This window comes from Gouania willdenowi, chromosome 14 (assembly GCF_900634775.1).
Source record: "Gouania willdenowi chromosome 14, fGouWil2.1, whole genome shotgun sequence".
NCBI classification, from domain to species: Eukaryota; Metazoa; Chordata; class Actinopteri; order Blenniiformes; family Gobiesocidae; genus Gouania; species Gouania willdenowi.
The window spans coordinates 3,368,297-3,483,504 of record NC_041057.1 but is presented as its reverse complement, the minus strand read 5'-3'; the positions used below and the strand labels follow the sequence as shown (position 1 = coordinate 3,483,504).

The 115,208-nt window shown below is 36.1% G+C and overlaps 1 protein-coding gene across 2 annotated transcripts; it reads left to right on the top strand.

Moving 5' to 3' along the window:
- Positions 1-17,777: 17,777 nt before the first annotated feature.
- On the top strand, positions 17,778-88,725 carry LOC114475379 (ephrin type-B receptor 4-like). Of its 2 annotated transcripts, XM_028466121.1 has the most exons (17): positions 17,778-18,518; positions 51,006-51,076; positions 58,738-59,019; positions 63,138-63,528; positions 69,481-69,633; positions 75,907-76,242; positions 76,331-76,455; positions 78,326-78,491; positions 78,701-78,800; positions 81,306-81,370; positions 81,516-81,629; positions 83,579-83,826; positions 83,912-84,127; positions 85,135-85,284; positions 86,355-86,548; positions 86,817-86,975; positions 88,120-88,725. In XM_028466121.1, exons 1-17 carry the CDS (start codon positions 18,434-18,436, stop codon positions 88,226-88,228), a joined length of 2,964 nt encoding a protein of 987 aa, XP_028321922.1. In that variant the 5' UTR covers positions 17,778-18,433; the 3' UTR covers positions 88,229-88,725. The 2 variants fall into 2 exon arrangements, with proteins under 2 accessions (XP_028321922.1, XP_028321923.1); XM_028466122.1 differs by lacking the exon at positions 86,817-86,975.
- The last annotated feature ends 26,483 nt before the right edge of the window (positions 88,726-115,208 follow it).

Genomic DNA, 115,208 nt, shown 5'->3' with positions numbered 1-115,208 from the left:
TTGGCTTTCAAAAATATTCCAACCAATCAGGAAGCTGCATTTGGTTCTAACCCCTCCTACTTCATTTACATTATGTCTACTAGTACTACTAGTGAGTACTTTGTCTTTTTTCCACTAGTAGTACTAGTAAAGACAGTCTACTGTACCTCACTAGTACTACTAGTAAACTAAATATTGTTTTACTAGTAAAGTAGACCTTAATTAATTAATTTTAAAAAACTAAATCTAAATTTGCTTGTTACCCGTGCGCTGATCTGATGTTGACATTAAAGCTGCTTTTTGGAGTTTCTGAGAGAACGTCTCGATGTCCCGCCCTCAACAGCTCTACTTCCTCCCCTGCCTCTGCCAATCAACCAGAAGCCACGCCTCTACGTCTGTGTACAAGCATTGCAAAACATAACTAAGTCGCATAGCTACAAAAACTACACATTTATTGTCAGAGTGCCATAACTTTTTGATTAAAACATGTTTATTACCTGTCCATGAGAAATGTCACCAAATCCTGGTCTGTTCAGAATCTTTTTTAGTAGAAGCTTTATACGTTTCTCAGAAACTCCAGATATCAGCTTTAACAGTTGTTTGTTCAGAAAATTGGTGTTTACCACTAAAACAAACATATAAAAATTTAATTTCTTTATGAAAAAAATGAGGTTTTCACTGTTGTGTTGGACTCGGATGATAAAATGCGTCCCAAACCTTATTTACTGTAAGACCTGTGCACATGCCTCTGTGGAACCAAACAGTAGTTTAGTCCACTGTGCTTGTCTTCTTTCAGTCTCCAAGCCGTCGAGAATGTGCAGCAGCGTCATTTATAGTCACGTCTGCAGAACTGTGAACAATACAATACAACAAAATGTATGACACAATCTGTTCAATGCAATAGAGGGTTGTCACGGCGCTTCATCTATTGCGTCATCAACCCGGAAGTCGCCATTTTGGAGATAAATCAGCAGGTCTACAAACGGCACGCAGACAAGAAAATCACGAATTTCGAGACGAAATAATGAACTATTGCCGTGTTTTTGGCTGCACCAATCGGTCAAACAGTGAGACACAGTTAGAGTTTTATAGATCGCTAAAAATCATAACAAATCAGGGAGAACAATCTCACAAGTTATCAGAGGAAAGGAGGCGCTTGTGGCTAGCAAAGCTAAACCAGGATCTACGAGGCTAACATCTGGACAACATCCAAACGTGTTGGGCCCATTTCTTGTCAGGTAAGTAAATTGTTGTTTGCAGCAGATCTTAACTCATTTTCTAGTGTAATGATAATAATATAATTCATATCAATGCAAAAACAACCCGTCAGGCTGTCACTAAACAGTCAAAGAGTGTCAGACCTGTTGATGTAAAATACGCTACATATACTTATATTATTTAATATAAATGTACATATACGCACACTTGTTAATGTAAGTACTGGAAAAGATAATCACACGTTTATTTCATCATCCTTTTGCAGTTCTCATCCCTGCAGGTTAGTTTTTAACCTACTGATCATGTGTCGTTGCAATGTTGGCATGTTTTCCAGATGTTAGCCTCGTAGATCCTGGTTTAGCTTTGCGAGCCACAAGCGCCTCCTTTCCTCTGATAAAAAAACCACAAGTGTGTCTCATTGTTTAATGGATTGGTACAGCCAAAAGGACGGCAATAGTTCACCATTTCGTCTCAAAATGTGGGATTTTCTTGTCTGCGTGCTGTTTGTAGACCTGCTGCTTTATCTCCAAAATGGCGACTTCCGGGTTGATGATGCGCTGTGCAAACCTTCTATAAGGAGAAATGTGTGTGAACTCATTCTCTTTGTTTTAGAATGCTTTATCAACCATTCATAACCATTAAAAGACTTAAAATGAATGTGTGTTTTTTCACTATAGTAGATTTCACTGGTGTTAATGCTTATTGTGGCCAGAGGAGGGCGCTCTCTCCCCACCTTCATTTTCAGGCTCTTACACATCCTCTCTAAGCAAAAATGTGCATATTTCAGTTAGAATTACTCTTTCAATTACCCATGTTCGATTACAATTAAATTACAATTACAGTGACCAGCATTTTTTTCAATTACAATTAAATTACAATTTTTTTTTATCCTCTAAATGTCAATTACAATTATTTTCTCAATTACTAAAGTTCAATTACAATTAATCATCACAATTACTGAGCTGAAAATAAATAACCTACAGTAATAAAAGTTAACCTTAGCTTTCTGTTAGCATCTCTAATGCTAACAGGGCCTAATCAGCTGTAAAATACACTAAAAACAATTTCATTTATTTCCTATATATTGATTACATTGTTAGGCTTCCTTTGCAATGATAATATAGGTTTTAATATTTTTGGTGTGGGCGTCTGAGTCAGTGTACCCCTAGATTTCAGTGTTTTTAAATGGTAAAATGTGATATAAAACATATTTTAATAATAATTAACTAGAACTGTACATAGAACTGTAACATGGTTCCCCAGTTTTAATTAAGTGAAATTATTAAATTATATTATTGTCTTTTTTATATTTTATATAATTTTTTTTAAAGCCATTTTAGTGTCAGTTTGTGTTTTTGGAGTCATTTTGTTCATTTTATTGTATCACTTGTTATTTTTGTTGGTCTTTTTATGTACTTTTACATTTGATGTATTTTTGGAGGCATTTTCTACATTTTTGTTGTCATTTTAGGTTTTTTTTTTAAAATTTATTTAGTATCTTGCAGTGTAGTGGTGTATTTTTTTGTCATTTTTGTTTTCATTGTGTGTGTTTTTTGTGTCATTTTGTGCATATTTAGTGTCTTTTTGGGTTTTTACACTTGTTTTTGTGGTCCTTTTATGTATTTCTCTTGTATGTTGTGTGTTTTAGTTGCTGTTTTTACAATGCTCTGTCATTTTGTGTGTTTTTAGAGCCATTTTGAGCATTTTAGTGTCAGTTTGGGTGTTCATTGCTGTGTATTTTTGTTGGCCTTTTATGTACTTTTCTTACATTTTATGTGTTTTTTGAGGCAATTCCTACATTTTTGTTGCTGTCAGGATTTTTCAGTAACTAATTACTTCGTATATGCAGTCCATTTATGTATTTTTCTGTCATTTTCTGCATATTTGGTGTTGCTGTGAGTACTTTTCTTACTTTTTCTGTATTTTTGAATTTCTGCTTTTTTTTGGCATTTCAAGTTTTTTGGTGGGGGGTTTGGAGTTATTTTTGTGGTCCTTTTATGTTTTTTTTTTGGTATTTTGTGTGTTCTTTAGTCATTTTTTGGTAATTTCTGCATTTATCTGTCATGTCGTGTGTGTTTGGAGTCAATTCATGCATTTTAGTGTCACTTTGTGTAATTATCAGTCATTTCAAAATGTTTTTGGATTCATTTTTGTTTTCATTTTGTGTTTTTGGACTTATTTTTTGGGGTCCTTTTATGTATTTTGTGTTTTTTGAGTCAGTTTTGTAGTCATTTTTGTATTTCTCTGTCATTTTGTGTTTTTGGCCTCATTCTTTGCATTGTTGGTGTTGTTAGGGGTTTTTGGAGTTATTTTTGAGTATTTTTTATTTTTTGTCTGCCTTTTAGGTACCTTTCTTTTTCTCTTTGTGTATTTTTATGTTATTAAGGCCATACTGGCCGTAGGAACCTATTGTTATTTTGTGTGTTTTGGAGTCATTTTTGGTTTCAATTTGTTTTTTGGAGTTTTTCTTTTGTCCTGTTAGTATTTATCTGTCATTTTGTACATTCTGAGTTCTTTTTATGGTTCTTTTGTGTATTTCTTTCCTATTTTGTGTGTTTTTGGAGTAAATTTTTGTTGTCATTTTTGTATTTCTCTCTCATTTTGAGTGTTTTCGGTGTCATTTTGTGCATTTACTTTGGGAGCCACACGTATTTATCCCAAGGGCCACATGTGGCCTGCATGCCGTTAGTTTCCCATGTTAAGGGTTTAAATGACTGCTCGTCAGTGTCAGTCGACTTATCGTCTGTTTCCACCGGCTCTTTGTCAGTCAATGACTGACTTCTATCACTTCTTGTGTGATATTATTCATTTCTTTGAACTCCCTGCTGTGTTACATCAACCTGCAGTGGCAGAATCAGCCATCCATCGAGGTCATAAACGGGATTCGAACCAACACACTGCTCAGACTGGTTCTTCTCTGGGCTCCTCCCATCCATACTTTGTTATCCTCCCTGCACCAGGGCTGGAGGAATGCACAGTTGGCCTGAGGAGTGAGACGGATGCCTCACACATGGTTCTTCTCTAGAAAATCTTTGATTTTGACACCTAAACTGCCGTGAAATTCATAAAACATTGACGACGAAGAATAAAATCCTTATCCTTATTGAAGGAATTCTTATTCAAATCTGAATTATCCAGATGTGCAAAAGCTTCACCTCTAGGGGGCGCCGGTTGTAAAAGTTTCACCTCCTAAAATAGATAGCAACTTTTAGCAACATTGAGCAACAAATCTTGTTTAAAAATCTTATCTGAATTGTTTTTTGTTTTATTTGACCAATTTTACGGCAATATTTGTGAAATGTAAATGTTAAACATTAAATCTAAAGGTTAAATTACCTTATTTTGGTACTTTTGGTGAATTTTCTTATTATTAAATATTTAGTTTCACCCGTGAAATTTAGTTTTAGATTTAAGATTTAAATTTAGATTTAACATTTCAATTTACATTTAGATTTAAATTAAACTTTTAGATTTAGATTTAAAATTTAAGATTTACGATTAACATTTAGGTTTAGCATTTATATTTAGAATTAACATTTAGATTTAACATTTAGCATTTATATTTAACATTTAAGAATCAAGAATTACATTTAATGTTTACATTTAGATTTACTATTTAGATTTAACATTTAGCATATAGATTTAGATTTAACATTTAGATTTAGATTTTCCAGTTAAATTTAACATTTAGATTTAGATTTTAGATTTAACATATAGACCCCTCAACCCTGAAAACAGGAACAAGCGGGTCTGAAAATGGATGGATGGATGGATTTAACATATAGGTTTAGATTTAACATTTCGATTTATGTTTAAATGTAAATTTAACTTTTGGATTTAGATTTAACGTTTAAGATTTACGATTAACATTTAGATTTAACATATACTGCGACCCTGAAAAACAGGAACAAGCGGGTCTGAAAATGGATGGATGGATGGATTTAACAAATAGGTTTAGATTTAACATTTAGATTTTGATTTGATATTTAACATACAGATTTAGATTCAACATTTAGATTTTGATTCAATATTTAGATTTAACATTGACATTACATTTTGATGAGAAAAGTAAATATTACTGTAAATCTGATTAAAAGTAGCATTAAAAAAAATTCCCATATGTTTTTTAAACGAGCTTTGTGTTTTTTTTTTATTTTAGCGTGCGTGACTTTAAATCGGCGCCTCATACACTTTTTTTTTACACTTAAAGCGTGTTGTAGTGCAGGCAGGGTGACGATGCTTTTAGCTGTTTCCAATCGTTCCAAAGAGAAAAACAATAAGTCATGCCATGTTGGTCTGTTAAGGTCCAGACCAAAGAACAGGCGATAAATGTGTTGTTTTCCCAAAGCTTTGGGAATTGATCGGTTTCTGTAAAAGGAAATCGAGAATTCTTCTCCTTAATGCAAGAAAAACACCATATTCAACGAGAAGTCTGGGATTATAAGCAGCAGTGGTTTGACTTTACCTTTGCTTACTTACTTCTAAAAAACAAAAAGTCAAGATATTATATGTACAATTCAATAAGGTCACCTTTGAACATTTTTTTTAAACTGTACCTGCATGTATTTCATCTTTAAGTTGTTCCCATCCACTACTGAGGCCAGTGTTCCTCCTTAAAGTTCTGCTAAATCATTAAAATACAAACGTAATTTAATTTATTACTGAGTGACATCATATCATAGTAAACACCATAACCACGTGTCCAATTCAAGGCCCGTGGGCCAAATCCGACCCATTACAGCATCCAATGTGGCCCTGCAAGAGAAAGAGAAAAATTACAGAGAAAACATGAATCATTGTGTAAAACATGGGTTCTCAACCTTGGGGTCAGGGCCCCATTTGGGGCCCCGAGACACAGTAAGGGGTCACCAGATGCCTTGCCATTATTTAATCTGTTTTCGTCACTTTTTCTTGCCATATTTTTGCTCTTTTTAATGCATTTTTGCTACATTTCACCCATTTCTGCCACTTCCTTCTGAAATTTTATTGCCTTCCTTAACATTTTTCCCCACTTTCAAGACACTTTCCACCGCTTTTCCACCCAATGTCACATACGTTGACGCATTATTATCACTTTTAACCTCTTTTCACTACATTTTATGTATATTTTTTTGCCAATTTAACCACATTCATGATTTTCTAATGCCCATTACCAGTTTCAACCCCTTTTTTCTACATTTTTAAATTCCATTACCCACATTTTACAACTTTTAACCAATTTCTGTGGTTTTTAAAATCTCATTTCACCATTTTTGGCCACTTTTAACCCATTTTATTTCTGATTAAAACATTGATTTCCATCTTTAAGATGACTATAATAATAATAATCGTTCCTGGATAACAGTGGATATTATTCAGATGAATAAATAAATGTGGTTATCACAGATTCATAGAACAAAGGACCATCATTTCAGTCTTTATGGATGGACCCCAATAATCTCTCCCCTTTATCCCCCCTTATAGATGGTCCTGTCTCCACATGACTGTTCTTCAGTGTTCAACCACCTTCAGCTCCAGTGGGGGTCCCGCTCTCTGGGACCTTTATTTTGGTGGGTCGCGGGGCTGAAAAGGTTGAGAACCACTGTTGTAAATGACCAAATAATCCAGTTGTACATACAGTATCTCAATCCCTCCAAATACACAAATTAACTGAAATTCCGCAATATTCTCACGACTCACAGTTCTTTCAAATTGTTGAAAGAAGTCTCAATTTTTCCGAATTCCTGCAATTGTTCTCAAATTACTCGACAAAAATTCCTCAAAAAGTGATTTATTTTTTAATACTACCCGTTTGAACTTTTACGTTCTGCGCCATCTTTGAATCCCACAATGCAATGCATGAAACTTATCTGATGTTCACGTCACATGAGCATTTGTGTTTTTCCAGTAAATTCTTCCATTTTGCAGAACAAATACCTTTGATTTATTGATCAGTGAGGCCTTCATTCTGTCTTTATCTGTGTTAAAAGGTGATGGGGTCGTCGCCCGCACCTTTAAATCACAGATACGTCTTTATTATGTCCCTCTGTAATGTTTTGAATCAATCTGCAGCGTCTGAGGTTCATCATGGGTTCAAAATGTCTCTGTTTCCGTATTGATGCAGCAGACAGGATAAAGATCAGATGATTTGTGCTCAGATCAAGGCTTTGGCAGGTTGCAGTGCAGGAGTTCCCATTAAGACGCCGCCTCCTGCTGCTGCGTAAACAGCCGCCATCTGAAATTTATAGATGGTGATAAAAGCTGCTCCTGTGGCTAAATGTGCCACAGCAGCTGCTTTGCTTTGTTCCCTGAAACATCACAACGTAGCCCCACAATCAACCACCCCGATATGTTGCATATAAAAACTAAAAACATCTTTGAATAGCATGAAGCCATCTTGGATTTAAGGTCAAATATACATATTTCTGTTTTGCCTGGAATAAAGGTTTTGGCAGCAGAAGAAAAATGACGTCGTCTGCATCTGCAAAAAGCAAAGCTTAACCCATAAGAGCTTAAAATGTCACCTGATCAAGTGCTCGCTGCTCAATAGGATCCCAGAATTAGGACGCCGGCGTTTGAGGTCGTCTGCTTTTCTAAAAATACATTTGAAATCACAAATGGGTTGTAGAAAATATGCTGATAGAAAAGGAGCGAATGGTGAGAGTCTGTGTGGTGTAAGAACAGCATGGATGCTGAGTCGTGGTAAATGTCTGTTAGGTGATTTTTGTAATGAGTAAAGATCACAGATTTAGTTTTTCTGTGCCAGAGACGCCTGGCAAAGGTAAACGCCAATGTGTTCCTTCTGTAGTGAAATAAATGTGCAAGCTGTGAGGATTATTATCGTCTAATATTAGATTCTTACTGTATTTCTAGTTTATGGATGGATGCGTGTGTCATTTTCTGTGTTTTTGTAGTCCGCTTGTGTGTTTTTGAGTCATTTTTTTACCTTTTGTGGTTAAATCATGGTATTTAGACTCATTTTGAATATTTTCTTTTATCATTTTGAATATTTTTTCTAGCATTTTGTGTGTGTTTATTGTTGGTTTCATACACTAAGTGTCATTTTGTTGTCATTTTATATACATTCATAGTCTTTTTGTGTGTTTTTCACGTAACTTTGTGCATATTTGTGTTTATATTGAGTTTTTGGAGTCATTTTGTGCATTTTTCTGTCATTTTGTGTGTTTTCAGAGTCATTTTTCTGCGTTTACTTTAGGGGCCACTATGGCTGTATTTATACTTTATGAATAGATGTTTTTATTTTGTGTATTAGTGTAGTCCTCTTGAGTTTTGAGTCATTAGGGCATATTTTTGGCTTTTGTTTTGCATGTTTTACTGCCTTTTTTGTAGTTTTGTTGTTGTAATATGTGTCATTTTGCCTATTTTTTCTCTCATTTTTTGTGTTTATTGTTGGTTTTTGTTAATTAGTGTCATTTTGTAGATATTCATAGTCTTTTTGTGTGTTTTGCGAGTAACTTTGTACATATTTGTGTTTATATTAAGTTTTTGGAGTCATTTTTTACTCAGTTTTTGGAGTAATTGATGCTGTTGTAATATGTGTTTTTGGAGTGATTTTGTGCATTTTTCTGTCATTATGTGTGTTTTATGAGTCTTTACTTTGGGGGGTACTATAGCTGTGTTTATAGCTTATTAATGGATGGATGAATGATTGATCATTTTGTGTCATTTTGTGTTTTTTTTTAGTAATTTTGTACTTTTTGTGGTCGTTTGAAGTCATTGTATATATTTTAGTTGTTATATATTTTCTGTCATTTTGTGTATTTTATATTTTTGATCATATTGTGTTTTTAGAATCATTTTGTTTGTTTTTATAGTTGGTTTCTGTTTTTTTGAGTCATTAAGTCTCATTTTCTTGTCATTTTGTTTATGTTTATAGTCCTTTTGTGTGTTTTGCGAGTAAGTTTGTGCATATTTGTGTTTACCACGTGTGCTTGTGTTATTTTAAGTCATTGTATTTATTTTAGTTATTACATATTTTACTGTAATTATTGTATTTTTGTTGTTGTAATAATGTGCTGTAGTAATGTTGCTGTAATGTGCATTTTTGGTGTGATTTTGCGTATTTTCCTGTCATTTTGTGTGTTTTCTGAGTCAGTTTTTTGTATTTATTTTGGGGGCCACTATTTGGGGGCTGTATTTATAGTTTATGGATGGATGGATGGATGGATGCATGTGTCATTTTGTGTATTTTTGCATAATTTTGATATTTGTTTTGTATATTTTTGTTATGATGTGTGTTTTTGGAATGATTTTGTGTATTTTTCTGTCATTTTGTGTGTTTTGGAGTCATTTTTCTGCGTTTACTTTGGGGGCCACTATTCCTATGTTTATAGTTTATGGATGGATGGATGGATGGATGGATGGATGGATGGATGTCGCTGCATATAAAAACTCATCTTTTTTATGCAGTCAAAGCTGAATAGAGCAGCTGCTGCTCAGCTCCTGCTGAAGCAGTGATTGCAGAGTGATTGGTCGTGCAGTCTCTGGCTGGTAATGAACAAAAGGCTAAAAGTGTCCATCAGAATAAAAGCCCTATAATAATCACACAATGTTTATTTTGGAGGAAAAGCCTTATTTTTTACTCTGGCCATGTGAGAGTCAATTAAAATACAACAAAAATACTGCTAATATCTGTCTTACCTGTGAAACTTCCACTAAACAAAACGCATGTTAAAGCAATAATGCTGCAGCAGGTATTTTATTAGTATTTAGTGTCACTGTATGAAAACGGACAGGAGTTCACAAAACCTTTAAAGAACTATTAATGAGACCATTTGGTTATTAAAGTGTTTATTACAGTTGTGTATGAGGAGAATTGTGCATTATTTGATGGTGATGGATGTCGATGTAATGCTCACATCACCAAAAACATTAAGGGAACAACACAAAAAGAGTCATAAGAAGCAAAACGACAACATAAACACACAAACTGGCTCCAAAAACACAGAGAATAACACCAAAAAAGACCCAAAACAAAAAAATATACATGACTAAAAACATACAAAAAGACAGAAAGGTACAAAAAACGACAACAAAAATGACAAAAAAAATTGTGCAAAATAATAAAAACATGCAAAATGACACCAAATATACACAAAGCGTCAAAAAAACAGGCGCTAAGATACAAATGGACAACAAAAAAGGCTAAAAAAAAAAACACACAAAATATCAAAAACATGCAAAATGACAACAAAAATATAGAAAACGACTCTAAAAAACACACAAAATGACAAAAAACTCCAAAAACCAACAAAAATAATTCTGAAAACATAGTGACAACCAATTTACACAAAGCATCCAAGAGACACCAAACAACAACATAAACACACAAAATGTGTATAAATATGTACAAAACAGATTATTAAATTGCACACAAATCAATATAAGCATTCAAAATTACAACACAAATACACAAAATCACTCCAAATATGAATGTATAAAACTCAATATGACAACAAAACAGTCAAAACAAAATATATATAACACCACTCCAAAATTACACAAAAAGACAGAAAGCTACACAAAACGACAACAAAAAATGACAAAAGAAAACATGCAAAACAATAAAACATGCAAAATGACAATATAAATGCACAATTCAACTCCAAAAAGACACAAAAATTACTCTATTTTTTTTTTTTTTTTTTTTTTTTTTTTTTTTTTACTCTAGAAACACAAAATGACACCAAACATACACAAAGCGACAAAAAACAGGTAATAACATACAAAAGAACAACAAAAAAGACTAAAAAACACACAAAATGACAAAAAAATTACACAGAAATTGTCCAATAACCAACAGAAATATTTATACAAATATGTTTATATATATGCACAAAACAACAAAATATTGTTTTTTTTTAACAACCAACACAAATCAACAAAAATATACAAAATGAAAACCAAAGTATACCAAATCACTCCAAAAATAACTGTAAAAACACAAAATGACAACAAATATACACAAACCAGCTCCCAAAATGACATCACTATACTTAAAACAAAAAAATATATATAACACGACTCCAAAATTACACAAAAGGACGAGAAAAAAACCCCAAAATATAAATATAGACAATTAGAAAACAGGATAAAGCTGTTTATCTAAACATTATAACAAATTATCTATCTGTACTATCATCCATGGATCAATATGTTCCGATAACAGAGAAAGACTCTTGTACAGTATGTGACATGGTTTCAGTGTTTGAAAAATGAACAAAGATTAAACAAAGTGTCACTTTAACGCTGGTTAGAATCCCTAAAGTTCATGTGTCTCACACTCCAAAGGTTATAATAAATCCTTAACTTTGGGCAATAAAGGACAAAAGTGATCATCTGATCGTCTTATGTAGATTTCATTTGTTTCATGAATATTTCCTGTAGAAGCTGCTCTCAGCTGTAAGTGATGAAAGACACTTCATCATCCACTGCATATATATATATATATATATATATATATATACTGTATATCTATAGAAATATATATGTATATACAGTAAGTGACAGCTTTGGTGAGAAAAACAGCCTTAGTCATTTACACTCCACAGTGTCGTAGTAAACATACGGTTCGCTGGTAAACTGGACATATAAGGTTGGAGAAAACACAATGTACAGTATGTAATAGAGCCGCAGCACAAGTTTCAAATACTCAAATAATGACACGTGTTCACAGCTTCATTTGTGCCAGATCTTTATTTCATTGGATCCAGCTCCTCATTTATTCATTTACTTATTTTTCAGCACCTAATTTGCTTCTAGGTGTTTTGATTTAAATGTGCTGTGTTTTTGTCTGACTTGAAATCACAGGAAATGTCATTGTAAACACAAAACTGAATGTAAAAACTGAGCAGGAGTGAAAAAGAGAGGGGAAAGTCATGCCACGCCCCCACGCTACATCTAAAATATGTTTCTCTGTCAGTTTGGGAGATGGTAGAAAATGGCAAAAAAAAAAGATTTAGAGTTTTTTTTAAAGCCATTAAGTGAAGCTAAGCCTGAGGTAAAGGTTGTCATGGAACAGCAGCAGTTAGCGTAACGACTAGCAACACCTGTAGCAACAATGCTAATGCAGGAGAACCTGCCTCTAACAGACAGGACACAGGAAGAGAAATACCCAGAAATACCCAGAACTACCCAGAACTACCCAGAACTATCCAGAACTATCCAGAACTATCCAGAACTATCCAGAACTATCCAGAACTATCCAGAACTACGCAGAAATACCCAGGGGACATGAGGAGGACTCAGGGACAGAGAGAAGAGAAGGAGACAACGGTTAAAGTTCTGATATTGATACAAAGGCTCAGTTCAAAGCTAAGATGAGCTGCTGCTCTAGGTTTATAAAAGACAAGGCAGGCCTCAGCTGTGAATTATGTAAAAAAGTTGTGAGTATACAAAGTTCTCCATGGTTGTTTTTTAGGCCTGGCTACCAGACTCAAAACGCCCTCACTTTGTTGTTGTTGTTGTTGTTGTTGTTGTTGTTGTGTACACTAGTTTAAATCACTCCTCTGTTATCCGTGAATGGATCAGGCTGACATGTGGTAGCTATAATCTATAGATGTGTGCGCATCAACGCTCAGAGTACGATTTTCGATTTCGGGCCCCAAAAGAAAGAAAAAAACAAAAGTTGATTTCTCATTTATTTGTGAGTCAAATATTACGACGGTTGGCGGTACAGAATCATTGGCATATACCAATATATAAATGGGGCCCATTACCCCGGACATGTCACGAGTGCGCCAGGGGGCCCCCAGGTGCCCCATTTTTTAAATAACTCCTCCTCTGTTTGTTCTCGTTAGATCAGAATGCAGTTTGATATGAATACTCTATGCATTAATATGATGATCGAGGCCCTTCATTTCTAAATTTATGGGAACATAGTCGTGTGACGTATCGTTTTATTCAATGTAGATTATGATTAAGCCTCGCACAATTCTAATAGGGGCCTTTTTTTGATAATTATCGTTAAAGTCGTTTTCTCATTTATTTGTGAGTCAAATATTGCAACAGTTGGTGGTACCAAATCATTGACACATACCAATATATAAATGGGGCTCATTACTCTGTATGTACCATGGGGGTGCCAGGGGACCCCTGGGGGCCTCATTTTTCAAATGACTAGTCCTCCTTTTTTGTTTAATCAGGTTGTAATTACACATGAATAATGCTAACGTTAGGCTAATGCTAGTGCTAGAGTAATGCTAACGCTAGGCTAATGCTGATGTTAATGCTTGGCTAATGCTAACGCTAGGTTTATAATACTAAGCAAATGCAGTGCAATGTGGGCCAGCACCTGCATCCTCACTTGCATTTTTTTCAGGAAATGCTAATATTCTAGTTAAGGATGTTATACGTGAACTACAAACATTGTTTACGCTGTGAAGAGCAGACTAGGACAAAGTATTGATATGATTACACTTTTTCCTTTAAAAATCTGTATTTTTTTTTGTTTGGCCCACTTGAGATCAATAACATGCCCCTGAAAGAACAACTTAGACATAAGAGGAGCTTATATTTACAAATCAAAACAGCTGCATGACTTATTCCCTAGTTTAATCCTTGATGCGATGTCTCTGAGTCATTAGAAATGATTCAGTCATGATTGAATCAGTCTGATGAAGTAAAAAACAACAAAAACAAAACCAAGCTCACGTGTATCCGACCCTGGCAGAGCAAGAAACACTGGTCTCGTCTCTGCCAGAACAAATATTAGCTTGGCCTTGTTAGAATGCTCAAAATTGCAAATAAATTATTTACATTTTTGTCATTTGGATCTAAATTTAACCTTATCTCTCATTTATTCTGCCTTCAACTTCAGAATTTATTAAAAGCGATGCCGTTCTGTTTCCCTTGAGGCAAACATCAATGAATTAAATAAGAGAATAAGCAGGCCTGCAACACTGCGTAATGAATTGGTAATGTGGAGGCCTTCATTAAAGTAGTTCAGAGAGACTTGTTAGGGATAAATATTCTTCCAAATGATCTAAGGCATGATAAGCAGTATCTAATCTAAGCAGGCAAGGCAAGGAAAAGCACTTCTTCTTCTGGGCCGAAGGGAAAACTACAGAAAGTTGAATCATAAAAAACAGGTAAACACCAAACTTGACTCAGCATGTTGTGTTCTATGGAGCAACAAATGGGAAAACCCCAGTCACTTTTTAAAAGCCAACATTCATTTGAGACAGAAATTCATGTAAAATTGTTCTATATCATTGTTTAAAATGTGTACACATGTAAAATAAATCTAAATGTTAAATCTAAATCTAAATGCTAAATCTAAATGTTAAATCTAAATTTAAATGTTAAATCTAAATTGAAATGTTAAATCTAAATGCTAAAACTAAATCTAAATGTTAAATCTAAATTAAATGAGAAAACTAAATCTAAATGAGAAAACTAAATCTAAATGTGAAAACTAAATCTAAATGCTAAAACTAAAAGTAAATGTTAAATCTAAATCTAAATGTGGAATCAGTCACCAAGTGTAAAGCTAAATGTTTAGAAATTACTCATCAGCCAAAGGAATGTGTTGACAACTGCCCTCACACAGTTTAACAGACGTAGATTCGCTGCGAGTACCAGTATGCTGTATGTCAACTCACTTTTGCTAGTGACGAAAACACAGAGGATGTAGAAGATTGTGGAGGGTGGGATGTGTGGAGTGTGGGTGGGGCCGCGTGATCGACAGGCGCTGACCAGCCCACTTTGTACAATTTCTAAACATTTAGCTTTGCACTTGGTGACCGATTTAACATTTAGATTGAGATCCAAAATTTACATTTAGATTCAACATTTACATTTAGATTTAACATATTAATTAAGTTTAGCATTTAGCTTTAACATTTAGATTTACATTTAACATTTAGATTTAGATTTAATATTTAGATTTAACATTTAGATTTACATTTAGATTTAAGACTTACATCTACATTTAACATTTAAATTTAGATTTGACATTTAGATTTAGATTTAACATTTAAATTTAGATTTAACATTTAAATTTAGATTTTACATTTAACATTTATATTTGGATTTAACATTTAGATTTACATTTAGATTTTAGATTTTGCACTTAGGTTTACATTTAACAATTACATTTAACATTGACATTTAGATTTATTTTCATGTGTGCATATTTTTAACAATGATATATATGCTGTTTTACATGAATTTCTGTCTCAAATGAAATAAAAATTATCTAAATGTGAGGAAAGTGAGCTAAATGTTCAAAACATGCTGACTATGAGAAAGTGACTGAGTTTTTATATTCGACACCACATAGTGTTCCTCGTGTTTCTCGTGTCTCGTTGATACTTTATGAAATACATGTCCAACAATAAAGGCTATAATAGAGACATTTTATTGAAAAAACAATCAAATGAAAGCATTGTCTTTATTACATTATCAGAGTTTCTCCAGCAGACAGAAAAGTGCCAGTTTTTGATTGTTTATGGGGCGAGACAGACAGTAAATCACTGAATAACACCAGCAGGGATTATGAGTGTCTGTTGCCAAAATAAAAGCCCAGGCTTTACTGCATTGCTCCACACAGCCGTTCTTTCCTGTTCGGAAGCTCCTTTGTCTCCACAGGCATCAACAGGAAGTTTCAACCACAAGAAGCAAATACAGATGATTCATGTTTCTTTTATGTTCCATAAAGCAAAAATAAGAAGGTTGGCTGCACAAGAAAATAAAACAAAAACATTTCACCACGTTTCCTATTTCAGTCTTATTGTGGTAGCAATACTAAAATGTCCTTTAGTTTTTGAGTTAGACTGTTTACAGACAAATAATTAAATTTAATAAAACATAAACTCCTTGGCTACTAGTGTCAGTCCCGTCTCTGGCTATTGAGGAACTACGGAAACAGATTAGGGCCAGTTTTGAAGGAGAATTGGCCTTAGTCAGCTTCCGTAGATTTAACTTCATTAGAAAACCTTCAAAATGTATAATGTTATTGTATTTTATTCATTTTTTTCTCAAAATTTTGACTTTAATCTCATCTTTCGAACTTTAATCTTGACATTATATCAAAATGTATTATGTTATTGTATTTTATTCATTTTTTTCTCAAAATTTTGACTTTAATCTCATCTTTCAAACTTTAATCTTGACATTATATTTCAACTTTATTCTCAAAATTTCAACTTTAATCTTGACATTTTGACTTTATTCTCGATTTGCCCAAAAATAATTTTCTCCATCAAATTTGACCCTAATCCTCTCCTGCATTGAGGAACATTAAAAACTATAATATAAATAGAGCAGTTAATGCTATTGCTAGGTGAATGCTAATGCTGGGCTAATTTTGATGTTAGGTTATTGTTATTGCTTGGTTAATGCTAGGCTAATGCAATTGCTAGGTTAATGCTAATGCTCGGTGAACATTAATGCTAGGTTAATGAAAGGTTATTGTTATTGCTAGGCTAATGCTAGGTTATTGCTTGGTCAATGTTAATGCTAGGCTAATTCTATTGCTTTGTTAATGCTAGGTTAATGCTATTGCTAGGTGAATGTTAGGCTAATGCAAGGCTAATTATATTGCTATGTTAATGTTAATGCTAGGTGAATGCTAAAGCATGGTGAATGTTGATGCTAGGCCAATGCTAGGTTATTGTTATTGCTAGGCTAATGCTAGGCTAATGCTAGGTCAATGTTAATGCTTGGCTAATTCTATTGCTATGTTAATGCGAGGTTAATGCTGTTGCTAGGTTATTGTTATTGCTAGGTTAATGGCAATGCTTTTGTTAGGTTAAAGCTATTGCTAGATAAATGATAATGCTATGTTAAAGCTAATACTAGGTCAATAATAATGCTAGCCTAATGTTAATGTTTGGTTAATGCTATGCTAATATTAATGTTGATGCTAGGTTAATGCTATTGCTTGGTTATTGCTACTGCTAGGCTAATGCTAATGCTAGATAATGCTAATGCAAAAGGTAAGATAATGCAGTGTGACGCGGGCTAACACCTGCATCCTCACTTGCATTTTCTCCAGGAAATGCAAATATTCTATTTATTATTATTATTATATAGAAAGTGTCTAATGACGTGGTTACCGAAGTACAAGTACGTAGCGTTTTAGGGTTAGGATTAGGGTTAGGTTGAAACCCAATATCGCAACAATTTTTAGGGTTAGGTTTAGTCTTAGTCACGCGACCTAATCTGGCCAAATAGGGGCACTGCGTACGGATAGAATGTCGGTATATTGATATACAGCAATAGTACGGATAGCCACTTAATATTATATATTATTCCTCAACAGGATAGGTAAAATTCACCGTAGGGCTACATTGTATATGACATTACATGATTATGTTTTTTTCAGTGTGCAGGAGTAAGGGGTATCTGGCTTCAGGTTAAATGTCTACAGGGGTACGGGACTCTGAAGAGTTTGGGAACCACTGGTTTATACTATTTTGATTTGGTGAGATTTTCCCCTTTATTGTGAAAGGACTCGTGACAGGTAGCGTATGTCACAGCGCGCGCTTGACGCTGGTGTTATGGAAACGGGAGTGGGCGGGGCCTGCGTTTGCCTGTGTGTGTGTGTTTGATGCAGTTCGTCAGTGTGCGTCCTGTGTTCCTCACTGCTGTGTGTGTGTGTGTGTGTGTCTCCAGTGAACAAGTTTAAACACCAGCAGCTCCTCGTGCTTTCCGCTCACAACTAAAACACGACATTTTTTTATTTTATGTTTTTTTTTTTATCCTCCAACGTGAGTGAGACACGAGGCCGACGGAAGGAAACCTGTCTCGTTAAAACCTTCGCTGGGGTTCGTTGGGTTTTTTCATCTTCTTCTCCCGCAGCCGGTGCCGCTCGAGCTGATAACCGGGAACGGAGTGGAGCCACGCGCACTTTGCTGACGATGAAGATGTAGAAGCAGCAGCAGCAGCACGAGCTGATAATAATGATGATGATGATGATGATGAGGAGGAGGATTATCCGTGAGGCCGGAGGACGTGCACAGAGGTGCCCGGAGAGGGGCAGCGGTTTTTTGGGGGAAGTGGTGTGGAGCACAAAGGGCTAATTAAAGCTGGACTTATTAAAACTGGGCTTATTAACGCTGAGCCTACATGTTGGAAGAATGCAGCCGCTGTGCTGACACACAAACTTGGACAAGTTTTTACCTCATTATAATTAGTTAAACTTTCCCAGCTGTGTTTATTTTTTTATTTTTTAAGTCTACATTTAAATATTTTTATCTTCTTTTAATGCTGATTACTGTGTAAACAAGCACCCATGGAGCTGATCTACTGCACTTTGGTCCTGCTGGGCTACATCTTCATCTTCATGGACTGGAGTCTTCAGGCCACCGCAGAGGAAGGTGAGTCCCCCATAGTCCACATCCTGCCTGGACTTGTTCTCTCCATGGCTGAGTGATTGAACCGTTTATGTGTTATTATTGCATCCTGTTACCCAGGCTAAAGAGTGCAAAAACCCCACACAGGATACCTTTAAAGCTTCCATTACAAAGTGTTTTAGTGAAGATAATAGACCAGAGAGAAGCAACTTTTACCATAAAAATCAGCGTTTAGATTAATGACCAGTCAGAGCATTAATAAAGGGAATCGCAAAGGTTTGCTTTTGTGTATTTCATTTGTTATTTCATACAATTTTAAGCTGTTTTATTCTCTCTTTTTTTTGTAGTCGTCTTAAATGTTTTGGGGGTAATTTTTTTTACTATTTTTCTATTTTTCTGTATATATTTTTTGTGGTTTTTTTGAGTAATGTTGTGTATTTTTGTCGTCATTTAGTATAATTTGCAGTTATAATTGTGTGTATTTGTTGTCGTTTTATATATTTAGTTACTTTGTGCATTTTAAATTCGTTTTTGGTGTTTGGAGTCATTTTGTGTATTTTTGTAGTCCCTTCGTATATTTTTCGGTTATTTTTGTGTGTATTTATTGTCGTTTTGTGCATTTTTGTAGTTTTCTTAGGTGTTTTTTGAATAATGTTTGCATTTTTGTAGTCATTTAGTATAATTTGCAGTTATAATTGTGTTTATTGTCGTTTTGTATATTTTTAGTTATTTTGTGCATTTTTGTTGTTTTCTTGGGTGTTTGAGGAGTTATTTTGTGTATTTTTATGGTCGCTTTGTGTATATGTATTTATTATTTTTGTGCATTATTGTAATCTTGGGTGTTTTTGGAGTCATTTTGTGTATTTTTGTCTATTGTTTTGTCGTTGTGCACATTTCTGTCGTCTTTATGCCTTTTAGGAGTAATTTTTGTGAGTTCTTGTAGTTATTTTTTTCTGTTATTTTTGTGCATTTTGCACATTTTTGTTGTCATCTTGGGTGTTTTTGGAGAAGTTTTTGTATATTTTTGTGGTCGCTTGGTATGTTTATTTTTGTGTATATTGTTTTATATTTCGTTATTTTGTGCTTTTTTTGTAGTTTTCCTGTGTGTTTTGGGAGTCATTTTGTGTTTTGTTATGGTCGGTCTGTATATTTTTTAAACATTTTTGTGCATTATTGCAAACTTGGGTGTTTTTGAAGTCATTTTTTTGTATTTTTGCCTATAGTTTTGTCGTTTTGTACATTTTTGTGGCCATTTTTCCTATTGGGAGTCATTTTTGTGTGTTCTTGTAGTCAGTTTTCTGTTATTTTTGTGCATTTTACTCATTTATGTAGTCTTGGGTGTTTTTGGACTAGTTTTGTATATTTTTGTGATCGCTTGGTATGTTTCTCTGTTATATTTGTGTATATTTGTTGTTGTTTTTAATTTTTTTTGTTATTTTGTGTCAAAGATAAAGATTACCTTCATTAGTCCCACAAAGGGGACATTTGCACAGTTTCAGCAGCAGATAAACAAGATAAAATAAAACAGCATAATAAAAAAAATAGAAGCTATACGTACATGTCTTGGGTGTTTTTGGAGTAATTTTGTGTATTGTTGTCATTTTGCCTTTTGGGAGTCATTTTTGTCGTCATTTTGTCTGTTATATCTGTGTAAATTTGCTACTGTTGTTAAATTTTTATGTTAATTTTTTACTTTAGGGGCCGCACTGACATAAACCGAGGGCAACATGTGGCCCCCTGGCTGCCAGTTGCCCATGTCTATATTACACCAAATCTCTGTGGGGTACATAATAGAAGTATGACCACAGCCCTGCCCATATCTGATGAAAGCACATTATCACTCTCTTTCAGAGTAATAATGTTTATTCTTCATCTCGGCATAAGTTATTTATGCCCTTCCTTCACTAATGCACAATCTTCCCAGTGTCCCCATTCTGCCTCTTAAGGGACCCACGTTATCTGAAAATCAATGGAGAAAATATTGAGGGCAAACAGGGATGATGTGATTTCCCAGGGTTATGGATGAGAGCTCTGATGGCGTGTCATTTTTGTGTGTCTATCTACCACAGTTTTGTATTTACATTAGACATTCAGGAGAACATTTAGATTAATTTCTGGCAGCAGAGTCAACATCAACAAGGCAATTAGCTGGTATCAGCTCTGTGGGAGAAAAAGAGAGGGACTGGAATCATCTGTGGTGGTGTTAAAGATAATGATGGCTTGTGAAGGTCTCGCCGTTACATGCGAATATGGCTCCAACTCATCTGCATAACAACAGGGGCTGTGTCTAAAAAATTTGCCTAATGCATGGATGGGAAATGATGAGTGCTGCTGTGTGCTTGTTTATTTCTGTATCTCGTGTGTGTGTGTGTGTGTGTGAGTGAGTGCTTTTAGAACATTAATAGGAAAGTTTCAGTGCTCCGAGGAAGCAGAAAACAATTTTTTTCAAGTTTATTTAAAAAAAAAAGCAGCTGGAAACACCTTTTGGTGAACCTTTGATAGAAAAAGTCAGATCATGTTTACTGAGGATCAAAGGATCATAACTGGGTTTTTTTGGAGATTTTCGTTGTTGTTGTTGTTGCTGCTGTTTTGATGTGAAGATTGCTTCTTCTTCTACCTTTTTCATAACATTATTATGTAATGCTGGATATTGGAGATGCAACTAACGATTGTTTTTCCTAATAGATTGATTGGTCAATAAATTAATCGATTAATCAGATTTTTTAAAATCTATAAAGCACATTTAAAACCTGCTTAAGCTGATTAAACTGGAAAAAAAAAGTGTCTCTCACACAAACAAATGCACACGCACGCAAGCCACACAATACCACTTGTGCGTGCGCACACAATACCACTTGTGTGTGCACACACAAACACTTGTGGTGCGCACACACACTCGTGATGCCCGCACACAAACACAATGGAAGATTTTCAAAACTAAAGGTCGACCCTGAACAGGGATCGTCAGAATTTGTTTATTTTTGAATATTCCCCAAATTCCTGAAAGGGGTGGGACGATACACTGAGTTCATGATACGATAGACGATAACGGGCTCGTTTGTTTTCAACTCAATAAGAATATAAAATCAAAACAAACCATAATATTGTGGTGTGGTAGATCTCAACCCTATTATAACATGTTTAAACCAAGTGGAAATGCGTCATTTGACAATTAAAGATAAATACCTGATCTCATTTTTGGTCAGTTGTAGAAACCTACTTTACGTCTATGTTTGTGATATACATAAGAGCATAAAAACACCAGTTTCACATCATGCACTGCTCAGGATGTACCCTAGTTGTTTTTACTAAAGAGGGAAAAAAAAGCATTTTCCTGTGGAAACAATGAAAGCTATAACAAAATAACCCCCAAAATGTACCGTATTCATCCCAGTCAAGCGTTTCTAACAGGAATACCAAAAACGTGCATGACTTCACATTCTCTGTGGCCGGAAAACCAATCTGTCAGCTACTTTTGATTGGACGCCTTAAACCTTTCCCTCTTCCAAGAACCTACAATTTGGTTTCTGCCACACAAACACTTGAAAGTACCTCGTGTGATACATCGCTTTGCCTGTTTCATGTATAAATATATTACGCAGCCATATACGAGGATGTCAACGCGGCGTTGCTACAAAGAGACACAACTCTTTGCGGTGAACACTTTGTTGACGTTGAGGTTTTGGGAATTTCCCAGACACTCTTTGCATTGACCGTAGTTTACATGGATCAAGCTTTTTTTTTCCTTCCACTATGTTTAAATGTTCTGCAGCTGGGACTCGAACCCTGACTCAACTTTAAACCTTCACTCTTCTGGCTTTTTTAAAAGTTCATTTAGTGTAATTTTAGATGTTTTTACGTCATTTTGTGTTATTTTGGTAGATGTTTTCCATTTTTTTCTTTTTTTCTGTATTTTTTTTCTCCATTTTGTTGTTTGCTGTTGTTTTTCTTTTTCATTCATTTTGTGTATTTTAGTAATTTTGGATATTTTTGTCATTTTATGATGTGTTGTCATTTTTGCAGTAGTTTTCCATACTTTTATTGTCATTTTATACATTTTTGTTATTTTCTATATTTTTGTTGTGTATCTTTTTCTCTCATTTTCTTGTCTGTATTTGTTTTGTGTGTTTTTTTTAATTCATTTTGTGTATTCCAGTTGTAATTTTGAATTTTTTTTACATCATTTTGTTATTTTTTTGTGTATTTTTGTTGTGGTTGTTCTTGATTTGTATATTTTGTGTAGTTTTGCAGTTCTCTTGTGTGTTTTGCGAGAAATTCTGTGCATTTTTGTTGTCATATTGTGTTGATGGAGTCATTTCTGTTGTTGTTTTGTGCATTTTTTTGTTATTCTGAGCATGTTTTTGGAATTTGGGGGGTTTTGGAGTTGCATCTATAATTCAGAATTTTCCTCAACTCTGTTTATATGTTGTGCAGCTGGGACTCGAACCCTGACTGAACTTTAAACCTCGACTCTTCTGGCTTTTTTCCCTTCTCCCCCCCCCCCCCCCCCCCCCTCCTCCTTAAATCCAAACCAGTGTGTGGGAGGCAATGTGTCATAGTGACAGATTTATGTACCAGCATCGTCAGAAAGTCATGAACAACCTTGGCTCCGTTTCACCTTTCCGTAATGTTTACACGTTGCCAGATTCAAACAGGTGCGGCGCAGAAACATGGTGGAATTCGGGCAATGTCCACAGACTCCTGGACATCTGTTTCTTGCCTGGTGTGAACATGATATCTGGTTTTTGTATCCTGGGTAATGGCTCTCGCTCCTCTGCCAGTACACCATAGATCAGGGGTGTCGAACTCAATTTAGTTCAGAGGCCAAATACAGATGATCTCAAGAGGGCCGCAGAGGTAGGGAATCGAACCATTTCAACGTTAGTGGCAGCGCTACTATGCATTTCCATTTAAAAATCATATAAAAGTATGTAGTATATGAGGCAACGACAATAGCCAAGCAATAGGTGACAGGTAGTAATAGGGCTGGGTGATATATTGAGATTCAAGATATATCGAGTTTTCTATTTTTTAGAAAATTACAATATCGACTTTATTGATAAATATATATATATATATATATTTATTTTTTATTGCTTATTTTGTTTTAAAATACTTGTTTTAGGAGTCGCTGCTTTCACTACTTCTCAGAACAGCATGAAAGGCACAGTTAGATGGATTTCTGAGTGCGTTCTAACCCAGACTTTCCTCTAAACAAGCCACACTACAGAACTCACTCACACGTGCTGTCCCTTAGAGGACAAAAAGGCAGAAGTGGCACATATTGTGCAGCTGTTTGTTAATAGATGGTGCATGTGTGGCAATTTTTATCAGCAAATGTAACCGTGAATTGTCCTTCTGGTCAGACTTAATTTCATTTAAAATGATCAAGATTTATATCGATATCGTCATTTTGAGAAAAAATATTGAAATATGAGTTTTGGTCCATATCGTGCAGCCCTAGGTAATAATATGTGGTTTGATTTATTCAGACAACTTTTTACTTTGATCCCCTGACATGCTTCGACCGGCAACTGTCAGTCTTCCACAGAGGCGTCTGCTGATCGCTTTAATGTGTCCTTATGAGTTCTTAATGGGCGTGGCCAACTTAACAGTTCTGTCAGGCCATGGTTCTCTGGAGAAGAGAGTCCCAGGTGTGGGAGAGTAAAAAAGTTCCCTCATAGAAGTCATAAGAACACATCAAAGTGATCAGCAGACGCCTCTGAGGAAGACTGACAGTTGGCAATCAAAACATGTCAGGAGAAAATTTCCTGAAAAAAGTTGTACGAAAACCATAACATATTTAAAAAAAAAAAAAAAAAGAAAACAAAATGAACTTGTTGAATTTGTGACACTTAGTGACGATATTTGTTTAATTTGGGTAAAATCTTGTCAAATAATTCTCGGATTGATCAGGATTGTGGGAAAAATTAGGTTTTCTTCAATTTGTGTTATACAAGCATGGGAAAACTGCCAACTTCTGCAAATATTGTAGAGTTTAATTTCAATTGTGACAAATTACATGAAACTCCACTTGAATAATTGTAAAGTTCTACTTGTTATGTTTTATGGATGTCAATATTTATGTTTGGATATGATACAGTGATTTAAAATGACTCCCAATTTCTGCTTAATTTAATTTAATTTGATTTAATAATTAAATAAAAGTTCTTGAGCTAGAAGTTCTTGTGGAAATGTGAGAGATATTTTACGCCCCTTGTGTCCTATTTTTTACTGATTTGGATGTTTTAAAGGGCCGGATTTGGCCCCCGGGCCTCGAGTTTGACACGTGTGCCACAGATCATTCCCTCTTTTTGTTCTCCACCTTGTAATGAACCTGTAGCAGGTTTGAAGATCAAACTCACAACCTCCAAATCTCTCCTTCTCGCGCTGACGATTAAATGATTCGCTTGCACGCTCCAGTAAATGAATCTCCTGTCATTCAGTCTCTAAAAAAAGATTAAAACACACACACACACACTAACGCACACACACACACACACACAGCTCTTGATTAGATAATTACGTTTGCTGGAAATTGATAACATGCTTTAGTTGGAAATCTGTAATGAGGATGCACGTGCAAACAGGAGAAAACAGTCTTTTTTTTTACCTTTGGGAGGCTTTCATAAAAAATGTAAAAGATTAGAACGAGGCTTTAAATGACAAAGGCAGAGGCTTTTTAGCCAATATTAATAATTCTCACTGATGCAGACCCACTTTACTGATAAAATCTGTTTAACTTAATAAATACACGCCGTAATGATTCCTCATCCTCCCCCTCAAAGACTCAACCTGTGAAATTCTGATTTTTGTTTTTCACCTGGTCACGCTCTATTCCTCGCACGTACAGTTTTTATCTTCAGCGCGGTTTGCACATTAGGATTTTCTAAATCTGAGATGAGATGTTTTATCTGTTACAGACTCCACACACAAAGATAAAAATCAGACATGGAACCGTTTTGATCAAATGAAATTTAACAACGCGATGCTGCGTTCAAAGAAACTCGGAACTCAGGATTTTGCGACCTTCTACTTAAAAAACAGACTTGGAACACCACCTGAAGTCGGAGCTCCTACTTGCTAAAGTAAAACTTTCTGCTGCTAAACTCGGTTCAACTCGTATATTGGAATTTTTAACTCAGAAAAGCCGAGTTCCGAGTTGTCTGGAACGCAGCATTACGTGTTTCTCAGGATTCTTTGGTGTGAATCCACTAGGGCTGGGCGATTTTTGCCTAAAAGAAAATCAGATTTTTTAAAGAAAAATTTGAGTTTCAATTAAATTTTAGATTTTTATGCACTTAAAATTGACTGCAGACATCAGATATATTGTCAAAAGTGCAACTTTATTGCTGTGATTAACCTCAAGAGTTAAAATGCATAGACCAATAAAACTAGAAAAATAAAATGTAAATGAGGCTCTATCATTCAACAATTTCAAGCTTTATCTCAGGTTTAAGCAAAAGTGCAACAGGAACTTCACAGTAGCTTAAATTATCTGATTAAGAAATCAGATAACTACATATTTTTTAACGCTATTTTTATAGCACTACGGCAACCCACAAGGACGGAACACGAAAATGTCTGAAAAAACTGGTGGGAAAATATATTATTATTATTATTGTTAATATTTTTAAAAACTCGAATTTGCAAAAGAAAAATAGTTTTTACCTACAAGTTTGATTAATCGATGAAATCGATTTTTTGCCCAGCCCTACTGCATTGTTTAGTCGGTATAAACAAGCAAATTAGAGGCATTAGGGGCATATTTGGGTTGTTGAAGATGATGGAATTTAAAGGTTGCAGAAGCTCACTTCATGTTCCATGTTAGTAAAGAGGGGTCCTGTGCTTCCTAATGATTGTTTAACATGGGCTTGAATGATGGTCATTTCACTCCATTATCTTTCTGTGGTAACGGAGTGGAATGTACATGAACATGTACATGAACGTTGGTCACAGCCATCACACACTGAGGTACAACTCAATGGAGGGCCTCCGAAATGTTTCATGAATCAAATGAGCCCATGTTGATATTCTACTTGGTCACTTTCTCACTTAAAATGCTTTCTGAACTTGCAAAGGTGCCAAAATAACAGAGATATTTAGCCTCAGTAACGATTCACTCAACTCCCGATAAGATTCGATTCACGATACTGGGTTCACGATTTATTTTACAAAATGGGACTGTAGACAAATAATGATATAATATAAAATGTACCTTTTTTTTGTCGGGAAAAACTTAGAAAATACTATACTATTTTCCTTTTATTTTTCATTGTCAAAAGAATCCCTTGATAAACTATTCAAAACAATGCAATTTAACTAAAAATAAATCTTGAATGAAATAAATAAAGGAATAATACAAATGAAGAAGAAGCCTAGTAATTTAAATTCTGGTTCTATAGTAAACAATGCAAAACTGCATAATAGTTCCTTTTCTTTTTAAAAGTTTAACTGAAAATGTATTTTGTGCCTTAAAAATTGGACTTAAAAAATTGCACTGTATTTACATCAGATATTTGTTTGGACCAGCAGAGGGCGTTGGTAACCCAGTGGTCGGTTGTCATGCAGATATTCTAGCAGTGAAGAAGAGATGCTATACGCTAGCAGACAGAGCTAATAGAAAAACGTGACTTTTACAGACATTCACGTAATATTACAGATATTCTTTCGGTGCTAAAGGGGTAATTAATCATTTATCAACATGTTTAAGAGTAGAAGGCGGCCAGAAAGAGCAGCCTCCGCTTCTGGACAAGAGAAGGATAAATATATAGCGTCCTCTGCTGTTTAAAAAAAGTACTGCGATTCAATTTTCAGAGTATCAATATGAACCGTGATACCTATGAATCAATTTTTAACTGCCTTATGATTAATCGTTACATCCCTAAGCCTCAGTGTCAAGGTTCTCGCCAGCGCTGTTTAGCGTAGTGTGATGTCGCCCCCTAGGGTGTGATGTCACCCCCCCACGGTGTGATTTCGCCCCCTATAGTGTCCTCAGCAGCGTAGGGAGCTTTACTGTTGTTTTTTACTTTTTTAATCAGTACTGTCATAATAATAATAATTGTTGCACACTTTGACTTCCAGGCGTTCCCCGTGTTCTTTAAATTCTTTTTTTAATCTAAATAACTGAGAAACATACATCAGCTGCACTTTCTATTTTATACAGGCGATTTGCTCGGATGCTCTTACTTGATATCAGTGGTTCTCAAACTTTTTGGTCCGTAGTACCCCCTTTCTCTTAATTCTGAATCCAAATACCCCTTTGTTACCACAACATTTTGTTCAGAATACTGTGGGGAAAAAACAATATAGAGCATAATGGTGGAATGAATGAGTGATAACACAGATTTTAAAGAATTTCATTGTAAACAAGTGGAATTAAACTTTATTTTGTGGTTCCTGAATGGATTTTTTTCAATAGTTTTTATCATTTTAATTTATTTCCTGCCTGGTGTGGTCTTCTACTTTCAGTTCATATTCGAATCAAGATCATTTCCGTCATCAGTATTATGATTATTTTTTTTAAATTTAAAATAAACATTGTAAAACCCCATATCTTTTAATGCTTTCGTATGTTATTTTCCAAATTTCCCTCTCTCAAGTAGCTCCTGTAGTGCCATTGCGTACCCCTGGGGGTACACGTACCCCCATTTGAGAAACACTGCTTTAGAGCATCCAATTCGGCCCACAGAAGAAAGTAAAAATGACAGCGAAAACATAATTTTTTTGAGTTAATTACCAAATAAACCAGTTGTAGAGATCTCAAATTCATCAATTGACTGAAACTTTACAATATTCTTTGTTTATGTCACATGAATGAGTCACATTCAATTGCAAATTGAGTAAAGAACTCTTAATTTTGCCACAAGTCTTGCAATTTCCCACAAACAATTCCACAAATTGTCTCTAAATTACACAAAAATTGGGAACAAAAATCAGGAGTTTTATAAGTGAATTGAATTGATATTGAAAACTAGGGCACAATGATGTTTAAATTATTATTTTTTTTTCCGTCAACTAAAATCTGTGGCCCACCTGAGATAAACTAAACTAAAATGAGTTTGACACCCCTTTCCCTACGCTGTGAAAAATACTTGCTGAGAACCCTGAGTTCCACGTCACAAATCATGGGGTCATGATGAGTCAGGGGCCGTCTTCTTTCCGCTATCATGTGCTGCTGATTTTCCCACCTCTTTAACGTCATCCATTTAATAAAACCACCCGTGTTGATAGAAGAGATTGGCTCTGAACTCTGTGGAGAGCTTATAAAAACCCCCGACGGGACGCCAAGAAAAGCATTTGATTTGTTGTCTTTAGATAAGCCGTGGTTTGGGTTTCCAAAGACCAGAGATATAGAGTCCTGATGTATCCTCCTCAAGGAGAAGTAAGTCATACATAAAACACTCAAGAACAAGTACCAATGAATTGATGCTCTAAGTATACTGCAGCTACATGAACTAGAACATTGAGAAAATAACCTGCATTTATTTAGGGATGTGAATCTTTGGGTGTCTCACGATTCGATTCCGATCCTTAGGGTTTAGGACCAGTTTTAACCGATTCTTGATTCAAAATTTGATACAATGTATAATTTAAGGCAAATTATGGCATCAAAACACTAAAGTTTGTATAAGATAATTTTAAATAATCTGATTCCAATGATGTAATCACACAAAGGATAAATTAAGACAAAAGTTTACATTTATTAACGCTAAACAAATAAACACACACACACACACTCCTTGTGCTGTTTATGTAATACATTGTAAGTTGGGGTCGTTGTTGTTTCCTGTTGAGGTCGTGTCATAGTCTATGGCCATAGACTGTAAATGTCTGAGTGAATTTGTGTGTTTTGACCTAACACTGTTGCCGTAGTAGTCGGAAGTTGCCATCTTGAAAGCCCATGGCCTGGTAGTCTTTACTAACTAAGTTCTTGTATCTTCGGCTTGAAAAAACCTATGCTTGTGAGTATGTTTAAGTGAACTGTTTGATAACACTCCTAAGACTGTGTTTGTGAAAGTTAAGCATAAACGGTGTGTTATATAAATCACCGCCGATCGTGGTAAATGTTAGCATGAGCATATACATGAGTTTTCCCATTGACGTTAGCATGAAGCTAGCTGACTTTTCGTGTAGTGGTATTTTCTGTTTATGAGAACACTAATTTGTATTTGTATGTTCAGTTTTCCCTGAGTAAAGACTCTAAGCAGATTTACTGAATTAGAGTTTTTCTCGAAAAAAAAAAAAAACATTAAAAAATAATAATAATAAAAAAAATAGATTTTTGAAGTTTATGTATCGATTCAGACTTTGATTGTTGTCTGGTTATTTAATTTTTTAGTAGTTTCACAATGTCCATTGATCATTTTAAAACAAAAAAATAATAAGTCACTCAGTAACGGTTGGGAGTAGAAATGTAATGATGAATTAATTTACTTCTTTTAAAAGTAAAATGACAAATATGCTCAAAAAAGTATTTTTCATGGGTTAAAGTACCCATAAAAGCAGCTTAATTACAGTTAACACGAGTACTTATAACCCATTACTTTTACCTCTGCCAAAGACACTATGGCCACAGTTACATTAAGTTTTTTTTAATTCAGAATTAGTTATTCCGAATGAAATCATTCTGAATTAAAGTGATCTGCTTTGTGTTTACATGGTAATAGTAATTTCGAATTGAGGTTTACATGGAAAACCGATTTATTTGGCTTTATTTAATTCCGCTTTAGGTCTGGGGGTTGGGAAGGGTTCTGATTGGACAGAATCACGTCTCTCGTGAAAAAACACAACAAACTTTTATTGTCGGCTGTAACACAGAACTGTTTTCACCTTCATTTTGATTGTGGTTTTGAAGCAGCAGCTCGACAATAACACAGGGTTTCACTTTCATCCGCTGAGCAGGAGAAGGAGATGGGAACTAATCACGGGTAAATAAATCCCAGTAAAACTCTAGCTTTGTAAAGATAGTAGCTCTAACAACTGGTACAATGATAAACGCATTTACTCCGTCTCTGGGTTTTAGTATCACCCGTCCAATGAATCCTGTTCCGTTTGCTGATGTCCATGTGAATGTCCGCATGTTCATGCCTCTGTCCATCCACTCTTTTCATTATAACCATGTCTTTTAAGGCTCTTATTAGAGTTAGAGTTGAGTTTATTTGTCATTGCACATGTTACAGAGCAACAAAATTACATTTCAGTTTCATCCCGTCCAAGAAAACATGAAAAGACAATCATAACATGGGAGCACAGGAGCGAGAGAACTGCGTTTCGCCACAAGGGCGGCGCCCCTTATTTAGATGGGATAACATTGATGGGGAGGAAGAAGAGATAAAAAAGGCACAAACCAAACTCGGCCCTTGTAGAGAGGGGCAGAGTTTGGGATCATGAAAAAACTCTTCAGCAACATTGCGACAGAAACCTACAAACACAACATTTAATTCAATACAACAGCACGTTAGCACATGGGATGGATCTTTAGGATGGGTAGTTGGCAGGTCAGCCACAGTGTGGCGCTGCCCTTATGGCACGCCTCCTACTGCCCAACCGCTGGGAGGGAGGAGGGTTGAGCCAGATAGATAGTCTCGGCGCCAATCTGGGCGGCCATCTTGAAATATGTCGTCACCAGCGCGTTATCGAGGTGCGCATGCGCAGAACAACCGGAATGAAATCGGAATCTAGATAGAGGAATTATTTAATTCAGAATAAACCAGCCACCTAGTTCAGATTTAAATTTAATCTGGAATTAAATTAGCATTAGTAATTATTTACGAGATAGAGGAATTATTTAATTTGGAATAAACCAGTCACCTAGTTCGGATTTAAGTTTAATTCAGAATTAAATTAGCATTAGGAATGAACTGTTTACATGGTTATTCTGCGTTAAAGAGGAATGAAAGCTCCCACGTAAACGTGGCCTATAGCAGTTTGCATGTGGAGAACCCGATGTGCAGTTTACATTTTAAACTCTTGTTTTTCTTTACACTGACCATTAGGGAGTTGTCATTTTTCACTCTGCAGCTGCTACTTCCCGCTATTTACACGTCATCTTTTTCACGTCTTCACCGGGGGAGTGCAGCTGCCTGTGTAATTTGTTTAGCTCTGAGTTGCTGGGTTGAAAACCCCTGACAGCACTTTTAGACTCCACTGATGGACACAAAAAGGGAGTGAGCTGTCATTCTCTCCCTCACACTCCACAGAGCCATAGCGCTCGCTTCCATATCGCTCTCTTTCAAAGCAAAACAAGCCAAAACAAAGGAAGTGACAGCTTTTTGTATCACACCTGAAAAGCGTGCGTGCGTGCGTGCGTGTGTGCGTGTCTCTAATGGAGCACAAAGAACTCACACAATCATGAACAGGTGGACCAGAGGCAGATTAGCACTGATGACAGATTAGCGTATTAATTACACACTTTAGCCCTGAACAGAGATGGACAACTTTTATCACAGCGGGGGCCACAAAAATGTGATTGAATCTGATCTGAGGGCCACATTATCAACATTTATGTCAGCATTTAGAATAACGACCATTCTGAGCATTAATACAGGAGAGAACAAAGATTTTTCTCTCATCTTGTGATTTTTTTTGTTTCTTTTCTTTCTATATTTTAATGTGTTTCTGCAGTTATTAGTATTTTTTCTCCCATATAATGTGTTTGGGGTTGTTTTTGAAATAATTTTGTGTATTTTTGTCGTGGTTGTTCTTGATTAGTGTATTTTTCTGTCATTTTGTGTAGTTTTGCGAGAAATCTTGTGTATTTTTTGTTGTCATACTATGTTTTTGAGGACATTTTTGATGCAGTTTAGTGTATTTTTGATACCATTAACTTTTTTTGGATAATTTTCTATCATTTTTTGTATTTTTGTGTGACATAATCTATGTTTTGGAATAATTTTGTCTGTTTGTGTAGTTATTTTGTAGATTTTTCTCTCATTTTGTGATTTCTTTTTGTTTTGTTTTTTTGTTTCTCTATTTTGTGTGTTTCTGCTGTCATTTAGTATATTTTTCTCTCATTTTGTGTGTTTGGGGTTGTTTGGTGTATTTTTGTCGTGGTTGTTGTTGATTAGTATATTTTTTTCTGTCATTTTGTGTAGTTTCGCTAGAGATTTTGTGTATTTTTGTTGTCATATTGTGTTTTTGGAGACATTTTTGTTGTCATATTGTGTTTTTGGAGACATTTTTGTTGTAGTTTTTGATACCATTAACTTATTTTGTATAATTTTCTATAATTTTTGGTATTTTTGTGTTACATAATCTATGTTTTTGAGTAATTTTGTCTATTTATGTTGTCATTTTGTCAATTTTTCTGTATTTTTGTTGTGTATTTTTTTCTCATAATTTTTTGTTTGTCGGTTTTGGTTTTGTGTGTTTTTGGAGGTTTTTTTGGTGTATGTTTATAGTTGTTGATTTGTATATTTTTCAGGCATTTTGTGTAGTTTTGCAGTCGTCTTGTGTGTTTTTGTGAAATATTTTGTCCATTTTTGTTGTCATATGTTTTTGGAGTAATTTCTGTTGTCATTTTGTTGTATTTTTTTTAGAATTTTCTATCATTTAGTGTGACATAATGTGTGTTTTAGAGTAATTCTGTTTACTTTTGCTGCAATTTTGTGCCTTTTTTTTGTCAGTTTTGTAGTCAGTTTTTCCACCAGTCGCCCATGTCTAATGTAAAGTGTAGATATATGTAGAAATATGAGCTAGTGATCGCTGGCTGTTTTTGTTGCTTCAGAAGTGACCCACTTTATTTAGCTAACACACTGGAACGTTACACAGCGTGGACTGGAACAGAGCCCACTGGGTTTGAGAAAAAACAATGTATGAAGGTGCTTCTTCTTCTTCTGTCCAAAAAACCAAGAGCAAAGCATCTATCAGACACTGAGCTACACCAAATACAAGATGTAGGTCATCCTGTGATGCAGGGAGGGAAAAAACATCCCCGGCTCCAGTCGAATTCTGCTGCGCTGGTGACAAATGTTTTACATCTAGACTATTTTTTAAAATCATTTCTAGCCCTAGACATCGCTCCAGCCTTATGTAACACATTCTCCTTCAAGAGTTTGTTCTACTTTTGAATAGAGAAACAAAAACATCACAAGGCATAGCACAACAAAGACATGTAAGACTGGTTCTCAATGAATTTTTTTTAACACAACACATTGCCTCAGAAATCTAAATAAAAAAAGAGGTGATTAGCATGCAAGATAAATGAGGAAGATGGACCTGAGAAGATATGAGTTGCTCTTTTTTCTTCCTAATTAGAGGCCTTCTTCATGCCTTTATTATAATTGCACATTAAGCCACAATTTGCAAATCGACAGAGAAACACACAAAATGACTCCAAGAACACACTAAACAACAATGAAACACCAAATGACTAACACAAATAAAAGGAAAATAACAAGAATACACAAAATAACGGATAAAACAACAATATAAATCTGCAAAACGACTCCAAAAACACACAAAATTAATCCAAAAACACAAAACAACCACAAATTGACTAAAAAATCAGCAAAAAGACAAAACATTTGCTAAATGACTCCAAAAACATACAAAATCAACCTAATAATGATAAAAACCAGCAAAATGACTAAAAAAATACAAGAAAAAGTCACTAAATCGATCCAAAAACACAAAATAACAATAAGCGCACACAGTTGGACAAAAATATACATAATGACAAACTAAAATACACTAAATTACACATGCCTCAGGTGTTGATGATTTATATTTATTTTTTGTTGTCAGTTGTTGTTTTGTGTGTCTGTGGAGTCATTATGTGTATTTTTGTCGGTTGTTGTTGTTTTGTATATTTTTCTGTCATCTTGTGTGTTTTGCAAGAAACATGCATTTTTCTTGTCATATTGTGTTTCAGGAGTCTTTTAATGTCGTTTTGTGTGTTTTTATTTAATTTAATCATTCATTTAATTTTTAAGTTCATTTAATCATTTTGTGTAATTCTTTTTCTATATTTTTGTAGATTTCTCTCATTTTTTGATTTTCTTGTCTTTTCTTTTCTTGTGTTTTTGGAGTCATTTTTTTGTGTGTTTGTGGTTATTTGGTGTGTTTTTAATTCATTTTGTGTTTTTCATTTGGGTTTCTTTGGATATTTTTATGTCATTTTATGATTTGTTGTTTCATTTTGTGTATTTTTAGAGTCATTTTTGTCATTTTTTCTGTTTACGTTGTTTACCTTTTTACCCTTATTTGTTGTTATTTTTTTGTGATGATTGATAATTAACACAAGCAGCAAAATTATCAGTATAGACACGCGCACACGTGCACCCTCCTCGGCCTCCGTGCACTCGTACTCTCTGTATTCCGTCGACTCATGCCAGTCGCCCCTTTTCTCCTTGACTCACTTCAAAGAGAACTCACCCCCCCCCACCCCCCATCCCCTTTAAAAAGTGCCATTCTCCTTGGTGCTTCTAGCTGATAGGCTGTGGCCTCATTCCCGAGCTGCAGCAGCAGCCTGCGCCCCATTGTGTCCCACTCTCACAGAGGAGCGTGTGGGTGGAGGACAGGCTGGCTTTCCAAAGCTAAAGCCTGACATGGATGGATGTATGGGCTGTGGTGTTGGGGGTGGGGATGTACCCTCTATCCTCTCACCCACCTGCAACCCCCATGCAGCTGCCGTGTGCATCCTTCACTGAGAGGCAAAAGCGCAGCGCCAGGGATGGACTGAGGGTACTTGTGGTACTCGGATGCCTGTTTAACTCTTGAGGAAGCTAATCATGGGATTGAGGTGCTGGGGATGGTGCTACAGGCTTTAGAAGAGGAGGGGATGCGGGGGGGGGTTGCTTTAAATGCAAATCCCTTTCTTATAAAAATCGGTTCCGTTTAAAAGGATTTCTGGGAAATGATCCACATTTCCACGGCAGGGGAGACAGTCAGCAGGAGAAAACAGCACAGAACCAGTCAAACATCAAGGAGACAGAGGACGTGGAAAGAGTAGCAAAAGAAAAGGGAACACGTCGGTGAAAGAAGGGATTGAGGCTCAAGAAAAGACCTCGAGGACAAAAAACACCAGGCTGCCTGCGTTTACGGATGAGCTTAGCATGAGAAACATTTGGCTTTTCATCATGAGAGCAGACACACAGGTAAAAGAGTAAAATAAGGGTCTTTAATCTTAACTTCCATTGGAAAACCAGGCAATACGCAGAGATCGTCAATATTTCTGCACAGAGCACAAGTTAAAAACATGAGCATCCAAATAGAAATCACACAAAACGGAAGGAAAAATACACATAATAATAAAATATACACAAAATGTCTCCAAAAACACACATTATTATAAGAAAAATGCACAAAATCACTTGCCAAAAACTCAACATGACTGCAAAACTACACAAAATGACAACAAAAACACACAAAACAACAATATAAACACAAAGCAACAACAAATAGGAAAGAAAAGAGAGACAAATGTACAAAATGACAACAATAATAGACAATACAAAATGACAGACAAAACGACAATATAAATTTGCAAAATGACTCCAACAGCACAAAAGGACAACAACCACACACAAACTTTGAAAAACATACAAAATGACTCCAAAAACACACCTGACAAGGAAAAAAGTCACAAAATGACAGAAAAATCTGCAAAACAAAAGGATTTCTGGGAAATGATCCACATTTCCACGGCAGGGGAAACGGTCAGCAGGAGAAAACAGCACAGAACCAGTCAAACATCAAGGAGACAGAGGACGTGGAAAGAGTAGAGTTAGCTTCCAAGCAGAAATCAGAACGCTTAAACACACAACCAACAAAAATGCACAAAATCAATAACAAAAAACTCAACACGACTGTAAATCTACACACAATTATTCATAAAAAAACACACAAAGCAACAATTAAAACACAGAACAACAACAAACACGAATGAAAGAAGAGAAAAATATACAAAATGACAACAATAAATAAAATTACAGACAAAATGATTCCGACAACACACAAAATGAATTCAAAAACACAAAATAACAACCAGAAACCAAATTAGAGAAAACGTACAAAATGACACAAATAATCCACAAAATTACCAAGAAATTGACAATAAGACGGTAACAATTTGTAAAGTCACTCCTCAAAAACACACGACAAGGAAAAAAGTCACAAAATGACAGAAAAATCTGCAAAACAAAAGGATTTCTGGGAAATTATCCATATTTCCACGGCAGGGGAACACAAGCTAAAAAAGTTAGCTTCCGAAAATACTGCACGGTTGGACACGTGCTATGTTTGGCCACGAGCACCGTTAAAAAATGAGCTCGAGCAAAGCTTGCATGAAATATATTCAAATGACTTCCATTTAAAAACTAATTTAGAATGAAATCACTTGGTAATGGTTAAGAATATAAATCTAAACTAAATAAAGGAAAGCAGAAATAAATGTGTTTAGCTCCTAGCTAGGATATCTTGGAAATTCATGGTGATGATAAAGTACAAAATAACTAGTTTAACTTAAACATAAGCATATTCTACAATTAAATAGAATAAATAACCTCAATAAATCTGATAAAAACAATATCAGAATGCTTACATCAGTGATTTTTTTTGCTCAATACTCGTTTTATTTATTTATTTATTAGCAGATAAACTGATCAATATTGGATCAAGACACCCTTAGTATATTGTATTTCTCTTTATTTATATAAAGCCATTTTAGTTTGGTAAACAGAAGCTACAGTATCTCCTTCCTTTGTAGTTGAGATGAATGGACACGAACCACAACATGAGAATAATTGATCTGTGGTCATCTAAAGAGTGAAACTATCTAGTCTGATTATAGGAAGACGGGGGGGGGGGGGGGGGCAGAGCTTCCCGCTGGTGAGGAAGATCATCCCAGATTTGTGCTCTGTGTGACTCCACAGTGTCGATCACTGACCCTTCACCTCCAGGAAGATGGGTATCCTCTTAAAAGTGTTTTACAGGAGCAACAGTGCCTTCATTGTCTCTGGTCCTAAGCTTCTCAAAGCTGTAGCTGCCTTCGAGTCCTCCATGACAAAGATAGAACCTGTGGGTTGCACATGTTGGCGCGGTGTGATGTTGTGTGGTTTTCCTCCCAGATATCCAGCAGCAGGCAAGAAATATGGTTGCTTAAATGCAGCCTAAAAATGGTTCAAGCAGCCTTTTAAAAACACTAGAGCTGCAACTAACGATTATTTTCATAATCGATTAATCGGTCATTAAATTAATCCATTAATCAGATTTTTCTTGAAAACACACAGTTTATCTATAAAGTACATTTAAGCCCTTCTTAAGATGATTAAACTGAAATAAGTGTCTCTCACGCATAAACGCTGGTGCAAGCAAGTCATACACAAACACTCATGCACGCGCACACACCATAACACTCGTGCGTGAGCACAAACAAACACTCCTGCACACCACAAACACTTTGTGCGCGTACACAAACGCCTGTGGTGCGCACACACACAATAAAACTTGTGTGCGCACACAATAACACTCTGCGTGCATACACAAACACTACGCGTACACACATAAAATAAAGATATATCGATATAGGTGATATTGTAATTTTCTATATCACCAAAACAAAAAAAATGCATCTGTTGGCAGTTGGCAGTTAGGCTACTGATTAGCACAGTCGCTAACACACTCCAAGTTGCGTCCCTGATTATATGTATAATAAAAAGTGAGTATTATACAATACGTGCTAATGACTAATGAGCTAGCTGAATATATCAGTAGGTCAATGTAATAAAAAAACAAAAAACGTTGATGTTTTTTAACCTTGGCATACATTTGTGTATTTTTGCATGGTGAGTTCACCTGTAGAGCCTCCCATTTTCCCCAATTCCATTTCAAAGTTCACCCATTTACGCCCCAGTTTACACAGTTTTCGTTTCATTGTCTTTCCCTAATCAAATATCATCACAGGCTTTTAAACGTCCTAAAAATCAAGCCAGACATGCTTAATACTATTAATGGAGACAACTATGAAACTAATCAATATGAATTTAATATGTATACATAGTAGAAATATATATTTTCCATACACTTGGTTTGAGGCTTCTGATACTCAATGTCGTGGTGGAAAAATGTTTAAATAATATTGATAATACAGTAGTTTTGTAAGTATTCAAGTATTGATGGATGGAAATATGTGGAAAAAGGCCAATAAATGGGACTTAATAAACGGATCACTGATTTTTTTCAAAATATGTCACTTTTCATCACTTATTGAAGGGAGCGTGACTTATTATGGAAGTGCAGATGCTTTCTTTTTTTATTGCCTTCTAAATATACAACGTTTTGATTTCTTTAAATATGCATTTTTCTGTGGCTCTTTTAAATTATTCTTTGCCACCAGAGAGTTGCTGTAGCCTGAAACAACGTTCTTTGAAAAGCAAAAGCGTGGAGCTTTTAGGTTATTTTCGAGAAAGTATGAGGAAAAATAGCACCTATAATTGGAAGAAGATACATCATTCTTTCTTTAGTAGATCAATCTAAAGAGTCAATATAACACTATAAAGTCAGTACTTTAGTGAATCTATGGTCTGCGAGAGTTTTGTCTCGTTAAATCCTGACATTTTGATTCGTGTAATTTTCTTTTTGGCTTAAGTAAGACTTGCGTTAGTTTTGTTTGTTTGAAGAGAATGTGACTGTGTGAAAAGGATGCCCTTCAAGTCAGAACTAATTACTCGTAGGCATTGATTTTCAAATGTACATGGCTGAGTTGATGTCTCGTACCCTTTTAACCCTAACCCTCTCTGTTTATGTAAGGGTCGAGTTATATTGCTTTAGTGAGAAGTAAATATTGGCATTGAACTTTTGGGAAATGAATTTTTTTTGGAGCCTATGACAACTATTTATACAGAGATCTCAGCGGCATCATTTTAATTTGACGTGATATCACCAAACATATGCTGTGTTGATGAATTAAAGTGGAAACAAAACTGTTTTGGCCACAGAATGACTACGGTTACATGATGTTTTTTTTAATTAGGAATGAATTATTCTGAGTTAAATAGTCCTCTGCTTGGAAATAGTATTTCCTAGAGCTGCAACTAACAATTATTTTCATAACCGATTAATCGGTCAATAAATTAATCGATGAATCAGATTTTTTTTTAAAAAACACTATATAAAGCACATTTAAACCCTGCTTAAGCACACGTCACACACAAAACACTTGTGCGCGTGCGCACAAACGCACAATCACTCGTGCGCGCACACAACACTTGTGCGTGCACACACACAAACACTCAATCACTCGTGCACCTGCAGACTAACACTCGTGGGCGCACACACAAACACTCGTACGCACACACTAACACTTGTGGTGTGCGCACACACAAACACTTGACACACACACACACACACAAACACTTGTGTGCGCACACACACACACTCGTGCGCACACACACACACTCGTGCGCACACACAAACACTCGTGCACACACACAAACACTTGTGCGCGCGCACACAATCACTCGTGCACTTGCACACTAACACTTGTGCGTGCGCACACACAATCACTCATGCACCTGCAGACTAACACTTGTGTGCGCGCACACACACACATACTCGTGCTTGCACACACTAACACTTGTGTGCGCACACACAAACACTTGTGTATGCACACACAAACACTTGACACACAAACACACAAACCATCATGCTCACACACGCAAACACTCGTGCACACACACAAACAATTGTGGTGCATGCGCACACACACGCACTCATTTTTAATCTTTTTAAAGATTATTTAGTTTTTGTTCTGAATTAAAAGCTCTCATGTAAACATAGCCAATAACCTCGTGTGGACCCTCGATCAGGCGAGCTCCTCTATACTAGGGGGAAACGCATCTTCACCTGGAAATGATTAACGCAACGATTCAGTCGTGTGAACTTGTGGTGACCGTGTAAACCTGGACGAAGACATTCAAAGGTCAGGCATCAGAGACCTGGTCTAAATCCCTTCACAGCGCTCCACTGTGATTCCAGAGTGAACCCTCCACTCTACTAAGTGGGTCACATTGTATCCCAATCTCAACACGCATTGATATGCGTCCCTGCAGAGGAGGTGGAGGGGAAGTGGGGGTGGAGTGTCAAACATTAACACCTTTGCCTTCATCTCTGACTCACAAGTTACATCTTTTTTCAGCTCGTTTCTTGTACCTGCAGAAGTCACGTAGAGGCCTTTTTACATGTGCCACAGGACGCTGTTGTTATACACAGAGGTGGCAAAAGCACTAGTCCTCAGTACTCAAGCAAAAGTATACAAACTTGAATAAAAAATGACTCTGCTAAAAGCATTGAAGTTGCTCCCTTACTTGAGTAAAAGTAAAAAAGTACATGCTGCTAAATGTACTTAAAGGGGCAGTATTATGCTGTGATAAACACACACCGTGGAGCAGCGGCTTTGTCGGACTCACAATCACAATAGCCTCTTAAATAGCCATGTGTTTTACTGTAATGTGCAGTTTTTTGGAGGAAAACAATAAGAGTGTGTGGATGGCAAAAGAAAATGGTTATGGCTGTGGTGTGGAGTATCTACAGACACACCCACTCATGCATATGCATCGATGTCATGACAGTGACTTTTCAGAGGCTAAAACTCCAGAAATCAAGCGAGTTTGGGAAAATAAACCTCAAATATGTTATTGGGGTTCTTAGAACAAATGAAGATGGGTGAAAAATAGCAAAATACTGGACCTTTAAGTAAAAAAGTAAAACAAATATCCTTTCAATAATAAGATTTTTTTTTTTTTTCAGAACGTGTAGAATACTGATCCATGTAAACAAGAGTTTAGCACTCATAATAAATATGACGTGTCAAGAAAAAATTAAGTGCAAATATTCAATAAAATCCATGCAGAGCAGCTTTGATTTAATATTTTTAAGAACTCATTTTTAAAGTGATGGTATTTTTTTTAAGTCCAATTGTTAAGGCACAAAATACATTTTCAGTTGCACTTTTAAAAAGAAAAATAACTATTATGCAGTTTTGCATTGTTTACTATAGAACCAGAATTTAAATTAATAGGCTTCTTCTTCATTTGTATTATTCCTTTATTTATTTCATTCAAGATTTATTTTTAGCTAAATTGCATTGTTTTGAATAGTTTATCAAGTGATTCTTTTGACAATGAAAAATAAAAGGAAAACAGTATAGTTTTTTATAGTTTTGAACCCAAAAAAAATAAAGGAATATTTTTCAGTCATCATATGTCTACAGTCCCATTTTGTAAAATAAATCGTGAGAGAATCGTATCGTGAACCTAGTATCGCGAATCAAATTGTATCGGGAGTTGAGTGAATCGTTACATCCTTATTTGCGATATTATTGAAATATCATAAAATGTGATTTTCTAATCGCAAAGGCTGCAATTTTATTTTATTTAATTTTTTTCTTGTCCTGTCTTGTTAAGTTCTGAGTGTTTAAGAAGTGCAGTCCACATGTTAACATGTTTCATGAAACGTGAAGTTAGCTAGATATGTTGGAGGTAAAGCCACACATTTGTTTTGCTTTATTGTTGTAATCTGTGCTTTAAAATGTATATTTCATATTTATTTAAAGTTTAAATAAATCTGATATTATGAAACAGATTGATTTATTGCTTGTGTTCATTGAAAAATACATGACAAGAGGCACTTGAGAAAATAAATCGCAATGGCAAGATTGAGGGAAAAAAAAGTGTGTGTGCGTGTGTGTGTGTGTGGGCGACAGGCCTCCAGCAGGCCAGGAGACAGGAAGGGAACTGGAACTACAGGAAGCTCATGTCTAATCTCCCTAGACACAACTCTCATCAAAAACACACACAACACACACTTAGACACACAATCACACACACTTTCAATCCTAAATCACTCTAAACATTTACGTTCACATACAAACTCCCACCCCCGTTATCTTTAAACAACACAAAACAGTCGGCATGTTAGTAGAAGAAGAAGAACTTTTTTCTTTTATGTCTGCCTGTAATTTGCAGTTTAGAAAGAAGGAGATCCAACAGTTCTTATTGTGTTGTCATGCCGACAGATCCAGGGTCTTACTGACTTTAGAGGTTAACTCACCGTGTAGACGCCGCCACAGCAGTAGCAATTATCACATCTGTAGCAGGATTTCTGTTGATCCCGAAATGAAACGCATGCCAGGTTGACGGTTGTAATAATTCATAGTGTTCCAGCGGATCCTTAAAAAGTCTTAAAACCCATTCAATTCATGATTCTAAAAATAAGGCCTTAATTGTCATTAAAATGTCTTAAATCAATGTTTCAAAAGTCCTAAAGTCCGTGTAAAGCAGAAATAAATGTGTTATGAGTTTGTCACGTCACAGAAACGTGTGTCATTGACCACTGAGCCTAATTTGAAGCATGAAAAAAATCGCTATGTACATAAAATTAGGTCTCAAAATCATAGGAAAACAAGCACTTCTCTCTGCTCTGAGACGCTGAGGGCGTGTCAGTTAGAAGTGCTGGAACCACGCCCACGCACGGGAAGGGCTATGGGAGAGAGCAGTGTGAAAGCGGCTCCGGCGTTGATAGTACTTCCGAAAATGCTTGGATCGGGCCAGACAAGGTGTTAGCCGAAAGGTCTGCTCCGTCCAAGTCCGAATATGTGCCTCAAAACCTGGGTAGAGTCAAAACTGCCCCCACTAGAGGCAAAAAAAACTAATTGCGGTGTAAAAAAGGGAATTTCAAGGAAAATGTGGCACCAGCAGACGCGTTTTATTTCCCCCGAGTCTGAATATGTGGTTTGTTTGGCTAGGGGCCGAATTGTGCCCGCTGGAGGTCGTGAAAATTGGGTGTGCTTCAGCAGCAGGGTCGGGTTAATGCTAATTATGGCTCTGTTACGTAAAGCTGCTATGATTTCTGACCCGCCCATTAAATCCTAAACACAGAAATTTGAAGGTTTGTGAATCCTAGCTCCACAATTACATTATAAATGGTTGAATGACTTTTTTACATGTTTTAAGGAACACATTTATGAAGAAGAAAGTGACTGAATTTGCTTTACACAGACTTTTTAACATGAGTATGATTTTACGATTGTAATTAAGGTGACATTTCAAAATAAATGGTAACATTTGTTTTTGTATTTTTTTTTAATTGTTTATAAATGTATTTAATGAAAATGCCTATCACATATATATTTTTCTTAATTGTTTTTATTTTTTGTAATTTTGCTACTACTTTTTTCTGGCCGCCATCTATTCTTAAACATGTTCATAAATGATTCCTTACCCTTTTCAGTCCAATTCTTGAGGCACATAATACATTTTCAGTTGCACTTTTAAAAAGAAAAGGAACTATTATGTAGTTTTGCATTGTTTACTATAGAACCAGAATTTAAATTAATAGGCTTCTTCTTCATTTGTATTATTCCTTTATTTATATCATTCAAGATTTATTTTTAGTTAAATTGCATTGTTTTGAATAGTTTATCAAGTGATTCTTTTGACAATTAAATATAAAAGGAAAATAGTACAGTATTTAATAAAGGAATATTTGTCTACAGTCCCATTTTGTAAAATAAATTGTATCGGGAGTTGAGTGAATCGTTACATCCCTAGTCATAATGCATCATATTACGTCAGATTTTGCATGAGAATCAACATTTCTGTCTCTCTGGCCCCATTTTACTAAGACAAATTGTGTGTAAATGTGTGAATTTTTCCCACAGCATGTTATACAAATATATAACATGTTTCTGAAAGTGAATTCTGTAGTTTTCGTAGGTTTTCCGCCATCATGGAAAATCTATGCCCTTTTTTAAGCTAATTGTGAAGTTTCGCGGTAAGAGGTTAACCGTCTATCACGCTTAAAGTCATTCTGTCGTTTTCATTTCAGGAAGTGAAATCTGTATTTTCTGTTCGTTTTCAGCAGTCATGGAAAATCGTAGGCCCTACATGTTAAAGTACAAATACAGTGTAGAGCCATTTAATTTATACTAAATACAGGGCTGTATATTAGAGTGGTTTGAGCTGTGGTAATGGAAAACATGTCACATTTTCAGACATGTCATCAGTAGATCCAACCTGTTGACAGCCTGTCCCCTATTTATCCTAATTTTTTCCATTATCCTAGTTCTTTTCCCTCCCGTTTTCCAATTCCTCCAGGTGTATAGGGGTAATTGGCCCTGTGTTTCTTTAATTAAAATGAGCTCTAATTGTAGCCGAAGCAGAGGAAACTTTGGTAGACCTATAATTTTGCGATCATGCTGAAGAGCTGCTGGGAAAAAAAAGAAAAAAGACAGAAAACGAGCAGGGAAAAGGGCACGCAGGGAAGAAATTAACACACAAGTCAAGAATGGTGAATGTGAAACAGAAAATGAGGAGCTCTAATGGAGGCTGCGTTTACTCGTTTAAAACCTGAAGACAGAATCACAGATAATGAAGGTGGAGTACATCTCCTTTGTTCTGGTTTGTCAAAAAAGAAAAAAATACAGGGTCAGGTTTTATATTTCAAAGGTGAGCTCTTATAACTCCCGCTATTATTGTCTCACGCTCATACAGAAAACCTAATCCGCTCGTACTTTTCCAGGGGTTTTCCCTGCATGGTTGATGACTAAAATTAAAGCCGTGCCCAGAACCGCCTGCTTTTAAATCACTTCTTTGTTTTTGTTTTGGTGAAGATTTGGGGCTTAATTATATTTTTGTCAAGATTATAAATCTCTTTCCCAATCTTCAGACTAGCGCTGCTATCAGTTTAGACTTCTCCAGTGTCCTATAATTTAGACAGTCGTCCAGTAATTACTGTACAATTGTTTGTTTTGGGTGTTAAATACAGCCAGATGACGAATTTTCATTGTTCGTACACTTTTCTTGCACTCAGGGCATTTTTCCGGCGGTGGGTGGGTGGCCGCCACGGCTGAAAGAATGCAGGGGGGGGCGGCGGGGGGGAAGCCGGCTTCCTCTAGCAGAGCTTAAGACTGCGTCTACTTCAGGGAAAGGCATGGCTGTGCAAGCACATAATAGAAGCACTCACCATCTCATCGAAACACTCACGCTCACGCATCCTGTCTCATAAACTTTAATGATAGAGCAGTGATAAACAGTGATTACCATGCCGGGGGGTTGGGGGTGCGACGCTCCTGTTTAAAGAAACCTCTTCATACTGAGGCAGGTGTGCGGGAATAAAAAGGTAGAGGTGGGGACGGGGACGGTGAAGATGTCTGCATTGTGCTGGAGTGAATTTCCTGAGAACGAGGAAAAGCATCAGCGTGAACTTTGTCACTTAATTATCCTCCTCATGCCCCTCTCGACACTTCCTGTAGAACCTCAGATCGTAGCTTTAAAGCTGTAGTGGCTCGAAGCAGACATATTGGCCACGGTTACATGTTTAAAATGACTTGTTCAGAATTAAATGATTCAGAAATAACATTTACAGTTTACATGCAATTAGTAATTCTGAATTAAGGGTTACATGGAAAACTGGTTTAACTTGGCCTAATAAGTTTTCTGGAAGCTCCATAGTCTCCATAGTCTCCATAGTCCCATAACCCAACTGTAGCTCAGAGTTGAATTTATGGACGACTCCTGGTCCAACATCTCCTCACAGGAAGTGAATGCGTCCGTCCCAGCGTTAGCTCTGACTTTATTTCCACCTTCATTGGGATGTGGGTTGGTAAGTGGGAAACGTGTTCGCCTCTCACTTCGCTCTGGAGCATGTAGATGAGTTGGCGTAGGCGTTGTAGTATTTGACAAAAATAACTGCGAGTGTTGTGCCACTTTCAGCAGAAAATATTCCAACTGACAGGGATTTGGTCTTCATGGATTCCTGTGGAAAGCTGATCACAGGGTTTGAACAGGAATAAACTGTATGTCATGTATGTTGTTCTGAGGAAAACATTCATTTCATTCACAGAATTTTTAAAAAAATTTTTAATTTTTTTTTCCTAAATCAGGAACAAACAGTACTGGAACGGAACAAATTGACTCAGAGCCAATGGGACGTCTCAAACTATATTTACATGAATTCGTCCGACTCGGTGAATTTCAAATATTTTTTTTTTGTAAATGAAAAAAAAGGGGTTTTATTGGAATGAATAATTGACAGAAATAATCCAACAATCAAGCATCCTTGGAGCACTCACAGAATGAGCTGGTGTAGTGCTGTAATCGCCTGCTTTGGTCTGTAGTTAGAGGGTCACATGTAGTTAGAGGGTCACATCCCCACAGAGCAGCACAAGAGTCCCTAGAGTAGAGCCTACAATGTTCCATGATGGCTGAAAATGGACAGGTAATACAGAATTCACTTCCTGAAACAGGAAAGGCAATATTTTTATTTAATTTTGTATTTTTATTTTATATAACTCTATCATACCCAAACATAAATTTTTGCATCCATTTGAAAATAGTACAATTAAAAAACTCGGGCTGCAAAATTCTAGGGTTTTTCAAAATTGGATTCTTTCCTTTGGAATCGACAAGAAACTTTCAAAAAAGGGATGTTAAATGTAATTGAAAAAATATGTATTTTGTTATTTGAACTTCCTTCCAATTTCTTGTTAATTCCATTAAATATTTCCCATGAAAAGTTTATATGTTTTTAATATTCCCAAAATTTCCAGTCTTAAATTCCCTTCATATGCCAGACCTCGCCTTCTGAAGTGGAAACAGCTATAGGACACGGGCTAAATGTTTTAGGACAATATCCCACATTTCCACCATATTTCTCACTGTAAAACGAGTGGTATAACGTTAGCTTTAGCAAGTCATCTGGAAGTCTAATCTTTTCGTGAAATCACGACACGACAATAGTTAACTCCATTAACCGTATTAAGCATGTTTCGCATTATTTGGGGTATTTTATTAGACTGTAATTATTGTGATTATGGAAAGACAAAACAGAAAACTGTAAACTGACACAAAAATGGGTGAAATCGGAAACGTAATTGGGAAAATTTGAAACGCACCGTTCTCCGTGGTCCCAAACAATCCTGGACTTTTATTCCACACAGAAGCCATCATTTAATGCTGCAGTTTATGCATCAAAGCAACAAAAAACGCACTCAAACATGTGCCAAAACTTCCTATATTGCTTTAATTCAGCAGTAAAATTACATTAAAAAGTATTTTTCTGAATTTTCTGAGATTCTTTATGTAAACATATGCAGAAGAGCAAATATAAGGACCTCTGGTGAAAACAAATAAAACATTGGTCAGGTAATCTAATGTAATGCTAAAGTTCTCAGACGTCAATGTGTAACTTCTTATATGTTTGGCTTAGGTTAGTCACAGCGGTAGTAATAAGCAAAATGTGGCAAACAATAGTGAAAAATGGCAATAATGTGGCAAACAATAGTGAAAAATGGCAATAATGTGGAACAAAAAGAGACAAAATGTGGGGAAAAAGGAAACAAGTGTTATTTATTGGACAAAAAGGAGCTTATTTGGCTAAAAAGTGGCAAAAAAAAAGGGATAGAAGTGTCAAAATGAACATGCAAAAATTGACTGAAATTAGGAAAAAAGTATATCAGTATAAAAATTGACTGTGTGATGATGTAGTCTGCTGGTTTGTGCTCCGTACTTTCAAATTTGTTGTAAATCCAATCAAAACCAAAGAAAATCCCTTTTATTCTCATTTCCAGGCAGATGTACTTTCTGTATTTGCTGCTTTAAAAGGAAATAAGTGCTGACTTTATCATCAAATCTTGATGAAATACTCGCAGCAAAATCTCATTTTCTCCAGCATCCATTTCTAAGCAAGTGCTCTCACCGATGGCTGCCTCGATAAATCTGGTTTACTGGTAAAAAAAAAAGGAAAAAGAACCAGAGAGCCTAACTCCTGGGATGTGCTGCTGCTGGAGAACAGGTAGGACTTTAAAAGCCGTCCTCGACAGAAATCTCATCCTATCAATATGAATATAAATGAGTGTTAGTGTGTAGAGACCGCTCGGGGGGGGGGGGGGATGAGATGAGATATCCTCACATAGAAAATCATCCGTGTGGCACAGTTTGGCTCCGACGCAGTCCAGGCCTCGACTTTCATTGGGTCGCTGAATCATCGCAGCGCTGCTCGGACTGTGTGCTCGTCAAAAGATTACAAGGAATCATTTTCATTGTAATCACACGTGGTGATGAGCACGTGCATTGTACTGTCTGTGCTCTGGTCAGACAGAAGCAGACGCTCCTCAGGAGGTTTTAGGGTACAAGGTAGTTATGTTGCAAAATAGCAGAGCTTGAAGGAAAAAAATGTGAACACTTGTATGTAAAAATGTTTACTTGTATTAAAAAAAAAAAAATCCACAAATGATGGAGAAAAAATAGAAACCAGTAGATTGGGCTGCTCGATTATGGAAGAAATAATAACCACAATTATTTTAGTCATAAATGAAATCACCATTATTCACGATTTTTTTTTTTTTTTTTTGTCCAAAACATTAAAACGGTGTAAAGACAGTATATATTCTTTAAACGTGAATAAAATCCTTCAAACACTAAAATCAAGTATGTTCACTTTAGCACAAAACAAAACACTTCTTGTACGTGATCTAGGGCTGGGCAAAAATATCGATTTAATTGATTTATCAAATTTGTAGATAAAAATTATTTATATTTTGCAAATTGGAGTTTAAATATTTATTTATTTATTATTATTTTCTTTCCACCACAGTTTTTTCTGACTTTTTGGCGTTCCATCATTGTGGGTTACCATAGCGCTATGTGAGCCCGCCCCCTCTTTGTTTACATATGTTTACCCTTTGAGTAGGCTATTCGTGTGCCACAGGCATGTTTAATGTTTTATTCACACTATGCTGAGATGCTAAGGGAAGAGTTTATTATTTTTTTAATTGTAATGTTATACATTATAAAATATGAAGCTACTGTGAAGTAGGAGTGTGACGATGTCTCGATACGGCGATATATCACAATATTTTTCCGCACGATCGATTATCTATACGCTTGCGCTAAGTATCGATTTTATTTTTATTTATTTATTTTTTTACTCTTTTTTTGGGGGGGATTTAAGATTTATTTTATTATTTTCAAAACCTTTTCTGCTTTTTCACTAAAATGTGAAGGTACGTCTTCACATTTCTGTTTGTTTACATTACTTTTTCAATTTATTTTATTTTCACTTAATCTTTTTTTTTTCTTATGTCATAGATTATCATAGATTGATTTCTGACCAATATATCAATAATCACAGTATCGTCATATCGTGAGATAATCGACATTGTGAATTTTGCATCGCGTATCATATCGTGAGGTACCCACCCCTACTGTGAAGTTGCTGTTGCACTTTTGCTTAAACCTGGGTTAAAGTTTGAAATTGTTGAATGACAGAGTCTCATTTACTTTTTATTTTGGGATTGTTTGATGCATTTTAACTCTTGACTGCAATTATAGCAATAAAGTTATTTTATTCATTTTTAGTGCATTGGGAAACAAAATCTAATTGAAACTTGAATTTTTCTTTAAAAAATCTGAGATCATTTTTTTTTTTTTTTTAGGAAAAAGCGCCCAGCCCTAACGTGATGCGTCTTTGCTCATCAAACCCAAACTGTTCCCATATAAGAGAATTTTAGAAAATACTGTATGTTTTTTTTTGTCTTTTTGATACATGTGGTCTACATACAGTATTTGTGAATATTTTTTTCAGTGACTTTACATTCAGATCATGTGTTAATATTTTCATTGGGTTTAGATTTTTAACTCTACAGGTTCACTTTTTTTCCCCTCCATCATTTGTGACATGAAATTAATTTCACAAATGTGTGATTTTTTTTTCACAGTTTTTTTCCTTTAAGTTCTCACATGACATTCTACAAGCTCTTCTATTGTGCAACATATCTGCCTTCATATGTTAACACTTTAACACCTGTAATATAACATCTTTTTGCTTATTTTGTCTATAAAATGGTCAGTAAATGTCCTATGAGGAAGTGTTTTTACCCTGTTTTCCATAACACTTTAGACTTCCAATAAATGGCAGTTGTTTTTTTTTACAATCAGTTACATGTTCTAGCAGTGTAATATCAGTTTAAAATGAAGAAAAACACAAAAACTAAATATATTTTTGTAAAGTTAGTATGAAGAAAACAGTGAAAGCACAAATGAATGTAGGTTTTCAGTAAAAGGCAGCATGTTAGCTTTCAGAAACAGTTGGAATTTAACAATTTGAACAGAATTAAGGTCATTTTAATTCATTCATTTCATTGTACTTGTACAGTGACAATAAAGATATCTTAATGTGCGCATACCAGGATGTGTCGCCGGCGACACGGTTGGTGCTAAAGGGTTAAGGGTGACCACAGGCGAGGCGAGTTCCACAGAAGTGAAAAAGGGGGGTGGGGGGGTGGTGAAACTAACATGTGCCAAAAAGACGAAGCCGTGGACGTAATTGACTGGTGAAACTCTATCTTCTACCTTAATCCCAGGATAAGCCACGGCTGATACTCGGCACTGAAAATATGTTCACTCTGTGATTTTCAATATATTTGTGTGTTTCTCTGAATGTAAATGAGTGGAATACGTGTGGTTTTTTCTTACATATCCCGCTGCGCCGCTTCTGTTTCATCTTTTTCAGATGTCCTGATGAACACAAAGACGGAGACTTCGGATCTTAGATGGACTATCTTCTCACGCGCCAAACCCGAGGTATGTAATCCCTCGCTCTACCCCTGTCATATGTATTCTTAACTCAGGCCTAGTGGTGACGGAGGATTTAAGGCCTCCAGCTGTTCCTTTGTTACCTTGGTTGGAAAAACCATTCCATATATGGCAGGTAACTGACAGAAGAAAGGAAAGGCTACAGTCAACGTGGGATTTAAAGTATATTGAAAGCAGACGCTTTGATACATCCCAATTTGATTTGATCGTGCAAAAATCTTCCCCAGTGGCAGGGAATCAAAAATACTGAAGAAATGTATCTTTGGGTCTGATTAGAAAAGAAAAGAAAACGTCTCGAAGCTCCATGTTGTGAAAATGACGGCACACACAAACACTCATGTATGTAGAAACAATCGTTGTGCGCGCACCCTCAATCACCCTTAGTGCGCGCACACACTCTGGGCGCACACACACAAACACTCTGCGCACGCACACACAAACACTTGTGGTGCACGCGCACACAAACACTTGTGATGCGCGCACACACAAACACTCATGCACGCACACAAACACTCGTGGTGTGCACACACACAAACACTTGTGGTGCGCACACACAAACACTTGTGGTGCACACACACAAACACTCGTGGTGCGCGCGCACAAACAGTTGTGGTGCGCACACACACACAAACACTCATGGCGCACACACACAAACACTCATGCACACACACACTAACACAAACACTTGTGGTGCACGCATTCTCAAACACCCTTAGTGTGCACACACAAACCCTCTGGTCACACGCACAAACACTCGTGGCGCACACACAAACACTCGTGGTGTGCGCACCCACAAACACCCGTGGGGCACACACACAAACACTCTGGGCGCACACACGCAAACACTTGTGATGCACACATACACAAACACTCATGCACACACAAACACTCGTGGCACAAACACACACACACAGACTTGTGGTGCGCACACACACAAACTCTTGTGGTGCGCACACACACAAACACTTGTGGTGCGTAGACACACAAACACTCATGAACGCACACACAAACACTTGTGGTGCGCGCACCCTCAAACACCCGTGGTACACACACACAAACACTTGTGGTGCGCGCACACAAACACTCGTGCACACACAAACACTCGTGGTGCGCGCACACACAAACACTCGTGGTGCACGCACACACAAACACTCATGCACACACAAACACTCGTGCACACACAAAGACTCGTGGTGCGCGCACACAAACACTCGTGCACACACAAACACTCGTGCACACACAAACACTCGTGGTGCACGCACACACAAACACTCGTGCACACACAAACACTCGTGGTGCACGCACACACAAACACTCATGCACACACAAACACTCGTGGTGCACGCACACACAAACACTCGTGCACACACAAACACTCGTGGTGCACGCACACACAAACACTCGTGCACACACACACACTTGTGGTGTGCACACACACACAAACACTCATGGCGCACACAAACACTCATGGCGCACACACACAAACACTCATGCACACACACACTAACACAAACACTTGTGGTGCACGCATTCTCAAACACCCTTAGTGTGCACACACAAACCCTCTGGTCACACGCACAAACACTCGTGGCGCACACACAAACACTCGTGGTGTGCGCACCCACAAACACCCGTGGGGCACACACACAAACACTCTGGGCGCACACACGCAAACACTTGTGATGCACACATACACAAACACTCATGCACACACAAACACTCGTGGCACAAACACACACACACAGACTTGTGGTGCGCACACACACAAACTCTTGTGGTGCGCACACACACAAACACTTGTGGTGCGTAGACACACAAACACTCATGAACGCACACACAAACACTTGTGGTGCGCGCACCCTCAAACACCCGTGGTACACACACACAAACACTTGTGGTGCGCGCACACAAACACTCGTGCACACACAAACACTCGTGGTGCGCGCACACACAAACACTCGTGGTGCACGCACACACAAACACTCATGCACACACAAACACTCGTGCACACACAAAGACTCGTGGTGCGCGCACACAAACACTCGTGCACACACAAACACTCGTGCACACACAAACACTCGTGGTGCACGCACACACAAACACTCGTGCACACACAAACACTCGTGGTGCACGCACACACAAACACTCATGCACACACAAACACTCGTGGTGTGCGGTCAGTGACATAAATCCCACGACGCAACAAATCGATAATGACATTCGTTGCCAATAGTTGATTTTTCGCGATTTTATCCCTTCGTTGTTGCAGCCTTAGTTTTAACAATAACTTCTTGTCATAAAAGTTAAAAAAGCTGTGATTTAATAAACGGCGACAGGCAGTGGTGAGCCGTCTGAATCACAAAAAAACCCAAAAAAGGCTGACATGAAAGAATTACTAGACAGTCTCTTGTTTTTTTTAGCTTTGACAGAATCATTTTAGTCTTACTGTCGATATTTGTGGAAAATTCAGCCCAGGCAGATAGAAAATGATCTGAAACAGTTATCCAGGAGCAGAAATGGCATAATTAACCTCTGCATTAACCCTGTCAAATCACTGTCTGAAACAGAGAGGTATGATCTCCAACTCTGTGAAGTTGAAAGCATTTAAACTCTGTTATCACCCATTGATAACAAGCCACTTATTATAACCAGATGTGTTGCAGGCCACAGGGATACAGTGTCTCCTCTATTTCACAAAGGTTTCCTGTTCACAAAGCACCCTCAGCTTTTTTTATTTACAAGTTTATGTTGGCCATTCATCAGCTTTATAATGCGCATGGATTTTTAAGCAGTATTTTTTGATCTTCTGTTATGTTTTTCCACAAATATTTGAAGGGTAACTAAACCCTGAGGTTTCTCCTGACCTGCCACTAGGGGGGGGAAATTATGGGCCTTGATTATGGGCGTGGCTCTTGGAGCAGTTAAGACATGCCCAGTCTATACTATAAAATCGCCACAAAAAAAAATCTATGCCATGCTAGCTCGCTACTCGTTACCTACTATAGCTCTCTATTCACAATTCTCTCAGTCCAATCTACTCACCACAGATTGTAGAGTCTACGTGTGCTAGTTCTTACAAAAGGGGCGGGGCAAACAGTGCTTGTTTGTGACGCAAGATGGTTCAATGACGTCACAGAATCCCGTTCTCAGCCAATAGCAAAATTAAATTGTAATAGCCATGTTTCAACCAATAGAGGGCAGTTACTAATTCACTCAAAACTTTTCTAATTCTTTTTAAATAGCAGGGATTCAGCCTTTTAAATAGTACACAAACTAGGACGACTGGATGGAGACGCGTTTCAAACATGCGTTGAAAGGATCTGAAACAATCAGGCCTGCGAAAGGATTGGGCACTGACGCGGCTTCAAGCTAAAAATCAAACATCCCGTTTTCAAAATAAAAGCATCTCTTCCATTATATTTCAATGCTTTTGTAAATAGGGCTCTTAATTTGAAGTTAACGGACAGTTTAGTCGGTAGCACAATGAAGGGTCTCTGAAAATCTCCTAAATATGGGAATTAAATGTGTTTATGTGAGTTTTATGAATCAAATGAGCACATGTTGATATTCTACTTGGTCACTTTCTCACTTAAAATGTTTTCACAACTTTCAAAGTAAAGGTGAAGAATCAACAGAGCTATTTAGCCTCAGTGTGATTCAGGTTTTTGTCGTTGTAGGTCCCAAATGCATCTTGGGAAACTTGGAAGTATACTCCAGTGGGAACCAGTGTTGGGAACGTTACTTTAAAAAAGTAATTAGTTATAGTTACTCACTACTTGTTTTAAAAAGTAACTGCATTAGTAATTGAATTACTCTATAATAAAAGTAACTCATTACCAAGGAAAGTAACTATTTGTGTTACTGTTAAAAAAAAAAAAAAAGTGTCAAAGAATTCAGATTTTTTAGATGCGTGTGTCATTGTGAGGTGCTTCATTAAATTTGAGTTGCTTACAACAGATGTGGACAAAGTCTTCACCCTTGGATATAATGAACTTTGACCACAATTAATTTACAGTAGTGTTTGTATCGTCACCTTAAAAATGACAACTTTTCATCAGACTGTTCCACGCTCGCCATCTCTGCTGCTTCATCCAATCTGCAGTGCGTGTGTCGCGTGTGCTGGCACGTCGCCTTAGCCAATCATAATCGCTCACCTTGTTTTTAACCCGCCTCCTCATTACATTGAGTAAGAAGCCAGGGATGCTTTCGGATAACAGTTAATTTAATCAATGCATGTAACGCACCGCATTTAACGTTCAGTAACGATAACGGCGTAACGCCGGTATATACTCATTGAGGTTGTAGAGTATAGTACAGTAGTGACATTTTGAACACATCCTTTGACTAAAATGTTGCGAGTTGGACCAGAATTAATCAACAGCTCTACTAAATACCAAATACATTTGTTTTCAATTCATTTAGTTACTCTTTAAAATGTTTATTATTGTGCGTTAAGCAACACATTGTGCTGCACTAAAATATCTTAAAGATTTTACAATGACAAGTTTGAGATTCAAGATTCAAAGCCTTCATTGAAGGACAAAAAAAAGACACTTAAAAATATTAGGGACGTTCGATATTAACTTTTTAGCCAATATCCAATATTCTGATCATGTCCAACATTAAATTACTGATTTACTATCTTAACCAATACCAATAAATACATGAACACCCTCCCTCTAAACTAATATTAGGTCACATTATGTAAATCTCCATGGAAATAACAGATGAATCCTACTTTTAACGTGATGCCCCACTGGATGTTTTCCACAAATAATCATAATCTGTGCAAAATAAGAAAATTATTTCAAGTGTCATTTGAATTTTTAACCGTCCTCAATCGTCATCCAGACTAATTATCCAACAGTTTTAAATTCTTCACAAAAAAACAAAGAATCTTTAATGAAGTTTACTGTGAAACTGTAACAATACAGAATATTCAGCAACAAACACATCACATATAACATTTATTCTTATACAGTTTGTACGTGTGGTGCAAGTCGATTACATACCTACAGAGTTAGCGTTAGCTTAACGGCTAGCCCGTGAGCTAGTTAAATACGCACAAAACAGGCAACAATGAGATAGAGATTACCGCATAAACTCAGTGAAACGCATCATAAACACCGCCTATCAAATGAAAACAATGACAGACGTTACTTTAGCTCACAGAATGGAGACTAGCTCCTGGATACGTTCTAGTTCCTGTTTAAACAGGAAGTGACAGGCGCAAACAACCCCAAACAATATTTTTTTCCACTTTAACACCATGAACAAAGGTAATTCAGTAAGCTTGAGGCAAAACATGTTGCTTTTTCAATATCAGCGGATAAAACAAATACAGATTTTACCACAAATATTGGCTGATAATGTTTTCCTTCTCCAAATGAAATTTATTTATACTTAAAGATGTAGAAGTTTAAGATTTTTCATCATCGTAGTGACTTTTTTTTTTGCTTGTTTTGTAACAAGGCCTTTTGAGAGGAGATGAGAAATATGTGATATATACATTAGCATTTATCAAAGCAATGTCATTTAATCTAATTGTCATTGTAGCATCAAATTGTCTGTGTTGCAGGGGAATATTTTAATACATAAAATATTCATATGAGTAATCGGAGGTTTCCTGAAAGCCACACGATGATGTTTCTGGTCGTGGTGCCTTCAGGTGCTCATGTTTGTGTGTAGTTTATACTGGTTTATTGTAACCTAAAACTAGTCACGTACCACATTAATGCAGAATAACTGTTGCTCACTAAGGTGAAAGTGTTGGATTTGTTTGGATTTTCCAACCGTTGTAAATTTTCTGTTGATTCTGTGCATTTTTTGTTTTGTTTTTCATTTTTAAATCTTATCGTGTGTTTTTCTTTCGCTGACACTCGTGCTGCCAAACTCCACTGTCTTTATTTCTCTGGGATCAGACGGGAGAAATTCTCCCTTCTAGTGATTCAGCTCAGACTCTCAGTGCTCCGTCGCCTCGTAATTCATTCAGACCAGTATTCTGCCTCTCTCAACACATCAGCAGCAAATGGGTTTTTTAAATTTACATATTTACATAACTGCATTTCTGAGCCTTTCAGTTCAGCAGTCTGCTAAATTCTGCCCTATCTGAGATCCGTCTTGTTTTTCTACATCATAGAGGAAGTGTTTGCCTTTGACTCAGACGACAAACATTAAAGCATCATTTTTTTCGTTTAATTTCCTCAACAAATGCAACGTTTTCCTCTCTTTTTTCCCCCCCGTCTGTTTTCATGCACCTCTGTGTCTAAGTGTGTTGGACGGGTTAAAGCTGTGTCTGCATTGGTTGCACTGTGCACTTGTGTGCCTTGTTTGACAAGTAAGACTTGTATTCCCACTAGCTGTGCTTGGGCTCAGCGGGAGGAATGATTTACGAGTGCAGATTTGAATTTGGGGCTGCATCAGAAATGCACAGCGGGGCCAGATCTTCCCTGGAGTCCGTGACATGTGCAAAGCATGGCTCAGGAATGAATCATCGGTTTGTTGGATAACCCTGTGTTGTCAGTGATGTAGAACAGTGGTTCTCAACCTTTTCACCACTGCGACCCGCCAAAATAAAGGTTCCAGAGAGCGGGGACCCCCACTGTAGCTGAAGGTGGTTGAACACAGACATGAACATTGAAGAACAGTCATGTGGAGACAGGACCATCTATAAGGGGGAATAAAGGGGAGAGATTTTTGGGGTCCATCCATAAAGTCAGTAAAATGATGGTCCATTGTTCTATGAATCTGTGATAACCACATTTATTTATTCATCTGATTAATATCCACTGTTATCCAGGAACGTTTATTATTATTATAGTGATCTTAAAGATGGAAATCCTTGTTTTAATCAGAAATAAAATGGGTTCAAAGTGACCAAAAATGGTGGAAAAGAAATTGGATTTTAAAAACCACAGAAATTGGTTAAAAGTTGCACATTACAGTGGCTAAAAACAGAGGGAAAAAGTGGTTAAAAGGCTTAAAAGTGGCAGAAATGGGTGTGTGTGTGTGGGGGGGGGATTTAAAAAGTAGGAACAATTAGTTCAAACCGGCCAAATTAAGCATTACATATGGGAAAAAAAGGTTATAATGTTATAATGTTTCATGTGACATTAGGTGGGATAGGTGGTGAAAAGGGTTTATGATATTCACTGTTATCCAGGAAATTGTGCCATAGTACATAGTCATCGTAAAGATGTAAGTCTTTGTTTTAATCAGAAATAAAATGAGTTAAAAGTGACCAAAAATGGTGGAAAAGGTGGTGAAATAGGATTTTAAAAACCACAAAAATTGGTTAAAGGTTGCAAATTAGAGTGGTAATAAGCATAATAGGCAAAAAATAAGCATGAAATATGGTGAAAATGGGTTAAAAGTGACAATAATGGGTCAAAATATATGACATTAGGTGGTAAAAGGGAAGGAAAGGGTTTATAAGTGCTGAAAATGTCTTGAAAGTGAAAAGAAAAGAGCGGAAAAGGCATCGAAATTTGATGGAGAAGTCTCAGAAATGGGAGTATTGCAGCAAAAATCCATTAAAATGAGCAAAAACATGGCAGGTTAAAATATGGAAAGTTCCTGACCCCAAGGTGAATTTGTCTGACCCTAACGTGCATTAATGCGACTCCTTTTCTTTGTTCGTTCTCTGACAGTGGGAGGAAGTGAGCGGCCTGGACGAGGAGAATAACAGCGTGAGGATCTATCAGATTTGTCAAACCGACAGCTCGTCCAGCCACTGGCTGCGTAGCGGCTTCATCCAGCGGCTAGCGGCCTCGCAGGTTTACGTGGAGCTGCGCTTCACCATGATGGAGTGTTCCTCCACCAGCACGCACCACCGTAGCTGCAAGGAGACCTTTAACGTCTACTACTACCAGGCCGACACTGACGAGGCTACGGCTACGTACCCGCCCTGGATGGAGAACCCCTACACCAAGGTTACTACCCCTCACCTGATAATTAATTATAATTATGGCATAATTATAATCGGAATTATAATTTTAAGAATCTGTCGCCGTTGTAATCGTAATTTAATTGGAATTGAGTTAAAAAAATTTACTTTGTAATTGCAGTTATCATAGAAATTCAATATAAGCTTTATTAAACTTGTGGTGCGCGCAAACAAACACTCGTGGTGTGCACGCACACAAACACTCGTGGTGTGCACGCACACAAACACTCGTGGTGGGTGCGCACACAAACACTCGTGGTGGGCGCGCACAAACACTCGTGGTGGGCGCGCACAAACACTCGTGGTGCGCTCGCACAAACACTCGTGGTGCGCTCAGACAAACACTCTTGGTGCGCTCACACAAACACTCGTGGTGCGCTCACACAAACACTTGAGGTGCGCTCACACAAACACTCGTGGTGGGCGCGCACACAAACACTCGAGGTGCGCTCACACAAACACTCGAGGTGCGCTCACACAAACACTCGTGCGCTCACACAATTGCGCTCACACAAACACTCGTGGTGCGCTCACACAAACACTCGTGGTGCGCTCACACAAAAACTCGTGGTGCACACACACACAAACACTGCAGGTGAATCAAATGGCTCTGCGTCACGGTCAGTGACAAATCGCACGATGCAACAAATCCATTTTTTTAAATAGGGACAATTTTACAGAGTAACTGTACAAATCACCAGTTACATTCACAGTACTAAGAGTTTATAATTATTTCTAATTTCCAACTCTCGTCCCTAGTTGGGCTTTTACGTAAGGTATTATAATAAATGCACTAAAATTTAAGTGTATAGATGCTAAAACATCATACACATAAAAAACTACATACATGAATAAAAATTATTAAAATTGTAATTTAACTTCAGGAATTGAGAACGTAATTGTAATTGATTTGCAGGGGCAAAATAATCATTTTAAACGATTTGTAATTGGAAAAATGGCCGGTAATTGTAATTATGATGTAACTGACCCCAACCCTGCCTCTCACACTCAAACAATGGCCCGTTCAATACGCCGTCTCAGTGTTTACTGTTAAAGGGATTGATTAATTTGTCATGTTTAGTACATTGGAGCCTCTGGGAACGCTTATACACAGTTTGACTCTGACTCATGAGGTGCTTTTTACACATTTGGCAGCATAATTAGCTCCAGGGCTCAGCTTGATTATTGATTCATCGATCAATTTACACGAGGATTAATTGATTCAGCTCCAAGTTGTGCCTTTAATTGATGTGTTTTTGTTGGAGCGGTAATTTATAAAACATATATACACACATATAGGCCTCCATGATTAGGAAATATTGTAACTCACATATGGGGAGTATTGATTGATTCTGTTCGGGGAAGTTTAAATAAACTTTTTACGGATCAACACCACCATTCATACGGACAATTTTAACTTTTTTAACACCTTAAAAAATCAAATACCGCTAATAAATTGAAGTAGGGCTGGGCGGTATGACCAAAAATGTATATCACGGTATTTTTCAAAATTCTATTGGTTGAGAGATGAATTACTGCCGTAGATTGACTTAGGATGGTCTATTTTACTGTCATGATGAGTGAATATTGTAGAATAATTCTACACTAGTAGTAATACAAGTTTGCAACAGTCGCCCAATGGCTCTTTGCCGTGCTAGCTTAGCTTTAGCATTAGCTTGATTTCTAGCTTTAAATGCTGCATACTCAGTGGTGTGGTTGTTTCTTACGGTGAATAATGTAGCATTTTGTTTGCAGCTCCACAACGACTTATTTCCGCATTATAGGAATTACAAATTGGGATCCTTTGCTCTCTTTTCTTGTGTATTACTGCCAAACTGCCGCCATGCTAAGCTAATCGTGCCTCCGTGTTTGTTTTTTATCCATTTACACTGCACTACACTGTTTACCTTCCTATGTAGAAGTGCAACGTTGAAAAGCGTCTGGTCTGAAACACGGTGCAGTGTAGCGTTCCAAAGGTTACGTAATCAAATACACCAGTATGGCGATATATTAAAAATTCATATTATAACAAAAATATATGCTGGTATTCGGTATGAACCGGGTATTCCGCCCAGCCCGAAATTGAAGTTTGTGGAGAGAGAAGCGGTGCTGGATCGTATGCATTTACGGTGGGAAAGGGTGTGAATTAACAGTACAATAAGGTTTAAAATGTAAGATATCTCCACCAGTTTTTAATAATAGTTAATAATAAACGGTATAAAGTTGTCAAAATCACTGCGTTAGGTTTATCAGGGAGTGATCAGGTGCAGGACAGAAGCTGACGTAACTGACGCACAGAAAGAGAGAGAGCGCTGAAACACTCCGGATAAAGTAAAAATCAGACAGTTCATGATAGAAAGAAACAATAAACAGCTTAAAGTTGCTAAATAACCATGTTACATTTGTTCAGAAGCGATCATGTCCGTATTCTGACTCAGAGTCTGGACTCTGATCACTGCTGAGGCCATGGTGCACGGGGAACGGACAGAGCGCTGTGTCAGTCTGGATCCAGTAAAAAGTGACCATAAAAAGCTGTAAATGGACTGATATGCAGACGTGGAGTAGTGAGGAGGAGACTTCATATGGAGATGGAAACTCATCAGAATACACAGAAACCTCTGTTAACAGCAGCCCTCCCACCTGCCCGTTCTGACCTACCCTCATCAGCCAATAGGGTGTTGCCTGTATCATGGAGTGGCCTTTACGTGGATTTTTCTTGGAAAATTGCTAAATTATTGGAATGCAGCCAATACAGTGGTGCGTTCAATACGCCGCAAACACGGTATTTAGATTTTGCGCATTTCCAAAGGTCATAGAAACACAGCGTTTAGTCATGTTCACCTTTTATTAGATATTCTTCTTAGTACTGCGTCTTTTACAATTGTATTTTTATACGTGGGGTTCAATAACATAAAGAGTTTTTGTCCTGCTGAAATTTTTCTTTTGTTCTGTGTCTTAACAGGATGTTGATGAACTTCCAATCCATCCAATTTATTTAAATCAAAATCTGTCCTTCTTTAGTGCCAATATAGGTGGCTTTTTTTTTTTCCTGTCAAAATTGATCAGTTCACCCAGTTTTTCAGCGTCTAATCGTCAAACCTTCAATGGTGTCTTGTTCTTGAAAGGCAGCGTTAAAAGGTGCCTTTTCTGCTCCTGAATCTCATTACCGTCTAATTCTGTAACGATGACGGATAAAAGGTTCAGGTTTCAGGTCGTTGCAATAAATAAATAGGACACAATGTGTGACAGGAAGGCAGTGAGCCAATCTTTACGAGAGAATGTTTAGTAATTGTTCTTTCAGCCAAAAACTGACAAAGATACACAAAAGGGCACCAATAATGACATTAAAAACACTTAAAATGACAGAAGAATCCACAAAATGTCTCTAAAAATACTTCGAATGACAACAATAACACACAAAAATGACTAGAAATACTCAAAATGACGCAAAAAATACAGAAAAATACACAAAATGACTCCAAAAAAAACTTAATGCCTTGACATCTGACAAGAAAAACACACAAAAATGACTAGAAATACTCAAAATGATGCTAAAAATACAAAACTGACATTAAAAACACTTAAAATGACACAAAATAACACAAATACACAAAATGACTTTAGAACAACTTAGTATGACAAAAATGACTAGAAATACTCAAAATAGAGAACAATGACAGAAAAATACAAAACTGACACTAAAAACACACAAAATGACAGAAATATACTCAAAAAGACAATACAAAATGACTCCAAAAAAACACATAAAATGACAACACAAATACACAAAAATGACTTGAAATCATCAAAATGATGCTAAAAATACAGAAAAATACAAAAATGATACTAAAAAATATTCTAAAAGACAAAACAAATGCACAAAATGACGATAACTGATAAAAGGTTCAGGTTTCAGGTCCCTGCTATAATAAAAATAGGGCACAATGTATAGCATGAAAGGCAGTGAGCCAATCTTTACCACAGAATATTTAGTAATTCAAACCAGGTGAGGTCTGGGTAGTGGGTTAAACCATGAAAACATGTAACATTTCTTTGAGCCTGGACGTTATATAAGCTCCTTTCTTCTCCTTCTTCCTGTTTTAGGTGGACACCGTGGCTGCAGACTTTCTACTGAGCAAAGGTGGAGAGCGGAAATTCAACGTGAAGACCTTTAGGGTGGGCCCCCTCTCCCAGAGGGGCTTCTACTTGGCGTTCCAGGCTCAGGGTGCGTGCATGGCCCTTCTGTCTGTCAGGGTCTTCTTTAAGAAGTGTCCCCCCCTGGTCAGCGCCCTGTCCTCCTTCCCTGAGACCGTCCCTCGTACGCTGGTGCAACAGGCTCAGGGCGTGTGCGTAGAGCACGCCGCTCAACAGGGACTCCGGCCTCGGCCGCCCAAGCTCTTCTGCGGGGAGGACGGCCAGTGGGTGGGGCAGCCCATGATGTCCTGTGCCTGTTTGCCCGGCTTTGAAGCTGCTGATGGACAAACTCGCTGTGCAGGTAAGACAGAGGTTGAGATCGGAACTCGAGATTTTCCGACGTCCTACTTGGAAAAGTCACCTTGAACGCCACCTAAAGTCGGAGCTCCTACTTGGCAAAGTCGGGGAAATAATCTAATATTCTAGCGGTCAGCCATGTTTGAAATATTTCGTCATGCTGCTGCTGAAATCGTTTGATCTTGGAGATCAAAATATTTCTGATTGTCGGCCCCCACTCGTTTCAGAACCGTTTATTGTGACGAATTCACTCTTTACACACGTGAGACCACAGGATAATCTGATAAAACTATCTTAGAAGATGTAAAATAATCTGATGTTTTCCATCCTTGGTGGGGAAGGAGGAAAATCAGGACAAAAACAGCCTGATTGTTATTACTTTGTGTGATTATCCTGTTTTATGTTTTATAAAATCATCCTGTGGTCTGAGGTGTAAAAAAAAAAGGGAGTTTGTCCCAATAATCGCCTCTGAAATGGGTTGGGGCCGACAGTCGGAAATCTATATTATCAGAATAACATTAGATATAAAATAAAATTTAAAATTCTATTAATATTATCTAATGTCACATTATTTTAATTCTAATATTAAATGACTTTCTTTTATATCTAATATAAGATTATTTTTAAAATCTAATATCATTTTTTTTTTAATCAAATATTATTTTTTTTAATTTAATATAAAAAGAAATTTAAGTAATAATGTAATTTTTGAAAATCTAATTTGGATGTTTTTATCTCATTTATATTAAATCTTTTAAAAATCTAATAATAGTTTCTTTTTTAAATCAAATATTAGTTTTGTAAATCAAATATTAAATGAAATTTTTTTTATCTAATATTAAATATGTAATATTTAATATTAGATTAATGTAATATTAAAATATATTTTTTGAAATTAATACTATTGTTTAAAATCTAATATTGAATTTAATCATAATAAATATATTTTTTTTTAAATCTAATAATAGATTTTCTGTTTTTAAAGCTATTTTTTATGTTGAATAATTTAAAATAAATAAAAATTAGATGTTTTTTAAAGATTTTTTTTTTTAATCTAATAATATTAAAGTATTATTACTTTTAAATCTAATAATATTAGGGGTAATATTAGGAGCTCCGACTTCAGGTGGTGTTCCAATTCACTTTTTCAAGTAGGAGGTTGGAAAATCACCTTTTTTGGAACATTGGAGCATTAAATGATGTTGCTAGATCTTGTTTGTTCACGCGAGATTTTTGTCTTGAGGGAAGAGCAATGTTGGTTCTATGTGTGTGTGCTGTTTGGATGCGATGACATGTGTTCTATGCCTGGTTTTTTATCTCCATGAGTCTGGAACAGATGCATCTCCTCAGTATTTGTGTGCGCGAGCAGGAAGCTAATGAAGCAGGGCAATGTTTGTGACACAGAGGACAGAGCGAGGGGTCAGGTGAAGCCACACTTATCTCTGAGAGGAAGAACGGGGTCAAAGATAGAAGCCACACGGGGGGGAACAGAGGGGGAAGGAGGAGGAGGAAGTGAGGCAGGGGGAGGCGCTGCTCCGGGTAAAGATCATATCACTTTGACAACTTCAAAGCCAAGCAGAGGAAGAAAAAAAACTAAAGCAGAAGCAGGAGGCGTCTCTCAGGAGCTCTGCAGCAGCTCCGTCTAATGAGTCCAATTAAGCAGCCTCGTGCACACACACACACAAACACACGTGCACACCCGCGCTCGTGCCAGATTGCATCGACTCCGATAAATGTTGAGCGCTGAAAAACAGAGAAACTTCACATTTTCTCAGGAAAGTCTGCAGATGATTGTGTCTGAGTTTAATCTCTGTGGGAGGCTGAGTGATTCTTCACAACACAAAATAATTTCCGACATCCTGCTCCTGGTGAAATAGCATTTCCAACGTTCTCTCATTGAAGAGAAGCCACGAGGGGAGGGGGGTGGGGGGGAAACACTCACTGGGCCATAAAGGGAAATTGCCTCCATAGAAAGATTGGACAGTTAATTTGCTTCATAGGGCGGCCATTGTGGAAAATGAAATCGACATCTTGCTTTAAAATGAAATCCATTTCGCTGTCATACCATTATCACTCGGAGACGATGTGAACATTTCTGCATCAAACACAACCATCGGATGTAGAGCGTATGGATGCTTCCTCGTTGATTCACAGATGAGCTTCATTAGAATATTATAAATGGGCCTTTGAAGTGAATCTAAGGGAGCATACACTCCTACGGGAGAGAGGGGGCGGATATCACTTAACATGAAAAAACAAACCTGTAGTAAATAAACTAAAGGTGGTATTTTCTGTGTGGCCCACAAGGTAGATGCACTAAATCAGGGGTTCTCATCTGGTCTCACCCTGGGACCCACATTTTTCCGCGGTCATTAAATCACGACCCACTTTTTCAAAAGTAGCTGTTGAAAACATACACAAAAAAACAAATATATATATATATATATATATAAATAAATCTGTGTATTTTTCCTTGCAACATGCATTTTACAGCATGCTTGTCAAAAGAAAAGGTTCTTTTAAAATAAAAGACAAGTCCAACATAAGAGACATTAAGTATTTGTTAATTTTTGACCAGCTGTCTACGACCCACCCAGTACAGGTCTGCGACCCACTTTTTGATCCTGACCCACCAGTTGAAAATCACTGCACTAAATGACTCCAAAAGCATACCAAAATGATGGAAAGATACACACAAGGGCAACAAAAACACACACAAATGACTAGCAATACTAATAATGATGCTAAAAATACATAAAATGACAGGGAAATACAAAAAAGGCAATAAAATTGACACTGAAATCACAAATAAATTCAGAAAAATATAAAAACAACACAAAATGACACTAAAACACACTAAACAACCACTCAAACACAAATGGACAGCATAAATATACTAAAACGACAGTTAAACACACAAAAGGACAGAAAAATCCCCCAAAAAAGACAAGATAGATACACAAAATGACTCCCAAAACACTTAAAATGCCATCAGAAACACACAAAAATGACTTAAAATACTCATCATGGTGCTAAAAATATACAAAATGACAGAAAAAACTATAAAAATTACACTAAAATCACACAACATGACAGAAAAATACAAGAAAAACAACACAAAATTACACTAAAAAACCACTCAAATGCACAAATTGACTCCAAAAGCAATCAAAATGATGGAAAGATACACAAAAGGGCAACAGAAACAACACTAAAACGATACTAAAAATACATAAAATTGCAGAAAAACACAAAAAAAACCCACAACATACAGTACATACACAAAAGGACTCCCAAAACACTTAAAATGACAACACAAATACAGAAAATGACAGAAAAATACAAAAAAGGCCACCAATATGACACTAAAAACACAAGACAACAGTTCAACTGCACAAAATGACTCCAAAAACCCATAAAATGTCAACAAAAACACACAAAATTACTCCATAAACACACAAAGCCTGTATTAATGCTCAGATTGGTCATTATTATAAATACTAATATGAATTTTGATCAGACAATCACATATTTGTGGCCTTCTCTGTGTGTAGAATTGCAATCCTAGCAGAGTGCTGTAATTGTTGAAGTGTTCCAGCTGAATTCACTGAGTTTCTGCCCAGTGATTAATGGAGACTGGAGGTGTTATTTCTGCCAAAAACAAAGCAAGGTTACCGTCTCCGTTTGGTTTCATCCCCATAATCTGCATTCCACTTATTTTAATTCATTCATCTTCAGTGATGCAGCATCCCTCGGTGCGTTTTCAGGTTAAAAATGTCAATTGAAAAACGTCGGTGAGCAGCCTGTCAATGGATCTGAAGTTGATGTGAAAGTTTGTTTTGTTCCACTCATTGAGCTGCTTGATTTCTGCAAAAAAAAACAAAAGATTCCCATTTTGTATGGATGTAGTGCTTCACGGACGCAGCTTTGCAACAAATTGACAAACGCATTTAATCAAGGAAACCTCATCTTTTAGCATCTTTCATTGTTTGGAGGATTTTTTTTGTTTAGAGAAAAGTCACTTTACAGCTGGCCTGTGATAAATACTGCTACTTATTTATACTTAAAGGCCCACTGTGTAACTTTTGGCCACTAGGGGCGCTAGACCGGTAACTTTCACGCGAGCGCCCCTAGTGGCCACAAGCACAAAAATCAACAGTCAGTCAGTCGGACCAGCCTTTCTTCATCTTTTGATTGTGTATCCAGACAATAGTTGACCTGTAACTTCTGTCTATGGGCTGGAGGAGCAGCCGCCGCTGGAGTCCAGTGTTTCTCAAATGGGGGTATGTGTACCCCTAGGTGTACGCAATGGCACCAATTGAGAGAGAGAGGAAAATGAACACATAACGAGTCAGTCTTGGTCCCGCCCCAGGCATGAGATGACTGGAAATTATAGAAACAATAGAAATAAATCTATTCAGGAGCCACTAAATCTCTTTTTTAATCTTGGGGTCTGGACCCCAGGTGAGGTCGCCTGGCGTTTAAATGGGGTCGCCTGAAACTTCTGAACAGTTGTAAGATTTTTAAAATATTTTAATTAGTGTTTTTTTTTTTAAAAAAAAAAAAAAACAGTCTTAAACAACTGTATTTCTATACTTGAACATTGTGAAATATAAATCTAGTTGAACTAAAATGCAGTAATAAAAAAATAAATGCATTAAATACCGTTTCTTTCCACTTATTTACAAGATGAGATTTATTAAAACAGACACAGGCAACTGGTGGCCCGGGGGCCACATACGGCCCTAGGTCTAATTTTATGCGCCCCCCAAAGTAAACATACAACAAACAAGTAAAAATACATAAAACCAAAGCAAGAATACATTAGAAGAATACAAAGGATTACAACATTGCAGGAAAATACAGTGAAAAACACAGAAAATACTCCAAAAACACACACGACTACTACAAAAATGAACAAAATAACCACAGTAATAGACAAAATTACACCAAATAACACTAAACAACAACAAAAGTACCCAAAATGACTCAAAATAATATACAAAGTACACAAAAAGACAAGAAAAACACAAAAAAATGAGTCCACAAAGCCACATTACTAACAAACAAGCAAAGCAACAACAGAAATACGCAAACACAAATACACAATATGACTCCAAAAAACATATATTTTACATGAAAAATACACAAAATGAAGAGATGCACAAAAAGCACACAAAATAACTATAAAAACTCATTATTCTAAATGCTGTTGATAATGTTTGACTCATTTTTGTGGCACCCGCTGTGTGGAAGTTCCCTATCTCTGCTTTAAAATGTGTGTTATTACTCATTCATTCCATCATTATGATCAACGGTTGTTTTTAAATAGTTTTCAAAGCAAAATGTTACAGTCAGACAAAAGGGGGGATTTGGATTCAGAAAAAGAGAAAGGGGTACCAAAGCCTAAAAAGTGTGAGAACCATTAGACCAACAAACATGTTGCATTCAAGGACACTGATTCCCTCTTCAAACCAAAGCGCTGCCAGCTGATTGATTAACTCCTTTTCCTGAATAATCACTCCTTGTATATTCTGCTCCACGTTTCTCTTCGTGGCGCTCCATCAGATTTATTTTTTTTGTCCAAAGTTTGAAGTAGCTGTAGGAGTTTTTTGACGACGCCACCCCCCACACGTCTCGTCTCGTTACTCAGACACGCTCAGGTAAACCCGGCGATAGTCTGCGTGTCATTGACAGACGGGCCTTTTCATTGGAATGATTATCAGTGTCAGACTCATTACTGTGATTGTCTCACTTTATGGCTCACATTACATGGTCCTGCCTGTCAATCTGCAACCATCTGGTACCTTAGAATGAGATTAAGGGCTTTGTAGCTAACTGGGTTTGACCCAGGACCGGCGAGGACGCCCTGACTGTGAGGACTTTAGGACTTTTTTTTGTGCAGCTCGTGTCCAGAATCCGAACTAATAACGTTGTCCCGTCTTGTCCTCGACAGCCTGTCCCGTGGGTCACTTCAAAGCGAGCACGGAGGGAAAGTGCACGAGCTGTCCCAGATTCAGCCAGGCCACCATCCGAGGAGCATCGCTGTGCGCGTGTCACGCCGGATACCTCCGCTCAGAGGCCGACCCTCCCGACAGCCCGTGTACAAGTAAGTGTTTTAAAGCAGTGGTTCTCAACGTTTTCAGCCCGTGACCCCCAAAATAAAGGTTGCAGACACCAGGGATCCCCCACTGTAGCTGAAGGTGGTTGAACACAGACATGAACATTGAAGAACAGTCATGTGGAGACAGGACCATCTATAAGGGGGAATAAAGGGGAGAGATTTTTGGGGTCCATCCATAAAGTCAGTTAAATGATGGTCCATTTATCTATGAATCTGTGATAACCACATTTATTTATTCATCCGAATAATATCTACTGTTATCCAGAAACGTTGTTATTATTATTATTATAGTCATCTTAAAGATCCTTATAAATATAATGGGTTGAAAAGTGACCAAACTGGTAAATAATGGACATGACAAATTATGAATGTGGTTAAACTGGCAAATAAAGCATGAAATATGGTGAAAAGAGGTTAAAAGTGATAATGGGTCAACATATGCAACATTAGGTGGAAAAGTGGTGGAAAAGGTTTATAAGTGCAGAAAATATCTTGAAAGTGGAAAACATAAGCTTAAAAGGCACTGAAATTTGATGGAGAAGTGTTAGAAATGGGAGTATTGTAGCAAAAATGCAATAAAAGGAGCCAAAATATGGCAAAAAATTATCGGAATAATATCCACTGTTATCCAGGAAGTTTATTATTATTTGTGCCATAGTATATTGTCATCTTCAAGATGGAAATCAAAAATAAAATGGGTTAAAAGTGACCAAAAATGGCGGAAAAGGTTGTGAAATGGGATTTTAGAAACCACAGAAATTAGCTCAAAGTTGCTAATTAGAGTGGCCAGAAACAGACAGAAAACGTGGTAAAAAAATGGTTCAAAGTGTCAATATTGGCTTAAAAGTAGAAGAAAAAAGTAGGAACAATTGGTTTAAACTGGCAAATAATGGGCATGACAAATCGTAAATGTGGTTAAATTGGAAAAAATAAGCATTAATTATGGTGACAATAATGGGTCAACAAATGTGACATGAGGTGGAAAAAATGGTGGAAATGGTTTATATAAGTGTTGAAAGTGCAGAAGTCATTGAAATTTGATGGAGAAGTGGCAGAAAACAGATGAATGTAGCAGAAATGCATTCAAAGGTGCAAAAATACGGCAAGAAAAAGTGATGAAAGCAGGTTAAAATATGGCAAGTTTGGTGTAGTTGCAGAAAAAGGCTATAAATCAGAAAAAAAATAGGCTCAAATTGATCAGAAAAATATCGTTGAAGGCATCTGGCGACCCCCCCTCCCAGTGTCTCACGACCACAAATGGGGTCCCCACCCCAAGGTTGAGAGCCCCTCATCCACATGCAAATCCATAGGTGCCACGTTAGAGTATCCCTGACTCTTCACTTTGTTTTTAACATCCTCTATGGGATTTCTTCTGCCTCTGAAAGGCTTTGTTGGTCTCCCTCCATTGAGATGCATGTTCTCAGTAGGTGAATTGCTCATTGATGGTCTCAAGCGACACCTCCATGCCGACTCAGGAATTCCCATTCAACTACACTGTGAATGTGTGACTAGGAGGGGAGATTTTAATTAGGAACGCTGTCCTGGATGGTTGGAAAACAATGTGCAACTTCTCTCACTTCCTGTTTTCTGCATAAAAGCTGTTCTCTGACATGACGCCTGGTACACACACACACAAAGATAATCGGGCTGTTTTTCTCCCAGTTTTCCACATTCCTGACCTAAAATGGCAAACGTCAGATTATCTTATGTTTTAATGTTTTATTTTAAAGGTTGATCTTGTGGTCTGAGGTTTGTTCAGAGCGAGTTTGTCCTGATAATCGGCTCTGAAACGGCCACGGCCGACAATAATCGTAAATATTAAACTTGTCAACGATTCATGAATCCGTGATTTGTGACTTGGAACAGAATGTAGCCAAACACCAAATGTTGCGTTCAGGGCAACTCGGAACTCAGCAATTTTGGAGTTGAAAATCACTGAGTTCAGCGACCGCATGTGGAAAAATCTAGTATTTGATTTTTTTTCCCAACTTTACTGAGTTGCAGCTTTGACTTCAGGTGGCTCTCCAAGTTGTTTAGATAATAAAATAATAAAAAAAACTAGAATAATTAGATTAATAAGAATCTAGAAATCTAGATTTGGATTTATTTTTTCCCCTGACTCTAGCGAGTAGGAACTCTGACTTTGGGTGGCGTTCCAATTCACTTTTTCAACTAGGAGGCCGGAAAATTTGATCTCCGAGTTCAGCAGCGAAACGTGGAAATATCTAATGTGATATTTTTTTCTCCCAACTTTAACAAATAGGAGCTACGATTTCAGGTGGCATTCCAAGTTGCTTAGATACCGCTAATTAAATAGAATAAAGAAATAAAATAAAACAAAGATTAATAATATTAGATATTACAAAAAATTGGAAATCTAATCTAAATCTAAAATTTCTAAAAATCTAATATTTGATTTTTTTTCCCCTGACTTTAGCGAGTACAAGCTCAGACTTCAGGTGACGTTCCAAGTTGCTTAGATAATAAAATAAAATAGAATAAAATAAAAATGAATGACATTAGATTTAAATTTTTTTTTTTTTAAATCTAGTTGAAATCTAAGATTTCTAGAAATCTAATATTGGAATTTCTTTTTTCCCCCGACTTTACCAACTTTGAGCTTTGAATTCAGGTGTCATTCCAAGTTGCTTAGAAAATTAAATTGAATTAAATTAAATTAAATTAAATTAAATTAAATTAAATTGAGTTGAATTTGTTTTCTAAAAATCAAATAATAGATTTTTTCCCCCCAACTTTACTGACTTTAAGCACCGACTTCAGCTGGTGTTCCAAGTTGCTTAGATATCGGTAATAACATAAAGATGAATAATATTAAATATTAAACAAAAATTGGAAATCTGATCTAAATCTATAAATTCTTGTTTTCCTGACTTTACCAAGTTGGAGTTTCGACTTCAGGTGACGTTCCAAGTTGCTTAGATAATAAAATAAAATAGAATAAAATAAAAATTAATGATATTAGATTACATTTTTTTTTAAAATCTCGTTGAAATCTAAAATTTCTAGAAATCTAATATTTTACCAACTTTGAGCTCCGACTTCAGGTGTCATTCCAAGTTGCTTAGATAATTGAATTAAAGGTGGCGTTCAAATTAAGTTTTTCAAGTAGGTGGTCGTAAATCCAGAGTTCTGAGTTACTTGGAACGCAGCATTAGATCATGTTGTTAGATCTCATTTCATCACATACGATGGTTTCCATAAAAGCTGTTTCTGTCACAGATTGTCGATTATCTTTTCATGCGTAGCACCAGACTTTAGTGTTTTTAATAGAGTTGGCTCTCAGTGGAGGGGAGAGAAGATGTATCACCTGTAAAAATCCCCATTCCCAAACGTTGAAATGAGGATTTGTTGCGTCTCGCTCAGGTTTCTGCGATGAGAGCCCTTGAGTTAGCTGCAGACTCACTGACAAAGCTGTGCCTCCTCGGCAGAAACACAAACTCATTCACAGCGCCTGAGTGCATCTCGCTGTTTAGTTATGCTTGGCTTGAGGCACGAGCTTCTTCTCCTTCTTCTTCTTCTTCTTCTTCCTCTTCTTCTTCTTCTTCTTCTAACAGTTTTCAGACGCTGATCATTATCATCTCATTTCAGACTAACGTGTAATTGCACCAGTTAAAGCGTGTGCGGAGCGCACGGAGCAGCAACAACACGCTGTGACGCAAAGTCACTGCAACAGCAGCTCTGCTCTGCTTGGCGACTACGTGTGCACAGCCAATGGGATGTGTTCAGCTTACATCCCATTCTCATAATCAAATGGTCTGTGTGGGTCATGGAGAGGTAAAGCTGCAGTGGAACCAAACAGTAGAACGCTCACAAAGCTCTGGGTTTGCTTTTTTTTTTTAAGTACAATAATGTAAAAATGTTGAAGCTTTTTTGCAGACGTTGGATTCTTTTTAAAGGAACACATTTTCAGAAATGCTTTGAGCCATTGTTAGGATATGAAATTAGATTTTTGTTGAAGTGATTTGGTGGATGTTCTGCATTTGTAGACCATTAGAAAACACTGTTTAGTGTTAAAAACAAGTTGTAAACTCAGATTACACCTTATTTCAGAGATCTCTGACTTTAAAATGATAATAAAAACAAAATTAAAAATGTTTTTTGCTTCTTTTGTCATAATAGTTTCATAGAGTATAAAACAACATAAAATAACTTTTCTTTAAGAAATAAAACAACTATTTTTCTGCTTATCATTCTTAGAGATTATTAAAAAGAAATGTTACACCTTTAAAATATTTATTTCTTGGAAATAAATGCATTTCATATTTAAATGTTATAAGATATAAATATATAATAAATGTAAAATAATGTCAATTTCTTGGAAATGAATATATGTACTTAAGTCTGATAAAAATTTAAATGCATAATACATATAAAATGTTATTTTTTATTAATTATAAGAAAATATGAATATATATATAAATATATATAGAATGATACCAATTTCTTACAAATACATGTTATATTTAATTATAATCAAATATAAATCTATGAAAAATATAAAATGTCTGTCTTGATATTAAGCACATGTAATATTTAAATATAATAAAATGTAAATATACAAAATGTTTATTTCTTGGAAATAAATATGTCATATTTAGATATGATAAATATAAATATGTAAGCAATTTAAAATGATATACAGTATATATCTTAGAAATATATTTATGTAACATTTAAATGTAATAAAATATTATTTAATACATATAAAATGAAATATGTTTCTTGGAAATAAATATATATATAATATTTTAAAAATATCTATATGTAAAATTATGTTTATTTCTCTAAAATGAATATTTAATTGCGATGGAAGTGTCTAATATTTGTCATGCTAATGCTAACGTAAATATGTGTTACTTCACTGATACAAACACCAACAAATTAGAAAAAAATTCATTTAAAACAACATTTCTTTACCAGTATAAGACATTTAATAATGCTTGGATGATCTTGGCAGATGGAAGCTGGTCTTACTCCAACATTCAATAATAAGTTTGGATTTCCTGTAAAAAAAAGGCAAGCTGCATCTGCAGCCACAGCTGTTTTCAAACAGCTCTTCTGACCAAACATTTGTTTAAGTTACTGTGATCATTCAAAGGAAGTGTCGTGCCAAGAAAACCACAGAAATAATGTTAGAGCGGGATTTGAACTCCTGACCTTTCTTTTTTTTGTGCTTGAACAAGTGTTGAACAGAGAAGCGACTGCAGTGTGGTGGGAGTTCAATGACGTGTGCAGCTTTTTGCATCATTTGTGATTTTTCTGCTGCACTCGCTGACACTAACAAGCTGTTGTGTTCTCTGAGTTCTCGTTTGTAGAACGGCTGAAGAAAAGCAAAATATTTGTTGTTTTAAGCTGATTGATGAACAAATGTGTGACAGTTGTTTACTGACAAGTACTCACATTACTGTAACTGAGTTGCTTTTATGGGTACTTATGCTTTTTTGAGTATATTTCTAAACCAGTCATTTTACTTGTACTCAAGTACATTTTAAAAGAAGTAATTTGTTACATTTCTACACCCAACCATTCCTGAGTCAGCCATTTTGCAAATACCTTTGTCCCATTTTTGCACCTTTTCAAAAAGTTGTGACAGATTTTTGCTACATTTTGCCAATAAACATCTCTTTTTTCCTGTTTTTTGTACATTTTAGCAGGTTCTTTTTGACACTTTTATCCAATTTTTGTCCTTTCTTTAATTGTTTTTTCATTTTTAATTTTAAGCAAATTTTTGCCCAATAAATACCACTTTTTCCTTTTTTCCCCTACATTTTGCCTCTTTTTGTTCCACATTTTTGCCCTTTTTCACTATTGTTTGCCACATTTTGCCCATTTAAGCTACCCTTTGTCATTAAATACCACCTGGTTCCTCTTTTTTGCCCATTTTTTGGCTACTCTTGACTGCTTTTGGCCCATTTTAGTCATTTTTTCACTCTTTTTTTATGCCATTTTGGGATTGTTTTTGGCCAACTGTTACCATGTCTGCTTCCACTAGCTCTTAAAAAAAAAAACGTAGCGGAACAGACCACTTAGGGTCGTTGCCCGGTATACCAGATGGCCAGTTCACTAGTAACCTTTACTTTGAGCTACTTTTTACTCATACTTGTGTACAATTTATATCAGTTAATAGTGTTTCTACTTAAGTAGATTCATCAGCACTGTTTACACCTCTTGTTTACTGAACAGTCAAGCCCACATCAGGTTAACCGTAGAGATTATTTTTTTCCCTCTACGTTCTAGAACCGCCCTCGGCTCCACGCAGCATCGTCCCTCAGATCAACGACACCACCCTGAGCCTCGAGTGGAACGAGCCCCTGGACAACGGTGGGCGGACGGACCTGAGCTACGCCGTGGGCTGCTCCGTGTGTCGCTCTCCTAAGGGAGCGTGCATCCCCTGTGGAGACAGCGTCAGCTACAGACCGCCTCAAGACCAACTGCAGGGTCGCAGGGTGGAGGTGTGGGGGCTCCTCCCACACACCACCTACACCTTCACCATCCAGGCGCTCAACGGCGTCTCCCAGTACAGCACCAAGGACCCGGCCAGCGATAGCGTCAACATCACCACCAGCCATGACGGTGAACGCCGGGAACGCAGACGAGAAATAAAAATGAAAAATAAAAAAAGCTTGGGTGGATATTTATAATTGTGGTGCCATCTGTGCAGTGCCGTCGCTGGTGTCTGTGATTCGGAAGAGCGACTCCACAGAGAGCAGTCTGACCCTTCACTGGTCCGTCCCCACACAGCTCCACTACACCGTCCTGCTGTACCAGCTGCGCTACTGCGAGAAGGTGAGAACATTTCCTCGTTTCTCACCATGGAGAACTCGTATCAGCTGTCACAAATGATACAAGATGCTCAGCACAGATTTCAAAAAGGAAATAAAACAGAAGAAATCATCTTTTTAATATGATGGCCCTTTAATGCTACATTTACAGTAATATGTTGTTGTTATTGTGCTGCAAAATATACAATTTCAGATGCACGATGTGTTTGAATTTACTTTGTTAAAACTGCTGGAGACGATGCATTTGTATCAGATAAAAACATTGTGTAGGTCTAAAGATAATTTGCTTGAAAAAAATATGCAAAAGGTTGAAATTGATGCACAAAAGTTTGTTTTGAGCATTAATTGTCGGAAAGGTTTTGGCATTGCAAGCCATCCACTGGTTAATTACACCTTTTAATTATTGATATTTAAATTGTTTTCACACATTTCAGATTTCTGGTGTTTATTTTGGGGTACACACAGAAAGTTCTGAATCCTCCTTGTTTTGTAAAGAAACACCAGAAATCACAGTAAAGGTGCGTTCACACCGAATGCGACCTCAGCAACGACAGCCGCTTAAATCGCCAGTGATGAGTCGCTTGAACATAGTCACGCTTTTTGGTCGTTTCATCGCTCCAGTGACCTAATGTAACCCTAACCCAGCGCCACTTGTATTTAAGGATTAAATGCTCAATTTACAGAGTTACTAAAGGATGAGCTCACTCAAAATACACTTAGAATTGAAAAGGCTTATTCAAGGAGTATGCCACTTTCATTTTGGCCCCAGTAAGTTGAAGTGTGCCGCCCTCTCAGATTAGATTAGATGTCGCGACACAGCGTCACTCAAAGTTGCTTGAAAAGCAACTTCTCAGGTCGTGCGACAATGTCACTGGAATCACGTGAGTCGCATCACTTGAAGGGAGGTCGCTTGATGTCGCATCACTTACATTGTTTTTGAATGTAATCTAATCGCTGAAGTCGCATTCGGTGTGAACGCACCTTTTCAATGAAGTACAAAGTTAAACACTTTTATGTATCCGTCTACGGGACTCTACATCCCACAATGCAATGCACCAAACTTTTTCGACAATAGCTGCGTTTCCATTACCCTTCAATAAGCGCGAAATCTAAATCACGCAAAAAAAACTGGTAATGGAAACACATATTGCTAAAACGTTTTTACGCTTTCATGAGGAGGTTTTTCAGACGTTTCGATATTGAAATGTGTACAAATGCCCTATGGAAACACTTTTTCCGCAAATGCACGTCACAGAACGTGACGTACCTGGTCACATGACCACATCTCTCTGAGAAAACATGGCGCAGTACGTGTAAACAGAAAGGGAGATCCAGACATTATTAAGCATTATACTTTAAAATTATTACTGCCATATTAGATGTAAAACACCAAGTGTTAAAAGGACGTCTTTCTGCTGCGAAGTCTCGCGGGATGAGATTTTACGGGAGTTTTGAGGCTCCTTCCCAAAACAACGTTCACGTTCAAAGCGCAATTATACTTTGTCGACATTTAGAAATATTGCTTTTATTTTGCAAAAATCTGTAATGGAAACCCAGTTATTGTCAATAAGAGATTGTTTACAGTAGAGATCAAAACAAACTTTTAAGCAGCAATTTCAACCTTTCAATTTAATTTTTTTTTATTGATCTTTGAGGCCTAAACTATGTCTTTATCTGATTTAAAAATACTGTATCTATATCGTCCCGTGCAGCTTTAAACTAAAGTGACTGTGATTGTGTTTCTTGTAAGTGTAACTTTTAACTTAAAATGACTCATAACTCTGAGACTTTTGGGATTAGGAGCGTCTTCCTGCTGCAGCTTTTTATCCAATCCCAGTTCATCTTTACACTTTGAAGTGATTTTTCTGGTGCAGGACGGGCACAGCGAGGATCAGTGCCACTACACGGAAAGCAAAAGAAACCAAGCCGTGCTTACGGAGCTGCGCAGAGCCACCAGGTACGAGGTGCAGGTGAGAGCGCGCACCATGGCCGGGTACGGCAGCTTCAGCCCGGCGGCCGTCTTCAGCACGCTGCCCGACGGTAAGAAACAGTCGCCGCTTCTTATTTCCATATGGGACATACTTTATATTCCTCTTTGCATAATCTGCTTGGTTCCGTCCTTGTTCTAGGATTGTACCCTTGCATGGAGTCGTTTTTTATTTTTTATGACCATTGTGTCATTTTTTTTACTTATACTAATAAAAGCCTCCTGTTGATACGAGACTGTAATTCTCCTGCTTCGCTCCCAGGACACGACTCCGCCTCCCAGTTCCTCGTACCCGGCGTCCTCATCGCTCTGGGGATGCTGCTGCTCGCCCTCTTCGTCTTTGTGGCAGCGTACTGCATACGGTGAGAACCAGTATGCATTTTCATCTTCTTCTTTTCTGTTTCTTCTTATCTTTTTCTTTGTCTTCATCTTGTTTTTCTATTTCTTTTTCTCTTTATCTTCCTTTTCTCCTTCTTTTCTTCTTTTTCATCTTGTTTTTTTTTTTTTTTTTTCTTCTTTTTCTGTCTTTTCTCTTTTCTTTGTCCTTTTCTTCTTTTTCCATTTCTTTTTCTTCTTCTTCCTTTTGTCTTCTTTTTCTTCTTCTTTTTCTATTCCTTTTTCTCTTTATCTTCTTTTTCTTCTAATTATTATTATTTTTCAATTATTTTTCTCACTTTTTATTCATCATCTTTTTCTTTTTGTCTTTTTTACTTCATCTTCTTCTTATTTTCTTTCTTTTTCTATTGATTTTTCTCTTTATCTTCCTTTTCTTCTTCTTCTTATTATTATTATTATTATTTTTCTATTTCTTTTTCTCTTTTTTTTTTGTTTTCTTCGTCGTCTTCTTTTTCTGCTTACCCAGCTAAAATTCATCCTGCTCATTAGGACATTTTCCTCAGGCGTCATTGTTTGAGTAAATAGTGGTGGATGCCATCAGAGGGAGAGAGAGAAAGTGCAGCATAGAGAGAGAGACGCTGATAAAGGTAGGGGGCAAGGAAAGGCAGGATGCAGGCGTCCCAGCCCTGTTTCCACAGGACAGGAGAACAATAGCTGTGACCTTGTGACACTCACACACACACACACACACACACACACACACACACACACACAAACCAGTGACTGAGGCCCAGTTCTGCCACTAACCGAGGGTGGTGCGTTCTTGCTATTTTAAGCACATGAGGTGGGAGAGGGAAGAGAGAGGCGGAGGAGATCCAGTAGCTACAGGCTTGTTACGGCGCTGTAGGGATGAGTTTGTGCCAGCAGAATTCTAATGGAGCCACTGGTGTCAAAGAGCACAAGCACAGACAACGCACTCAGGTAGTCGCACACTTCCCCGATCCACCGGCCATTGTTTGTTTTAGGATCACACAGGATTGTTGAAGGACAGCGGGAATGTAAGACAACAAACTCCTGGTTTCTGTCAGGAAAAATAAAGGATGAATTGTTCTATTTAAAGGGATCCTCCACTGTTTTTACAAATGTGACTTAAAACCTTTGAAATGTCCTTACTAGTATATCACGGAAAGTTTAAGACGCACAAACCCTGGGTGGGTGTCCTTCAACTGTCAATGATTACGCAACAACTTCAGCCGTCAGAGCGTGTCAGTGCACTGTTTAAGGGAGAGTAAAGGTCCCTTAGAAGAGCTCTTCTTCTCTGCTTCACTGTCTACTACCAAACTGCAAAGTTGTAACTTTTTTTTCGAGTCACACCTGTTTTTTATCCTATTTCAGTAAACAAAAGAGGGTTACATCAGCATCTTTAACTTTTCCTGATTATTTAGAGCCCAGTGTCAAAGCCATGGCCCGGGGGCCAAATATGGCCCTTTGGAGCATCCAATCCGACAGAGAAAACATGAATCATTGTGTAAATGAAACACATTTTTAATGTTAACGTGGAAAAAAAAACTCAACACTCTTACAAAATCCTCAAATTATGACACAATATTTTCCTCAATTAAATAGAAATTGGTCACAAAATCTGGGAAATTTAAAGTAAAGATTTGTTTGGACTGATGTCTGTCTCTTATTGCTTGGATATTGTCAGATTCTTACATATTTTTTGTTTTATTTATACGTAGAAGTGTAAACTAGGGCACAAATATGTTGAAATTACTTACAAAACTACAAAATCAATATAAAAAAAACAACAAAAAACAGACAAAGTACAGGACAAAAGCGGTTATACGGTAGTTATATAGTCTATGCATATAAAACAAAAGGAGGCACTCTTAAAGAGATCAAAATGTTCTGTATTTTGCCCCTGAACTAAAAGAGTTTGACACCCCTGGTTTAGAGCAACAAAAGCAGCACGAGTGATCATTTTGACTGAAAAAGCTGCTAAATCATCTAAAAATCATGCTGAATGTTTCACTCCAATAGAAAACAATGAGATGTTTACAGGCAGTGGGGCCTTGTGACATCATCAATCACGTGATTTTAAGATGGAGGAACACAGGCTCCAAAACTGTAAAGTAGTCCCATTTTTAAAAGTTAAAAATTAAACAGATATTGTGTAAAATGATGTGTTTTGTTAGGCATAAATCTTCTAATAAGTACATTTTAAAGGTTTTAGGCCACATTTGTAAAAACAGTGGAGGAGACCTTTAAGTTTGTCTCATCTGTGTCTGTATACCGACCTCTGACTGATGACCTCCCAATTAGACCCATTAATGTTGATCTGGTCTTTTTGGCCTTCGTTGTCTTTGTTTGTATTCAGTGAGTTAGCGTAGGAGCTGTTACAGTGTTAGATGATTGATCTACATCTGCCACAGGAACAACCGAGCAAATCCAATCACGCTCCTATTCTTCAGGTAACCGCCTCCACGTCCGTATCTTGTTTCATTTATGCCGATCTTGTGTGTCTGCAGGCGACACAGTCACATCAAGGACCCCGAGCTGAGCGACAAAAACAGCCAGTACCTCGTCGGTCAAGGTAACGGATCAAGGACTCGCATGCCAAAGCTCAGCTATGATTTAACACCAGTTCACGGTGTTAAATCCACCTCGTTGCTACCACTTCACCTACATTTCTCTGCTTCTTTTCCTTTCCCACGGCTCGGCTGGGCTTTATTTCACAGGGGTCAAGGTTTACATCGACCCCTTCACCTACGAGGACCCCAATGAGGCTGTGCGAGAATTCGCTAAGGAAATCGACGTTTCCTTTGTGAAGATCGAGGAGGTGATTGGTGCAGGTAAGCCTGAGCCGTACACTTTTCTTATGATTAAAAAGAACACAAACCTCCTTTTCAGTTGTCTGGACCATTGATCCTGATCATGGTACCATGGTCATCAACACTTTAAAGGCTTGGAAGAAGTTTATATCTCCATTAATAACCAAAATCTGTTGTTGACTATTGACGTAAACCTGCTAACAGTCAAAGAAACAAACAAAAAAATTAAAAACTGGTGAAAATATTACCTCCTCAACACAAAATACAACATAAATACACAAATCAATAACAAGAATACACAGAATGACATAAAAATATACAAAATAACCACAAAAATACCCAAAATGACTCCAAAATAACACAAAATTACAACAAAAATGCAAGAAATTACTCCAAAAACCAAAAAAAAAAAAAAACATGCAAATAAATAAACACCTCCTTGGCGGAGGTACTTACTCCATAAACACAAATAAAACAACAAAAATGCACAGTATGACAGAAAAATATACAAAATAACAGCATCTATACCTAAAATTACTCCAAAAAACTAAAAATGGACAAAATAACAAAAAAAAATGCAATAAATTCTCTCAAAAAAAATAAACAAAAATCATGCAAATAAATAATCACTGATGAAAATATTACCTCCTTGGTGGAAGTAAATACTCCATAAACACAAAATACAACATAAATACACAAAACAATGACAGAAATGCACAGGAGGACAAAATAACTAGAAATTACTCCAAAATAGACACAAACAAGCAAATACATGAACTCCTCCTTGGCAGAGGTATTTACTCCATATGCACATAATACAACATAAAAATGCAAAACAATGACAAAAATGCATAGAATGACAGAAAAATAAGTAAAACAGCAGCAAAAGTACACAAAATGACTCCAAAAAGCGCACACTGTGTTACAGAAAAATATACAAAAGAGCAGCAAAAATGCAAGAAATTCCTCCAAGAAAACAAAATGAAATAAATGCTGGTGAAAATATTACCTCCTTGGCAGAAGTAATGACTCTGTAAACATAAAATATACAAATCAACGATAAGAATACACAGAATGGCAGAAAAAATAGACACAAACAAGCAAATAAATGAACCCCTGTGAAAATATTACATTGGCGGAGGTAATTATTCTATATGCACAAAATACAACATAAATACACAGAACAACGCCAAAAAGGCACAGAATATACAAAATACCAACATAAAGATCCAAAAATGACTCCAAAAAAACACACAAAATTAAGGAAAAATATACAAAACAACATAAACGCAAGAAATTTACTCCAAAAAGACAAAATAGACACAAACAAACAAATAAATGCTGGTGAAAAGTTAACCTTCTCAGCAGAAGTAATATACGTTACAAACAGAACATAAATACACAAAAAAATGACAAGAATACAGAGAATGACAGAAAAATCTTTATAATTACAACAAAAATACAAGAAATTACTCCAAAAAACAAAAAAATACACAAAAAAACATGCAAATAAAGAAATGTTGGTGAAAATATTAACCCTTTGGTGGAGGGAATTACTCAAAGTTAAAGAAAAATATACAAAACTGCAAGAAATTATTCTAAAAACATAGAATAAGCACAAACGAATAAATAAAAGCTGGTGAAAATATGACGTCCCCAGCGGAGGAAATATTGTGTAAACTTTTAGGAAATTCTTTGTTTTGTTCTTTGGACTAATTTTCCTTTTTTCCTCTTATACTTTTATATTAATGTATTAAATTCATGAAGCCAAATGAATTGAGGCTTATTTAAATAAATTGCCTTTGTATCAGACAGACTGTGATATGGCTGTGAGAATAAAGCTATTAAATGATAATACATGTGTTGTGTTCTAAGTGGCTCCACTGGCTGCAGGATGTCATTACGCAGGTTATGCAGGTGACGTGACAGAGAAAAGCACTAATGTGGGTCTTTGTGTCCGTACGCTGCAGGCGAGTTCGGAGAGGTGTGTCGAGGACGGCTCAGAGTCCCGGGAAAGAAGGAAAACTACGTCGCAATCAAGACCCTGAAGGGAGGATATACAGAGAAGCAGAGGCGGGACTTCCTGTCGGAGGCTTCCATCATGGGCCAGTTTCAGCATCCCAACATCATCCACCTGGAGGGAATCATCACGGCCAGCTGTCCGGTCATGATACTCACTGAGTTCATGGAAAACGGCGCTCTGGACTCCTTCCTACGGGTTAGTGTGAGACACTTCACAGGTACACGAAAAACACAGCGGCACCATTTTAAAAAACAACAAACCACCGCTGTGTGTTCTGCAGCTGAACGACAGCCAGTTCACACCCATCCAGCTGGTGGGAATGCAGCGCGGCATCGCTTCTGGCATGAAGTACTTGGCAGAGATGAGCTACGTGCACCGAGACCTCGCCGCCCGCAACATCCTGATCAACAGCAACCTGGTGTGCAAAGTGTCCGACTTCGGCTTGTCACGATTCCTACAAGAGAACTCTTCAGACCCCACCTACACCAGCTCTCTGGTGAGAACCAGTGCTAAAGATACTTCATGATGACGTTCAGCTACAGGGGCCCGCTTTTGTGGTGGGGCCCCCAAAAGTAAACACAGAAAATTATTTAAAAGAAATACACAAAACAATGGAGAAAATGCACAAAATTACTTCCAAAACACATAAAATGACGCAAAATAACAACAGAAATGACTGCAAAAACACATAAGTACACAATATCACCCAAAAAAAAAAACACAAAAAATGCTCCAAATTATAATAAAATACACCAAACAACAGCAAAAATGCACAAAATTACTCCCAAAACACAAATAATTACAAAAAAAGACAACAAAAATGGCCCCAAAAAAACAGAATTATTAAAAAAAAGAATAAAAAGATTATTTTAAAATACACAACATTGCAAGAATACACAAAAATACTAAAATACTCCCAAAACACATACAATTACACAAAAGGACAACAGAAATTACCCCAAAAAACAGGAAACATACAAAATAACAAAAAACAAACAAAATTACAGAATATTACATAAAACGACAACAGAAATTACTCCAAAAAATACCCAAATACACAAAATGACAACAAAAAGCACAAAAAGCCTGAAACTAACAAATTACCTTAAAAAACTAAAACAAACCCCTAATTACACAAAATGACTTCAAAACACATTAAATAAGAGAAAAATACATTAAATGACAACATAAACACACAAAGTTACTCCAAAAACATGTAAAATTACACAAAATGACACCAAATATTACCCAATACATTTGATTTACTTGCATAAAGATCCATGTTAAAGAAAAGCCTCAGGTCTTGAGTTTGATACGTGTGCTAATTATTCAAACCAATACATATTTGGACTAGCCTTAGATTGTAAACAGTATCTAATAAATATTTCTATTACTAAGGGTTGATTCAGTATTTGAAGAGGTTTCCTTTCCCTCTTTTTCCGTCCTTGTCTTCACACTATTCTGAGCCTGTCTGTCTGTCTGGTTTTTTTCCCGTCTGTCCAGGGAGGAAAGATCCCAATCCGCTGGACAGCTCCGGAGGCGATCGCCTTCAGAAAGTTTACTTCAGCCTCAGACGTGTGGAGTTATGGCATCGTCATGTGGGAGGTCATGTCGTTTGGAGAGCGGCCGTACTGGGACATGAGTAACCAGGATGTGAGTTATCACCCAAACCGTTTCAGACGTGTCGCTAATAAGGGATCTTTGCTGATTGTCCAGAAACTAAGCTAACTTTGACGCTATCTCAGGGGTTCTCAACCTTGGGGTGGGGCCTGCAAGAAACTAAGAATGTTGTTTTTTTTACAATTTGAGCCCATGTTTGTATATTTTTACCCTTTTTCTGCAACTACACCAAACTTGTTTTAACCTATATTCATCACTTTTTCTTGCCATGTTTTTGTTACTTTTAATGCAGTTTTGCAACATTACTCTTATTTCTGCCACTTCTCCATAAAAAAAACTGCACATTTGTTCCACGTTCAAGACATTTCCAGCACTTATAAACCCTTTCCACCACTTTTTCCACCTAATGTCACATATGTTGACCCATTATTGTCACTTTTAACCTCTTTGTACCATATCTCATGCTTATTCTTGCCAATTTAACCACATTTATAAATTGTTATGCCCAGTATTTGACAGTTTAAACAGTTTATTCCTACTAATTGTTCCAATATTGACACTTTAAACCATTTTTTTTTGCACATTTTTTGTCCATTTTTGGCCTCTTTAATTTGTAACTTTTAACCAATTTTTGTGGTTTTTATATTCTAATTTCTCCACCCACATTCATGATTTGTCATGTCCATTATTTACCAGTTTGGTCACTTTTCAACCCATTATATTTATAAGGATTTCCATCTTTAAGATGACTATAATAATAATAATAATAATAAATGTTCCTGGATAACAGTAGATATTATTCAGATGAATAAATAAATGTGGTTATCACAGATTCATAGAACAATAAACCATCATTTTACTGACTTTATGGATGGACCCCAAAAATCTCCCCCCTTTATTCCCCCTCATAGATGGTCCTGTCTCCACATGACTGTTCGTCAATGTTCATGTCTGTGTTCAACCACCTTCAGCTACAGTGGGGGTCTCTGGTCTCTGGGACCTTTATTTTGGGGGTCACAGGCTGAATAGTTTGAGAACCACCGCAGTTTATCTGAGGCTTTATTTGTTGGAATTGTTGATGAAAGTTGTTTGCTTGTGTTCAGGTGATCAACGCCATAGAGCAGGACTACCGGCTGCCCCCGCCTCCCGACTGCCCTACCCACCTGCACCAGCTGATGTTGGACTGCTGGCAGAAGGACCGCTCGGCGCGTCCTCGCTTCTCTGACCTGGTCAGCGCGTTGGACAAACTGATTCGTAACCCTGCGTCTCTGAAGATCGTGGCCCAGGAGGGTTCAGGGTGAGTTAATGTTTACCGTCCTGCTGGGAGCTGTCGGCTTCTTGCTGGGCCCATTTCCCTTCCTCCACATTGCGCCTGTCGGCCGCCCATATTCAGCCCAGCACCCCGCCTCCCCCCTCCCGTCCTGACAATTCCCATTGTTTGCTCCTGTCAGTCTCAGATTCCATCTCTGGAATTCTGCTTCAGGACACGTATTAGCTTCCCTCTGTTGTTCCGCTGACAGCGTGTATGAGTTATTTCTTTGTCTGTGGACTGTGCCCCCCCCCAGGCTGTCCTACCCCCTGCTGGACCAGCGTGCACCTTTAGCCCTGTCGCCCTGCACTGCGGTGGGGGAGTGGCTGCGGGCCATTAAGATGGAGCGCTACGAGGACAGCTTCCTTCAGGCTGGTTTCAACTCTGTGGATCAGCTCGCTCCCATCAGCACACAGTCAGTCCCCCACCACGTCACACTTTATCTAAAAACTAAACTAAACCCCAAAAAAACAAATGATTAATTAGTATTAAGTAATGCTTTTTATTGATCCTGGTCCAACTCTCAACATTTTACTCAGTGTTTCAGTTTTACGATGGCGTATTAGGGCCACATTAAAACAAAAAGAAATCTGGACACTACGAGATTAAAGTCGTAAAATTTCAAGAATAAAGTCGTAATTTTATGAGATTAAAGTCTTAAATTAATTAGATTAAAGTAATAATATTTCAAGAATAAATTTGTGACAGTAAAGTGTTCAGTGAAAGTAATTCAACACCAATAGCCCTGTAGTCGATCACTTCCTCCTCCACAATAAAATAGGATATTTGCTCCAGATCAGTCTGGTTCTTTAGTCATAACAAACACAAACATCTGCAAAGTGTTTTTAAAGTCTTTAAACTGATAACAGTGGTAATGATGGGCCAAAAAGCAAAAAGAGACGAAGAATAATCTAAACTAAATGTTCCACATTCTCCATAACGCACGAGTGACCACAACACAGACAACATCCTGTTTGTATTTTAATTTTAATCTCAAAATATGATGACTTTGTTCTCATAAAATTACAACTTTATTCTCGAAATATTAGGTCTTTAATCATGCTAATTAGAGTAACCCAAATGGCTTGAATGTGGCAGAATGGGGGGGGGGGGGTATAAAGTAGTTTGAAAACTTAATTTATTTTAAACTAAATAATGGGCATGACAAATTGTGAATGTGGTTAACTTGGAAAAAAATAAGCTTAAAATATGGTAAAAAGAGGTTAAAAGTGACAATAATGGGTCAACATATGTGACATTAGGTGGAAAAGTGGTGGAAATGGTTTATTAGTGCTGAAAATGTCTTGAAAGTGGAAAAAATGTGCAGAAAATGCATTAAATTTGATGGAGAAGTAGCAGAAATGTGAGTAATGTAGCAAAAATACATTAAAAGAGCCTAAATATATCATGAAAAAGTGATGAAAATAGGTTAAAATATGGCAAGTTTGGTGTAGTTACAGAAAAAATAAGCAAAAAGTGGCTGAAATTGTTGTTGTTTATTGAAGGCATCTGGTGACCCCCCCCCCCCCTCCTAACCCTTTATTTTTGTCTTCCCTCAGGGATCTGCTGCACATGGGAGTGACTCTGGCCGGTCATCAGAGGAAAATCCTCTCCAGCATCCAAACCATGACCTTTCGGAACAAGAGCGCCGCCACTGTGACCTTCTAACCAAGCGGCCCCCCTACCTGGATGCAGGTGCAGCCCCTCTCCCTCTCCTCTAAACTTGTTTTGAGCACAGACTCAACGGGAGGTCGGAGAATTTATTCATGACCAAAAAAAAATAAAAATAAATAAATAAGGGATGAAAAACATGAGCCCAGAGGAGAACTGATGCCAAAACGAAGAGATTCTGCAGGGCTGAGGGCTTCATTTTCACCGTTTGTGGTTCGAGGTTAAGACTTTACCACGTGCCAAAGCAGCAGCAGGAGGAGCCGCTGACCACAGTTTACGGATTATTGTTCCACACCCCACCAAAGGACAGGAAGAAAATCCAAGTGAAGGTTCAAAGTGTTTCTAATGTTGCGTAATGAGGAATGCGTCCACACACGTTCTGTGTGAGTGTGTGTGCGTGTCTTCCATCACTTGTTGTTGTTTTTTTAAACTTTTATTGAACCAGGAAGATCTCATTTAGATTTAAGCGATCCTCCACTGTTTTTTTACAACTGTAGCCTAAAACCTTTAAAATGTATTTATTAGTAGATCTGTGTCTAACAAAACACATTATTTTACATCATATTCATTTTATTAACTTTAAAAAATAGGACTATTTTACAGTTTTAGAGCCTGTGTTCCTCCATCTTGAAATCACATGATTGATGATGTCACACGGCCCCACTTCCTGTAAACATCCCATTGTTTTCTATTGGAGTGAAACATTCAGCCTGTTTTTTAGATCATTTAACAGCTTTTTTCAGTCAAAATAACAACTTGTGCTGCTTTTCGTTACCAGAAAAAGTTAAAGATATCGATGTAAACCTTTTTTTTCTTCCAAAAAAGGATAAAAGCATAATCTATGACGCAGGGGGAGACAATTCCAACTCTGCAGTTTGGTAGTAGACATTAAAGCAGAGAAGAAGAGCTCAGTGTGCTGAAGTTAGAGAGTGAATCACGGACTGTTGAAGGACTTTTATCCTCAGGGTTTGTGCTTCGGTGCGCTGTTTAAGGGATAGTAAAGGTCCCTTAGGAGAGCTCTTCTTCTCTGCTTCATTATCAACTACCTAACCACAGAGTTGGAACTGTCGCCGCCCATGCAGTTTAGATTTTTTTTTTTCCGAGTCACATTTTTTATCCTCTTTCCATAAACAAAAGAGCTTTACATCAATGACTTTTACTTTTCCTGATTATTTAGAGCAACGAAAAGTAGCCCAAGTTGTTATTTTGACTAAAAAAGCTGTTAAATGATCTAAAAACCAGGCTGAATGTTTCACTCCAATAGAAAACAATGGGATGTTTACAGGCAGTGGGGCCATGTGACATCATCAATCATGTGATTTCAAGATGGAGGAACACAGGCTCTAATACTGTAAAGTAGTCCAATTTTTAAAAGTTAATAAAACAAATGTGATGTAAAATAATGTGTTTTGTCAGACATAGATCTACTAATAAGTACATTTTAAAGATTTTATTTCACATTTGTTAAAAAAAAACAAAAAAAAAACAGTGGACTGTCCCTTTAAGAGATTCCTGGAAGCAGATTATGACTAACAGTGAGTTTGTCCAAAACTGAAACATTTCAGCGGTGATCTTCCACAGCGTTCTGTTTCGTCCGTTCCTTTCGTTGGATTCGAACCCTCACCTCCGCTCTACTCAGGTGTGATGTCGACGCATACTTTTGCTTCCTCCTGCTCCAATCAGAATCCTCTCATCTTCCTCAGCTGCAGCAGCAGTGACAATGGGCACTTTGGTCATTTCAGATCATTTATAACCTCCACTGACTCTGTTTATTCTGGTCAAACTGAAGAATGAAGACGAGCCCAATGAACTCAGAGGAAACTGTTGAAACTGTTGATGGATGTTTGGTTTTTTCTTCATTAAGAAAAAAAAAAAAAAGTGTTATTTTTTTTAAAAAAGATTGATCGTTCTCTGTATTTCTTCCGGTGCCGTTAATTCTTTATTGTGGACTTACATGAGCGTTTTTTTTTTTTATAAAGCTAAAGTATCTCACAAGTGATGAATTTGTGTCTGATTTCTAATGATTCTCTCAAAATGAGGCAGGAGTGACTTTTCTAACCACAGCTTATTTTAAAGCTCGACATAAACAAATCCAAAGTGTCGTGCGAGGGTGTGTCTTTGGGGTTTTTTTTTTTTTGGAGGGAATGTTTACTTGTGGCTTTTCTCTTGTTTGATTCCCGTTCCTCCCACAGTGGCTCTGATGTGGCCGCCTGCAAACATTTTCCCACAGCTTCGATAAAGGTCGAAGGATAAAAATATATCAAACCTCACCTCAGGATTGCGTTAGTTTTTCACTCGTCAGTTGGAAAAAAACAAGTTTAGCTGAAAAAATAAAAAATTAAATTAGATCCAATGTTGTGACTTTTTATGTGAATTTAAACACTTTGTATGGAAAACTGAGAATAAATGTGATGTCAATCATAGTTCAACTCTACTTGTACTCAACTTTGGTTCACTAGTGCAGCCAAACGTGTCACTAGTTAGCATTGTATGCTAATAAGGGGGTGGACAAAAGCTAATTCAGGCTATCCATTGACTTTCAAAAATATTCCAACCAATCAGGGAGCTGGATTTGGTTCTAATCCCTCCTACTTCATTTGTATTTCGTCTACTAGTACTACTAGTGAATGTCTTAGCTTTAATAGTACTAATAGTAGACTAAAAAGTACTTTCTACTAGTAGTACTACAGAAAAAAGTTGTTCTACTAGTAAAGGTTTTTGAGTAGATCTTACTCGTAAAGCAAAATTGTTTACCAGGAGACTATTTATTATCCCCGCCACAGAGTGTGGAAGGGTGACATAGGTTTGAGCTCCGTCCAAGTTAAAGGGGACAGAAACTGTTTAAGATAGGATAACCAAACTCAGTGTGTGGCTTCAGGATATCTATATCTTGATGGAGTTCGAAAATAAGAAGAGTGCACTTATTTTTTCCAGAGTTATTGCCCTTGTTTTTCTTCACTCTGTTCAAGGTATCTTCAAAGGGCAAAGGGGCTCTCTTCCTGCGTGTGGGCGTGGTTCCAGTGCCTCTAACTGACACGCCCCCAGCGTCTCAGAGCAGAGAGAAGTGCTTGTTTTTCTATGATTTTGAGACCTAATTTTATATACTTAGTGATTTTTTTCATCTTTCAAATTTGGCTCAGTGGTCAGTGACATTCTCGTAACACATTTATTTCTGCTTTACACGAACTGTAAAGACAGTCTGAACAACACAATTGATTTCCAATAGAGACCTAGTAACAAATGTATGGACATAGTCTTGTGTTAGTGGAGATTTTTCTGGTGTTTTTCAGACTCTGTCCTGAGCAGCGGCTGCTGCCGTCGGCTCATCCCCCCCCCACAAGCACACACAGAGGGAGCTGTGATCCCAGCGGCTTTGAGCGGCAGCCACATCCAGACTGTAAAATGAATTCACCTTGAATAAGCTTCTCTTAGGTTTACACATGATTTAGCCCGTCTGTTCTCACTCTCCCTCTGACACCAGTGTGTGCTGCGGACCCCCTGCAGTCATGGAGGTTCACAAGGACGTAAACCGATTCGTTCCTCCTCAATGTTTGTGAATTTATTCTGTTGCTTCTCAACATCAGTCTGCCTTTTTCTGCTTTATTTTCCATGTAACTGTTGTTTCTTACGCTGTTATGGAGACTTCTGCTGTTGGAACGTCCGCAAAAGCACGCTTACTACCCATGGTCCGTGAATGCACCTGACTTCAGTCTAGCAGCCAATAGTAATGCCCAAAACAGCTCATGGAGCACACGTGTTTGTTGATTAACTTAATTTACAGCCAGGAGAAGTGATTCACTGTCTCTCAGAACACTTTGGATTACAATATGCTCAAAGATTATTATGGATTTTTGACCAAATGATGCAAAAAAAAAAACATACAAACTGCAGCTTTAATATATGGTCCTAAATCCCTTACGTGTCTGATTTTTTTTTTGCAATGCCACTGCTGTATGGACGGCTGAGGCACTTTCTATCTGACTCCTACATCATCACCATTGTTGACTCCGCCTCCAAACACTAAGCTGTAGAGTCGTAGCAGCATCACAGCAAACGGCTAGAGCGATAAACCTGGCTCTCTTCTTTTTTCACTCTCCCTAAAGTTATGACTTCTGGTGGAAAAACCATTTCTCAGCGTGACACACTCTATATTGACTTCTATAGACACTGTATGTGCCTGTGGGGTCATAGGTCACCTTAGGACCTCTTAAGTGCATGGGCGTCACTTCAGAATCGCATTCTGTTCATACTCCAAACCATATGAAGACACATTTAATATGTAACACAGACATAGGTAACTGGCGGCCCAGGGGCCACGTGCGGCCCTTGGTCTAATTTTATGTGACCCCCCACAGTAAACGTACAAAATACAAATAATTCCAACATTGCAGGAAAATACAGTAAAAAACACAGGAAGTGCTCCAAAAATTCACAAAACTACTACCAAAATGAACAATACGACAAAAGTAATACACAAGATTACAGAAAATTGACACAATAGACCAGAAAAACATGACTGCAAAACCACAGAACTAACAAACAAGCAAAATGACAACAGAAATACATGAAAATTTCTCAAAAAAGTGCAAAATGATGAGAGAAATACACAATATGACTAAAAAAAAAATTTAATGGGGAAAAATGCCTCAAAACAAGCAAGACAACAACAAACATACACAGAAAAACACACAAAATTACTATAAAAACTCTTTATTCTTTCCTCTGTTAATGCTCAGAGTGGTCATTATTCTAAATGCTAACATGAATGTGGCCCTCGGATCAGACAATATACATTTTTGTGGCCCCACTCTGATAGAAATCGCCTATATCTGATGTAATATGAATGATCACACAAAAAAAATCAGATTTTTTTAAAAAAAAATCTGATTTGTGCTTTAAGACTTGCAGTTTGATAGTCTCCTAAACGTGTCGGGGGTCTTCCTCGGGGTCTCCTTCCTGATGGACGTGTCACCTCAATGTGGAGGAGCAATGGCTCTACTCCGAGCCCCTCCCGGCTGACTGAGCTTCTCACCCTATCTCTAAGGGAGAGCCCCACCACTCTACGGATGAAACTTATTTCTATCGCTTGTACCTGCGTTCTGGTTCTTTCGGTAATGACCTAAAGCTCATAATCCCGCCCCCTTACTAGCTCATACTGCTTACTAGTAGTATCAGTGACACTTTGAGTTTTGCTTCACTAGTAAAGTGTACTTGCACACTAGTAAACCAAACTGAGTGCATGTGAGAGTAGATTTAAACTATGGCGTTGGTTCCATAGAATGAAACAATAAGCGACCCGTGTTTTTCCTGATGACTGTCAGAGCCAATGGCAGCACATCACATTTACAGAATCAGATACTAACACACGTTCACTCCAGCGTCGAGTTTAAAGTGAGAGAAAAGCAGCCAATTACAACGGTTGACGAATGGATTGTTAGAGCCATGTGCTTCGATCTCGCCTCATTTCTAGCACTCAGTATCAGACGTATTGTGCAGTCGCTGCCATCTGTTGCAATCAACCAGTGAATAACTCTGTCAATACCATTGTCTGAATGTTTTTTTCTCACCTCTTTACAACGAACGGTTTGAATCTGCTCCATCATCTGCATTGATCAGCATGTCCAGGCCAAAAGCACTTTACAGTAATGGAGTGTTGACACCTTTTAAACCAACTTATGGTATAACTGCGTTCCTCTCATACTTGTTGGCTGCAGCCTTCACTCTATCCTCAACAGGCGTTTGTTTAGTGTGATGCATTTTTATCCTTTTAGCGTCCAATGTCTCCTCAAATTGTATCGTTTGCTGGAAATAAAACACATTTTAGAGAAAAGCTGACTATTCATAGAACAGTAATAAAGCTTCTTATTTATAAAGTGTAAAATTTTCATGTTCAAGATTCAGCAAGGCTATTCTAGCGCCCCCCACCTGTCATAACGTCACGACCCCCCAGGATTATACAAGGGTGGTTTTTGGTCACATTGAGGGATTTATTTGTTTCCTTTTTTTTTAGACTTAGAGAATAAAGTCATAATAGTAAAAATAAATAAACTTGTAATGATAATTTTATAAAGTCTGATTTTACGAGAATTATTTTTGTCATAAACTTGTAATATTATGACCTTATTCTCGTGATACGAATGTTTTTTTTTTTTCATTGTAGCATTATGAAGAATTTTTTTTTCACATTTTTCCCAAAGTTTTTTTTTTTTTTTTTGTGAGACGACGTCATACAAACATTTTTTTAGATAGAAGATGTGACTTTTGCATTTTAGCTTCAAACATGTCCTAAAATTGGAGAATAAAATTCTAACTAAATGAACTGACAATGATAAGAGAATAAAGTCTGCATTTGTCATATTAGGAAAATAAACTTGTATTAGAACATTATTCTTGTAATATGAAGTTCTCCGTAAAATTACGACTTTTTCATTGTAACATTATGACTTTTGTTGGACTATATTTTCACAATTTTATGAGTTTTTTTTCTCATATATTTTTCCCAAAATTAGCTGTTGTTTTTCTGTCAATGTGGCCCTAAAACCTCGTCGTAGTATTTTAAGAAAAAAATCAAATATATTGAAGAATCACTTAGAGGATGTTTGACACACAGTGGACGAGGTCTTATGAACGTCCTCATGGTTTGAAGCTGGAGGAGAAAACATTTACAGCATCCACTGATTCTACATCATCAATCCACCATTACTTGTTCATACACTCGAGTGGACAAAGCTAGCGTGCTACGTGCTCGCTCCGTTATTAATTCTCTGTGCTTGCTGAACCAAAGTCATCCACATTTAGCATTTACCCTGAGCTAACAAGCTAGCTGGTGCTAATGTGCTCATTAAAGTGTTTGTGCTTCTACCTCCAAAACGACACAAAAGATGGTTTCTTAGCAGTTGGTGTGAAAGAAGACGCTCGGAGACCGAGCTAGAGCTCAATAAGCAGTATCCATTGGTTTCTGTGTGGAATGCTAATAACACTGTTTGATTAACACACACACCATTATTTCAAGAGCTTGTTGAAGATGTATGTCTGGCTGCGGTTCAAAATGTCAACGTGCATCTGCTGAAGGATTACGCCGCGCTTTTTGACATTTAGCTTGTGTATAATTTCCTGTGCAGACCTGCAGTGATTCTGGAAAAAAAGGAGCTGAAACGGCTTTTTAAACGCACTTCAACTCATCTGCAGTAACATGTAGAGCATAAGGCTTTTACTTAAGGGTTTTAAATGTTAATACTGAATACCAAGTCAAAGGTTAATGTTGCTGATTTACTCTTTACTTCATTATACGACTTTGCTCTTGTTTCCACTAACACACAGTAGCCTATAGGCCTCCTGCTTTTATTCAGTTCACCTGTTGATATTATGGATTAGAAACCAGTTATATCTCAAAATGACTTTATTTGTGGAGATACCCCTCCGTCCCCATGCTAGAACAAAACATAACATATAAGAAGTAAGAAAATGATTGTTATGGTCTCTGATTGATGATTTTTAATGATATACACTGTGGAAGATTTTTGCGATTTATCGAAAAAAAACCTAATTGTCCAATAAATGTACTTCAAAACATTTGTTTATGTTATATTTGGTACCAAAATGTTGACAATGATGAGACCCATCGTTAGCATAAGTGATGCTAACAGAAAGCTAACACAAGCTTTTATTAGGTTATTTATTTCAGGCTCAGTAATTGGGATGAAATGTGACTTTAGTAATTGAGAATGTAATTGTAATTGACGTTCTGAGGATTGGTTACTCTAATCATAATGGAATTGTAATTGAATATGGGTAATTGAAGCTCCCTGGAACTTGTAAATCCATTACTTTCACGTCTGCTTTTTGTAAAACGTCATGAATCCATCCAACGAACATGGACGTTTCCAGATTTTTCCAACCTCTGCAGTAGTTTATAACGTGTCTCATAAGGCTTTTCATTCCTGCGTAGAGGTGGGGTGGGGGGGAGGGTGGGGGGGAGTCTCTGGTTGCAAACCTGCCTGTCATCCATCCAGGCTGTCACCCCGTTTATAATAATGAGAGTGAAACCAGAGACGGTGAGAGCAGGAATCTTCCATGTTTCCTTTCCTGGTTCCTCCAACCTTTATAATGTTCTTTTCTTTTCTTTTTCTTCTTCTGCGTCTTTGGGCTGAAAGCAGCTTATAAATCGCTGCATAAGCTTCACCCCCACCCCCCCACCCCCCTTCCTCTCCCCTTATCCCCTTTCCTTAAAGCTGCCATAACTATTACATTATATTCTTCACCCAACCATTACTGAGTCAATTATTATTGTTTTTTTTGTTTTAAAATGATTAACAGACATTGTGAAACTACAAAAAAAGTAAATGACCAGACAATAATCGGATGCATCACATCATAGCCGACCAATCAGATTAAACGTAATGTAAGGCGCTAAAAACAGATCTGAATGCATTCCTAAATCATAAATGTAGCTTTATATAAGCGTGAGATTTTTTTTTTTTAAATTTAATTGAATTGATTGGTGTTATTTTATTTTTTTTAAAAGAATTTTAAATTTGATAAACATTTTATTTTATACAGATGCCTTTGTGGAAAATAAATGAAGTTCCAGTTGTGCAAGATTTGGTCTTTATACATAAAATAGAATAAAATAGAATAAAATAGAGCTTTATTGATCCCCAGAAGGAAAAGCCACTATTGCAGTAACACAGTATAAGAAGAATAAAAATAAATATTAACATAGGACAGTAGTGCAAAATATAGGACATAAATAAATTAGAAGAACTTTTACTTTGAATAATATTTAATTGAGCTACTTTTTACTTTTGTGTTTTATATGATTTAATTGTACTTATACAATTTCAATCAAGTAACAATACTTCTACTTGAGTAGAATATATCAGTAAACTATTTACACCTCTGGCCAGAGTGGGGGTCAATTCCATTTTTCAGTTTCAATTACGCTTGTTTTACAATTAAATTACGATTACAGTGACCAACTTTTTTTTTCCAATTGCAATTAAATTACAATATTTTTTCTATCCTCAAAGTCAATTACGTTCTCAATTACTAAGGTTCAATTACAATTAGTCATCACAATTACTGAGCCTGAAATAAATAACCTAATAAAAGCTAACCGTGTTAGCTTTTTGTTAGCATCTCTAATGCTAACCGGTCCTAAATCAGCTGTAAAATATACTAAACACAAATATCTATCATCTAATTTACTTCCTATCTATTGTTTACATTGTTAGGCTTCATAATTAACGAAAATATAGGTTTTAATATTTATGGTGTCGACATCTGAGTGTTTTTGGTGTGATTATACCACTAGATTTACATTTTTTTAAATGGTGAAATGTGGGAAAGCTTGATATGAAACATATTTTATTAATTAATAACTACATATGTGTAGAACTGTACATATAGAACAGTAACATGGTTCCCCAGTTTAGCGTTAAATTATAATCGACAACTTTTATAGATTTTTCATTGTAATTACAATTACAAAGTCAAAGCTAGATTTGTGTTTTATTTTTTGCCCGTCAGTGTGTTCTCTGTGAACTCATTCATCTCTGGTTTCTACTTCTGTCGGAGCTCAGAGTGACCTTTGACCCCTCAGCATAGTGCAAACCTAGCCATAGCTTTGTGTGTGTGCGTGTGTGTGTGTGTGTGTATGGCCATTTATTTAGAGCTGGGCACAGCCAGGCCAGGACGAGCAGGTTTTTTAGCATTAGGGTCTTTCCCCTCGCATTCCTCTGAGCATTCAATTGTGGAGAGCATGCGTGTGTGTGTGTGTGTGTGTGTGTGTTGCGGTTTGGCTTGGATGGGGGTTACCCACAGGAACTGACAGGTACATGTGTGTGGGGGGCTGGGAGGATCATCTGAAAAAGGTTTCACTCAGCAGGGAGAACTAAACAGCACAGAGAGGTCAACAAGCGGTTTCACATCAAACACGTGTGTGTGTGTGTATATACATGTGTGTGTTTTAATAATGGTCGCAGCGTACGGGGCACATACTCCAGCACTTTCCGCACACATGTTCAACAAAAAACAATGTCCCGTTTCCAGACGTGAGGCAGAGACTTCCTGAAAATGTTCACCTCCAGGTCAGAAACACAGTTTCACAAAACACTGTATAGGAAAATACACACAACGATGTACACACACAAAACACTGTATAGAGAAATACACAAAACAACAACAGAAAAAATGAAGAGAAAAAGACAAACAACAACAACAAAGGTAAGTCAATGGTAAAGTATACAAAAACTCGAAAAAATGTCAAAAGCCTCAAAAAGGAAGTAATGTACAGAAAGGGACAAAAATCACCAAAATTGGAGGTAAGGATTTAGTAAGTCATTTTTTTCAAAAAAATAAAAAATTGAGTCAAAACTAGAATTAAACTGTTAAAACTACTAAAAATATAATGCACATACTTAAAAAGGGCTAAAAATGCATTAAGGCACAAAAAACTAACAAAAAACCCCCCAAAATCAGAGGTAAAGCTTTAGTAAAGCATTTTTTTCTAGAAAAAAAAAAAAATTGAGTTAGGACCATCATTAAACCCTAAAAACTACTGCAAATATAAAGCACATACTTAAACAGGGCTAAGAAAGCAGTAAGGCATAAAAAATGACAAAAAACTAAAATCACCCAATGTGATGGCCGGGCCACACAGAGGTAACAGCTCCTAAATCATTTGATGATTGCCACTGACATTATTCTCTGTCCCTTTAAGAACAGAGGTGGTGAGGGGCTGGCCTGGAGAGAGCTGGAGGCGGCCTTAAGTGGACCAGACCATTGCAGAGGTGGACTGAGGTTAAGGGGGCTGTGTTTGTCCCTTAGTTTTGGTTGTTTATCCCCTGTGTTTCTCCTTATTTATATTTGGTATGGTCCAAACTGTATTTAAGTTGACTCCTGTCTCATTTGAGGCAGTTGGTTTTGTGTTAGTTCTTGTTGCACATGCTACCTCTGTTCTTGGCCTGTGTTAGTCTGTGGCCAATAAAGCACCTTTTTTGGAAATGTAACGCTGTTGTCTCCTTGCCTCACTGCTTGGACCCTAACACCCAAAATCAAAAGTGAGAATACAACAAGGCTTTTTTTTTTCAAAAATTTCAAAAAAAAAAAAAATTGAGTTAGGACCATCATTAGGCCCTAAAAACTACTGCAAATATAATGCACATACTTAAACAGGGCTAAGAAAGCAGTAAGGTACAAAAAATGACAAAAAACTAAAATCGGCCAAAATCAAAAGTAAAGCTATAACAAGGCATATTTTTTCAAAAATTTCAAAAAAAAAAAAATTGAGTTAGGACCATCATTAGACCCTAAAAACTACTGCAAATATAATGCACATACTTAAATGGGGCTAAGAAAGCAGTAAGGCACAAAAAATTACAAAAAACTAAAATCACCCAAAATCAAAAGGCTTTTTTATTCAGAAATTAAAAAAAAAAAAAAATTGAGTTAGGACCATCATTAGACCCTAAAAACTACTGCAAATATAATGCACATACTTAAACAGGGCTAAGAAAGCAGTAAGGCATAAAAAATGCCAAAAAACTAAAATCGACCAAAATCAAAAGTAAGGCTTTTTTTTCAAAAATTTCAAAAAAAAAAAATTGAGTTAGGACCATCATTAGACCCTAAAAACTACTGCAAACATAATGCACATACTTAAACAGGGCTAAGAAAGCAGTAAGGCACAAAAAATTACAAAAAACTAAAATCACCCAAAATCAAAAGTAAGGTTATAGCAAGGCATATTTTTTCAAAATTTCAAAAAAAAAAAAATTGAGTTAGGACCATCATTAGACCCTAAAAACTACTGCAAATATAATGCACATACTTAAACAGGGCTAAGAAAGCAGTAAGGCATAAAAAATGCCAAAAAACTAAAATCGACAAAAATCAAAAGTAAGGCTTTTTTTTCAAAAATGTCAAAAAAAAAAAAATTGAGTTAGGACCATCATTAGACCCTAAAAACTACTGCAAATATAATGCACATACTTAAACAGGGCTAAGAAAGAAGTAAGGCACAAAAAATTACAAAAAACTAAAATCACCCAAAATCAAAAGTAAGGTTATAGCAAGGCATATTTTTTCAAAAATTTCAAAAAAAAAAAAAATTGAGTTAGGACCATCCTTAGACCCTAAAAATTACTGCAAATATAATGCACATACTTAAACAGGGCGAAGAAAGCAGTAAGGCATAAAAAATGACAAAAAACTAAAATCGGCCAAAATCAAAAGTAAGGCTATAACAAGGCTTTTTTTTTTCAAAAATTAAAAAAAAAAAAAAATTGAGTTAGGACCATCATTAGACCCTAAAAACTACTGCAAATATAATGCACATACTTAAACAGGGCTAAGAAATCAGTAAGGCACAAAAAATTACAAAAAACTAAAATCATCCAAAATCAAAAGTAAGGTTATAGCAAGGCATATTTTTTCAAAAATTTCAAAAAAAAAAAAATTGAGTTAGGACCATCATTAGACCCTAAAAACTACTGCAAATATAATGCACATACTTAAACAGGGCTAAGAAATCAGTAAGGCACAAAAAATGCCAAAAAACTAAAATCGACCAAAATCAAAAGTAAGGCTTTTTTTTTCAAAAATGTCAAAAAAAAAAAAATTGAGTTAGGACCATCATTAGACCCTAAAAACTACTGCAAATATAATGCACATACTTAAACAGGGCAAAGAAAGCAGTAAGGCATAAAAAATTCCAAAAAACTAAAATCGACCAAAATCAAAAGTAAGGCTTTTTTTTTAAAAAATTTCAAAAAAAAAAAAATTGAGTTAGGACCATCATTAGACCCTAAAAACTACTGCAAATATAATGCACATACTTAAACAGGGCTAAGAAAGAAGTAAGGCACAAAAAATTACAAAAAACTAAAATCATCCAAAATCAAAAGTAAGGTTATAGCAAGGCATATTTTTTCAAAAATTTCAAAAAAAAAAAAATTGAGTTAGGACAATCCTTAGACCCTAAAAACTACTGCAAATATAATGCACATACTTAAACAGGGCTAAGAAATCAGTAAGGCACAAAAAATGACAAAAAACTAAAATCATCCAAAATCAAAAGTAAGGCTATAGCAAGGCATATTTTTTCAAAAATTTCAAAAAAAAAAAAATTGAGTTAGGACCATCATTAGACCCTAAAAACTACTGCAAATATAATGCACATACTTAAACAGGGCTAACAAAGCAGTAAGGCATAAAAAATGCCAAAAAACTAAAATCGACCAAAATCAAAAGTAAGGCTTTTTTTTTTCAAAAATTTCAAAAAAAAAAAAATTGAGTTAGGACCATCATTAGACCCTAAAATCTACTGCAAATATAATGCACATACTTAAACAGGGCTAAGAAAGCAGTAAGGCACAAAAAATTACAAAAAACTAAAATCACCCAAAATCAAAAGTAAGGTTATAGCAAGGCATATTTTTTCAAAAATTTAAAAAAAAAAAAAATTGAGTTAGGACCATCATTAGACCCTAAAAACTACTGCAAATATAATGCACATACTTAAACAGGGCTAAGAAAGCAGTAAGGCACAAAAAATTACAAAAAACTAAAATTACCCAAAATCAAAAGTAAGGTTATAGCAAGGCATATTTTTTCAAAAATTTCAAAAAAAAAAAAATTGAGTTAGGACCATCCTTAGACCCTAAAAACTACTGCAAATATAATGCACATACTTAAACAGGGCGAAGAAAGCAGTAAGGCATAAAAAATGACAAAAAACTAAAATCGGCCAAAATCAAAAGTAAGGCTATAACAAGGCTTTTTTTTTCAAAAATTAAAAAAAAAAAAAAATTGAGTTAGGACCATCATTAGACCCTAAAAACGACTGCAAATATAATGCACATACTTAAACAGGGCTAAGAAATCAGTAAGGCACAAAAAATTACAAAAAACTAAAATCATCCAAAATCAAAAGTAAGGCTATAGCAAGGCATTTTTTTTCAAAAATTTCAAAAAAAAAAAAATTGAGTTAGGACCATCATTAGACCCTAAAAACTACTGCAAATATAATGCACATACTTAAACAGGGCTAAGAAAGCAGTAAGGCACAAAAAATTACAAAAAACTAAAATCACCCAAAATCAAAAGTAAGGTTATAGCAAGGCATATTTTTTCAAAAATTTCAAAAAAAAAAAAATTGAGTTAGGACCATCCTTAGACCCTAAAAACTACTGCAAATATAATGCACATACTTAAACAGAGCTAAGAAATCAGTAAGGCACAAAAAATGACAAAAAACTAAAATCATCCAAAATCAAAAGTAAGGCTATAGCAAGGCATATTTTTTCAAAAATTTCAAAAAAAAAAAAATTGAGTTAGGACCATCATTAGACCCTAAAAACTACTGCAAATATAATGCACATACTTAAACAGGGCTAAGAAAGCAGTAAGGCACAAAAAATTACAAAAAACTAAAATCACCCAAAATCAAAAGTAAGGTTATAGCAAGGCATATTTTTTCAAAAATTTCAAAAAAAAAAAAATTGAGTTAGGACCATCATTAGACCCTAAAAACTACTGCAAATATAATGCACATACTTAAACAGGGCTAAGAAAGCAGTAAGGCATAAAAAATGCCAAAAAACTAAAATCGACCAAAATCAAAAGTAAGGCTTTTTTTTCAAAAATGTCAAAAAAAAAAAAATTGAGTTAGGACCATCATTAGACCCTAAAAACTACTGCAAATATAATGCACATACTTAAACAGGGCTAAGAAAGAAGTAAGGCACAAAAAATTACAAAAAACTAAAATCACCCAAAATCAAAAGTAAGGTTATAGCAAGGCATATTTTTTCAAAAATTTAAAAAAAAAAGAAATTGAGTTAGGACCATCATTAGACCCTAAAAACTACTGCAAATATAATGCACATACTTAAACAGGGCTAAGAAAGCAGTAAGGCACAAAAAATTACAAAAAACTAAAATTACCCAAAATCAAAAGTAAGGTTATAGCAAGGCATATTTTTTCAAAAATTTCAAAAAAAAAAAAATTGAGTTAGGACCATCCTTAGACCCTAAAAATTACTGCAAATATAATGCACATACTTAAACAGGGCGAAGAAAGCAGTAAGGCATAAAAAATGACAAAAAACTAAAATCGGCCAAAATCAAAAGTAAGGCTATAACAAGGCTTTTTTTTTCAAAAATTAAAAAAAAAAAAAAATTGAGTTAGGACCATCATTAGACCCTAAAAACTACTGCAAATATAATGCACATACTTAAACAGGGCTAAGAAAGCAGTAAGGCACAAAAAATTACAAAAAACTAAAATCACCCAAAATCAAAAGTAAGGCTATGGCAAGGCATATTTTTTCAAAAATTTCAAAAAAAAAAAAATTGAGCTAGGACCATCATTAGACCCTAAAAACTACTGCAAATATAATGCATATACTTAAACAGGGCTAAGAAAGCAGTAAGGCATAAAAAATGCCAAAAAACTAAAATCGACCAAAATCAAAAGTAAGGCTTTTTTTTTCAAAAATTTCAAAAAAAAAAAAAATTGAGTTAGGACCATCATTAGACCCTAAAAACTACTGCAAATATAATGCACATACTTAAACAGGGCTAAGAAAGCAGTAAGGCACAAAAAATTACAAAAAACTAAAATCACCCAAAATCAAAAGTAAGGTTATAGCAAGGCATATTTTTTCAAAAATTTCAAAAAAAAAAAAATTGAGTTAGGACCATCATTAGACCCTAAAAACTACTGCAAATATAATGCACATACTTAAACAGGGCTAAGAAAGCAGTAAGGCACAAAAAATTACAAAAAACTAAAATCACCCAAAATCAAAAGTAAGGTTATAGCAAGGCATATTTTTTCAAAAATTTCAAAAAAAAAAAATTGAGTTAGGACCATCATTAGACCCTAAAAACTACTGCAAATATAATGCACATACTTAAACAGGGCTAAGAAAGCAGTAAGGCATAAAAAATGCCAAAAAACTAAAATCGACCAAAATCAAAAGTAAGGCTTTTTTTTTCAAAAATTTCAAAAAAAAAAAAATTGAGTTAGGACCATCCTTAGACCCTAAAAACTACTGCAAATATAATGCACATACTTAAACAGGGCTAAGAAAGCAGTAAGGCACAAAAAATTACAAAAAACTAAAATCACCCAAAATCAAAAGTAAGGTTATAGCAAGGCATATTTTTTCAAAAATTTCAAAAAAAAAAAAATTGAGTTAGGACCATCATTAGACCCTAAAAACTACTGCAAATATAATGCACATACTTAAACAGGGCTAAGAAAGCAGTAAGGCACAAAAATTACAAAAAACTAAAATCACCCAAAATCAAAAGTAAGGTTATAGCAAGGCATATTTTTTCAAAAATTTCAAAAAAAAAAAAATTGAGTTAGGACCATCATTAGACCCTAAAAACTACTGCAAATATAATGCACATACTTAAACAGGGCTAAGAAATCAGTAAGGCATAAAAAATGCCAAAAAACTAAAATCGACCAAAATCAAAAGTAAGGCTTTTTTTTTCAAAAATGTCAAAAAAAAAAAAATTGAGTTAGGACCATCATTAGACCCTAAAAACTACTGCAAATATAATGCACATACTTAAACAGGGCTAAGAAAGAAGTAAGGCACAAAAAATTACAAAAAACTAAAATCACCCAAAATCAAAAGTAAGGTTATAGCAAGGCATATTTTTTCAAAAATTTAAAAAAAAAAAAAATTGAGTTAGGACCATCATTAGACCCTAAAAACTACTGCAAATATAATGCATATACTTAAACAGGGCTAAGAAAGCAGTAAGGCACAAAAAATTACAAAAAACTAAAATCACCCAAAATCAAAAGTAAGGCATATTTTTTCAAAAATTTCAAAAAAAAAAAAAATTGAGTTAGGACCATCCTTAGACCCTAAAAATTACTGCAAATATAATGCACATACTTAAACAGGGCGAAGAAAGCAGTAAGGCATAAAAAATGACAAAAAACTAAAATCGGCCAAAATCAAAAGTAAGGCTATAACAAGGCTTTTTTTTTCAAAAATTAAAAAAAAAAAAAAATTGAGTTAGGACCATCATTAGACCCTAAAAACTACTGCAAATATAATGCACATACTTAAACAGGGCTAAGAAATCAGTAAGGCACAAAAAATGACAAAAAACTAAAATCATCCAAAATCAAAAGTAAGGCTATAGCAAGGCATATTTTTTCAAAAATTTCAAAAAAAAAAAAATTGAGTTAGGACCATCATTAGACCCTAACAACTACTGAAAATATAATGCACATACTTAAACAGGGCTAACAAAGCAGTAAGGCATAAAAAATGCCAAAAAACTAAAATCGACCAAAATCAAAAGTAAGGCTTTTTTTTTCAGAAATTTCAAAAAAAAAAAAATTGATTTAGGACCATCATTAGACCCTAAAAACTACTGCAAATATAATGCACATACTTAAACAGGGCTAAGAAAGCAGTAAGGCACAAAAAATTACAAAAAACTAAAATCACCCAAAATCAAAAGTAAGGTTATAGCAAGGCATATTTTTTCAAAAATTTCAAAAAAAAAAAAATTGAGTTAGGACCATCATTAGACCCTAAAAACTACTGCAAATATAATGCACATACTTAAACAGGGCTAAGAAAGCAGTAAGGCATAAAAAATGCCAAAAAACTAACATCGACCAAAATCAAAAGTAAGGCTTTTTTTTTCAAAAATTTCAAAAAAAAAAAAATTGAGTTAGGACCATCATTAGACCCTAAAAACTACTGCAAATATAATGCACATACTTAAACAGGGCTAAGAAAGAAGTAAGGCACAAAAAATTACAAAAAACTAAAATCACCCAAAATCAAAAGTAAGGTTATAGCAAGGCATATTTTTTCAAAAATTTAAAAAAAAAAGAAATTGAGTTAGTACCATCATTAGACCCTAAAAACTACTGCAAATATAATGCACATACTTAAACAGGGCTAAGAAAGCAGTAAGGCACAAAAAATTACAAAAAACTAAAATTACCCAAAATCAAAAGTAAGGTTATAGCAAGGCATATTTTTTCAAAAATTTCAAAAAAAAAAAAAATTGAGTTAGGACCATCCTTAGACCCTAAAAATTACTGCAAATATAATGCACATACTTAAACAGGGCAAAGAAAGCAGTAAGGAATAAAAAATGACAAAAAACTAAAATCGGCCAAAATCAAAAGTAAGGCTATAACAAGGCTTTTTTTTCCAAAAATTAAAAAAAAAAAAAAATTGAGTTAGGACCATCATTAGACCCTAAAAACTACTGCAAATATAATGCACATACTTAAACAGGGCTAAGAAATCAGTAAGGCACAAAAAATTACAAAAAACTAAAATCATCCAAAATCAAAAGTAAGGTTATAGCAAGGCATATTTTTTCAAAAATTTCAAAAAAAAAGAAATTGAGTTAGGACCATCATTAGACCCTAAAAACTACTGCAAATATAATGCACATACTTAAACAGGGCTAAGAAAGCAGTAAGGCACAAAAAATTACAAAAAACTAAAATTACCCAAAATCAAAAGTAAGGTTATAGCAAGGCATATTTTTTCAAAAATTTCAAAAAAAAAAAAAATTGAGTTAGGACCATCCTTAGACCCTAAAAACTACTGCAAATATAATGCACATACTTAAACAGGGCTAAGAAAGCAGTAAGGCACAAAAAATTACAAAAAACTAAAATCACCCAAAATCAAAAGTAAGGTTATAGCAAGGCATATTTTTTCAAAAATTTCAAAAAAAAAAAAATTGAGTTAGGACCATCCTTAGACCCTAAAAACTACTGCAAATATAATGCACATACTTAAACAGGGCAAAGAAAGCAGTAAGGCATAAAAAATGACAAAAAACTAACATCGGCCAAAATCAAAAGTAAGGCTATAACAAGGCTTTTTTTTTCAAAAATTAAAAAAAAAAAAAAATTGAGTTAGGACCATCATCAGACCCTAAAAACTACTGCAAATATAATGTACATACTTAAACAGGGCTAAGAAAGCAGTAAGGCACAAAAATTTACAAAAAACTAAAATCATCCAAAATCAAAAGTAAGGCTATAACAAGGCATATTTTTTTAAAAATTAAAAAAAAAAAAAAAAATTGAGTTAGGACCATCATTAGACCCTAAAAACTACTGCAAAAATAATGCACATACTTAAACAGGGCTAAGAAAGCAATAAGGCACAAAAAATTACAAAAAACTAAAATCGGCCAAAATCAAAAGTAAAGCTATAACAAGGCATATTTTTTTAAAAATTAAAAAAAAAAAAAAAATTGAGTTAGGACCATCATTAGACCCTAAAAACTACTGCAAAAATAATGCACATACTTAAACAGGGCTAAGAAAGCTGTAAGGCATAAAAAATGACAAAAAACTAAAATCGGCCAAAATCAAAAGCAAGGCTTTTTTTTCCGAAAATTTCAAAAAAAAAAAGAATTGAGTTAGGACCATCATTAGACCCTAAAAACTACTGCAAATATAATGCACATACTTAAACAGGGCTAAGAAAGAAGTAAGGCACAAAAAATTACAAAAAACTAAAATCACCCAAAATCAAAAGTAAGGCTATAGCAAGGCATATTTTTTCAAAAATTTAAAAAAAAAAAAATTGAGTTAGGACCATCATTAGACCCTAAAAACTACTGCAAATATAATGCACATACTTAAACAGGGCTAAGAAAGCAGTAAGGCATAAAAAATGCCAAAAAACTAAAATCGACCAAAATCAAAAGTAAGGCTATAACAAGGCTTTTTTTTTTCTCAAAAATTTCAAAAAAAAAAAAAAAATTGAGTTAGGACCATCATTAGACCCTAAAAACTACTGCAAATATAATGCACATACTTAAACAGGGCTAAGAAAGCAGTAAGGCATAAAAAATGCCAAAAAACTAAAATCGACCAAAATCAAAAGTAAGGCTATAACAAGGCTTTTTTTTTTTTTCAAAAATTTCAAAAAAAAAAAAAAATTGAGTTAGGACCATCATTAGACCCTAAAAACTACTGCAAATATAATGCACATACTTAAACAGGGCTAAGAAAGCAGTAAGGCACAAAAAATTACAAAAAACTAAAATCACCCAAAATCAAAAGTAAAGTTATAGCAAGGCATATTTTTTTTTAAAATTTCCAAAAAAAAAAATTGAGTTAGGATCATTATTAGACCCTAAAAACTACTGCAAATATAATGCACATACTTAAACAGGGCTAAGAAAGCAGTAAGGCACAAAAAATGACAAAAAACTTAAATCACCCAAAATAAAAAGGCATTTTTTTTTGAAAATTTAAAAAAAAAAAAAAAAAAAATTGAGTTAGGACCATCATTAGACCCTAAAAACTACTGCAAATATAATGCACATACTTAAACAGGGCTAAAAAAGCAGTAAGGCACAAAAAATGACAAAAAACTAAAATAGCAGAAAATAAAAAGTCAGGCTATAACAAGGCTTTTTTTTTCAAAAATTTCAAAAAAAAAAAATTGAGTTAGGACCATCATTAGACCCTAAAAACTACTGCAAATATAATGCACATACTTAAACAGGGCTAAGAAAGCAGTAAGGCATAAAAAATTACAAAAAACTAAAATAGCTGAAAATAAAAAGTAAGGCTATAGCAAGGCATTTTTTTTTGAAAATTTCAAAAAAAAAAAAAAATTGAGTTGGGACCATCATTAGACCCTAAAAACTACTGCAAATATAATGTACATACTTAAACAGGGCTATAAAAGCAGTAAGGCAGAAAAAATGACAAAAAACTAAAATCACCCAAAATAAAAAGTAAGGCTATAACAAGGTACTTTTTTTTGAAAATTTAAAAAAAAAAAAAAAATTGAGTTAGGACCATCATTAGACCCTAAAAACTACTGCAAATATAATGCACATACTTAACAGGGCTAAAAAAGCAGTAAGGCACAAAAAATGACAAAAAACTAAAATCACCCAAAATAAAAAGTAAGGCTATAGCAAGGCATATTTTTTCAAAAAATTCAAAAAAAAAATATTGAGTTAGGACCATCATTAGACCCTAAAAACTACTGCAAATATAATGCACATACCCAAAATGGGCTAAAAAAGCATTATGGCGCAAAAAAAAAAAAAAAAAAATAAAATCACTGAAAATCCGAGGTAAGGCTTCAGTAAGGCATTTTTATCAACAACAAAAAAAATTGAGTTAGGACCATTATTAGACCATAAAAACTACTGCAAATATAATGCACATACTTAAACAGGGCTAAGAAAGCAGTAAGGCACAAAAAATGACAAAAAAAAAAAAAAAAAATCACCCAAAAACGGAGGTAAGGCTATAGTTAGGCATCCAATAACACCTCAAAAAGGTGGTAAGACTATAGGGCTTTAAAATAGGAACATTTTGAAAAAACTTTTTTTTTTTGGAGGGTAAGGCTCTCGTAATGCAATATAGTCAACATCACTTTCTTCAATTTTTTTTTCAAAGTTTTGTTCTTCTTCTGATTGTTTGAAGAAAGAAAGTGAGGTGTTTGTGTGTTCCCATCTTCCTCCAGATTTCATTCCAGAGAACATTTGCCGACAATTTGATGAAAACGACTCCCATTTGTGAGCAGATCCAGCGAGCAGGCCTCTCAGATTATGTTTCACCTGTGCAGGCAGTGTGGTGGTGATGAGTGCAGCTGGGCACAGCGTTAGTTCCCACTCTGTTCTGTATTAAATATGAGCTCTGGGAAAGTTGTCAGTGCTCACTGCTCCATAGCAGATCAGCTCTTTGTGCCAGACTTTACTTGAGATGGAAACAGTTTGTTCTGAGCTAACACACCTGATCAAATACAGCCCTTAAGTACTTAATCATCCTTTCACGCTGTAGTACACTTTTACATTGGATTAAACTAGTATTTTTATAACATCTCTAATCCACTTCATCAATGCAAACTTTTAGATCAGACATCAGCAACTGATGGCCCTGAACAATTTTTTGCAACCCTCCGTAGTAAATCATTTATTAAAAGGGACAATACATATTCATGAACACTTAGTAAATATGTCAGATTGTAGCCGACGGCTAAGTTTCATCTTTCGTCTCTTGGTTGCTGTAAAACTGTATTATTGTATAACTGTCATAAACATTCAAATCATAAAAAATACACAAAATAACAAAGACATGCAAAATATCAACAGATGTACATACAACACGACCCCAAAAAGACCAAAAAGACAGCAAAAACACAGAAATTACAGAAAAATACAGAAAATAAGTTCAAGAACACATAAAAAAATAACAACAAAGATACATAGAAAAATACAGAGAATCACCACAATAGTAGGCAAAATGGCTCCAAAAACACCGTAAACAACAATAAAAAAGACACAAAAAGACAACAAAAACAGACAAAGTAACAAAGACATGCAAAATATTAATTGAAAAATGTATAATATGACTCCAAAAACATACGAAAGACAGCAAAAATACCCAAAAACACCAAAATTGCATTAAAATATTTCTAAAAATAATAATATTAAGCAAACTGTCTCTAAAAGAAAAATTAAAAAATTACCAAAAACACATAAAACAAGAACAATATTGTGCAAAAAAACACACGAACAATATACACAAGGTGAGAACAAAATATATATATAAAATGACAGAAAAACACAGAAAAAATGACAAAAATGCATAAAATGACAAAAAAAAATATATAAATTAATGACAGAAGAACATACAAAACAACAACAATGCATAAAACAACAAAAATGTACAAAATACTGACAAGAATACAGAAAAATGACAAAAATAGAAAAAAGGAGAAAAATGCAAAAAAATGCACATAAATGACATAAAAACAAAAAACATAAAAACATACAGAAATACAGCAAAATGACAACCACACAAACAAGAACAAAACAACAAAAATACAAAATTGCGCAGAAAACTACACAAAATGACAATAAAAATGTACAAAAATAAACAAAATATAAAAGATGACAAGAAAAACCAACATAAATGCAGCAAAAAGACACAAAAACAACACAAAACACGAACAAAAACACACAAAACAACAACAAAAATGTACATAAATGACAGAAAAACACACAAACCGTTTCCTGTGTTAATGCTCAGATTGGTCATTATTTTCAATGCTGACATGAATGTTGATCATGTGACCCTCAGATGAATCACATTTTGTGGCCCCGCTGTGATAAATGTTGTTCATCTCTGCTTCAGACTAAAGGCTCCTCCTGTTAGACCTATTAAATGTTTTTTCTTTGCTGTTTATCTGTGTGACGTTGAGGTTGATGGATCTGTTTCTCACTCTGATGTTGATATATGTGCACACTAAGCCTTTGTCTGTGTATTTGTTTACTGATTGAAACGGATTATTCCTGGTTTACACACAAACACTAGGAGTGATGCTGAGATGGTATCCGTTGGCATCCCCATCGCCGACATCAAAGCGTGTCTCCATGTGTGATGGAGGTTTGGGTGGAAGGAGAAATGTGAGCGGGCTCCTGCTCTGTCTCAGCTTTCAGCAGCACATCCATCTCCCTGGTGGAAAGCTTTTGTTTTCCAACATTCAGGGACGGCCTTCTCGGCTGCTGCAAGGAAATGAAAGGAGTGTGACCTTCCTTCTCCTGATTCTGCTCAAGTGAATCAGCCCACATTCAGAAACTCAATCCACATGCGTCAAGGAGCCACTATGTGAGGATGGGGGTGGGTTAAGACGGGGCTAAAGAGGGAGTAAAACATTCAAACTTCTCCTCAGGTGAGATGAAAGACGGATGCCAGAAAAAAGACAGAAAAACCACAAGAAATGAGAGGAAACACACGAAACAACAACAAAATATACCAAACGACAACAAAAATGACTGCAAAAACACACACAACAATAAAAATGCACAAAACAACAACAAAAGTGACAGAAAAATGCACAAAACAATAAACAAAATGGACAAAACAACAAAAAAAGTGACAGAAAAATTCACAAAACAATAAAAAACATACAAAAATGACATAACACACGAAACAACAAAAATACACAAAACAATAACAAAACATGCAAAAAAGACAGAAATAATAGACAACAAAATCACACAAAACAACAGCAAAAGTAACAGAACAACGCACAAAACGATAAACACAATGTACACAAAACAACAACAAAATATACAAAACGACAACAAAAGTGATGCACAAAAAAACATTAAAAAACATACAAAAAAGACAGAAAAGCACACAAGAAACAACAAAAATGACATAACACACTAAACAACAACAAAAACACACAAAACAATAACAAAACATGCAAAAAAGACAGAAATAATAAACAACAAAATCACACAAAACGACGCACAAAACAATAAACACAATGTACACAAAACAACAACAAAATATACAAAACGACAACAAAAGTGATCCACAAAAAAACAATAAAAAACATACAAAAAAGACAGAAAAGCACACAAGAAACAACAAAGAATGAAATACATAAAACCACAACAATAGTGACAGAATAACAAAAGTGACAACAATAGTTACAGAAAAATGCACAAAACATTGAAAAACATACACAAAAGACAGAATAACACACAGTAAACAAAAAATTACAAAATGGCAACAAAAATTACTCCAAAAACACAAACGACATCAAAAACACAAAACAACAACAGTGACAGAAAAACGCACACAACGATAACAAAATATACAACAAAAACAAAAGAATGACATAATAACACTCTAAACAACAACAATAATACAAAAATCAATTACAAAACATACAAAAAAGACAAAATCACATAAAACAACAGCAAAAGTGACAGAAAAATGCACAAAACGATCACAAAATATGCAACAAAAACAAGAAAATGACACAAAAACATACTAAAAAACAACAAAAATACACATAACAATAACCAAACCCTTTTTTTTGTTGTTTCTTGTTAATGGTGTTTATTCTATTAGTGCTGACGTTAATGTTGATCAGATACACACACAGTTTGATGATTTTTGATTGCATTGGTTTTCCTTCTGGAACTATTACTGCTTAATTCTTTCAAAGTTGTGCTGGGGTCAGATGAAGGATGAACACCAAACATGGTTGAACTTGTGAAGAAGAAGAAAGCGAGTCGTGACCCCAGAACACGCCGGGCTGTTTTTGATCAGTGCGGCGGATCTTTGGGGTGAACTTGTCTCATTGAACTCAGATTGATGAGCTCACTCCTTCGTTTTGTGCTTAACCTCTAACACAGGAGAGCATTTTTCAGCCCGAACTGAATCTCCCTCCTTCACACCTCTGAACTGTGCATGTGTAAATCTCTGCCCTCGGCGGGAACACGTGCACCAAATGTGTGCACGGAGTGGTGGTTTATGTGTGTGTTGTTACGCTCCCTCGCCTGTAACTCAACCTTTAGGACACTTAAACTCCAGTTTCTCTCCATTTGGACACTTACGGCTTCTCTGGAACAAGCTTCAGAGTTCAAAACTGTCTGACTCTATTATCAAGGACAGGCACTGACGGCCTGGGGGCCAAACGCACAAAATGACTCCAAAAAGACACAAAATGAAAATATGAATACACAAAACTGACTCCCAAAACACACAAGATGACTAGAAATAAATAACTGGAAAAATGAATCAAAACGACAACAAAAATATGCAAACACAAAAAACTAAAATGACAGAAAATGCTAAATAACAAGTGACAGAAAACAATAAATTATACAAAAATTTATAAAAAATGACAGAGAAACACACAAAACAACTAAAAAAGTACACAAAACAATAACAATAATTACAGAATAACACACAATACATGAACAAAATACACAAAACAAAAACAAAAATGACAGAAAAAACACAATACATGAACAAAATACACAAAACAAAACAAAAATGACAGAAAAAACACACAATACATGAACAAAATACACAAAACAAAAACAAAAATGACAGAGAAACACACAATACATGAACAAAAATACAAAAAACAAATTTTGCAAAAATTAATAAAACATGACCGAAAAACACACAAAACAACTAAACAAAATACACAAAACAATAACAAGAATGACAGAAAAACACACAATACATGAACAAAAATATACAAAACAATAACAAGAATGACAGAAAAACACACAATACATGAACAAAAATACACAAAACAATAACAAGAATGACAGAAAAACACACAATACATGAACAAAAATACACAAAACAGCAACAAAACCATTCTTCGTTGTTTCCTGTGTTAATGATCAGGTTGGTGTATATTTTTTTAATTTGTATTATTCATCTTCAGATTGTGTCGGTTTATCTTCTCAAACTATTGCTGCTTCTTTCAACATGTAAATAACATCTTGTCTAGCTAACAGTCGTTAGCATCACAGCTTTACAGATGAATGGTTAATAATCAGATGAGGTCACACGCATCAGACGCCAGAACAAAGTTGTGTGTTAAATGTCACGTCTTCGTCTCAGAGACACTTTGAGAAGTGAGTGAAGACGTTGTCAGTTGTTCTGTAGAAACAGGTTAGCTCTGATGGGTTAGCGTTAGCGCTCTGACCCTGACAACAAACGGGTGTGACGTCCTGCACAGGCAGTCAAGGCCTGAGTGTGTGTGTGTGTGTGTCTTCTTGAGTATGCATTAGTGCAGAGCCCACTTAGAAATGTGAGCGAGCAGCATATGGTTATGATTCCACTGGCATCTGGATGCAATACAATAAGGTTTGCAAAGTAGAGAGAGAGTGACTGACTGACTGAGTGAGTGAGTGAGTGAGTGAATGGCTGAATGATGGAGTGAGTGAAGTAATGGAGGTAATAAGATTATCCAATTAAAGCCAAGGCCGTATTCCTGGCTTCACTCCAGTGGCTCCACTAATTACGTACAGGTTGGAATCCCCGATGACTGTGAACGATAGAATCTGCTCACAAACCAAACCATCTCCAGCTTTGGTGTAAACAATCCATTTATTCTCAACATGATTAAAGCAGCAGAAACCTGATCGTTCTGTGTGGTAT

What these genes read in the sequence shown, in the direction of transcription:
- LOC114475379 (XM_028466121.1), top strand. Translation starts at nt 18,434, where the DNA reads ATGGAGCTGATCTACTGCACTTTGGTCCTGCTGGGCTACATCTTCATC. An exon ending in GTGGCAGCGTACTGCATACG is followed by an intron (nt 78,801 to 81,305) that starts GTGAGAACCAGT and finishes GTGTGTCTGCAG; the next exon opens with GCGACACAGTCACATCAAGG. An exon ending in CGAGGAGGTGATTGGTGCAG is followed by an intron (nt 81,630 to 83,578) that starts GTAAGCCTGAGC and finishes CGTACGCTGCAG; the next exon opens with GCGAGTTCGGAGAGGTGTGT.